Below are 144,179 nucleotides of genomic sequence, written 5' to 3' on the forward strand. Positions count from 1 at the left end.
AAGCGATTCTCAACCTGTGGGTCCCAGATGATGTTGGACTACAACTCCCATCATCCCTCAGCTCTGGCCTTGCTAGCTAGGGGTGATGGGAGTTGTAGTTCAACAACATCAGAAAGGCTGCAGGGCATAACGAAAATAAAGTGGGCGGGGAGAGCGACGGCCTCTCGCGCAGGAGGCTTGCGGTTCCATCCCGCCTCTCCCTCAGCCGGGGAGAGGGGGAGTGGGCGGCGCATGCGCTTCCCCGTGGGAGGCGTCAGGTGGGCGGGCGGAGAAGCCACGCCGGAGCCATGCGAGGCGGCGCCTGGGCCGGCCTGAGGTGGCTGCGAGCGGGGCTGACGCCCGTGGCAGGACGAGTCAGCGGCAGAAGCGAGTGCTCCGCTATGGTGAGAGGTTGGGCGGCGAAGAAGGGAAGGGGAACTCGGAGGGACTCTCCCCACCCCGGCAGCAGCGTCACTTGGGCGGCGTTGGGCTTCGTTTCTTCACCCCCTCCCCGACTTCTCGGCCTCCCCTTCCGCGCAAAGTGGGTCCCGGGGACCTTTTGGTTTATACCCGCCCGTCCATTCATTCATAGTGGGATTCCTCCGTCAAGCATCGAGAGTGATTCCTTGGGCTTTCCCGCGCCCCACTTTCCGACCCAGCGAGGGAGGCTTGCACCAACTTTTGCTCTTTTTACGTTTGGGATTCGGAAAGCACGAGCCTTCCTTTGGAGAGAAAGTGCATTCAAATAGGTCTCCTGTGTTTGGTAACGTTTCCTACCAGATGAGCACTGAGGTGCCAAACCCAGTGCCTGGATTGTGCCATTTAAGATTTGGGAGGGGGATTCACGCGAAGGAATGCGCCCCTGTTTTCGGGGGATGGCGAGGCATTTCTGTGCACCGCAAGCTAGCAGGTCAGGGAGAACAGCAGGCTTAGAAGTCTTGACACACTGACCTTTCCTTTTCTGTGTTCCAAGTCCTGTGAGTTCAAGTCCACCTCCTGCCTGAATTCGTGCAGCTCAGACACAGGTTTACCATAACCACCTTAATGACAACTGGGCTGCATCGCATGGGGCACTTCCAGACTGTCATTTTTGGGAAGGATACAGTCACATACTGTATCTGTAAATTCATGTTGCACAGTTAACATTGATCTTGTGCAACGAACCTGCTCAACATCCTCCCCCCATAATTTTACACTGGAAAAATATAGAATAACAGTTGCTCGATTCAACTTCATATCATCTCTCTTGAAACAAATCAGAATAAATGCAGGTGCTTAGAAAATAGCCAATATAACCGAAAATATTTTTTTTTTTGTAACGGGTTTTTTCCACACATTAGTGTGAACACCAGATACTAAATGTAGTAAGCAGTGAATATCATGTATCAGTCAGCCCTGCAGTCACCCCTTCTGTAGGAAGAAGCAGGGAATTTTCACCAATGCAACATATTAGTGGCCTGGTGCATGTTTGTTTACTCAGAGGTAAAACTCACAGCCTTGAATTCAGAGGTACAAATGTCAAACTTATTTAAATTGGCAGGGAGCCTGTATGTTAGTTGCAGGCTCATCAGTACTGAATAATATTAAGGGATAAAGATAAGGCACATTTTGAACAATGCAGAGATATAGTATAATGAAATAAGAAACACTAGGAACCTATTGCTATTACACAGTGCATGGTAGATTACGTTTAAAGGTAAGAATTCCTCAAAATTGAACTCGTTTGTATCTCACCTTTCCTCCACTGAGCTCAGAATGGAAAAAAATATTTTCCCATTTTATTATTATAGCCTTAGGTACTTAGGCCGAGTAAGTGACTGACTTAAATTCACCCAGAGCGCTTCATGGGTGAGCAGAGACACCTGTGACTGTAGAAGCTCTTTTTAACATTTATTTTGCTCTAGGGAAATGCCTGGTGCCTCAAAATACAGAGAGCTTACCATTTGCAGTAGTAATTGAAACAGAAGAATAGAATAGATGAAATCAGGCATATAATTAAGGATTTGTGTCTGAATAATATTGACTTGTACTTGCATAAGAAGCAGAAAAATCAACTGCATATTCTTTCTGCCAGTTCTCTTTGATACAAATTTCCCTCCTTGACGGAGTAATTTATGGGGATGTTAGTTCAGTACAATTATACATGGTGCAAAATTCAGCAGTTTGGAAACTTCAGCATTTGTTTAAATGGCAGTGAGGGGACACCAAATATGTTTCTGGCCATAATTTTTGGCAAGTGGGACTTGAAAATGTGGGAGCAATTGTTGGTAAACACAAATTTGTATATGGTTATTTTGCATACCATGCCTTAAATATGTACTCAGTACATAATGTAACAACTAGACAGAGAATTTTATTAGCTAATAAAAATATGTAGTTCAGGATATATGTAGCCTACAAATAGGACCTGAGAGATGTGGGTTTGGGATCAGCCTCTCCAGTTTCAGCTGATTTTTGTCTCCCACAGTCTTGAAAGCGTCATTTGAGAATGAAAATTCATAATGAGTAAATCCACTACAATTAAATATTGCCAGTTTGGGGGGTAGGCAATGAACCTCTGGGTTTATATGAGGGAGTCATGCAGCCCTAAGAAGCCTGAGCTTTCCAGTGGTTTTAATCCCTCCTCAGCTTTCTTTATGATCAAAGTAGATTTCTATTATCAAGTACTTGTGATCATCATGTATTTCTTTCCATACCACAATCCACAAAATTGTACCCAAAGTGGCTCACAACATTCCGCCCATCTGGCTGGGTTTCCCCTGCCACTTTGGGCAGCTTCAAGCACATATAAAAACATAATAAAATGTTAAAATAATAAAATAATAAAAACATAATAAAACTTCCTGATGCAGGACTGTCTTCAGATGTCTTCCAAAGGTTGTATAGTTCTTTATCTCCTTGAGATCTGATGGGAAGGAGTTCCACAGGAAGGGCGCCACTGCCACAAATAACAACCACTTTTAATTTTCTTTAAAAATCATTTTATTGTAGGAGTCATTTGAATGTTTTAATTAGTAAACTTGGATTTGGAATTGGTTAGAAGAAAGTTGGGTCTAAGTAAAAATTGCAATAGGCTGTATCCTTGTGGTCTTTTTCAACTTTACAATGTTAGTCCTACTTAGATTCAACCCCTTGAAAATAATGAGCATGAAAAGGTTAGGTTCATTAATTTCATTGGGTCTCCTCTGAGTAGAACGTATTCAGCTACTACCCAGTGTTGGTTTGGGTTACACTTTGTAGTAAAATATTCATAGGTGTACAAATTGAAGACCTGGGATTTAGCCTTGACTGCCAGTGTGCCCTGTGTGCTTAAGTGAGTCATGTGACAGACTGGAACCTCAGATTCCTTCTTTGTACAAAGAAAAAAAAATACTGCCTTCCTATGCCACAGACGAGTTAGAGATCTAAATTAACTGCTGGCTTCCACAAATACATAGGAGAAACTTTCAAATAGACTAGTGTGACAAACTACCCAGACATGATTTTCCTGTGCAAAACTACTGAAAAAGGACATGGAATTTTGTAACATCAAAAGCAAACAGTATGTGGACATTGAATTGTCAATATTGGACAAGCAACTGAAACAGCCATACTTGACCCCGTGATCTTGTCATTGCATCCTACCTCATAACCGCTTTAAAGATGGTCAGCAAATAAAAGTGATCGATTATAAATAATCTGGGAAAGCTAATGACATCCACCGGACCTCCTATATCAGTAATTCAGGTATCAGAGTGATGTCAGAAAAGAATGGAAGGCTGACCAGTTATTTGATAACAGTGCCCTTTGGTTCAGACTCCATGAAAGCATTTGAAACCTAAGGCTTAAAATCATGATCCCCTTGCCCTGTTTATCCTCATATTCTTCACATTTGCTTATTATATTAAAGTATTGTTCAGGGTTTTTTTTAAAAAACACACACCCCTATGTAATTGGAAGTGAGAATCTTTTATTATTTTTATACAAAAAATATACACACAGAGACAAAACATAAGCTTGAAAAATATACTGCAATCTTATGCATGTCTACATAGATGTAAGCCTCATTAAGTTAAATGGGGCTTACTTTCATGTAAGTGGATTGTAGCCTAACTATATTAAATATCAATTAAGATTCCAAAATAAAAAAGAAGCATTCTTCTCTCTAAAGATAATTTATATTTTGAGAATAACTATCTCATCAACAAATCCTTTCACATTAAATTTGAATAGTAATTATTAACAGGCTAGATATAAAATTTGTCACCGGTCATTAGGCTTCCAAAATTTGTAATTACTACCAACCATTTAATATGCAGTTTATTTGATTAAAATATGTAGTTAATTTGATTAAAATATGCAGTTAATTTGATTAATTGTTAAAGGTTTAGTAAGAGATTTCTAAAACTTCAAAAGTAATCCTTACTGCAATAAATAAACAAACACATTCATACATATTGGACTCTGAATATTTTAAGGACATGAGAAATACAATACTATCATCTTGATAATGTAATGGCCATTCCATAATCACTTTCACTTGTTTCATCTTGTGCGCATGAGCAGTGCTGGAAAGATAATTGAAAGTATAATTGTGGAATATCTATAATTCTTTTTATAGAACCAGTGAAAGCATATTCCATTGCTAATAAGAAATCATTTAATCATGCTAAAGGGAGGGGTTATTTTTTGCTGCACAATTATGTTAACTACGGTAGGTTATTTGTTTTGTGAGGTATTTTTTTTTTTTGCTCTTTCATGTTAAGTAATGTCTTGATAAGTTTTGTACTTATTTGTTTATGTTTATTTTGGTGTCTACAAAATGTTTTGTAATAAAGGAAAATTTTAACAGCCTGTTTTGCTTTATATTATCATGAATCACTATTGAGACTTGAAATACAGTGCCATCTAGTGGGTAAGCTTAAATTTTCATGCAGCAAATGTAGCTGCTCAGATATAGGATTAATTTTTTAAAATTGTCCATGGCTGAAATATATATGAGTATGAGGTTGAATTTTGAGGTTTACAGTGTGATCTTATACATGTCTTCTCAGAAGTAAGTCTCGTTTACTTCATCGGGACTTACAGGTACATGGGTATAAAACTGGAGGCTTACAGTGCAACCCCACCCCATTACTCATAAGTAATGCATATTCTGAGAAAAATTCTGAATTTGGATATCAGAACATTTTTCAGCCCCAGTTTAACAGTGTGGGGTGCTTCTGTTCAAGATCTTCACTGTTCCATTCCATTTCCTCTCAGTTTTCCATTCACTCAGCATTCTGTGGGCACAGAACATGCTCATTGGGTGGTTTTGATGTTTGTGTGGAGTGAACACACCAATGCCCAGCACCAGATATATTAAAATCTAGCATATATCTATTCAGTTCTATGGGCAGCTGTCACTTGCATCTCTCGGAACATTTAAAAATAGCTCATTGGTTTGTATTCAGTGTTGGTCATTCTCAGAATACACCCACTGACTTGAATGGGTATGACTAAAATGTATTAATTTCAGTGGGTGTACCCTGAGCAGAATTTAGTTGACTATAAGTCAGGCATAGGCAAACTCGGCCCTCCAGATGTTTTGGGACTACAACTCCCATCATCCCTGACCACTGGTCCTGTTAGCTAGGGATGATGGGAGTTGTAGTCCCAAAAACGTCTGGAGGGCCGAGTTTGCCTGTGCCTGCTATAAGTCAATATGTGTAACCATCTTTGCCATATGTCATTGAAGTACATGGTTACTAACTTTTCAAAGATGGCTATTTCAGAATGAGCGAAAATAGTTGAACTCACAGGATTCTTTGGTTACTTCAGGACTTTTGATGTTGGATAGTTTGCAGATCACTCAGAGACAATTATAATAATACTGTAAGACAAAAGCACTTTTGACTACATACTTAATTCGGTATAATTTAAAACACCTCTGTTGAGTTGTATTGCTTTTAGAGTGAGAGAGATAAGCATATGCTTATATATTCCATTCAAACAAGTGGGATTTAAAAAGTGTTTAACTTTGGCAGGATCATGCACACAGCTTCTCATAATGTCAGCTTTAGAACACTAATAGCATATGTACATGTTTATTTGGAAGCAAATATCACTATATTCAATGGCACTTACTCCCTAGTTGAGAGTGTTAAGGATTCCACCTAAGATACATGTTAATTTAAAAGCAACACATGGGCAGACAAAGGAGCTGCCATAGTCCAACATCCCGTTCTTACAGTGGCCAACTAGGTGCTCATGGGAAACCTGTTAGCAGGACATGAGTGCAAGAGCACTTTCCTCACTTGTTCCCCAACAGCTGGTAGTCATACTGCGTCCAAACTTGGCGGTAGCACAGAGCAATTGTGGCCTTGGCCTAGGTCAGTGATGGGATGGCCAAACTTGGCCCTCAAGCTGTTTTGGGACTACAACTCCCACCATCTCTGACCACTGGTCCCGTTAGCTAGGGATGATGGGAGTTGTAGTCCCAAAACAGCTGGAGGGCCAAGTTTGGCCATCACTGACCTAGGTGCTGTATGTAAGTGGATGGAAATGGTTTGCCTGATACAAACATAATGACCTCATATAATACATTTTCTGTTAATGTCCTGCAGTATTTTCACTGTGACTACGCAAACCAGTATGGCAAAAAACACATTACAGCTTTTGAAAAGGAGCAGAACTTGGAAACCATGGTTTTGAAATCCATCCCCCCCCCCTTTGTCTACCTTGATAGTCTTCACAGCTTCACTGGTTGACTACGGAAGAAAGGAACCAAGTTTTACACGAGCTCAAAGCTTCAGGATGGTCCGAGCTGACTGAAAGGGATGCCATATACAAAGAATTCATTTTCAAAACTTTCAACCAGGTAAATACTTCATTATTGCTATTTTAAGGAAATGCATCTAGCTTATATTTTTACTTCTTAGCTACCGGAACCTGTTCTTCAAAGGCCAATCTATTATCACTTTAAAAGTATTGGCAAAATCCTGATCTGGGTTCCATAGATATCATTTCAGTTCTTAAGTGTTAAATCCCTGTTACAATGAATGAGCCAGTCTATACTTGAATGACTGGGGCAAGCCATTTTTAGCTCTGGATATTTATTGATGCCATACCTGATTTGAAGCTAATTAAACTTAGCTTGACTTCAGTTCATGTTGTCTGATTTTCAGAAAGAATTTGCATACTTCCTGCTGCTTTTTTCCTGTTCTAGCGGGATTCTGGAAAATAAGCTTCACCAGCAGAAAAGCATGCTTGGTTTCAGAAGGATTAGTTTGAACAAGGGAAGATTAAGTAACCCCATTGTGCCCACCAATTCTCCGATTTAAATTACTCTCACTGCTGTGTACCCATTTAGTATGACCCATATTCTAGCACACAAGTAGTCCGACCATCATGTTTAGTTAGGCACTGAAATGGTACTAGGAAGCAACTTGTGACATATAATTCTTTTGACTTAAATGTGGGTTAAAATGATCATTTTTTTTTTTTTTGCTTTTGGAGATAGATATAAATCTTTACAATTTCAGTTCCATGCTGTTGATAATATTTACTAGTACCCCAATGCTTTTAATTTATAGAAACTTCCCAAAGCTTGGGTTTGTCCACACACACAGAGAGAAAGCAGATCTAATAGATCTAACACAACCTATGCCTAAAACTCAGCTATGTATCAGTCGGTATAGTTTAAGGTCAGGATGTAAACGACCATATTCTTCCTCAAGTCAGTAAATCTTCAGTTTACAGAACATAATACAACTATTTAACAAAAGTCAGACAGCCAAGAAGTATAATTTCCTCAGTGAGCTTCACTTTGCCCTTTGCAGATGGCATAAAATCAGGTGTGTAAAAAGCTGACAAGTTGAAATGACATAAAAGGCATTTCAGATTTATTTGTTGCACATGATATTGAGTTGATTGATCTGTTCATTGAATTTTTATTGCTTTCACAGATAACACAAATGACATATGATGCTTAGAAAACTCTTTATTCATTCCAGGTTTTGAAGACTGTATATCAACAGATGTTAACATACCTTATTGCCAAAGTTTTGTAAGCCCATAGGAATATCTATTATTTTGTGTATTACATCCAGCAGAGGAAGAATGGACAGATTCTTTGCAAATCAGGGTAAATATGGGTCAGAGGTAGTTTACTTGGTAAAAGTTTTCACTGACAAGCTGTCAAGTTATGGATTTACGGAATTGTTCTAAAATACCATGCTTTAGAATTCTGACAATCTCTATATCTTCTACCAAGTTGTAAATATGGTACAACATCTTCCCTCCCCCTCCTTTTTTCCTTTGTGTCACGTCTTTTAGAAAATCAGCCTATAGGCAGGGACTATCTGGTTTTTCTTTATCTTACAAAAGCTACTCAGGGAGTCTTTTGGGCTGAAGGAAGAAGACATAAAAATGCTTTTAAATACGTAAGACCTATTGGCTTATGCTCGGACCATAGGTGAAGAATAAAAAGGTGGAATAGGAACTCATTTTCCCCCTTTTCTTTCATTGCTTTTAGATTATACTTACCATTATATTGCCTTTGATGTTGTGTCTGAACAATGCAGACATAGTCTTTTATCTTAAACTTGCTCATGTGACCATATCCTTTTCATCTGTGGGGAGAGGAATGATCAATGTGAATAGGATTCTTGCAGGTACATATAAATCTGATAGTAAAATCTTACCATAATAATATATGTTACTTAATATTTATATAGCACTCTTAGTTGTCCATTTTTAATCCATACAACCCAGGACTGAGGCTGTGAGAGAGTAGCTTGCTTAAGTTCATGGGTGACATAAGATTCAAACCAGGAAGTTCTTGATTCATAACTTGGTCTCCAACTACTACCCAAAAGAGTTCTGTATTTATGCACAGCCCACAGTGAAAAACCAGTCTCTAGAGCCGTGGTTCCCAATGTGGGGCACCTCCCCACACAGGGGGGCAATTTGATTTTTAAAGGGGGCAATTCGAGAATGAGTTATTAACAGTTAATGGCCTTTTAGGCTTCTTCCATGTGAATAGGAGTTCACTTTTTGAATAATAAGGGGGTGGCATCAGGATTTTAGAGATGCTTAGGTGGGGATGGCAAAAAAAAAAAAAAAGGTTGGGAACCACAGCTCTAGAGGAAAGCTAGCTCTTCATTTGAGCCAGGAAATATGGCTGTTGAAGAGCTGATTATATACATCCAAACAGAAAGAAGCTCTTTACACTTCCTTTTTTTGTCTATATTTTTTCTTTTTTAAAAAGGAACAGAAAAATTGGGAGAAACGACTATCTGTTACTTTCCTGTTTCATATGTAGGCAGTTCAGTAAGCTTCGCTGAAAATTACAGCTATAACTTGAATTTGTCGTCTCTTGTGGATTTTTTAAAAAGTACAAAACCCACATGCAGTTATCAATTAAAACCTAATTCATTATGTATCAGAATTCTGCAGTGCAGCATTCATTAACCCTATTTCCTCTCAGCGTGCATAACAAAAGTCTTGCAAACATCTAGACCAGAGAAGGTCAGTTTACCAGATGTTTGGAGATGAGACATCTCTGCTTTGCATCACCTCTTGTTTGTTTCTGATTGCATCCCAGTCTGTCTCTTGAAAAGGGCCATCATCACAAGGCTGGATTTCATCACAAAAGGAATACCCTTCAAAATCATGTGTTTGACTGGAAAGATTCTTCTCTGGGTTGTGTGTGTGTGTGTGTGTGTGTGTGTTTTGTAGGTAGCATAGAATATGATTACAGTTGAAAGGGTAGAGGAAACGGCGTTCCTTGAGTTTGGAAGTAGTTACGGAGTTTCTTCCTTTCTCCCATATTGTCAGCCAAGTTTCCTGTTTATTTTGGCCAAACGGCAGTAGAAGAGAGAAGGATATTTAGAAAAAGGGGCACATGTTGAAGATACACAGGACTGGCTGGGATACTTGAAGGCAGTTTACAAAAAACTACTATGTTTATTAAATAAAGGCTTCAAGTTAAAGACTTCATTTAGCTTTTGGTACCACTTTTTTGCGTCTTACAACTGATGTGAGAAAGTAAACCCTGTGAGTGTCAGGACTGTAGTTAATATGTTTTAACAGGGTGGTATTCCTGTTTGAAGACTCCTAGTCTGATTTTTAAGATGCATGACTAGGTTCTATTTCAGTCTTGTTAGATACATGAATAATCTAATGGAAGTAGGCTGCAGGCAGGTCGCCAATTCAGTTGTACAAAGAAATATGTTTCAGGAATCCCGCTGAGCTGAATTGAGTTTCCTGGAGAAGATTTTTCAGGATTCTTGACTTCATCTGCAGTGACTGTATTTCACAATCCTGAACCATAAGAATCATAGCGGATATCCCTTTATAACATTTCTTGTCATATATTTGTATAAAGGCTTGCACAGTATGCAGAGCAAACTAAATAGTAGTTTTGGTACTGAAGTTTTATTAACTGTCAATTCCTTAACTCCAGCAAGTTTGGTAACTTCTGAAAGCATACAGGTTTCTCTCAGTTGCCTGTATCCTATTAGGGTATTTTTTTGCACATTTGTAGGTGTCCTTGGGCCCATTAAATGATACTCTTCTCTAACTGAGATTTATAATTAATATTTTCTTATTTAGCATGGATTGATAGTATCTAATTCTCATAGTTTTGGAGAAATGTTTGAGATAATGCTGGTGAATGTTTCAGTCCAGCAACAGCAATCTGCACATAGAAATAGGTTTCCACGCATGGATTTGCTGTAGAGACACATCACACATGGGGTGCGGGGAAGAGTCCTGCTATTTGTGTGCAGTGCAGCAATTGAAGGAGAGGGAATTGTCTCCAAATCCTCTCAATAACGTGTCACTGAAAAACTTCACCCCACACAGTAGCTTCCATTAGCTGTTGAGTGGGTGGAGTAAGGAAAAAGGAAAGCATGAGGACCCTTTCCAGGCTAACGACTGAATGTTGTTAGGAGAGATTCCACACACAAGGCAGTTGCCTTGGGACACAGCAGCAGATTGCCTTGTGAACACAGCAGCAGATTGTATAGACACTTGTTGTGGTTGTCAAGCTCCTAGCATGTCTCTCAGTTTGGGACTTGAAGAATGTTGGATAGGGATTTATCTTGGTTTGCGCCACTGAACCAAATAATGCAAAGGGGAAAGCCACAGTCTGACACTCAAAAAGTAGAATTTAATAATCTGTATAAGATGACTGATATGTGTTGATTTGTTTGTTAATTGACGTTAAGGTAGAATTCCTGGTTTGGATCTTTTTCTACCCGTCCCCATCCCATCTAGCAGTATTTGCAAGAGTTGAGTCCTGATAGTAGCTCTGTGTTTTGGGGGTACTTATGCTGGTGGTGGCTCAAAAACCCAACAAGGCTTTCGGCTGAGTTTTTTGGGGGGGAAAGATTCAGGGCCATAGCTGTCAACATTTTCTTTTTTTAAAGGGAAATTCCCTTATTCCGAATAGGATTCCCCGCAAGAAAAGGGAAAAGTTGACAGCTATGTTCAGGGCTCTAGATTAGTTGTCTCCAATCTGTTCAGACCTGGGGCTCGCGTTTAACTCCAACATGCACTTGGGGGCCTATTTCTGAAATTTTCTTTAAATAGTTGTATGGTGGTAGTGCTGCTGTTGCAGACCCCTCTTGGATCATACCACAACCCAATAATGGGTCCCTCCAAGCCCACTAATTGAAAACCAGTCAGTGGTCAGGTGGCTGAGATGCTAGACAGGTATTTGGAGACAGTAATGGGCTTGATATGGGCCAATAAATTGAATCTGAACCCTGAAAAGACACAGGTATTGTGTGTTCCAAGTTCTCAAGGAAGTGGGTAGACTGCTTGTTTCAGGCAGAGTTGCATTCTCCTGGAAGGATCAGGTCCATACTCCTGGATCCCATATTGTCACTTGAGATCCACGTGGCCTTGGTAGCTAGGAGTACCTATTTGCAGCAACGGTTAGTTCACCAGACCTGGCTCCTTTTGGATAGAGATGACTTGGCCACATTGCCCCATGCTCTGGCAACTTCTGAACTGGATTATTGCAATGTGCTCCACATTAGGCTGCCCTTGAAGACAACTCAGAAACTTCAGCTCTTTTGAAATGCCATAGCCAGATTATTGGCAGGGGTTGCCTTTAGAACCCATGAAACCCTTGTTCTACAGTGGCTGCCAGTTCATTTCTGGTTCCAATTTAAGGTGCTCACACTAGTGTTTAAAGCTCTAAATTACTTAGGGCCCAAATGTTAGAGACCATCTCCTGTCCTACAGACCCTCTTGGGTGTTAGGATCAGCAGAGGGTACCCTCTTAATAGTTCCACCATGCTTTTAAGTTTTGAGTGGTGTTGACTCAGGGGAAGGCATTCTTTGTGGCAGCCTGTGAGTTGTGCAATTCCCTCCCCACAGATGTGGGTCTGGTGTCTTCATTGTACAGCTTTCAGTGAATGCTGAACATGCACCTCTTTATGCTGGCCTTTACCATCTGAGACGTGTTTTCAGCACCCACCTTATGTCTGCAATTTGTTTTAGCTGTTTTTAATACTGATTTGTAATTTGTTGTCACCTGCCCTGGGGACCCGCTGGTGAAGGGTAGGTCATTACATATTAGTAATAATAGATAGCCTCATTGCTACACATAGTCTACAATGCCATTTGTACTTAGCTGGAAATAAGCTCCATTGAACACAGTGGGACTTACTTCTTTGTAAGATTGCCTTGTTAATAGCTGCTAGCACCTGTTCCCTTGCTAACTACCACCAAAATAGAATTGCTTTGGCAGACTGCGCATGGCATTCTGTGTGTGCACTAGGGCTTTTTAGGCCCCCCCTTGGAATCTCTCTTGCCAAAGCTGCTTCTGAAAGTCAGGAGACGGCTCCCCCCCATGACGACATTCAGTGTCAACACAACCACAAGTTGGCAACCCCTCTTTATGTTCTTGGGGCTCTTTTGATCTTGGCCTTTGAATTCTGCAAAAGCACAGCTATTGCAGTTATACACGCTTTATAAAATGTGAATACTTCGGAGCACAGAGCGCAAGTTGAAGAATTTAATTCTCCCCACGTGGAACTTAGAACTTTTCGGCTGAGGGACAACCAGCTCTGCTTATAAGCGGAGCATTAGGGGTGACCTAGATGGACTGGTAGTATTCTTCATGTGTGGTGATGGCTTCTTGGCATAAGGTGCTGGGTTTTATTTATTTATTTTTATCTCTACTTAATTAAGTACCATGAAGGGAATACTTCTCTTAGTTTGTGGTACTAGAATTCTTTGGCATAGGTTTTTAATTAATTGGCAGCTTCCTGGAGTCAGCTATTCCTTAAATGTAGGTCAGCTTGCTGTTTAAAACAATTAAGTCCTTGGGAACTTACTTGATTTTGGATACATTCTTCCCTTACCCCGCCACTCTGTAACTTTCTCATCACATCCCTTTGTCTTCTCTGTTGATCAAAGTCGAGTCAAGTTGTTTTTATGGGCATAGTCCGAATATTTCATAGCTGTCTTGCAATACTTAATCCTTTGGCTCTTTGACTGAAAAATGTCTACGCCTTTTTATGTACTGAAAACATAATATCTTTTAGCCTACAACCTGCAAACTTAAAATGAATTTTATGTCAAATATTCATTTGTGGGCCACATCTCTTGCTTTTTATATGCCACAGTGGCCTTGTGTTTCCCTCCCCTCCATTGTCTGATAGTGAGGTCATTTCTAGTCCTCTGAGAAACTTTATTCCCAGCCAGATGCGGCCCATATATTAAAAGTAGCACCTGTGGCTAATATCACAGCAGCTTACCATAAATTTACATGGTAACCAGGATTATATCTGTCAAGACTGTTAGAAATGTCTAGATTTAATTTGATTTCCAGTATTGAAGGGGTTCTCCTAACATTTTGCTTCATAACTATATTTTTTAAAGTTTTAAAAATCACTCCACTGTTAAGGTTTTTACGGCACTCCCAGCACCCATTAAGTTGATTTGTTAAATGGAGGTCAGAGTAATGCAACTTGGCTGTATTAGGATCGGAAACAAAAGCATTTGTGACAAATTTAGCCCTTTTGCGTGAATCTTCTTGGAGTCACACCAGTGATTGCTTTTGGGTGTACCTTGTGTCGGATGTGCTTCTTTTCTAAAGAAGAGCACTGAAGATCTGATAGGTTGACCATTCAAAAGCCAAGTTCATTTTCATGGCTTTCAGTAGATTCATTGTCTTAGTTGCTCCCATTTTATACTGTTGCACTTGATTACCTTTTGAATGAGTTTTATATCCACCTACGTTGGGCCTGTGTTTTTCATATGTTTTTTCCTGAGCCGCCTCATTTCCCATTATCCTGAGTCCTCTGCCATATGCTGTGATTTGCGCACCTGCAAAGTTTATAACAGTAATTCTTTGGGTAGTTAGGTTGATGGGTAGCCTCCCTGTATACAGGGATAAAGTAGCCGATTTGCTATAAATCAAGGTTATTTACGAGCAGTGTTTGAAAGTGGAGAAAAACCTCTGTATTTGAAAATGGTGGTTGAATATTGAACTTCTGGTTTCTGTACCTGTTTGAGGTTATTTCTTTTATGAAAAGCTGGTGGTAAAATTTCCAGGACTCAAAGATATCAATTCACAGGTGCAAAAGTATCAAAACCTTAGTGCAAGAGTAGACTGGTAATACAATTCTAAGCATATATATATATATATATATATATATATATATATATATATGTGTGTGTGTGTGTGTGTGTGTGTGTGTGTGTATATATGTATATATATATATGAAAAACAAGTAGTTCTGACGTGACCAGATTCTCTTTTGGTTTATAACTTCTCATTGGGTGAGTAAATAACAATCTTGTATCAGACTCAAAAGATTGCAGGGCAAAGGTTTAGCTGTGAGACCTGGAAGCTTTCCATCCATTTGTAATTTTAACATGCTGCTAGTGCCAAAAGCTAATTTTCTGGGTGATGATTAAGTGAACTTTAAAATTAACCATTTATCATTTCTTCTGTCTTGAGAGAAAGACTAGGAAACTGGTAAACCTGATCAACATGGTTGTTTTTTTTTAAAAAATAATAATTTTATTATGAAATTTGACATTGTTTTTCCTTGTAATAGGAGAATTTATGAAGTTCCACAGGTTGTTGCAGTTGTCTGCATTCAAATGCTTAACTTCACAGCATTCAGAGTGTCAATGGTAGTCAAAAGCATCTCTAAAAATGCTTGAGTCTGTTAAAAGACCTAAGGTCAAGGCAACATTCATCCCTATGTGCAGTTAGTTTAAAAACAATATCAGCTCCCCCCCCATTTAAACAATAGAACTTTCACGCTACATTGGTAGCTCTATTTTCATAAGGGTGTACTTGCACCAGCAGAAACCTGCTTCATCTCAGTTGGTCTGAATGCAATGTAATGAACAGAGTAGTACAGAAGAGCAGAGCTTTAGCGCTAATGCAGCTATTGCAGAAAACCACTTCTGAGTGAGAGGGCAGGTGTGAAACTACCCCATGTGAGTCCCATTCTTTCTGTCTGTAGTTGTTCCACCAGTGACAGATTCCAAAGTTGCATACTTTCTCAAGATTTCATTTCAAAATACAGTGCCATTGTAAACGGCAACATGCTTATGGAAGAGAAATTAGCACTGTTGCCATATCTTATTTTCCACCACATTTATCATTATTTAGGAAGTTGGGCTCTCTTAACTCTCTTCATTCATTCTGCCTTTTTACTATGGGGTTGGTAAACCAATTTTTTGGGGTACAATTTGTCAGAAGACATCCAATTAGGTTGTTGCCTTTGTATTCCATTGTGTCATAAAGGCAGTGATGGCTCACACAGGAATCAGAGCTCACCTCTGTTTTGGTAGGGAGCAGTTGTTAGTCCTGTGAGTGCTTGGTTGGGGGGGCGGAATTCTGCCCAAATGCCAAGTATTATTTTGTTCATGTTTAGCTACTGCAAGCTTTAATGCCCAAATAATAAATTGTCAGTATCAGGAGGCACAGCTATTGCTAATAATTAAACCATTGCAGATGTGTTTGGGGACCATTTGACTGTGTTTTTAGAATGAGAATGGCAATTTGATTGGGCACAGAAAATGCCATGTTGAACTATGAAGGATAGAAATTGAGAAACGGTGGCTGGGGCTATTATAGTCTGTCTTCTATGAACTGCCCAAAAGAGCTAGTGTGCTGTGCTGATAAAAATGGGATTCTAGCTGCACATAGGAATATAGGAAGCTGCCTTATACTAAGTCAGACCACTGGCCAATCTAGTTCAGTGTTGCCTACACTGTCTGGCAGTGACTTTCCCAGAACTTCAGGTAGGAGGTATTCCCAGCCCTACCTGGAGATGTCAGGAACTGAACCTGGAAAACTTTCTGCCACTAAGGTAGATGCGGTTGCCCTTCCCCACATTTCTGGCGTGGTGCATATTATTATCGGTAAGATTTAGCTGTGGCTTTTCTTTAAGTGGTGTTGTGAGGTTATTTAACTTGTTACAAGTGAATAATCAACACTATGATTCTGTTATTCTTCTGTGAAATAATATACCCATCACTTCCTCCAAGAACCTCAGAGTGATGCTTGCACTCATAAAAGACCTGTATGTTAGGTTACGTTGAGAGATAGTGACTTGCCCCAAAGCTTCAAGCCTGCGTAGGGATTTGAACCTGTGGTTTTCATGTCCAAGCCCAACAGTCTGCACCACGTGTGTGTGTGTGTGTGTGTGTGTGTGTGTGTGTGTGTTCTCTCTCTTTCTCTTGAATGGAGATGCTCTTCTAGAATTTACTGTGATTATTGCAATACAGGTTTAGGTATGTTAATCCTGGCCTATCCAAAATAAATAGAGCCAGGAAGTTCCATACAGTTTGGCTCTTATGAAAACAAATCTTTTGAAAGTAGTATAGATTTATTAACTATTATATGCTATAATAATTATTCTACAGTGAATCTTAAGTATGTGTGAAAACACTGGCCGTAATCCAAACAACTGTGTGACTGTCTTAGCTTCTCAGAGAGACTTTACACTTTTTAAAACTTTTTTTTAAAAAATCCTGGCGCTTTTAAGAAGCAGTGTAGTTTAGTTGGAGTGTTGCACTAGGACTGGGGAGTCCCAGTTTTAAATCCTGACTCTACCATGAAGCTTATTGGGTTAATTTGTGCCGGTAATTCTCTCATACGCTGATAGGTTTGGTGTGAGGATAAAATCGAGAGGACAACTATATATATATTGCATTTACCTTCTTGGATAAAAGATGTGTTGTAAATGTAAGAAACAAAAATTAATTGAATGGCAGCCCTCACCTCGTGTCTCCTGCTGATTTTGAAACTTTATGGTTGTTTGAAGGAAAGAGGATAAAAACACCACTAGATATCTCAAGGCATAGTGGCAATTGTCTTTGTCAGCTAATTTGAAAGGATGAAAAGAGATGTATTTATAGATAATGAATTAAATGTTCTGGTTTTAACATAGACATTTATTTTATAGCCCATCTTTCAGTGTATAACAGGGCCACAAGATTAGCTGTACCGAATCCAGAAGTTTCACATAGTTACTAGCTTTGTGAATTCATGATTCCTCATTACGTTCAAAAGGAGAGGAACATATGGTTGGGTCAACTGCAGAAGGAAGGCAGCTATTTATTCTTAATTTGAGCTGCCGAATACTTGTAAGATGACTTGATTAACTAAAATTTGGAGTTCTGCCATGTCTGAAAAACCCATCACTATTCATTCAATCTGTACCATGTATTGTTTTCAGCTGCAAGTTTTCAGTTGTGCAAGTCTTTAGCTTTGCATCGCCTCCGTCTTCCAACAAGATCTCAGCTGGACATTCATTTTTAAAATGTTAATAAACATTTTGTCTTGTAGATTTCATGAACACTTTTGGATAAATATTTGGTGTCTTGGATGTAATATTTAGTGCAGAGGTTACATCTATCCAAATCTCTTTAACAGCCTTCACCTACTTTGAAATTGCGGCCGTGAACAAGTTCATAAAAATTGTGTGTTCTTTTCGTTCTTTCTAAAAGCATTAAAAAAAATTATACTCTATAATTAAAATCGACTCTGGCTGGTAAAAAGGTATAAAGGGGGTGGGAGAGAAAAACTACAATTATACCTATTTTAAAAATTAACCATTACTTGCCAAAAGAACATCAAACCCACTTAGCGGACATCCGTTAATCCAGTGGTTAGCTGTTTCAGGCTTTAATGCACACTGTTTTACACGTTAACGGTTTTGAAGTTCCAGGCCAAGGCTGACCTTTCACATCTGCTCCTTTCACAGTAGGAATCTCCACTTACTGCTTCCTGTCAGAGTGGATTACAATGACAAAGTGCAGAGCTTGTGCTGGCTGCAATTTCGTTTTTGATCAGAATTATTTCTTTCACAAACAATCACATTTGCTAAAATGTTACATCTGCTCTGAAAAACCACTGGCAGCTCCACAGTTTATCAGTTGGGATCAAGTACAGTTTTTCATTTTTGTCTTTTCATAAAGCTGTAAATCAGCCTTACTTGCTGGGCCTCTATTTTTAGTTTTTTCCTCTGCTCTCGCTGTTTTGGAATTTTTGTTCTGGCTGGGCCAAGAAAGTTAACTGGTCAGTGCATTAAAGTAGCATGAATGTGTCTAAAATTCTAGATGTACAGGTGATTCCCCCCCCCCCCTTTAGAAACTGAGAATTTCAATTCAGAGTTTCATTGTTGAATCTAGATCTTACAAGGTGTTGGTGAACCTACATTAACTTGATTTTTGTGTTTAGCAAACTCTGACATTGTTTGATTGACGAAAGTTTCTTGTAATACAGTATTTTGAATGGTAAAAGGCAAGGTAGGGGTTATTTTCTTGTGATTTGGTTTTATTTTCTTGATGAAGATGGCAGTAGAAGAAGTGAATTAGAGTAGATTCTTCATGCAAAGGACCATCTTCTGGATTTATATTACACATACCATTTTGTGTGTGTGTATAAAGGATTTATCTATCAATTTATTGCATTTCAGTAAGCATGTATGTTGCAGAATCTCAATGAAGATGTCTTTTTGAGATTCCTAAAAAGAAAAGAAAAAAGCAGTTTCTCTTAAGTGTGTACAAGCAAGTTCAAACTAACTGCTGGCTTAGATAGAGACTGTCATCTTTATTTTCCTCTTCATCAGAAAGGACAAAAGAAGAAATGCTGCAACATGGTGGAATACATGGTACTTTTTAAGGGTCACAATTCAGGGGCAGTGAACTTGATTAGCAGTGCAATTCTAGTCATGTCTACACAGAAGTAAGTCCCATTGAACTTACTTCAAGATAAGTGAGTATAGGATTATAGTCTAATGATTTAGTTGACTAATCAAACCCGTTGAAATTTGCAACCATAATAAAATCAAAGCAGGCTTCTTCATTGCCATTCTTCCGGTATAATTCAGACATTTTACCTAACCCTTAATAACAGTTTTATAATCCGGCACGCCTTTTCTTACGCACACGCATAACACATTGTTTTAAGTGCTAAAAGCAGAAGATAGGCCTTGGTATATGTTCAGTGTATAAAAAATTTCCATTAAACAATTTAAACCTCTCTCTCGTAAAAAGGAAACTGCATAATGAAAGCTGGCTAGGTATAATTTTCACGTTTCCTTCTTCCTTATTTTAGCTTGGATCCAAAGTCTCCTTTATATTAAGACATAAAATATGGAAAATTGTCATTTGTGCACAGACATTAAAAACATTGTTCACAAACCAGTCTCTGGGATTTTCATTTGGCACAGGGAGTCTGGAGGATTCTACACTCTCAAATGAATCGAGTGCTAATTGCCATGAACACTTACATGCAGCTCCCAAGGGCCAGTGTGCCAGATTTATGCTATCTCTGGTACAGGAGTGACACACCTCCATACTTCTCAGCAGGGGATGCTGCCATCTAGGCTGGTTCTTCTATGTAATTCTGAATGGATTGTCTGGAGGATCTAGGCCAGAGTGGGCTTGTGTATGAGGGGGGTCCATACCGGCAGGTGTCCTACAGTTCTCCCTTGTAGTCTTGTACTCCTCAGGCTGCCTCTGAACCAGATCGAAAGTTGAGGTAGGCTTCAAGTCTGACACTAACTGTTGCTTTATATAATATTACTGTCAATTTCAAATTAGTTTTAAAGTATAAATGATAATGCTGTTTCATTGACGTTGATTTATGTTGGAAAGCAGATGAATAAATTGGTCGGATAATGGTCATTTATTTATTCGTGTTTAGAGTAATGATTTCCAAGGCAATCTTTAGCCATGCGTATTCTTTTCTTTTTTTTTAGTCCTTGATTTTAAGTAAAAAGAAAATATTACTTTGCGATATTTGTGAGCTGTAAACCAGTAGGAGACCAGCCACTGGGCTCTTACCTTCAAGAAGGCATGTTTTGCATATGCTGTCAGTGCTACTAATTTTTCAAAAAACCATTTATTTAGTAATGGGAGAACTCCTTTCGATTTGAAATTGGCCTTGCTTTGTTTCTTTCAGAGACCCAGAATTGCCATTAGGAGCTCAGTGAGGCCACCTGCGAGCTGCTTGGAACCTTCCACTGTGGGCTCCAGAGCCCTGCCCTAACACTCCCTTCTACTCTCCCAAAATTGTCTGGCGGCAGTGGCAGCAGACAGGAGGCTTCTATGTAAGGAAATACGTTTAACCTCGGAGGGTGTTCCAGGGGGCGTAGGGTTTTTTGGATCTCCCTTCTCCAAGGGCAGGGACAGAGGCCTTGGAGAGGAGGATCTGACTCCCTGTGCCTGCTCTGTGAGGATGGAGGAAGTTCTGCAGTTGGTGCTCCTCCATCAGTGTGGGCCAAAAGGAGGCCTGCCAGTGTGTTGGTTGACCTCTGAATAGAGTAGGAGCTGCGCCAGCCCTCACTTTACAATAGAGGATAGGAAAATACCCCTCCCCTTTTTCTTTTAAGCTTGAACAGGACAAAAAAGAAAGAGGAGAATTGTACCCTACACATCTCCCACTCTTCTGGGGAAGGGCCGTAACTCAGAGGCAAATGGAGAAAGTCTCCAGGTAGGACTGTGAATGTCCCCTGTTTGAAACCCTGCAGCCCCTGCCAGTCTCTGTAGACAATACTGAGCTAGATGGACCAATTGGTTGGCTTGGTGAAAGGTTCCTGTGTTACTGTCCTAATTCTGGCAGAGCATAGGAAAAGGGGAACATACACGTCCTGTTCTTCTCCCACCCTCTTTGGATTTCTTTGCTCATAAATGCATGAATTTCTGTGTGGATACTTCTTTCTTGTTTTAGGATCTTTGTTGCCATACACCATTGTGCTTTCATGCCCTCCTTTGTGGGGAAGGGGCATTTCTGTGAGCAAGATGCTTGGCTTTATAATCTTACTGCACTTTTCCTTCAGTTTACAATCTCAGACATGCTCTGCTTGACACAGGTGTGAAGTTTGCTGTGTAATATTCAGAAATTGCAGGTGAATAGAAATTATGTGAGCTAACAGTTTAAAAGTACATATTCTAATCAGAACGACTTTAAGAAGGGCCCGAAATGTCTAGTTTTCTTTGAGAGGTGCAATAAGGTAGTACTTTGAGTGTGTTTGAGCAAATGAACCTTCTGTCCTTTTGAATTGTACACAGAGACTTTATTATTTAAAGCCAATGATTGCTTTAGCAGGTGTTTTGCTGCTAGAGCTTATAGAATAACAGAATATTTTGGCTGAGTGCTGGAAGTCCATTTACTTAAAACAAAGAACAAAACACTCCATGACCACACAGGCATATTTCCTAATACAAGTGACATCTTTTCTCCCACCCCGCTGCTTGTTGAGCACAAAGCATGATAACTAACCAGGGGAAAGAAGATGGTAGTGGGATGTCAGCTGGTAAGTGATATTTACCCTGTGGTAACACATGGAACATCTTACATCCTTTCTTCTTTGCTGTTTCCTCCGACACACTTTTTTTTTTTTTTGACAATACTACAAATAAAAAGCAATAAAAAGAAAAACATCACTTTCAAACCTTTTTGTGAAGCTGGAGAATGCTGTAAAAACTTGTGTTATGTTATGAAGAAATATAACTCTCCCCCCCCCCCCAGTATGGCTTTATAAAGCAGCATCTGTGCAAGTATGTTTAACGATCAAGGCTCCTACCTGTTTAGCATGATTTCTGAGTCTCTTTGCCAGAAATGTGGGCGAGGGTCCAAATAGCTACTTTCTGCTCACTTAAAAGCTTGTGCGTGGAACTTTCAATCCCACCCTCCCAAACAGCTGACCTTCATGCTATATCAAAATGGTTTTTTAGAAATTCCCTTCAGATCAAAGGCAGTTTGTCATTTGGCATTGGACAGGGTGTGGGGAAGGAATGTTGTTTGAGAGAAACAAATTTGAGACCCTCTGGGCTCTGTTGCATGGTTCATTGGATCTTGGCTATAGAATCCAAGTTTGCCTCTTAGCTGAATTTTGTTCATGCTTTATAATTGCAAGTTGCTTTTGAATGTACATTTATTGTTACTTATTTTATTTATTGTTACTTTATTCATTTATTTCACAGAATTTAATACACCACTTGATTGTGTAAAAGACCTCAAAGCTGGGCATTTGCATAGTTATGTAAGAAGTGAATGCATATTGAGTCAGTGGAAATCAGGGTTCACTTGTGGAATTTGACCATGCAAAAATAGGTCACACTAAAGGAGAGTGTGGGCTTAATTGTTGCTAGTTATTTCTTTATCAATAAGAGAATCGAAAACCTCCCTTTTGACCTGAAAAAACCTCCAAGATAGGACACAGTAATAAAAAACATAATGGTAAAATATTCTTAAACTCTTAGTTCCTCACTACTGTAACGTAGTATAAGGGCCGCTCATTTGCATACCTACTTAATATCAGTGGTGTGTAAATCATACATTTCCACCTGTTTTCCGACCAGTTTCTCCCACTCCTTTGCTCGCTGCTGGACCTAGTCTTTACCTCTATTTATTTGGGAAATACATAGCTTCTAAAACTACTTAAGAATTAAAGTGTACTGATTTAAACTAATCTTTTCTCTATATATCTCCTACCCACTCTTGCAGCTCTTGACGTTGTGCTAATACCTGCATGTGAAAATACTGTGTAACTGGCCATTACTTTTACCCACAGTTCGATTTGGCTGCATTTATTCTTCATGTCCTGAAAATTAGCAAATCATATGACAATAAACAGAAATGCCCTCAGTGAAGAGAGAGGGGGAAGCTGTTGTTTATCTGGTCAGGTGGTTTAGATTAGCAGTGGTGCTGGTCTGTATTATGTTACTTTAAATCATGGTGTCCCAACAGGACATAAATTATGAAGATTGTTACAGTATGTTTCATCCAATGTAAGATCAACAAATAGGAATAATTTTATAGGAAAATCACAGCATTTTGGCAGGACAGTTGTTAAAGAATTTGCTATAACGTGAAGTTTTGTTCACATTATTTGTTAATATGTAAAACATTGTTTGAATAACATACTTAGTGTAAACAGTCTAAATATCAAAGGCAAGAATGGCTTTTACAAGATTACACAGAGTGGCAAACTACTTAAAATAGATCAGTGTTTGTGCTTTTGCTGTCAAAATGTTTGATATAGAGCTGGCTAGCTAGTTTCTTCACCAGCATAATTGTAAACAAGTGTGGAAGCTATGGAGTAGTCTACAATTCTAGTAAAAAGGGCAAAGCCCCATATATTTTCTTTAAAGTTCTTCTAATTTTCTTAGAAAAATACAGAGTTGAGGTGTAGAGCTCAGTATCTGAACACTGGTCTCTAACCTGCCCTTGAGCATAAAAAGAACAAAGCCTCTGTTTCATATGAATAAGTTGTGATGAGGGAGATACCAGAAGTTATGTAGGTTCCAATGTGGCATGCCTTGTTTTTTGCCCTACTGGAAGAATCTAAATTTGGAGCCCAACATGAATTAGTTTGCAAATGAAGTGAAAGTTGCATGTTGATGCCATACAGCTATAACTGTACTTTTGTATTTTTCAGAAGTGCAAACATTCTGATTTTTATTTTCATGAATGCCCTGACACCCCCCCACCCCCTCCTAGGATGTGGGAGGCTCCTAGAGGAGGCTGGTTATCCAGACTCTTGCAGTTTCCCTCTTTCTTCAGTGTTGCTAGGGCAAGCAGGCAGCATGTCTCTCCAAATATGATGTTATATATAGAATCAACTCTGTGTATATAAATGTAAACCAAGGTAACCCAGTAGGAGTCATTTGCAGAGAAAAGAGGAATCAATCATAACTGAGTGTAATTTTTAGGAAGTGTCAATATATCACAGTTCGTTTAAACAAATTTCGGATTCATCTTCATTGTGATGAAACTTTCTTGGTATGATGGATCTGATATCAGAAAAAGGAAACCCAAGGATTAAACAGTGTATGAAATCCTCTCACATCCTCTGTTTGTGGATAGACAACTCTAGGGATGCTTGTTGCCTTCATGCCCTGATTGTGATAAATATTTGGTTGGCCACTGTTCAGAACAAAATGCTGGTTTAGCTGGTCATTTGTTCTGATCCAGCAAGGAGTTCCTATATGTGGGAAGTGGCGTGCAATGTTGATGAGTGGCATTGAAGCACGTAACTTGGATTTGCTGATAAATTATTTGTAGAAAGTAGAATGGAGACCTATATAACACATCTATTCCCGATCCATTTTATACTCAGTTACTTAGAAAACTGTCGTATTGATTTTGGCTGTGTGTGTTGGACATAGTAATTGTCATTGGCACAAGAAGAGAATATTATGAAGCTAGTCAAAGCTAAGTAAAAGATAATTAGGAAGTGTATAGCTTTCTAAACATAGCATGGCCTTCAGTAATTTTGTTCCATTTCCCAAAGAAATTGTATGAATCCTTAGAAGTGAATAGTATGCATATGTGTTGCAAAATGGGACCAGAATAATGGTTTGCTGCAGTAATGTTATAGGATGTGTACTGCAGAAATCGTTTTACGACATAAAAACAAACATAGAACCATAGAGTTGTAGAGTTGTAAGGGTAATCTACCTACATGTCAAGAAATGCTTATCAAGCTTGGTAATGTATCCGAGCAATACGAAAGGCTGTGGTGGACTTATGTGTCAATATTGCCCTTGCTTGCACCCAAACTAGGGCTAAAGATGAATGAGGAAGTGTGCTGGTGCATAGATAGAAAATCACATCCACTTCATTTCTCTTACCTGGAGCAAAGTAATGGTAATTCAGGGCTCATAATTTGCCTTGTCCAAATAAACCATGAGTGTTAAGCCAATAACAAACCTTGGCTTTATATCATTGTTTGGAGTGAAACAAACTGAGTTTGCATGTAAAACTAATCCAAACAACCCATAGCACTTTACATTGCTTGGATAAATTGCTTAATAAGTTTTATAAACATCTTTCCAAAATCATTGGCTTGGATCCCAAGAACCAGGTGGATGGAGAAAATGCATAAGAGTTGTTCTGCAAGCTAGAGGAGTAGAGGAGTATGACTTGTAGTATACTACCACAATGTCCTGGGAATTGCTTTACAGTATGAGAAAAATGGTGAATAGAGGAGGTGTAGGCTGTAGTATATAAAATATAGTGAGCTATAGAAGGCCTTGAGAAAAACCTTGTGGCAATTTTGTGCAGAATGACTTGTCTTCTGTTAGGTTGGAAGAGGTTTTTCTGCTAGCATCTTTGGAGCCATTGAGTTTTTAAAAGTATTGAAATGGTTTTATTTCCTGATCTAAGAGTGAGTAATAACAAATTACCCCAGACACAGTGTCCACAATGATGTCATCAAATGCAGACTGCATAAAAACATTGCCACAGCATATGGATGTTGTATGCTTCATATATCTGGCCCATATAAAAACAGTTTTCTGGCATCCCCCGATTGCTTTTCTTAGAGTATGTTCTTTATGAGAAAGCAAGTCCTGTTGAGTTCAACACAACATATTTAGGATCCCACATTTATGGAACTACCTGTATTTCCCATAACAAAGGAATTTGCTGTCATTTCAGAGAAGTTTCAGCTCAGTTTTATTGGGAATACTAGATTATCAAGGCCATCTTTTTGTAAATGCAGATTATTGCTTATTGTTTTTAAGGATTCATTTCTAGCTGCTTACTTAATTTTTTTTTCTTCTTAAAGATGTGATAGAACATTTTAATGCCTGTATTTTTGTGCTTGTGTTTTAAAAACAAAACACTTTAGAATAATTCTAGCCAAATCACTGTCGTTATCATGACCAGAAGTATGATGTTGGAGTGTGATGGAACTGGCTATTTATTTATCTGACTTTTCAAGGCACAAAGCCTTCTCAAAGCTGCTTTCTGATAAACAAGTATCTAACCCTCTTCCAGAATCAAGAAGTGGCACCCAATTGTGATATGGGAAGGAGGGGGGAATTGTAATGTAGGCTGCAATGTTTGTTACACCACTTAATTACAGTAGTAAGCAGTGCACACCTATTTCCTAAATATAAATGAATGAATATGCTAACCCCATTCAGGTATCAGGTCTACTGATGTTTAGGGCTTGTGCACTGCATATGCTATATAAAAAAATTCGGTTTTGTGTAATGTGTCATAGTTTCCTGGAGTTGTAACTAAAAAAACCTAGTTGGAGCATGTTGAGGATGATGAGAAATTCTCTGTGAAAAATCTGACATATCAGACATTTGTATCTGAACATACCTCATATTGGCTTCCTTAGAAAGGCATGGAGTGCATTTACTGAGAGAGACAAGAACTTTTCTCCCTGTCCTCTTTATCCTTTGGGCCAGTTCTGTTGATAAGGTGTGGAGTTGAAATCCTGGACTATTGTATATTGCTTTGGGAAACAAATAATAAATTAAACACACACACACACACACACACACACACACACACACACACCCTCTTCTTCATCCTAGCAAGTGCCAGATCACAGTAGAAGCCAATGACCTTTCATGGCTTTTCCACTTACCTCATGGATGACATGAGTCTGCATGATTCTGCACACTTCTAGTCTTCCTGGCCCAAGGTTTGGGATGTGTATGAGTAGTTTGCTCAAACGTTTCTACCTTGGCTTCATTTTACCTATTTTTTAGGAAGTTTTAGCTTGGTTCCTTCCTTCCTTCCTTCCTTCCTTATTTATTTTTTAAACTATTTTTATATTGCCTTTCATCCCTAACAAACCTTTTCAGGGTTTATTTTTCACTTTCAATAAGTGGGATAAGGAGACACCTTGGCCTTAAAAGGGCTCTCACTATTAAAAGAATCACAGTGCTAATTTTTGTTTTCCACTGAGTTGCTTTTTAAAACTGATGAATGATTTAAAAATCTGGATATGAAAATACTCCCATTGTGGTAAACTAGAATACTTATGGTGCTGAAATGAAGGTCAAGGCCATGGTGGTATTTTTCTGAAAAAACAAAACACTTTCCAACATGAAGCGGCTTGCTGGCAAACAAAACTCACCAAAACGAATCTGAGACTACTGCCATATCACGTATGCTTGACCATGATCTTGGCTCGCAGACTGCTTAATAATATTCATTCTTTTAAATTAAAGTTGAAGAAGTGCAGACTCCAGCTCAAATTAAGATTGGCCGTGATGCCGGAATCTGGTAATTACTTTAATTGATCACCAGATAGTTTCCTTGATCACCAATTACACCCAATTACTGATTATGTTTCAAGACGTGAAGAAATGTCCAAACTGATTATGTAATAATGTTTTCATATATAATCAATCCTAAATAGCTTCTCCCTCCACTGCCAATTGTATTTTATAAAAGGAAGGTTACAGGCCTACAGATACAAAAGGTGATCCATAAACAATAAAGTTCTAATTTCATTTAATTAGCAAGGGAAGTATTTAGGGGGCTTAATGGAGATTGCTCTGCTGAAATTACTTCAACAGACCTGCTTCTCATTTTCATGGTACAAAATGTATGCAATAGGGGGATGGCTGTACGTGTTTAAAATGGACTGTAACCAAGATTTGTGCCTCTTGCACGTCCATGTAAACCTGATCAGAAGACTTCAATACTCCATGCTACATATGTGCAAATCAACAGTCCTTACAAGAGGGACAAATCATTTACTTAAAATGTGCCATGTAACCTTTGAAGCCCAAGAGGTCTTACAAATGCACTTCAAGTTGATTAATATTACTTTTTTTATTTGAATGAGACTTGCCTGTGCTTAACATTCCCTAGATTATGTCCGGTAAAGTTTAGCCTACATTCTAATGGCTGAATTATTCCCTATGGGATGGCTGCCAACTAACATTTACCCTCTGATTTGCTTGCCCTGGCCTGCTTATAAAAACATAGGAAGTTGACCATATACAACAGCCAGCCATATGTTGAAGAAAGCAAATATTAAATTGTACAATTGGTATTTAAACATAGTTATGGAAGCCTTTTGCATAAATTACTGCTGAGCGCTTACATTATTCACAAAGGTTTCAAAACTGCTTTTTACAAAGTTTTGAAAACATTACCATTTAGTGCAAGTGAAATAAAGGCTGCACTTCTGTTCACGTTTACTGGAAAACACGTCCTGTAGAACTGAGTGGCGCTTAAATTCGGGTAAACATGGATAGGTTGAGGCTGCGACGAAACAAGACTGTCAAGGAAACCCGTATTGGAACGCTCCTGACCGTTTCAATTGCTGACAGTTTGGTGATTTGTAAATGAAAAACTTCATTGGAATAATTTGCCCTGATTGTAATGACTGCATTCATCTTGCTGACAAAATGGTTTGCAAAGCCATACTTCATTCAGTCACCAGTGGCGGAGGGGGAAAAAAATACTGGAACTATTACCGACCATTATGCTGTTTCTTGATTATATGTGTGTTCAAAATTGCTGCTGTAGGATTTGACATATTTCTATGCAGGCCCTTTTGTAATGAGATTTCAGTTAGATTTATGGTTAGATAGTAAATTTATAAAGATATATTTTTAAAGAACCTATTTAATACATCATAGATAAATTTCTTTTAAAATAATCTTTACACTAGGTTATTAGTAGTACTTTTGACTTCAGTATTGGAAGTCAAGTTTTACAGAGTTAGATTCACACAAAGCCAAACTGGTGTAGCCTAGCAGATAAGAGTTTGTGTACGGAAGCATCTGACTCAAATCTCACAACAGCCACAAACTCACTAGGTGGTCAATAAGCCAAATAATATTGTCTTTGTTTCCCTGCTACCAGCAACAGCAGCAGCAGTACTAGTAGTAGTAGTAGTAGTAGTAGTAGTAATGCTCTACTTTTATAGAGCTTTTGTAAGAATCGCTGAGGTAATGTATCAAACCAAATCATTGCACACATAAAATGAAATTTTCCCTCCCTCCCCCTGCATGCTCCCCTCCAACCGTTCTCAGATATTCTCCAGAGGGTTGGGCGGATCCCCCAGAGCAGATTGTTCCAGGCGAAGTTCCATTGCTCTTGCAGAACTTGTTCTGTGTGCAAAAGAATTTCATTATCTACAACACAATCCATTTGAAGCACTTTGAATGCAACCCCTAAAGTATATTTCCTATGTTCAGTGTTAGTCATACTCAGTGTAAACTCATTGAAATTAATGGTCTTAAGCTAATCATGTCCATTAGTTTCAATGGGTTTACTCTAAGTATAACTAATGTTGGATGCAACTTGAGAATTTTTTTATTATTATATGGATGGGCTTGATATGTTTTTCCACCTCACCGTCAAATATTGTATGGCCATTGAGAATTAATTATCAGCCAACACTTCTATTCCGCAAGTGAAGTTATGCTGGGTTTTGTTTGCATTGGAACCATTGCAGGCCTTTTTTCAGCATCTTTCTTGTTTTGTAGTTGCCCTTCCTTTCTACTATTCTTGCACAAGTTAAAAGTGGCCAATGTATGAAAACAAAAAAAGCAGACATGATAGGAGTGTATAAAATTATGCATGGCATGGGGGAAAGTGGATTGTGAAAATATTTTCTCCCTCTCTTGTAAGACTAGAACTTGTGGAGATCCAGTGAAGATTCAGGACAGGTAAAAGAAAAGATTTCTTCATTCAGTGCACAGTTAATCTATGCAGGCCCATTGCCGCAGGAGACAGTGATGGTCACCAACTTAGATGGCTTGAAAAGATTAGACACACTTATAAGGCTATCCATGCCTATCATCCACAGTGGCTACACTGTGCCTCCACAGTTGGAGGCAGTATGCTGAAAGCCTCAGGACAGAAGAATGTTGTTGCAGTCAGGTCATAACTTTGGGCTTCCCACTGGCATCTGGTTGGCCACTGTGAGAACAGGATCCTGGACAAGATGGACCACTGGCCTGATCCAGCAAGGCTATTTTTACAACTGTTTTTTTAATGCAGGGTTGTTGTTTTTTTAAAGTTTTCCCACAAGGAGGGAAACATCAACAAAGCATATAATACCTTTAAATATTTTTCTTCTTCTTAACACAGGCTTTTGGCTTTATGACTCGTGTTGCTCTTCAGGCCGAGAAGATGAATCACCACCCTGAGTGGTTTAATGTATACAATAAGGTAATGAACTGCAGCATAATATACTTGTTTTCATTGGCTGGTCATCCTTGAAAAACAGCCTGGAAATGTGAGTAGAGAATCTTGGCCTTATTTGTTGTTTCTGCTATCCTACACTTGCTCTCACCTTCCTGAAAGGTGCTTCCTCCATTCACAACAGAGTATTTCAGAGTCTTGCATGCTTCTGTTAACCTCCCAGCAGCGAGACTATATTTCACTGATTTTAAGGTGTCAGTACTTCTAGGGCTGCTTGAGAGATATTAACTCCATGTTTATAAAAATCATGTATGGCACACTGAGGAAGACATTTGTGTAAATGTATTAAGTATCTAATGCTGGAAACAGATGGTGGCTTTAAGAGCTGGATGTTTGAGACCTTTCCCACCCATAACATACATCAGGAGTGAGGAGCCTGTGAGTTTCCTGATGTTGGATGGTGCTTCCCATTGTCCCTGACCATTGGCTGTGTTGCTGGGGCTGCTAAGAATTGAAGACCAACCACATCAGGAGTGCCATAGATACCTCACTCAAGTTGTACAGACCTATTTCCTTGGTCTCACTGTTACTTTGGGTCAGACAGGTTGTGCAGCTTTTTTAAAAAACTGAAGAAAGCAACTCAATACCTGTTTTGCCATACATGAGTTTAGGATGACCCTACAACACACCATGAGCTGCAATCCATCTTCCAAAGTAGATCTCTAAATTGGTCTCTCTTTAAACCTCTTAAAAATAAAAGAAAATTAAGACCTCTTTACTTTTAAATTTTCCAAATCTAATGACAAATTAAGAAATCAGAAATTCAGACTCTTAGGATATTAGAATCACAATTAGTATCTTTATTAAATTTGCCCAGGGCAACCCAAAGCAACTTACAACCAAAACATGCCTCTTAGCTCTGAAGTGTGGGATAGGAAACTTGTGAAGGGGGCAGGAATCTGTGAGAAAGCAACTTGAAATGAAAGTCTCCGAGAAGGATCTTAAACTTACGTGCTTATGATTTGGGCATTATAAATGCTGTTTGCTAAGTGTTCACATTGCACTGTGAGAAAGGTTTGCTTGCAGATAAACATAACCCATTTAAAACCAAATCTAAGGGTGACTTGTATGAGTGCAATATGCACAGCATCATTTCTGATAATAACAGACTCCTATATTTGTATTGAAAATTGATAATCAGTAGTACTGGAAAGCAAGAAGTCTGAGTTAAACATGTTTCCAGCACAGTTTTCATATCTGAGAGTTAGACAAAAATCGTATAGACTTAAGAGGCTCTATCACTTACCTCCCTCCACTTTTTTTTTTGGCTAACAGAAATTTAGCAAAGTAGCATGTAGCATTCCATTCTGGAGGTGTCAATAATTCCTTGCAGGCAGCTGTATTTTACCATTAAAGAACCAATCTTGTTTGTTTTCCCTTTCAGGGCTGATCTGCAAAGTATTGCCAGCACTTCACCGTTAGGATTCTGGTTTGAGTCGCACAACTTAGCATTTGCAGTTGAGTCAATGACTTGATTTCCTTCTGAAATCAATCTGTGCAACTCTCCCCCCCCCCCAAACTGAGTAACTTAATTGGACACCTCTTTCTGGAAGAAGCCCAAGAATCCTAACCCTAAAGTGTTCTCTGTGCTCTGCGCTGGAGCTCTCTTTGGTTAGTCTCCAAGTTCTCTCAAGGCTGCTCACCTGACAGCTGTGTTATGTGATGCCTTTTTATTTGAAAAAGCCGTGCCATTCCAATTTACAATCAGACAGGTCTTTTTTTATTTATTTAAACCAACTGTTTGTAAATATACAAATCAAGATGTGTGTAAAAGAGTTTCAGGCTGAATCCGGATCTGGTCAGTCTGCATTAGACCACATGGGCTGGCGAATTATATATATTTTCTTCTTCTCTTGTTAAAACAGGTCCAGATAACTCTCATTTCCCATGACTGCGGTGGACTGACGAAGCGAGATGTCAAGCTGGCTCAGTTTATTGACAAAGCTGCTGCATCTGTCTAACAAATGAATGCCGAAATCATCACAAAATAGCATTTCCTTCAAAATATTTTTCTTTGCATTGTTATGAGACGCTTGTTCAGTTCTCTCTCTCTCTCTCTCTCTCTCTCTCTCTCTCTCTCTTTCTCTCTCTCTTTCTTTCTTTTTGAAAATTGATTTCAAATTTCTCCATTGCTTCCGGGGCTGAAGAGTAAGGAAAGAGAGATTCCTTAGGCATATCCTCATATCCTGTAATGGAGAAGACACAGATCAACCTGAGAATTGCAGCCCAAAGTTCTGATACTGCATTGAATGGTGATAAGCATTATTTGTAACCACAGCTTTTGCTTGATAACTGACCTGTAGTAACTTGCGCATCAAGGGCTGAGAGATTAAAAGGCCCTTTGCAATTTCTATGGAAATCCTGATGCTTTTCAGGCTCACCCATTTCACACTGTAGCTCCTCATGACACCTCCCTCACCCCACCAAAAGGAAGACTCACCATCCTCATGCATGGGACTGTTGGATACCAGCAATTACACATGACCTAATTCTGTGCTCAAAGGTCACGTTGCATTCTCGAAAATCATAATGGTTTATGGACTAAAAGAATTGTCGCCACAATCCAGTTAGGGTTAAGTTCCTTTAAGTCACATTGATTGCATCTTTTTGCCCAATGTGGGACTTGAACCCACCACCCTGAGATTAAGAGTCTCATGCTATGCTGGCAGAGTTTGGAAGTGTGTCCCACCTTGTTCATTGGGGCTTACTCCCTGGATGGGACTGCAGTCTGAGATGACTTTCTTAAAAGACCTGTTAGGTATTTAAGGCATTTGTGTGGTTTTTAAGCAGGGCATTGTAGTAAAATATTTTTCAGTGAGGGGAAAAACAACAGAAAAAAAACTTGTGTTATGAGAGGCAAAAATCATGTGAACATTTGGAATGAGTAAATGGAGTTCTTCTGTAATTTGTTTCTGTGTAATTTTTATTCTGTATCATTGTGATAGTAACAAAGTGCTTTAGCATAAACCGTATATTCTTATTGGAAATTCTTGGATTTATAATGTTCATCTTTATATATGTCCGCCTAAAACAAATTCCTATGGTATTGTTGCCAGATGTCCCATATTTTACAGCCTTGGGGCTATTTGCTTTTAGCATGAGACTGTTTTATGTTTCATCCAGTGAGAAATAAGCAGCAATAACTACATAGATAATATGGCTTAATATATAATAGACGGATATTTGGGGAGTACAAAGTGAATATGCACATTCAGGATTGCCACTCCTTAGTTTTTGAAGATATAGGAAGACAAACTAGATTGTCCAGAAAGAATACATAACTGAGATGTTATTGCCTCCCATGATAAAATAAGCCATTTACTTACTATGAAAACTAATAGGAGATGAAAGTATGCAAACACCTAATGCTTCTGAATTAAGGCTTTGTCTCTGATCTTCAAAACGATTAAGTCACTGTGGAAGCCCAGTTGTGCTCAGTGGGTATCATCATCATCATCAACATTTCAGATGTTTACCTGCCCCTTCACAATAAAATACAATATTAAAATCAGTTTAGAACCAATTACAAACCACACTGGTGTTCAGTAGAAGGTGAGAGATTGGGAAGAAAAGCAAATGTTGGCCCTTTTTCACGATAAGTTCCTTCTCTGTAGGGAGGAAGGGGGTCCTGTGTGAATTGTCACTGCCTACCTCTCCCCTGGCAGGGAGTCAAACTTTCAAGAGGGTACACCTGGTGAGCAGGGCAACCCTCTTGCCAGTCTCTGTTGCCCCCTGAGTACATTATTAGGGCACTCCACTACCTTAAATGATCTAATGTGACACTATGCTCCTATGTATTTCAGTAAATATGCCAATTTCTGGTGCAGTTCAGCTAGGTGGACAACATCCTGTTCTCTAGCAGAATAGAGCCAGGCTCTCAGTAGGAAACAGTTCTAGTACATTTGAGCTAAATTTCCTCCAATCATTCCCTGAATGCGGGGAAGTATTTGCCCTGACTCTGAGCAAGCTGGGACTTGTAGGTAACAGTGCTTAGGATTTCTGAATTGTTTGGATCCAAAATGTTTTGATTCATCTTATTGTTCCTCACCTCTTTCAAGTGGTAGTTTTCTCCTAGTTCATAAATTTGTTCCCTACGTCTGTTTCAAATGGGACCGCATATTCCAGATCTTGCACATGCCATTCTAGAACTGTATACTGTATGTGATCTCATAAAGGGAGTGAGTCCACATAGAACATTTCATTCTTTTTCCACTAGACTTTCTTGTTCAAATCTCCAGTGCTCCTTAAGGGGCAGGGGGATTAACAGCACCTACAAAGATGGCTGAAAAGATTGCTGTAGAGTTGCCTGAAGAACATCAGCTTATTGACCAGCTATCTTACGAGTATTTTAAGTCCAAATCTGATGTTGATGTGAAACACTATGTGTGGGGATTCAGGTAAGATTTCAGTTGGTTCCTTTTAGCTGTACAGTGGTACCTCGGGTTAAGTACTTAATTCGTTCCGGAGGTCCGTTCTTAACATGAAACTGTTCTTAACCCAAAGCACCACTTTAGCTAATGGGGCCTCCTGCTGCTGCTGCACCGCTGCTGCACTATTTCTGTTCTCATCCTGAAGCAAAGTTCTTAACCCGAGGTACTATTTCTCGGTAACCTGAAGCGTCAGTAACCCAAGGTTCACATGCGCTTTTTCTTCAGAAGCGGTTCCACAAATGTTGAAGCATGTAATCTGGCCAAATACTGCCTCCTCTGGCTGGCAGTGGCTTTCCAGAGTCTTGGGCACCATCTCTTACTTACGGGATCCTTTGAAGTGGAGATGGCAGGGATTGAACTTGGAGGCATGTTCTCAACCACTGAGCTGCGTGGCTTCTCCCCCAAGCACAGCAGGACAGCTCTTCTGGGGCCAGGTTGTTCTGTTGTACTTGCAATTGGGAACATTGAATGACCCAAGCGCACCCAGTAGAAAGAGACATTGAATCACATGCCTTGAAGAAGACTTACTGAAAGGAGACAAGGCCAGAACAGTAAATCATACTGGGGCACAAAAGGCAGCCTCTTCTGTGTGGGGGTACTTTGGGCTCGCAGGAGGCTTTAATTCAAGGGTGAAGAAACCTGTGGTGGAATACAGTTCCCACCAGCCGCTGTCAGCCAGGCCAGTGTTAATGGATGAACACTGGAGGTGTAAGCTGTGTTGAGAGGTTAAGGCCAGTGATGGGGGGTGGGGGTCTGTTGCCAAGTGTGGGTGGGGCTGCTGCGAGGAAACATGCATTTTATCTGCATGAGCTCTTAAAGGTGAAATTACTTGTTAAATGTATGCAGCGATCACCCCCCTTTTTAGAGAGAAAAAAGGGTGGAGAAGTGTATGGGGGGTGCTTAACACCCCTTCTATGTTACATGGGATTCAAATCACCTTTGCCACTTCTGAGTTCTCTCCGGAAGTGGCTTTACTTTGGAAAGAAGGGACAGAGATGATTTATAAAACTATTGTTACAGATGCTCATCTGAGCAATGCAAACATGAAATACTATTTCCAAACTTGTTGGGTCAACCCAATGAAACAACAATCCAACAAATCTTGCCCTGCTCAGGGCATAGCTTTCCTTTGATATCTCTCCCTATCCAATGACCAAACCCCTGTTTAATGGTTCCAGAAATCCTGTCTAAATCCAACGGATTTCTCATAGGTACTACTGGGGCATGGTATGAACAACTGGTTTAGATATTGCTTGTTGAAATGAGCAAGTAGTTTTGACATCTCTTGGACTGCTCACACCTTGGAGTCATAGCAGATGGCTCGATGAAGATGTCAACCTAGTCTTCCGGGTTAGCGCCATCGGCAATGGCGGAGTTCCTCTGACCGGGAGGAACCCGCTCCGTGAAAATCGGGTCTTGTCGCCACGGCGAAGGCGGAGACCCTTTAAAAATCCCAGGCGGAGGAAGCCTGGGAACGTGGGATTCGGCTGACACCAGGAGCGCCTCCCCTACTCGCAGGGAAACCCTTTCTCGGGGATCCGAAGCGACGTGGGGTGAGCAGCGTGGTGTTTTGAATCGACCGCTACTTTTACGGAGTGAAGCCGCACAGCCGTTGCCGGAGAGCGCTGACTTTTTCCTGTGGACAATTGGACTCTAAAACAAGTACCTGTGGGTAGAAACGGAAAATTGGATTAAAGAAACATTTTAATTTGGCACCGAAGCGGGAAGGCTCAAAACAGGAAGTCCGCCTTCCACTTTTGTAAATAGACTGACATAAAGAGGACATAGCCCAGGTAAAACCAGGGATGTTCCTAGGGGACCAGATTTATCGGACCATACCAGCCCCCTACCTTGCAGAAATCCACTATGTGGAATACCGCAGACTTCTTACAGCGGCTAGATTAAATGTCCTTGACTCTGCGATATTGTGGGGAAGGTACAGGGGAGTACCATACGCCCAGAGAACCTGTCATTGTGCCATGGGTGTGGTTGAGTCCACCAAACACATTCTCTTGACTTGCCCTTCTTATGCAGAGCTTAGACAAAATTTTATAGACCCACTCCTATGTCAATTTAGCTTCCTACCCGGAGAAAACCAGGTTTTACACTTGCTGAATAATGTCACTAGAGCTATACCTTCCTTGGTGGCCAAATTTCTTTTTTTAGCTTTTAAGCGTCACAAGACTAAAATTGACTGTATTGATATGGGGCTATTTGTTTAGCCCATTTTAGTGTTGGCTAAGTTCTAAAATCTTCCTGGATGTTTTAACTGTGTATTGACAAATGTACTTTTTTCTGACTGACGGTCGAATAAAAGGTTGATGATGATGATGACTGAAGCAAAAACCTTGCAAGCTAAAGTCTGGAAAGTCGTATATAAAGGTCTAAATTTCCTTCATTTATAACTACCAAAACCCCCCTTGGAAGCAGGAGAAAAGGGGGGGGGGAACTTTGACTGTTCAAGCCTGCAGGAGAGAGAGTAAAGAAAGATAAATTTCCACCGTCTCAAACCTGGGAATGGGGTGCCAGAGACAGGAATTTTCGGGGAAGTTCATTGACTGTGAATGGAACGTCTTTGACAGATAGCTAAAAAAGAGAAACAAATTGATTCTAAAGTTGCCTTTTGCATTCAAAAGAAACAAAATATTTGAAAAATGAAAGTAAATTTCTTTTGTTGGACCTGCTCTTAAAAGATGGATACAAATAGAAATTGTCTCCTCTAGAGGGAGCTTGTTAAATTGTTACTGGAGTCGATCTGGGGATTTCACAGCTGGGAGATTAGGATCGTGGGACCAGACTCTGTCCTTGAGTAAAAAAATGTGTCTAGAAGAAGTTTTGGTGCTTGCTCTTTGCAAGACAAGCGCTTTGTTGGAGCAGATGCATGAGAAGATGGATTTGATGACTGTTGCAGTTAAAAACTTTGGACAAGCGGTGAATACCCATATAGAAACCATTCAGGAACCAACTCAGGAACCTGTTTTGACAGGGCAAGTGCAAGTGCAAAAGATAATGGAGGAGGTTGCTGTTGAACCTCAAGTAACACAAATTGAGAGACCCGAGGCTCTGCAGGAGCATAAGCCGCTGTTCTTGAAGAGTGAATTTGGAGTGAGCCAGGGGGGGTCTGGAGTTGTGGGGGCTCTCAATTTCGGAGGGACTTTGAAATATGCTTTTAAATATTTTTTGGACTGCACTGCTGACTGTGGGGAGTGGGACTGTGGGGAATGGGCTGATCTGCTGAGGGGAGAGGGAGATAATTTTGGGCTGGAGTCTCCCCAAGGCCTACTCCTCAATGAGAAAGGAAAGAAATTAAGAAAGAGATCAACAAAAGACAAGGAAAAGTGCAGGTATAAACAAGAAGAAGATCTGCAGAAGGGACATGGAAAAGACTTAAGAGCCTCGGACATAAGACTACCAGGTTAATGGACAAGATGGAATGGACACTAAGGACTGACACAACCCGAGACCAGGAAAAAGAGACGTTGGATGAAAATTGGAAGAAAGTTTTTTAAAAAAAATTATTTTGGGAATTAGTGCAAAATTAACAAATATTAGGGGAAATGTTGGAATGAAACTATTTGGCTTTAGTAGAAATGATATAAGGAGTTATGTATAAATAAGTATTAAGTTTTAAGCTTTAAGGTATTTTATGGTAAGGTAAGGTTAAAATAAATCAAGGCAAATTGAATGACAGAATATAGTGAAAGATAGAAAGGACTTGCTGAGTTAATTAATAGGTTAGATTGTTAAGATAAATTACCCAACAAAAATTGAGATAGATGGAAAGAATTTGCTGAAACAATTAATTAAACTAGAACACAAAAAGGGAGGAGGTCGATGAAACAAGCAAATGAAAGATAAAGATATGGAATATTGGATGTGTGTTTTTTTTCTTTCTTTTTTTTTTGCTGTATTGTTGTATTGGTTTTTATGTACTTTCCCCCCTTCTTTTATGTATTGTAATGTATGTTTTGTTAAATTTTCTTGCTGTTTTCTTCTTTTTTCTTTTTTTCCTGTAATCTCTAAACTTTTAATAAATATCATTTTTTTTAAAAAGATATTGCTTGTTGAAATGAGCAAGTGCTTTTGACATCTCTTGGACTGCTCACACCTTGGGGTCATAGCAGATGGCTCGATGAAGATGTCAACCTAGTGTGCAGCTGTAAAAAGAAAAGGCAAATTCCATGCTATTTGGGAATGAATAGAAAATCAAAACTCTTGATGTCATAATGCTGTTACGCTAATCAATGGTGCAACTGCATTTGGGATACTGTGTGCAGTTCTGGTCACCTCCCCTCAAAAAGGATATTGAAGAGTTGGGAAAGGATTGGAAAAGGACAACCAAAATGATCATGGGGCTAGAGTAGCGTAGCGTTTGGGACTTTTCAGTTTAAAGAAAAAGTGAATAAGAGGCGACATGATAAAAGCTTATAAAATTATGCATGGCATGGAGAAAGCAGATCGAGAAAAGTTTTTCTCCCTCATAACACCAGAACTTGTAGGTATCTAATGAAGCTGAATGTAGGAAGATTCAGGACAGATGAAAGTATTTATTCATTTAGTGCCTAGTTAAACTAAGGGACTCCTCTCAGGAGGCAAGGATGGCCATCAACATGGATGGCTTTGAAAGACAAATAGAAAAAGTTATGGAGGATAAAGCTGTCAGTGGCTACTAGCTATGGTTGCTATGCTGTGACAGCCAGTAATGCTTCTGAATACCAATTGCTGGAAAACCGCAGGAGGGGAGAGTGCTCTTGTATTTGGGTCCTGCTTGAGATTTTATCAGAAGCGTCTGGGGGACCATTGTGAGAACATGATGCTGGAGTAGATGGGCCACTGGCCTGATCCAGCAGGCTCGTCTTAAGTTTGGATAACTGAGAATGTTCTGTTTTACAAATTTGTCATTCTCTTTCTCTTTCCAGGAGAAAAGACACTGAGCTATACGAGTTCGTTGAAACATTATTCTACCATCCTCTGTTCAAATCAGTTATGATCAGCACCATCACAATCAATGCAATATTTTTGGCCATAGAAACAGATTACAAAGTTCGCTATGAGTCACATTTTTTCCTGGAGGTAACAAGACTCTTGATTGCCTGAACTTTTCATTTTTCTCTATTGTTCTAAAGCCACTTTCTCTCTTCCAGAAGCAGAAGGGAATAAACTGGGGCGGGGGCAGGGGGAGAGTCAAGTACAGAGTTTACCTGGCTCTTTCATTCCTTTCTCCTTTTCTTCTTGACTTCTAGTCAAGATATGAGTAATGCCTTATATTATACTCTTGTCAAGCAAAAGCATTAAATGGATGGAATACCTTATTCACTATACCTGACACCAGCTTGAATTTAGGAATAGGTCGACTATTAATATTGCTCCAAAGTATGAATTGGAGAAAGTGTAGTGTAAATAAATAGTATAAATGCTAAGGCCAAAATTTAGCTTGTGTTTGTTGTGTTAGAGTTCAAATGAAAGCCTCACGTGAACTGTGACTAACAGTTTCAAATGTTGAAACAACTCTATACCTATGAGTATGTCCCACTGAACCCTACAGAATTTCACTGTTAGTCATGACTAGCTGAATCAGGGTCTCAGTACTCAAATCATTTCACATATGTAATCTCAACAATATTTACAATACCCTATATGGTAGGCCAATATTATTATCCCTAAACACTGCTTCTGATGGTTGTCAGATAATAGTTTCTCTAATGCTTCTCAGATCGATCTGAGCCATAGATTTTCCATTCATGCACTTAACCACTACATTATGTCAGCTTTTTTACTCTCATTACCACCACCGCTGCTGCAACTATTTGACCCTAGTATTGAACACAGAAGTGACACATTCACTGCTCAGAGAGCTTACTGGTAAGTCGAGAAGAGGTTGAAGGGAGAGGACAAAACAGAGAGTAAGGAATAACAAATGATTAGCAAAAGAGTGCAAGAGTCGAAAATATTAAAAAATAACAATGAGCTTATTACACCATAATATTTCCAGTCTGGCCTTTCACCCTGCAGAGGGCCTTCTTGGTAGTGGCACCCGACCTGTGGAACACCCTCCCATCAGATGTCAAGGAAATAAACATCTATCCAACCTTTAGAAGATGTCTGAAGGCAGCCCTGTTTAGGGAAGTTTGTAATGTTTGAAGTTTTATTCTGTTTTTAATGTTCTGTTGAAAGCCACCCAGAGTGGCTGGGGCAACCCAGCCAGATAGGTGGGGTAGAAATAATAAATTATTATTATTATTATTATTATTATTATTATTATTATTATTATTAATGTCCTTGTTTGTGAATTCCAATATTTTACATTACTGAAAAATCTTGTTTACGTTGGGAGAAGAATCTGGCTTAGAATAGTTACAAATGCCCTATCAACATGGTTTCAAAATTAATGGTGATGTAATGGAGCAAGTCTGAGCCTATACTATAAATATTGATAAAACTATCCTGCACCCATTCTATTACATTGAAAGTTTAAACATTTTGCACATGTGGTTCAAGCTATCTCCTGTCTGTAAAATAGCTAGGGACATTTGTCAGAAGGTTTATATGATCTTATGAAATGCATCTGATTGCCAAATTTATGTGTAACTTATTGTCTTTACCAAATATTTGAATTTACTATCAGCACTGACAGAGGAAATCTACGAGTAGCTATAAATCAACCATGCACATGCAGTATGTTTACCTTTGCAAGACCTGGGATTTCTAGATAGACCATCAAAGGGCATCATAGTTCAACGACAGGACTGGGTGTACAATTGGAATAGCTGGGTTCTTGCCAATGCTACTGTCTTGCCAAGTCACCTGATACTATCCAATCCTGACATGTTCATTGTGTCATAAGAACATCTGGATCAAAACAAAGACCTATCTAGTCCACCATTCTGTTCTCACAGTGGCCAACCAGGTGACTATGGGAAACCCACAAACAGGACATAACCACACTAACACTCATGATCCCACCAACTGGTAATCAGAGCCATACTGCATCTAGCTAACACTGGAAGCTACACCCACACCCACACACACCCACACCCACACACCCACACACCCACACACACCATGACTAGTACCATTGATAGCCTTATCCTCCATTAATCTCTCTAATCCCCTTTAAAGCTGTCCATGTTGGTAGTTATCACTATATATTCTGGTGGAAAATTCCATAACTTAACCATGTGCTGCATGGCTCTCTGTCATACTCTCTTTCCTCTTCATTGATATCACAAATCTCAAATAGCCCTAAACCTGCTGGTAGAATATACTGCACGTTTAGTATGATGGAAACACCTTTTATCTGACAGCTATTTTTGCCCACACTGGTATTTAGTATTGTTAGTGATCTGCCCACCTGCTGATGTTTTGATTGCATTTGTAGGACCCTTCTTTTACAATGGAGCCTGAATAACATTTTGATCTTGAAGTGAGTGCACGGTTAATAATTGCTCTCTCATGATTTAGATGTCCTCTTTAGAAACACTTATCTTTCACACACCTTGGATGTCTTAACTTACATGAAGTCAAGTCAGCTACTGTACACAAACTCTTTAATTATATATCCCTGTGACGTGGTAGCAGAAAGAGAAGTCTGGCTACTGTCAAGAAGTCCATTCAGCACTTGAAAACATTTTTTCCCCTTCTAATGTCAAGGTTTTGAGAATGGAAGTCAACAAGTTTGCATGCCCTACCTGCACCTTGGGCATTGTGGGAGATGGGCATGCATTTTGCACTTTAATTATCCTACTTGTGCTACATTCCCAAAAGAAAGACATTGTTTACGCCATATATGAAACAGCAGCCTTAAAACCAATGTTAATGTGTCTTTGCTATTATGTTCCCTCTTTCGGCTGATCCTTTTGCCTGTTGGCTGGGGAAACCCAGCTAGATGGGTGGAGTATAAATAAATTATTATTACTGTTATTACTATTATTATTATTACTACTTATGCATCATCCCAAAATAAATTTCAAACATGTACTTTTCCCATGCAGGAAATAGACCACACCCCACGGGATTTCCCCGTCCCTTATCTTTCTGACATCCTAGGCCTCTGTACTGTGCCTTTGGGGGAGAGGCAGCAATTCATTTCCCCTCAAAATAATATTTCATACTGAAAATGCTTGTTGGGAAATATTCAGCATAGCCCTACATAAGATTAAGCCTGATGTTGGCCATGTATCTGAAGTTCTTTATTTCTGAGAATGAGTCTGTGGTCTACCTAGCAAAAGCCATTTCAGCAGTAACTTCCCTTGTGGTTCAATCACCAACATAACTCCTCCTAACAATGCACCTTTGTTCCCTTTTCAGGTAGCAGATCTGATTATTGTGGCCATGTATACAGCAGAGTTTCTGATGAACCTTTACCTGGATCCCATTAATTACTGGAAGGATGGTTATAAGCGATTTGATGCGACTGTCCTTTTCATTGCTTACCTCCCATACACCATTAATAGAAGCAACCCGCAAATGCACCATACTGCAATGATGCTCAAAGGATTCCAGTCACTCCGGGTTCTCAAACTCCTCTTCTACAGCCCAGGGATGATGGTAAATGGATGTGGTTTCATGAGCGGTGAAAAAGATGTCAGCTGTAAATACAGCTAGACTTTTCCTCTTCCAAACTGCCATCTCCTTCCCCCTGCTGAGGATTAATTCCATTCTCTTTTGCTCAGAGGGTGATTCAGATGTGTGAAAAGCACACAGGAAGGAGTTCTTCCTGAATTGGACCATCTCAGGCTGCATTTTTGAATGCTGTCCAGTGTTTTTGCTTTTGAACACCTCCCCACACACAGAGAATATTACCATGAATTTTATTTTATTTGCCCTATTAAATGCCAGTTTTCCATTGCAGGGATTTATTCACTTATTTTAAATGTGGGGAAGCTTATGTTAATTCCCATACATTTAAACTGGCCCCAAGTTTCATCAGCAGGGAAGGAAACAAATAGTCTCTGTTTCAGAGTAACAGCACAGTCCTATACATCTCTACTTAGAAGTAAGCCCCATGGAGCTCAAATTGTTCTGGACTGTGTGCTGTACTCACTGCTGACATCTGTTGTCAGGATCAGGCAATATTCCTAGCTATTAACATGGTTAAGCTATGCACGTAAATTCAATGCCCTTTTTACAGCTGAAACTCTAAAAATATGCAAAGAAGATTTGGAAAAGGAATTAAATCATGAAGTGTTGCATTCTTTTGGTTTCATTATTTTCGCAAAGGTAATGCAAATTTTCAATAATAGCATAACATTTATCTGTAGTTTAATGATGTCAAGACACAGAACCTGTAATGGCTGTTATTAATAGCACATGACCAGCTTTCATTTTACAAAAGATGTTAAAATCCATTGGCGAAGGATTCTAGGAGATGGTATGAACTGTGTGTTCCCTTCTCCTGCCTGAATTGTGTTTGCCATGTAGAGGGAGCCTGTTTTGTGGATTCTGCTTGTCTGGCCTTGTGTTTTTAGCATTTAAAATGCTACTGAGATGTTACTTGGCAGAACCCGCCCTTGATTAGCTCTTGAACAAAATGAAATGCCTTGAGGTTGCAAACACTTAAGTGAAAGCAGACCTGTCAACCTCAGCCTGAGCTCTGATTGGCTCTTCGCAAGCATGTCCTCTTGCCCTTATGTACAACGTTGATTGGTCCATGTCACCAGGGGGTGGCTTGTTGCCATCCTTTCTATCCCGACAGCATGAGAACTTTTACTCTTGCAAGATTGAATGTACTGCCCTTGGCTGTACTTGAGGGGCGATTCCAACAGTTTCCACACGAAAAACGCTTATGCCCCTGTGGAGATGGCAGTACCGAATTGGTGGCGCATCGCCTTCTGGCTTGCCCTCTTTATAAAGACTTGAGGAATGAGATTATCACCCTCTTTTATTGTCCATTCTGGGTTGCCCAACCACTGCCACAGTGCCCTTTCTCTTGGCTGATCAAGATGAGCAGGTGACAGCAAAGGTTGCAAGGTTTTTAGCTGGGGCAATCAGAATAAGATCCACTACAGCCATACCTCGGGTTGAAGTTGCTTCAGGTTGAGCGTTTTCGGGTTGCGCTCTGGGGCGACCCAGAAGTAACAGAATGTGTTACTTCTGGGTTTTGCCGCTTGTGCATGCGCAGACACTCAAAATGACGTCACGCGCATGCGCAGAAGCGGCGAATTGCGACTCGCAGACATGGGTTGCGTTCGCTTCAGGATGCGAACGGGGCTCCGGAACAGATCCCGTTCACATCCAGACGTACCACTGTATTTGACTACTGATTCAAAACCCTAAAATGTATTTTATATAATTGACTTTTTATTTCTTTTCTTTGTATATCGTATTGTTGTTTTATTGCTATGGCTGATGCAAATAAAGATTCATTCATTCGTTCCTGACAGCATGAGAACCTCTGGGGATGCAGATCAATCAGCATTGTTCACAAGCCTTGCCTCCTACCCTCCTGAACAACCTTGATGGCTTTTCATCACCAGTGGGTTCTCATGCTGTCAGGGAAGAGAGAAAGGATGACAGCAACTCACCCTCTCTTGACACGGATCAATCAACATTGTACAGAAGGACGGGAAGCAAAGCTAGTGAAAGGCAGTCAGGACTCAGATTAAGCTTGGCAGATAAATTTTCAATTAGAGTTTGCAACTAGGGGCAACTTCCTTCTGTTTGTTGATTTCTTCTGATTAACACGCTGAGGTCTTATGAGGTCACTTACCTCCAAGGTCTTAAAAATGTGAAATAGGCTTTAACTTCCCAAGACCTGCAATTCTGTGTGTGTGCATAGTTTCTTTTAATAAATGAGGTCTGGGGTTTTAAAGTCAGATTTCAAAACTTCTCCTTTTATGTTTACAAGCTAAGTGAGTCATACGTCTTTTGTGAGCCCTATTTTTTCTGCCGCACTGTTGCGCCTGTGGATTTAAACCCTCTGATCATGCAGTTTTCTACACAACTACCGTATTTACTCGAGTCTAATGTGCTGTTGAATCTAATGTGCACCTCATTTTTCAGAACCTTGAAACCAAAAAAAGTATTTGTTGGCGAATGTAAATGTGCTATCGAATCTAATGTGCACTTTAATTTTTGCAACGTAATTTGGCCAAAAAAGGTGACCATTAGATTCGTGTAAATACAGTAATTAGCAGACATTTGGGGAGGGGCTCTCTAGAAAAGTTGGGTGTTCACAATAGCTACCAATTTAGGGAGATACTTGATTTTTAAAAAAACTGGGAACCATCTGAGTTTAGTTGAATAGCCAACTGAATTAATTGATAAATGATCTGTTAATCAGTTACAACTAGGGTTGTATGAATCTACGAAGGTCCCATGATCTGCACTATATATTTAAAGTGATATCACACCACTTTAATCAGTCATGGTTTACACCAAAGAATCAGCAAATCTAGTTTGTTAATGGTGTTGAGAGTTGTTAGGAGGCCTCTATGTTCTTCACAGAGCTACACTTCCAGAATGAAAACAAAAAAAATTCCTTCCAGTAGCACCTTAAAGACCAACTAAGTTAGTTCTTGGTATGAGCTTTCGTGTGCATGCACACTTCTTCAGATACAGAAAACTTCCAGAATGGTTTAACAATCAGCTCCCCTTCCCAGGGAATTCTGAGCTCTATGAGGGAAGAGGGGTATTCTAACAATTCTCATTACCCTTAACAAATTACAGCTCCCAGGATTATTTTGGGGAAGCAATGACGGTTTAAAGAAGTATGATACAGTGGTACCTCAGGTTACATACGCTTCAGGTTACAGACACTTCTGGTTACAGACTCCGCTAACCCAGAAATATTACCTCGGGTTAAGAACTTTGCTTCAGGATGAGAACAGAAATTGTGCTCCAGCGGTGCGGTGGCAGCGGGAGGCCCCATTAGCTAAAGTGGTGCTTCAGGTTAAGAACAGTTTCAGGTTAAGAATGGACCTCCAGAACGAATTAAGTTCTTAACCTGAGGTACCACTGTACTTTTAAAAATGTGTAGTGAAGATTGCCCCAAATTTGGTTTCTCTTCTTGTTTCGTCTTTTCCAACATTAGGTTTGGCTCACCACGTTTCTGCATCATGAAAATTTGTTGGGAGTTTTAGTGTGCATTTTCCTAATACATACATTTTTATGCAATTTAGCCTAAGGTACACATTTCCCCAAGCAATTATTGTAAGTTATTTTCACTGAAATATTTGCATGTTTATTTCCCCCCAATATATGCATTTATGTGCCCATTTTTTGGTTAGATAACTGGATCACAAAATTCAGAGAAGTGGTGAACTGAAGGATTTTGGTTTGCGTATAGTTTTGGGGGGAGCAAATTAGGTCAGAATAAAAAACCGAATCAAATTTGCCTGTCCCTTTTTGTGTATTGATATAAATAAATAATCCATAAATTTGTTTACTTATAAATCTGCAAGATTTAGCCATTATAAATGTATGCAGGAGTGCACATATATAGGCACATAAATTCTAACACACTGTGTGCCTAAATACTGTTGACTCGTGATTTTCTCTGGCAACCTTGGAGGTTTAGTTTTCAGTGGGGAGCTAATGTGTGTAGTGGCTGCTCAGCCGCCAGTTTCTGCTTGCCATTAATTGGCTGGGGAAGTTCACCAGAAGTGGGACATTTATAGGCACAAAGCTCTTATAATGATCACTTTTGAGCCTTTATCCCGCTACTTTTGATCTTGGACTTCAGTTATCACCAGGTTTTTATATGCTAATTATCCAGTGTTTCTGGGGGACAAGGTTGGGATGGGGGTATATAAAACTACCAGCAATTTATAGAAGGTAAATCAGGCATTTCCATTTATCTTTGCTAATAATACTAGAAGAAAGGGATACCCCATATAAAATTGGGAAGAGAGAAAACTGATTTAATGCAGTGTATAATTAACTGGTGGAAGCCTCTTTTTTCAATGTTGAATTGACACTGTACATTTGTATATATTGTATACCAACTCAATATTTAACATGAGGTGGCACAATATAAATACTTTTATAAAGAAGTAAATAGCCACTTCATTGATGCATATCTGAGCACACAGAAGTGTATAACCTTGAAGTCAAGTTAGTATTTGGGGGGAACAGACACATTTAAGGCTACAATTCTGTGTACACTTACCTTGATGTAAGCCCCATTGAAGTCAATAGGATTTACTTCTCTGAGTAGACATGTAACCTGTGACTCTATAAATGCAACAGCAGACCACTCATACCTTAGGCCCAGGCAACCCCCCAGGTGCTTAAAGATTTCTCTTTTGAGGAATTGTTTGAGGTTCTTTGTAAGGTTCTCTGCATCCTTTTCCTTTAACCACAACACAGGTAAAATATTAGACTTGGGATTTTGGCCCAAAGTAGTGTGACAATTCCCTGTGTTGCTAAGGAAAGCAGTCACCCCCCCCAATATATTTGTGTTTTACTGATAACTGTCCCTGCCCCGAAAGATGTAGGAGGTTGCATTATAGTTTATTAACTGCTGCGTAAATTACTTCTTAACGGGGACGCGGGTGGCGCTGTGGGTAAAACCTCAGCGCCTAGGACTTGCTGATTGCATGGTTGGCGGTTCGAATCCCCGCGGCGGGGTGCGCTCCCGTCGTTCGGTCCCAGCGCCTGCCAACCTAGCAGTTTGAAAGCACCCCCGGGTGCAAGTAGATAAATAGGGACCGCTTACCAGCGGGAAGGTAAACGGCGTTCCGTGTGCTGCGCTGGCTCGCCAGATGCAGCTTGTCACGCTGGCCACGTGACCCGGAAGTGTCTGCAGACAGCGCTGGCTCCCGGCCTATAGAGTGAGATGGGCGCACAAACCTAGAGTCTGGCAAGACTGGCCCGTACGGGCAGGGGTACCTTTACCTTTACTAAATTACTTCTGAGCAAAGAAATGGAATTTAAGGCATGAAAAGCACGCAACACCTTCTTAGTATGGTTCCCTTTTATTAATTAAAAAAACAACAACCACCAAACTCATTACAATTTTCTGCCTCCCACCTTGGTGCAATAAATTTCCACCTTGAGGATATAATTTCCTCATTGGTATTCCACACAGAGAAGTTATGTTAAGAAACAATCCTGATGAGGATGCATGCTCCGTTTATCTGCCTTTTGGTTTGAAATTAAACGTTTAGAATGCCCAGTTCTGAAAACGACCTTTTAGGACGATGTACTGAGGATTAATCTCCATGCAGTTTACAAGATGGAGAGGCACAAAGCCTCTTCTTAACGACAGGAACCGCTGTGAATTTTTGAAGGCGTAGATGAGGAATGTAAAGATGGATGTGAGGGTAGCAAAGTTATTGGATGCCGGTATTCAAGGGGTGCTTGCTGGCCTGTTGCTACCACCGGCATTTTACAGCTCTCCTTAAGGGAGGCTGACTTTTTAAAGATTGTATCCAAATCCCTGATTGACTGGAGCACCATTACATCGCTTTATAAAAACGCCCCATGCTGTGGAGTGTAAATGGGTTTGTTCCTTCTCATTTTGAGGGCCAGTTCTATTGCCATGATTAAGAGCCCGATCGTGCAAGGTGCTAAGCGCCCCCTTCTTTTTGTGGGGGCATTTATTTATTTGCATATCACTTTTAAAGGCATCATCCTTCCCTGCGTTGATCCTGTGTCCAGGCAGGGAGACCTTTCTCCTGCGCCCCTACCCTTGGTCACTACACCAGTCCAGCATTATGGATTCTTTTGGACTACAGTTCTCATCACCCCTGACCACTGGTCTTGCTAGCTAGGGATGATGGGAGTTGTAGTCCAAAAAAACAACAACAGCTGGCCACCCAAGTTTGGGAAACACTGATCTAGAGTAATAAATGGCTAGACCAACAACAGCTTGAAAGTGGGAGACATTAGCTCCCTTCACCTTTGCCATCAGTTACCAGGAGTGTGAATAGAGTCGAAATAATCCATTGTGTGGAGGTAGCCAATATTTTAAAAGACACACTGGCATGAGTGGAAGACACTTCTGTTTGTGCAATTTCTGATAGCCCCCCCCCCTCACTACACCACTTCATGAACTGTTCCTGAAAGTCACCTAACCCTCAAAAGTAGATTTCAGCACAATCAACACAATGGAGGTGTGAAAGGAAAGGCCCATTATGCAAGCAGAAATCTGCTTGCGGTTCTCTGAAAGAAAGATGTAATGCTTAGCACCAGCAGTATAGCTGGAGTAACTGATGCTTCCCTAACCTGAATTACTAACCCCGTGTAGACTTGTCACAGTAAGAAGGGAAGTAATAACTTCTCAATCCCACATAGAGTTGTCACAATCAAAAGGGAAGTAGTTACTTCTCAAGGAACCTTCCTTCCATAACAAAGCCACTACAGTACTGTTGACTGCATGCATCAGTAATGTTTATTATGAAGCAGATGTGGGTCTTGTTGGTCTTTTGCACTACGAGAACTCCTGTTTAATATGCCCCTAGAGGAAGCAGCAAAAAGCACAGGGTCACTGGGTAAGAACTCTAAACAGAATGAACTCATATAAAGTGCTACAAATTACATCAGAATGTACACTAGACTCTCTGAGGAACGGATGGGAATACTGACTTGGGAATACCGCTTGAGTCAGACTGTTGGTCATGGATCTTGGCCAAGATCACAAACATTTCTATTAACTCAAAACTACAGAAGACTCCGCACTGCTTGAGTATTATATTACTCCAGAGACTGACTAAAGAATGGGCTGGCTGCCTTCCTTTCACTACAGAAAGCATACCGATGCCAAATACAAATGCCAAAGGGGTTCTTATATAATCTGCTGGTCCTTTTAAGACAAACATCTGTGACTGCCAACACTGTCTCATACTTCAGATCCCAAATCCATTCTGTTCAGGTGTCAGTTCCTGGTTAGCGGGTTTGTGCAAAGCCAGGATAAGATGCTCATCTGCCTCCCCTGCGTGGCAAAGGAATTTGCTTTGTGCCGTTAGATCAAGGCTATAGTCAGTTCGGCAGTTCCCATGCCTAGTAGAAGGACTTGTAACTGGTGTCAGTAACTCCAGATGCAGCCATGTCTCAGACTCAGAACGCTGTACCTGGGAACCCATTCTTCAGTACAAAACGCAGGTACATGGCGTCATTTATGAATGATCCCCATGGATGCATTTTGTCACTTTTGCTTAGCACATAAAGAAAGGCTGGGCTCTTCTCTCGTTCCCCTGCAGCCCTTGTGGCCCCAAAGCTCTGTTCAGGGGGACTGGGAGACACCTCCAGAGCAGCAGGAGAAACAGCACAGAGGGTTGCAGGGGAAGGGCAATGCTGGTGAGACTTTGGATCTTCCCATTGGTGAGATCCTTTGCTGGATCTTGGTCCCATCCATGAGCTCTTCCGTTGAAAGGAGCTCTTCTGTTGCAGAAGCCTAGTTAGGATCCAAGTCATGATCAATATCTGGAAATGGGTCAAGTGAAAGCTACCCCATTAGATGAGTGGAAGTCATTCACAAATGATGCTATGTGTGCTGCTATTTTGTTCCTCTGGAATCAGTTATCAAATGCAAAAGGGGACGAAAGGCCTGTAATAAATTTTAGGACTGCTGGTTCTTTTTGAGTGTATCCACCCATGCCCTGCCACTGATGACTTCACTCCATGAAACAGAAGCTCTGATTGAAATGGAAAGGAAGATCCCCAACCCTACTTCCTACCTGATTTTTTTTTAATAAACTTTTTTCTTCACATAATGTAAATTTGGATTCACTTGCTTTTCTTTTCTCTCTCTTCCCACTCTCCCCAGGTCCTGGTGGCAGCCCTGGTCGAAACTGCCAAAAATGTGATCTACGTTCTCGTGCTGTTGTTCCTGCTCATGTTTATCTTTGCAATTCTGGGTCAAGGCTTGTATGGAGACCCCGACCACGGAGACACACGCAACTGGGGCACCCTAGCAGCTGCCTTTTTCACTCTTTTCAGTTTAGTGACGGTAATTATCCATTCTCAGCTCTGTCCCACATTGCTTTTATATAATGGCAAAATCAATTTGAATAGATACTATTTCAGGCTGTAACTAGGTCTAGATCTGTTATGTTTCAAGGTTTTTTCTTATTTTAAGGACAAAGGTAGTTTCTGGGAGTGGTCTACTTAAGATGAGGAACATGGTTCTGGGGATGGTTGTTTAAGTTTCCCCTTGCCATTGTTTCACTCATTCAAAAATCCTCCCTAGAGATGCTGTTTGTCCCATAAAGCAAAACATGCTGGTATCACACTGTGCTATTGAACACTTGAGTGTGTCTTCAATCCAGCTATTTTTCAGAAGACTGTAGAGTGGGTGCAGTTTGCATCTCATCCCCATCGTTATCCCTGATAAGTATTTTGCCAATGAACCTAATTTTCCTTCAATGTTCCCCACAATATCTGGACAAACATTGAGAACAGTTTTGTGGCTTCCCTCCCCCCATAATCAGTTGTCTCCCCCCCCCCAATGTTTATCTTTGTGCACATATAGTGCAAACACACCAAGATGGGCCCCAGAACAAAGAGGGGTAATAATGTGAAATGGGACAAGGACAACAGCATGATCAAGATCTCAGAGACAATAATGATTGCCTCAAACAATTCCTGCATGAAGCATTGGGTTGGGCTGATTACCGCCAAAGGATCTTCTGATTCTATCAAATTACTATTAATTAGTAAGAGCAGTTGATTTAAATCTGAAAGTATAGGCATGGGTCTGTGTGTGTGTGTGTGTGTGTGTGTGTGTGTGTGTGTTGGAAAGAATGTATCGCATTGAGGAAGGCAGAAAGGCAAAAAAACCAACCAAACCAAGCCTTCAGTCTTGTTAATTTCATTGCTGCCACCAGGTCAATATCTTACTACCACCACGGGCCCTCAGCCGCCTGCACTAAACAGCCTTCTAAGCTTTCCCCTTACCATAGAGTGGCTTGGCACTTAGCCTGGGGTGAATAACAAGCTCACGGAGCCCCCCCCCCAAAAAACCCCCCCCAACCTTTAATTAAGGTTTTAGTAAAGCAACATTAAACAGCTTGTGAGGAAATAATTTTAGATTTTTAAAATATATATATAGAGAGAGATAAATGCATCTGAGATAAATGTACCTGTTCTAGACTGTTTCCAAGCCAATGCTTATGAATCTGTAACCCCCTGCTTATATAGGTTCCTCTGTGCCCATATGCTGACTCATTTTGTTGTAGTGCCCCTTTGAGCTGCCAAACATTTTCTAGTGTTCCAGCACTGTTAGTGTTTCAACCGTTTTGCTCTCTTGCAGCTTTTCAACTGCTCAAATCTCCATCTCTTCTCATCTTTCCATCTCTTCAGTTAACTACGCTATTTTCCAACTCAACTTATGCACAATATTTTCACTCCTCTTCCCAATCTTTTAGCCAATTGGAAGGAGAGAAGATTCCTGGTTAAGTTTCTATCTCCCATAATTGCCAGGTTCCTCTGTACAGAGCTTCCCCGCGTACATTTAACGTTCTTCAGAACTTTTACCCCTCTTGTCCAGAAAAAGCCTCCAACTTAGCTAAGCAACTGCTTTACAATCGGAGTCTTACAACCCCAAATTAAATCACTATGATTTATATGAAACTTGGTTGATTCTTCTTTAGAGTTTAATCACTGATCTGATGACCTTTCAGGTTGATGGCTGGACAGACTTGCAGGATGAACTGGATGCCAAAAAATTTGTTTCAAGCCGGACATTCACAATAGTGTTCATTCTCCTGGGATTTTTTGTGTTTTTCAATATGTTTATTGCAGTTGTTATCATGGATATTCAGGTAACTTGCCTTTGTGTGGCAGAGATATCAATTTTATCTCTGTATAAATTCATTTGTTTGATAACCAGCACTTACAGAGTTCCCACAAAACTGCTGTACATGTGAACTATTTGTGACTGAAAGTCTGCTCTGATTAGTGAATTTTAGTCTAAATCCTATGTCTAATTTTCATCCAATTTAGGCATATCTTTTATCTATATACTGCAAAATGGGTATAGTGACACACGTGATTTAGATCTGTCATAGTCCTACTGCAAGCTGAAAATTCTTGTGGGACGAACATTAACACCCAAAGTGTATACAGTCACACCTTGGAAGTTGAATGGAATACATTCTGGAAGTCTGTTCGATTTCCAAAACATTCAGAAACCAAAGCATGGCTTTTGATTGGCTGCAGGAAGCTCCTGTAGCCAATTGGAAGCCACAGAAGCCCCGCTGGATGTTCGGCTTCCAGAGAACGTTTGCAAACCAGAACACTCACTTCCAGGTTTCCAGCGTTCGGGAGCCAAAACGTCTGAGTACAAAGGCATTCGGGATCCAAGGTACGACTGTATAAACAATTACTTCAAATATATTGATGCTGTTACTTCTGCAGAATGATATATCACTACTTTGGCATGAAGTACAAGGGATATGGTTATGAACTGGGCTGCTCTACTATACAAAGTATCTAGAACAGTTTGTCTACCAGTAATAAATGCTGATTAATGGGATATCCAAGGCAGAGGATCACCTTGGCTCTGTACTTAAGGAGGCAGGGAAGGGTGTAAGGAGAGGGATTACACATATCTTATTATTTTACTGGTTGAGAAAATAAAATTTCCTGATGATGTAGTAAATGAACAGGAGCTTTGTCTCAAGATATTCTATCACCCTTTGTTTCGATACAACCAGGGGACAACTGATGAATATGAGCAAAAGCTTAAAGCAGAAAGGCATGCTGCTCTGATGGCAAAAAAGCAGTCCATTCTGAAAAGACAACAGGATGAAATAAAGGCATTACTGAATCAGCAGGTTAGCACATAATAATGTTACGTTGCATTAAGGGCATACTTTTTAGTAGATGATTCCCATTCAGTTAGGTAAAGGTAAAGGGACCCCTGACCATTAGGTCCAGTCGTGGCCGACTCTGGGGTTGCGGCGCTCATCTCGCTTTACTGGCCGAGGGAGACGGCGTACAGTTTCCAGGTCATGTGGCCAGCATGACTAAGCTGCTTCTGGCGAACCAGAGCAGTGCACGGAAATGCCGTTTACCTTCCCGCTGGAGCGGTACCTATTTATCTACTTGCACTTTGACGTACTTTCGAACTGCTAGGTTGGCAGGAGCAAGGACCGAGCAACGGGAGCTCACCCCATTGTGGGGATTTGAACCGCCAACCTTCTGATTGGCAAGCCCAAGAGGCTCAGTGGTTTAACCCACAGCACCATTCAGTTAGTCTCCATTAATTCACAAAGAATGAATAACCGACCAAGAAAATAACCCACCTGTGGAGAATTTTAAAAGTAAACCAAGTTGTAGATTTTCATGTCATTTAATGCTCAGACTGAAGTTGTTCATTTAGCTTATAAAGTGGGAAAGCCACAGCTGTGCTCCACTCTGTGGGCCACAGAGCCCAACGCTGTACAGAATATTGGGTCCAGAGAGAACATTATACCTACCTTTCAAGCTATAAAATCTAAATAGACTATTGAAATTGTCCGAGCATATTCAAGTGTTAGTCTTGTAGCTGGTTAGGGCTGGGATTGTTACATCTCCTGAATGAACTAGCTGTGGCTTATTAATTTTAGTTAATAGGCTTTTTGACTGCTTTTAAGGCAATATTTCATCCCAAAGCAGATATACAACTACATATCCATAAAACCCAAGAACAAAACTATTTAAAACAATGCAGATATCCAGTTCTATTCCCAAAATATACTAGTTTGCATACCAGAAAAGAAGTGGCTTACCTAACTCTGAAGAACAGCATTCATTATCCTAGATTGAAAAATGGTTATTAAGGCCTGTTTAAAATTAATGAGGGATGGAGCCTTGGGCATCTGTGGCAGAGAGCAAGGAAGGCAAGTCCCCTCTGCCGCTGGATGAACTGTTCCAATTCCCAGCTTTTATTTTTATTTTTTCTTGTTTCAGGCATCTGTAAAACCCGAGATGTGATGCAACATGTGTTTTCCTTTGTTTTGTGAGAAACTAACCTGCTCCCACCTCTAGGGGTTTTTGGCCAATGAATGAAGTCATAGCAGTGACTGACATTTAAGAAACCAGATCTAGACAATTAGACAAAGAGAAGGCTAGCTACCACCATTAAGTCTCCAGAACTACCAGAAATGGTAGACCTGTTATCTCATGCTAATTATGTATGTTTATTTATCCCCTGCCCCGCACATGAAACATTCCTGCAGATGCCCATGGATAGAACTTGCCTCACTTGGAATCAAGTTCCATTAACTGGGAAGTGTATTTCTTAAGCTTTCTTATAATTTATACATACACATCCCTTACTCACACATTCACTCATATCTTCATATGCAACGGAGTTCCGTTGACCCTTTTTGAAATCTGAAGGATCCTACACAGGGCTTTTTTCCCCAACCGGAACTCAGTTCTGGCACCGCTCAGGTGGGCACCAATGCTGTTAATAAGAGAACAACGGAGGCATGCATGGTGAGATCCAGGCACCTCTTTTTCTAGAAAAAAAGCACAGATCCTACAGATTTTGGAAGGCATGCAGAAAGGGGGCCATGCAGGGATGCGAGGAGCTCATTGGGAAACATGGTGCTCAGCAACTTCCTAGATGTCTATGACTCCTCCCTGACAAAACCCAAACAGTCTCAGTAATGGAATATGGACAAACTTTGTAAAGTTTCTAAAGGGCTACCCATATGGTGCCCTTTTTAAATCCCACAAAACTTCTCCCAGAAATTCAAGGGTAAGATGGACCAGTCCTGATCTGGATGTGACTTCTGTTACTTTAAAACATAGGTGGGGCACCTCATAGATGGGGATTATTTCCATATGTGGGGGACCTGTGATAAGGTTAAACAAAATTGGGAATCAATCTATAATGAACTCAAAAAAATATTTAGGTATACCTTCCCCAAAAGACCGGAAGAGTGTCTATTAGGTTTAATAGGAGCAGAAATTAAAATGCGAGGCCAAAATCTATTTATGTATGCTACGGCTGCTGCAAGAACCCTCCTGGCCCAAAGATGGAAAACACAAGACATACCAACCATCCAGGAGTGGCAGGTGAAGTTGACAGAATATGCAGAACTTGCCAAATTGTCAGGGGGGATCCGGGACCAGGAAGATCAAAGATACCAAAATAATAGGAGTAAATTTATTGAATACTTAAAGAATTGCAAAGAGGTTAAGACACTAGCAGGATTGACATAATACCTCCAATGTACTATAGTATTATTGTGAGAATGATGTGTGCGATAGAAAGGGGTCAAATATACCAATTGTTGGGAGGGAGTGAAGTCGCGACTCGGCAGAGTCAAAGGGAATGTATGGTATTATTATGGTTTGTTGGAAAAGATTATGTAAGGAAAACAATAAAAAATTACTTTAAAAAACAACAACATAGGTGGGGCACCTCAAGCCTGAGGGCCACATACAGCCCTCAAGTTATCACTGTCTGGCCCGCAGAACATTCTCCAGGCCACACTCCTCCCAGGCCACCTTTTGTACCCTGAATGCTTGTGCCTGACTAGAATGTGCTCTTGAACTTGATAATGCCTCGTGCTTGTCTCTATGGAGGACATATAGGGGATATGTTTGTGTGTGTAGAAACTCGCTTCCCATTCAAAGGTAAGCATTCACATTTGCTGCTCTGCCTCCTTTCCCCTCTGTCCTGGCCATCACTGCCACATGGGTACCAGAAGGTTGTCCCCTGGGCTGAAAAATGTCCCACCCCTACACCTCTACCTGCTTTAAAACATCAAAAAACTAACCCCCTTTCCAATGTTGCTTTTTTGACTATTGTGGAAGTTGTTGGGAGTATAACCAGCTCTGTGAAGCCACTGGCATTAAACCGGTTGCGCTGGCATTAAACCGGTTGCCTGTCTTTTCACACCAGAAATCAACAGAATATCGAACCTTTGATGAAATGGTGGAAAGCTTCAAGAAAACCCTGTTTCACACAGATCCCATGATCTTAGAAGATTTTTGTTGCAGCCTGCCGTTCATCGATCTATATTTGTCATCTTTGGATCGTCAGGACGCCACAATTTATAAGTATGCAACACTTCCTAAGTCAACCATTATAAGAGTTTGATCACGTTCATATTAATAGTTATTTCACTGCAGCCAATGCTAATTATTTTAAATCCGTAACACTCCTTAACTCCTGTAATGTTTGTACTGAGATCTAACAGAAAGGGTCTTTTAAAGTGTGTGGCATTGTTTCTAAATACTGTGAAGTTAATGAATTCTAAATGTTGGTGGGAAATGGTATGACTGAATGCTTCCAAGGGGGCAAATGCATTCCTTGCATGTAGAAAGCTAGAACTTCAAGAAGATGGGTTCTGGGATAATCTTCCCAATATTTCCAAATGCAAGGAATTTTTGAAATGGAAGGCAGTCTAGTGTTTGAAATGGTCTTGCCATAGGAGAGGTGTAAAACATGGTTTTTTGTGTGTTTGAATCATGTTTAACAGCTTTCTGATTATTTCAAACATGTAAAAATTGCAAGAACAGAAGCTTCCCAGTCAGGGTATTTCTGTTCAAAACAAGGAATGAATGAAAAAGTGCATTGTAGACTCTTGTTCCTAGCAAGTGCATGAACAATATAGAAGGCACAGCTTTCTGAATAAGCCCTACAAATACCTTAATGCTAGCCATTTAGAATTAGAAGAATGAAGCTTTGGAAATGATTAAAGATTACACTTGAATATTTAGTCACATTTTGAACTCTGTTTTGCCAACTGATGCATATGGATCTTGTGATAATTTGTTTCTACTGATGAAAATGTGGCAGGCCTTTGGAGGAGACTTAAGAGGCTGAATGTAAGAAGCCACTGGGGCTGTTTCTTGCACCTTGGAAACATTGCTTCCAGGATCCAAAAATCTGTGATCGTGTAAATCTGTGTGTGATGAATGTTATATTGTTCTTTATTTTAAAATAATTCTAAGCTGCTTTTATATTTAAGAAAATGCATCAACTGACTTGCTAAAAACAACAATACTATAACTCAAAGCAGCAGAAAGGAGCAATAAATAAAATTTTAGACTGAGGGGATCAATATATAAACTCACACCGTCCATACAATACATCTGCTTTGTATGCAGAAGGTCTAAGGTTCCATCCCTGGCATCTCTAGGTAGGACCGGGAAACATTCCTGTCTGAAACCCCGAAAAGCCGTTGCCAGTCAATGTAGACAATACCAAAAAACATGGACCAATGTGAAGAGGTCCCAAATGCCCTCTCCAAATTGAGTACAGTGGTACCTTGGGTTACATATGCTTCAGGTTACATATGCTTCAGGTTGCAGACTCCGCTAACCCAGAAATACTACCTCGGGTTAAGAACTTTGCTTCAGGATGAGAACAGAAATCATGCTCTGGCGGCACGGCGGCAGCGGGAGGCCCCATTAGCTAAAGTGGTGCTTCAGGTTAAGAACAGTTTCAGGTTAAGAATGGACCTCCGGAATGAATTAAGTACTTAACCCGAGGTACCACTGTAAATGGACAATAAAAAGGGAAAGGCAGTTCAATGTAAGCAAGTGTAAATTGAAGCATGTTGGGGAGGAGGAATCCCAATGAGGTCTGAACTGATGGTGACTGACTAGGAACAAGGCTTGGGGTTGTAGCTCAATGAAGATGTTGACCAAGTGTATGGCGGCAGCAGTGAAAAAAGCAAATTCCGTGTTAGGGATCGTTTAAGGGATTGAAAAGAAAACTTCTATGATCGTAATTCTGTTATACAAATCTAATGCACAACAGCACTTGGAATATTGTGCTCCCTTCTGGTTGCCTCACCTAAAAAATAAAAATACCGTGGAGATGGAAGTCCAGAAAAGGACAACCCAAATGATTGAGGGAATGGAGAAACTTCCCTATGAGGAAAGGTTACTGCATTTGGGTCTTTTGGACTTAGAGAAAAGGAGAGTGAAGGGTGACCTGATAAAAGTTTATTAAAAATGGCTAGAGGAACTTTTTCTCCCTCTCTCCTAACATGATAACTCCTGGACATCCAGTGAGGCTGAATGCTGGAAGATTCATGACAGATAAACGAAAACACTTCTTCCCACAGTTAAACTATGGAACTTGCACCTGCAGGAGGCAGTCATAGCTACTAACTTGGATGGCCTTAGAAGAGGATTAGATAAATTCATGGGGCATCAAGACTGTCAACAGCTACTAGCCATGATGGCTATGCTCCACCTCTGTTGTCCGAGGCAGTGTGCTTCTGAAGTGGTTGCTGGGAATCAAAGGGAGGAGAGAGGGCTCTTGTGCTCGGGTCCTGCTTGCGGGTTTCACCACAGGCACCTGGTTGGCCACTGTGAGAACAGAATGCTGGACTAGGTGGGCCACGGGTCCACTGACCCAGCAGGGTGTTCTTATGTTCTCGAGACCTGTTGTAGCATCATGAAATGATCATTGCATGTCTTTTGCTTGTTTTCTCATTCCAGGCTGCAAAAATTATATTATGAAATCGTTGCTGTTTTGACTAATATGCTGCAAGAATCAGACGAAAAGCCTTTGCAGAGTCTGCAGACTCGTAGGTGAAGACCTGAGTTTCCTGCTACCTAACGAAAAAGTGTTTTTTTTCTCATTTGAAAAATCTCGTGCATGTTCCTTAGCAATTGGCAAAATGAATGGAAGAACTTCCATGAACTTCCAGCAGAGCTAGAGTTTTACTTTGTTTGTATTCACATCTTAGGAAATATAAACGTAATTTGGCTGCTTTGCTAATGCATCCTTGTGTTCGCGGCTGTATCTCTTTCCATCTTTATAGGCTTAGGTCAAACTGTTAGATCATATCGTGTGATTTTTCCTGAGGCCATGTGGAAGCTTTTAACTGGTAAACCCAGATGGGTTGCAAACTAATGGAGTCATTCTGTGTGTGTAGGAGAGTTTTTTGGTTGCTGTGGGGAAGGGGAAGGGGAAGGATCCCATGATTGTGTGCAATTTTGTTTCTCACAGCACAGAGCTCAAACAAGGGCCTGGGCCATGACCACCACCTATAGCAGCCTTCTCCAACATCTACTGCCTTCCAGATGTTTTGGACTACAAGTCCCATCAGCTCCAGTCAGCATGGGCCACAGTCAGGGATGGTGGGACTTCTACCCCAAAACAACTGGAAGGCACCAGGTTGGGGAAGACTTGCTCAACTCAAAGGGCACATATGAACAATTGGAGTGCATGGTAGAATTTGGGTTCCTGAATGCATGTTGTCTCTTGAAACTTCACTTAAGCTGGTGCGCATTTGATTTACTATTTGCCCAGTTGACATGGGTTGGGCACTGATGTGAATGGTTACATTCTGGATTCATGGTGCCACAATGGAGATGATGATGTCAACACAGTTGGAGCCATGAATTGCCCTCAAGGTGAGATGCTTCATTTCTGTGACTTCCTCAACATACATGTATCTTTTCTGGAACTTTCTAGGTAAATACCGGTAATTCTGTTGATATATTCACATTCATTTAAAGGGAAAACATGCACACACACATATACATCCAACTTTATCAGGTTATTTCTCAAATAACAGCCAGTCTTGGGTTTCCAGTATCTCAAATCTCCATACTTTGCATCTGATTACTAATGAAGATTTCATGCTTCAGAAACAACAGCTTATGTTGTAAGATTCTGTAAAGGCTGGGATCCTTTGTGTTTGTTTATACAAGAGAATTCTGTTTCCTTGGAGGCTGGTGGAAGCAACTCAGTCTTAATGTAGTGTATACGCAGGGGCCTATACCATATCTATTCCAAACGTATCCTTTATCCCACAAGGAAAATGTGCACAGCATATTTAGAGCGGGGATGGTCAACGTGATACTTTGCAGATGCTGTTGAACTCCCAACTCTCATCAGCTCCAGCCAGCATGGTCTATAGTCAGAAATTATGGGAGTTGTCATCCATAATATCTGGAGGGCACCAAGTTGGGCTACCCCTGGGTTACAGCAAGCGCTACTGCAGAGTAAGAGTCTAGCTGATATACTGTGACTTCCAAGCTATCTTGAGAGGCAATGCTATACATGGAAGGGAATCCGTTGAAACACATGCTTGGGATTATACACTTAGCCATTTTGGACAAGATGGAAAAGATTCTCTTTAGTGATTAAGTCCATTATTTTGGAGCCATGGGACACAAAGCCCATTCTCACAAAGGATGTATCAGATGGTGAGCATATGCCCTTCTTGAATTAACCCCAAACTATGAGAAACAGCCTAGAGACACTGTTGGATGGAGAACTGTTCCGTTCTTGAAGTATTTTGAGAATTTCATGGATGGAATTTCCCTCCCAAGGGGGGAAAAGGTGATAATATTTGGTGCTGAGTTTTCTGACTCGCGTATCATTTTTATTTTACAGCTGCGAAGCACTTTATGATTATATGTAGTGGATTGGTGTATAATATTACAAAAAGAACCACTTGAAAAATGTCCTTTATAATAGTAAGTGGTTAGACTGGGTCACCCTATGCCTTTTTAGTAGTAAAATAAATTAGAAACAGACGTGTACAGTATCTAATTCTAGGCTCAAAAATGTTTGAAAAATGATGCTCATAAAGAAAAACTATTGACACTTTCTGAGAGAGATATGGGCTGACTTTAAATATATATAACAGAGCAAGTTGAGTTATCCTTCTGCAATTATTTTTCTGAGTACAACTCACTCCACCAGACTGGGTATTGGTTTGCACACACAGCTAAATTGTTTCAGGGCTAGTTCTTCCATTGTCCAACAACAAATTCCTCTCCATGGACCATTAGTTTTGAGAGGCTATTTCATATATCAGTATCACACAGTGAACATATTTTGTGTTATGTATTAGCTACACACACACAGTTTGCATTGGCGAGTAGGTATTCAAGTGTCTAAATTCCACTGGAGAATGTAGCCTAATCACTCAGTACAATTATTTGCATTGCTTTTGATCACAGCCCCTAAGTAAGATATAGAAACAACCCAAACCTTGCACACCACCCTTGAGAATTTCAGCAACATTTTTCCTCGTCGTTGATAATTTTTAATGGAATTTTTTATTCTCATTGGTGATGGACACTTTATCTCTCTCGCTCTCTCTCTCCACACACACACACACACACACACACACACACGTCCCAATCCTGATGCACAGAGCAGGCTATTTTTGAAATATTTATATCCTGTCTGTCAACTTTACTTTTCGAAGTGACATGCCCTTAGAATCTAAACAATCATAAAACTAAACACAAAAAGACAATAATAAAAAATGAACACCATAAAAATTATAAACACAGAGCAGCAGCATGCATCAACATCCAATGAGAGCTTGAAGTGTGTTGAAAGCCAATATGCATACACTTAAAAGGTCCTAAACAACAACAAAACCCTGCGCAAGTAGTAGCTTCTGGTATTTGAGAATCTTTCTGCTGAAAAGATGGTTGGCAATGCCAGCACTGATAGAGCTCTCTCATTTGTGTGTACAGAAATGAGGTGACTGGAATCAGTTTCCTTACCTCAGGAGAGGTGAACAGAACTGTCCTTAACAGCACTGTGCACAGGTATTTAGTGGGTACCTGTCGTTTACCCCTTGCAGCATCTCTTTATATGCAAGTGGCCCGATAAATGGGAGCCTGTTCTCCAACACACAGATCTCCCTTGCTGGGTCAGACCTACAGTGCCATTCTGTAGAACTTTTCAACTTCAAAGCTTTTAAGGACAAACCCATCTGCATGTGCCCATTCCCTACCATTTACTTTCAGATAGACGTTTCCAACTGCAAACAGAAGCTCCTCATAAAAGCCCTAGAGCGGAACCAACCATACAAGTTCCTACTAAATTTGGTTTTCATGTTGTCATTTGTAGCAATGTAATGTTTTATGAAGAACACTTCCTCAAACTTCCGCAGCATAATGAAAACATATGTGGATCTAGAAGACAATATGTGACCGCTTTCATGGAGAGATTATATCGAAACCTCATTTTCCCCCCGTTGACAGTTATATGGGCCACATTTCAGTGAGACTTAACAAATGGGGAAGAATACTATTAAGCATAGAACTTCTCACTTTTACTGTGGCCATGTACGTGCTAGATGGGATAATTTATGATTTAATATTTTTAATTATCTGAAATAATAAGAAATATGCAACAAATGAGATACACTGTATAATTAAATGATAAATTATGATTTATTTGGACTGTTGCTTTTAGTCGTTTAGTCGTGTCCAACTCTTCGTGACCCCATGGACCAGAGCAACAGCTTGGTCAAACTCATGTTCGTAGCTTCATTTTGTCCTCTGTCGTCCTCTTCTCCTAGTGCCCTCAATCTTTCCCAACATCAGGGTCTTTTCCAGGGAGTCTTCTCTTCTCATGAGGTGGCCCAAGTATTGGAGCCTCAGCTTCAGGATCTGTCCTTCCAGTGAGCACTCAGGGCTGATTTCCTTAAGAATGGATAGGTTTGATCTTCTGGCAGTCCGTGGGACTCTCAAGAGTCTCCTCCAGCACCATAATTCAAAAGCATCAATTATTCGGTGATCAGCCTTCTTTATGGTCCAGCTCTCACTTCCATACATCACTACTGGGAAAACCATAGCTTTTACTATATGGACCTTTGTCGCAAGGTGATGTCTCTGCTTTTTAAGATGCTGTCTAGGTTTGTCATTGCTTTTCTCCCAAGAAGCAGGCGTCTTTTAATTTCGTGACTGCTGTCACCATCTGCAGTGGTCTTATTTGGACTGGTGTTAAATACTATATTGCCTAGTTTGTGTTGATTGTTGACTACTTTGGAATTTGCCAGAGCATGGATAACTAAACATCTGAGGGCGGCGGAACTATCAAGGGGGGTCCCTTCTGCTGATTTTACCAACCAAGAGAATCTGTAGGGAAAGAGGTGGTTTCTCAGATAGTCTGAGCACCTTAAATTAGGCCCAGAATGAAGTGGCAAACAATGCAGTTCTTTTAGAACAGATTTGCCTAACCTCTGTTATATGAGTTTGACATGGAACCCTAGTTGGGTCCAATTTAAGTATGCCTGGAAAAAAGACCCGGTGGACTCAGTGGAACTTACTTCTGAGTAGGATTGTGTTGTACAGGGCTGAACAGAAATGTACTCCCAAAATTGGGAGGTAAAATGGGATGTGTGTGATTAGATGGCAATAGGTGAAATTCTACAACAGTTCTTCTTAGAAAATTCTCCACAAATGCTCCTCTGCAGAGGAAAATGTTATACCTGGAATTAAATATTCATCACTTATGTAGTGTCAGAGAAAAATTAGAAGATGCCTATCAAATTCTGGGAGATAAAAGACTTGGAGTAAGCATGCCCTCCAGCTAATATGTTCCTGTGAGATAAAAAGGCAAACTACAAAAAATATGTGTCTGATGTCTGAGATCTGGTCTAGACATTACTTTCACAATAGCCCTGTGTTGTATTTCCATTAGGGGACTGGATCATGGTGGGGAGAGGGGGAGGGGGAATGAGAACAAGTGCAGGGTACTAAAAAGTGGAGGGAGCCTCCATGGAAACAAAAGGCTTCCTGTTTCAGACAGGGTAGATCAAAAATAGTTTGAAACTAGGAGATAGGAAAGGGGAACCAGAACCCAGATCTTTTCAACTGGATGAATATTAACTCCCTGCCCGCCCCAGCTTGTATGGCCATCTGTTACAAGCATTTGTGCACACCTTGATCAGAAGACTCAAAACCAGTTTTACTACTCTGTTGCACAGCAGGTTCTTGTACTTATAAAGCAGCTCTTAATTACTTCCAAAGTTACTTAGCAAGGTAATGTTGGTTTTGTCAGTCTACTTTCCATACCTTTTGGGGTGGAGGTGGGATGCCTTTAGATGTTATATATGCAAGCCCTTTTTATCCAGGCAAGCAGCCTGAGACTGTGACTGATTGGGGGACTTTCTTAGCAGAAGTGTTAATATTTTGAAGTATGCTCTTATACCCTTGAATCCTGAACCTCCAGATATAAAAAATATAAATGAATATGCTGAAAAGCAGAAAGGTTAAAGGACATATAAGACCGGGGGGGTGGGGGGTGACCAGCTTTTAAGTGTGCTTAATAACTTTCCTGGAGAACAGATGTTCTCAGCATCTCCAGTCCTTGCAAGAATAAGGCTAGTTATTCACCCATCTGTATGGAAGGAAGGGCCATGGCTTCAACATAGGAAGCTGCCTTATACTAAGTGACACTAAACTTCCATGCACTACCTTGAGTTAATTAAACTGTGCATTCAAGTAAGGGTTTTGAATAGCCAGAGGTTGGTGAGCTTGCTTTAGTCCAGAGGCAGGGAGCCTGTGGCCCTCCAGATGTTTGATTCCTACTCCCATCAGCCCCAGCCAGCATGACCAATGGGAAGTCTAACAATATCTGGAGGCTGTAGGTCTGTTGTACATAATAGCAGTTTCCTTGCCCATGACACTTGTCTATTAAGATAGACCGGTGTGAGAAATCCATAATGATGTAAATTGTGTGTGTGTGCAGAACTTCAAATGCTGAAAATATTCATATTTGAGGCACGAGATGCAGTGTGATAAAACACACGTACATTTACGACATTGTAATGTCAAAATGCATGCAGAGAACTGTAGAGAGATGTTCGGTTGTCATGTACAAACTTTTATCTAGTCTAATGGCTGAGGTTTCCTTAAAAGGCATTAATGGACAGCAGATGTTCTTCAATGACTTTTGATTTCGGGTGGCTGCTGGGTTTGATGCACCAGACCAGCTTTGCAGGGTCCTTGAGGAAAATAGGCAACACCTTCAAGGCTATGCTGTTTGCTACTGGGACTTGCGTCTAATTGGGCAGTGACTGTGTAATTGCAAATAAAGTGTCGTTACAGATACACCAATACACCAATACTTTCCTTCAAAAGGAAGCTGCCCCTGTAAAAGGCTGCAACCTTTAAACTTTCTACTGTAGGGGCTCCCAAAGTCCTCTACAGTGGTGCCCCGCAAGACGAATGCCTTGCAAGATGGAAAACCCGCTAGACGAAAGGGTTTTCCGTTTTTGAGTTGCTTTGCAAGACGATTTTCCCTATGGGCTTGCTTTGCAAAACGAAAACGTCTTGCAAGTCTTGCGATTTTTTCCCCGCTCCCCCCCCTTTTTCTAAGCCGCTAAACCGCTAATAGCCTTTTAGCAGCTAAGCCGCTAAGCCTTTAATAGCTGCTAAGCCGCTAAACCGCTAATAGCGCTAAGCCGCTAAGCCACTAATAGGGTTGCTTCGCTAGACGAAGAGACTCGCAGAACGGATTCTTTTCGTCTTGCGAGGCACCACTGTACCTCCCCACCCCCCATCAGACCATATGAAAATGGCTGAATGTCTTGGCAGACCACTTCATGGTTTCTCTGCCTAGTGTTCAGCAATTGTAATGTGCTGTATTAGGTTATATATGGATGAATTCTAATTTTAATGCAGTATAATTCATTAAGAAACAAAGCATGCAATAAAAATATAATTAAAAATAAATATGAATATTTTTCGATGTGGACTACTATCCTTTTTTGTAAACTGACAACAACTCCCACCCTGAGTCACTCTTTCGCATGCTCTGTCTCTTAGCTTCTTCCTCCTTTTCTCGCTGCTTCCTTTATTCCCATGCATTGATTCTCCACTCCACTGAACTACCTTTTCAGCCTCTTTTCCCCACTCAAGACCTTCTCCCATCTTACTGCTGCTTATTCCTCTAAACAAGGCAGAGTCTCATCCTCCACCAACACTTTTGGTCGGTCCTGTTCACCTTTTGGGCAGACCCCTGAGTCCTAAGAATGATGGAGCAGTTGCTGTGAACACTGTTCTTCAAACGCACATAACCTCTCTGTACCCGCCACTCCAGAGTCATGGACCACCTGAAAAAAGCTCATGGACCACTTATGGTCCATAGACCACACTTTGGGAACCCCTGTGTGGATCGTGAAAGAATATATTCTGAAATGACTATTTTTTTAAAAATTATTTGGCAGAGTCCGCCATCCGTTTCCCATAGGAAGTGGTATCACTTGTTAATGTGAAACAAATGTCTTCCCCCTCCTCCTGTGTCACATACTGCCTCTCTCTGCAACTCTTGAGAATAAAAAAAAAGTTCCCACAAATTCTCAGTACCAAGTAATTTTCCATTCCTCACAGTTGAGACGTTTCTAATTCCATTTGCTTATGCTCTACGGAAGCTTCTCACAGTGGTTTCAGGTGTCTGTTCAAATCTGCCACCTGGTTTCATTAATGGTGCTGTGTGCTAACAGAGTGACAGGTGTTACCTGCTTAAGCACTGACTTCAGTTCCTAGGGCATCCTGAGTTTTCCTTGGAGGCCTTCCTTCAAAAATATTATTCTACTTAGTGTCAAAGATCTATTGATATCCCAGTCAAAAGGAATATGAAAAATAAATCAGAACACTGATATTCCTTGAGACATGTCCATTCAGTGCAACAGTTAGTGTTACTATGTCAGATTTACACAGCAGATTATGTAGATGATTGAAGGCATTCTGGCATTACTGGATGGTAAGCATTATTGTGGGTTACTGTTAAATTTGATCCAACTGAAATAAGTTTGTTGTTACTCTGTGTTTACAAAGTGAATGCAAAATGACAAAGGTTTTGGGTTTGTTTAAGCCAAAATGTGAGGTGAGGGAGAAAGCAATTTAAGGGAAAATATTCACTTGGGATATGAAATACATCAGTCTTCACAAATGGGCAAATATTTATTTGATGTCTAATAGTTATAGGCTGTAGCTCATCCCTGGCTATTCAACATGTAGAAAGAAAAGAAAAGAAAAGAACTCAGAACTAATAAGAAACACTACAAACCCATATAAAGCACTTTATCTCAAACACCAAAAAACAGAGTATATTTTTATGAGTTACAAATAGATCCAATGATAAGTGATACAGAAAGGAATTTTAGTAGAGGCTTTATAAGGCTAAAATGTCCTGCTGGAAGAGGAATATGATATCTGCCATTAGAATAGAAATGTGTGTGGGAAAAGTTGTTGGCATAATCAGTGCAGGATGGAAAATAGCCCCAAATATTCTAAGAAGTGTCACAAATGAATTATGCTTCCTGTTTTTGTGAGAGTACTATTGAACTTCTTTCATGCTTACAGGCTCCCATAGGCATCAGTTTGGTCACAGTGAGAACAGAATGATGGAGCACATGGGCAACAACAGTCTTCTCTGTCAATAGCTTGGGTTCATCTGTTATCTTCTCTAGATTAAACCTCATGTTTTATTTCCATCATTATATTCATGCTATCATCAGTCCTAGAGCTAATTGGCTTGATAACAAATCTGTGTAACGAATGTGGGCTCAAGGTAGCCTTAATGTGAGCATTGTTGTTTGCTGCTTTGAACAAACCAAACAGCCCTGGGTACTCCCACATTCAGAGAGGGTGGGAGTGTACAATATCCAAAGAACTAAATAAAGCAGAAATAAATGTATAAAGTGAGATGCTGTTGAAACAGAAGGACATTGACATGGAAGAAGATGAAGGCTCAGCCACTAGTAAATCAAGCTTTGAAACGACATCAAAAATCTGGAAAACCTGTTTATCAGAGTCAAAAGTGGGATGGCCACACACACCTTGAACAGTGGCCTTGCTTTCATTTTGCTTTCAGCTGTGTCTCAAAAAACAGCGACTCCAAAACAGACGATGCTCTGCATCCAGCCTCAGTCTGAATGGAACCTGCGGAGCAAGTAACTTGTGCATGATTAATTCTGGATTCCATACCTCTTGGATCCAGGCCATTACACCTGTGAAATCATGACTTTCCATATTTCCTCAGCTGGAAGAGATAATTAACATAAGAGACTACAAAACATTTCACTGCAGTGTAATTATGTGCCATTTAATGTAATTAAATGCTTATGCGGAGAAACCCAGCCTTCTAGTTTTAAACCCTCTTTCAGACTTCAGCCAGACGAAATGGAGATTATGTTGGGATGGCATGAGGACAGTCTGGGAATAGGTATTCAGCCAGTTTAGGGTAGGTTTTCACTCCCCTTTAAGGATCAATCCATAATTTGGTAGTGCTGCTTGGTCATGTTTGCTCCTCAATAAAAGGGGGTCACCGTATCCAGGAATGCTGTTGTTATTGTTGCTGTTGTCAGCTATGGCTAGCGCACCAACAGCATCCTTTCCTGGCACAGGCAGATCTGACCACAGTTATGTGTGTCTTAACTACTTACAGGTTATATTAATGAAAGTTATTCTTTGTGGAGCTATCTTTGAAAAGCCTCCAGAAACTTTCCTTGACAGAAATCATAGTTGCTAGACTGCTGATAGGAGTTCATGTTCATGTAACACGTTGCATCAACTTCCAATTGGCTTCCAATTGGCTTCTGGGCCTCATTCTAAGTGCTTGTCTTAGCCTTTACAAGCAGAAGTGGGGAGGCTGTGGTCCTCCTGTTCAACACAGACAATGGTCATGGGTGTTGATGTTTGAAGCCTAGCAACATCGGGGGGGGGGGGGGACAGCTTCCCCACCCCTGCTTTAAAGCCATAAATGGTTTGGGACCTAGATATCTGAGTGACTGCCTCAGCTGTCATGTTTTTTGCTCTTCAGAGGAAGTTTGGCCCCTGCCCCCTGTTACATATCCCATCTCCATCTAAGCTGCAGTTGGTGAGCAACAAGGGTTACGGTTTTCTCAGTCATGGTGCCCACAAGTTCTGGAGCATCTTGCCTCAAGAAATTGGGGCAGCCCCTTCCTCCTGCTTTTAGCCCCCAATTAAAAGCATTCTTATTTAGGTACACCTTCCAATGACTTGTTTTATTAGGGGTCATAATGGTTGTTTTCTGTTTTCAATGGTGTTATTGCCACTATGCACTGCCTGTGCTTTTTAGGTGAGTTTCAGCTTTGGGTGGATTGTTATTTTAAAGAGCTTTTGTTACTGTTGTTAGTGGTCTTAGAGGCTCCACTAAGGATCTGAAAAGTGAGGCATAAATAGATAAAATAGAGCATACGAACCAATACCTTGCATACAGAGAAAGCTATTTTAGCTACAGGTGCCTGCACAATGCTACCCATAATTATATAAAATTGCCAGAAACCACCCCCTGCATTTCTAAGCATCGTATTACTTATATAGCCTGTCCACAGTTATCCTTGCTCTGGTAACATCCCATTTGGATTACTATAATGTGTTGCATATGGGGCTGCCTTTGAAACCTGCTCAGAAGCTTCAGTTGGTGCAAAAAATAAATACTGTTCCTCAATTGCTGGCTGGGATTGGGCAGGTTCAGACTGGGGTCTTGCCAGTTCTGAAGGAGTTGCACTAGTTCCCGGTCCACTTCCAGACACATATGTTGTATATTTATGCATTTTTAAAATATTTTGTCCTTTGATATATTTTATTGTATTGTGATTTAAAACTGTTGAAAGCCCCCCTAAGTGGAGTGGGTAGACATTTTAAATACTGTATTTTTTGCTCTATAGGACGCACCGGCTCATAGGATGCACCGGACCATAGGAGGGGGAGAACCGCTGCAGAGGCTTTTCGCGTAGCCATCCCCAAGCTAGAACAGCGAGACGGAGCGCTCCGCAGCGCTTCGTCTCCCTGTTCTGGCTTTGGGCTTAGCCGCGCAGCCTGCATTCGCCCTATAGGACGCACACACATTTCCCCTTAATTTTTGGAAGGGAAAAAGTGTGTCCTATAGAGCGAAAAATACGGTAAATAAAACTCACAGTGCTGGTACTGACCACTTGAAGCCCTTTGTGGCTTAGGACTAGTGTTGCTGAAGGACACCTCTTCCCATATGAACCTACCAAGGTGCAGAGATCTGCCTCAGAAGCCCTTCTTTAGGTCCCCTTGTTTGGGAGGTGAGATGGATGGTGACCTCCAGACGGGGTTTTTTTTGGTAGTGATGGCATCAGTTGCCCAATCTTTAGAATGCCTTTCCTGGGGAGAATGATCTGGCACTAGTTTAATAGTCTTTTCAGTGCTGGATGAATAATTTTTTTTGTTTTCCAAAGCTGATAACATGCCATTTTAATGGAGTGTATATCTTTCTGGTTCTGTATTTATTTGGCATTTGGCATTAATAGATCAGGTTACATAGCGAAGCATAGATCCGGTTACAAATAAGTAAATAAGGAAGTTGTATATTTATTTATTTATGCCATGAGCATAAATAGAAGCTTAGGTTTTTTTAATACACACACACACACACACACACACACACACACACACACACGTAAATAGTTTAATAAGCCAATGAACAATCTTAATCCATACAAGTATATAACAGAACATTGAACAACAGCTTCAAAACACACATTACATAAACTCAGCTAAGATTAAATAGATTTCATTCATAATAGCATAGTGATTTTTTAAAAAAAATTATATTGGTTTTAGAAGAATAATACAACAAACATGGGGTTGCTGTATTTTGAAGAGCAAAAAAGAGGATACATTTGCCAACTTCTACTTTTAACTATGGAGCGCTATGAGGACTCTACCCATGAAAAAGAGGACGTTCCCTGGAAAAAGAGGAAAGATATTACAAACATTGACATGATTTGAGTCCCCCCTTTCCCCTTCTCCCCTTGCAAAACTCAAACTTAGCCCATTGATACAAATGCATACAAAAGAAGAAGAAAAAAGGTGACTTTTAAGTTATATGAAAACATCAGTGCATAGATTCCTATGGGTTTTTGACAGCCTGTAACCATGTTCTGGGTGGTAACATATGAAATAAAATTAAACCAGGTGTTGTGAAATTTCATAAATAGTGTTATATACCAGTGGCACAACAAATGCAATCTTATTCCCAACCAGGCATTCAGTTGTGGATTTAGTTTTATAGAGGGCAGCATCGATCACTGGTGTATACTATGCACAGCTTCATTTCTTGCCCCCATGCAAAATCAAATCCTCATATGTCTTAAACTAATGGAGCGACCACTATTCATGTATAGGCACAGTAGAATACACATCACCTTCTGCTGCTCCTGGGGTTACAGACATTTTGTATCTTTGCTACATTCCATGTTGGTCAGGGCTGGTCCATGGATACTGGTCTGTCATGAATCAGCAAGGCTCAGCTGTAGTGGGAAACCTTTCGGGGTGCCATCTCGCCCTCAGGATTGTGGATGCCCACTGCTACAATGGGGCTTATTCCCAGGTAAATTGGTATAGGATTGTAGTCTTAGTTTGCTAAATATACATTAGGCTTTCAAGATAAAAAACAACACTTTAAATTGTGTTCAGAAACAGACCACCTGCGCCCTACACTGCAATAGCACCATCTGGATGGTATAGTATGGATCATCCTCCATCAGAATGGCCAAGACTATTTCAGGAACAGAAGTGTGCCAGGTTGAGATGGATCCCAATAATCAATGTCTTCTAAAAGTGCCTAGAGTTGCCTGGTAACAGTGTGAGAGGTGTGTCTGCTTTCAGGTCATGTTTTGAATAGAAAAACTTTTTAAATTAGTGTTGAGATCAGTCCGACTAATAATTTTGGATCCTGAAGCACCTCATGGGTAGCAAAGTCAGGTCAAGGCTTTAATCCAGAGATGGGGAACCTGTGGCTCTCACAGATGTTCTTCGACTACAATTCCAATAATCCCTGATCACTGGATGGGTTGATGGGAGATGGATTCTAACAGCACCTGAAGGGCCAAAGGTTCCCCACCCCTGTTATAAACAATGATCATTGTCTTCATTCGAGGTGTTGACATTGTTCCATCAATCAGTGTAAGAAAAACAGATGTTGCGTTGCTGTTGCCTTCAGTGAGATTCTGAGAATTGCTTAAGGGGTTTTACATACTCAACAGCAAGAAGAGAAGGACCCTTCCAGGCTCTCTCCACCACAGGAACCCTTCAAAACCCACAACAATCTCACTCTGCCAGAGCCAGTTGAGGATGTTCTATCACATCCCTGATATTTAGGGGTGGTGTGTGTTCCTGTGGCTTTGAAGCATGGGACCTGTGTGAAGTGTGATGGGGAAATAAGGGAGAGGTGGCAGAAATTTTACAAGCCACATGCTGGATGAAAACCAGAGGCTTAGCAGAGAGGAAGGAGTCCTTGCAAAGTGATGAATAGTTAATACATTTTTAACGCTGATGAGCTACAGGCAGGAACTGCAACTGTGTGGTTAATGGGCAACAGCAGGTGGAACAGGTGAATCCCAGGCCAGTGTACCATGTCCAATGAGCCATGAAAGGCACCTGGACGATATTGTTCTAGAGTCAGAGAGCTGCCCCTTGCTACGAAGGTGTTTGTCGGACTGGTCATTATCCAAAATCACTTCCAAAAGAAGGCAGACAGCTTCTGACAAGCAGGCTGAGGCAGAATAAGCGAAGAGAGCACGGGGGCATTGTGTGGAATGCTACAGAACAAGCGCTGATCTGGGAATGCTCATGTGTAATTTAGCTGTTTAAAGGTTAAACATTCTTTAATGGCCCTTGACCTGCTGTCAGTCATCTCAAGTTAGTTGCGGCTGAACTAAATTGCAACAACCTTATCGGGAGGGACTCCGTGTCCCACTAACAATTATGGGAAAGAAACCCACATCATTTGGCTGTTTTGAGTGGTCATTCCTATTACTATACTAGTTGTAAACTTTGAGGCAAGATTTCTGTTTTGTGTACTTGGCTTTTGCCAGATAGCAGAGTTCCAAAACTCACAATATGTGAACATTTGCCTGATTCTCAACTGGCGTCCTGGTGAAGTGGATATACTTGTGATTGCATAGGTGCAAAATTGCATACTCTTGACAGGTTAGTGTGCCTCATGTAGCAGACATCTCATGATGATAGCAGGTCTAGCCCACAGGGACAATAGGGAGAGTGGGGCGAAGCTATGGGTCAGAAATGACTTAACCATGACAGAGATTGCTTTGCATTGGTCTATCATGGGTTGGTGGAGGGTCCACATTTGTGTGACTTGAGCCTGAGGGAGGTCCTCATCAAATTCAAAGTGCTTCAACCTCTCGGCTCATAGTCATTTCTTGTTTTTGTCCCAGTGAATTACAACACTCCAGGAAGCCTCTCTCGTTTAGCTGTTCACAGGGCGCAGACTGAGCAGGGGCCTGAGGAAACTGTTTCCCTTGTTAAAATAAAGGCATTAGTTTAATATGTACCAGGAGAGGATAGGGAGTTCTCTTGTTAAATGTTTACCAATCAAATCCTGATGAGGACTTGCTTAGAGTAATTCGGCTTTAAGCTGTGGCCTGTCATTCTTGGCAAGCATTCTCACAGGGCCATGCAGACCAATTATCAAGCTTGGAGGCAAGCACAGCATTAATACTTAGACTGTAGTATCTTTGCTTAGTAGCAAATACCACTTTAAAATGGGTGAACCATGATAAATACAGATATTTCACTCTATCTAAAGAATATCTGTAGCTCTTCACTTTTGAAGACTAAGCCACATCTACCTTCAAGAGATTAAATTAAACAGAGAAATGCATTGTCTGCTGAATGATAAGAGTTTGTGTCAATGACACATGACAGAATGTATTATCCTAATTCCTATACAGTGGTACCTCAGGTTATAGACTCTTCAGGTTACATTCGCTTCAGGTTACAGACTCCGCTAACCCAGAAATAGTACCTCGGGTTAAGAACTTTGCTTCAGGATGAGAACAGAAATTAACCTGAGGCCCCATTAGCTAAAGGAGTACCTCAGGCTAAGAACAGTTTCAGGTTAATAACAGACCTCCAGAACAAATTAAGTTCTTAACCCGAGGTACCACTGTAGTGCATAATGTGCTTGAAGGGAACCACAGGTAGCTATGGGGAGAATGGCTTTATATAATACTGTTTCTTAGATGGAAGATGTCCTAGGTGGCTAGTAGAACACACAAACACACACACACACACACACACACACACACACACACACACGATATAGATATAGCAGGTTAGACAGGAATTTATCTTGTGTGGCAATGACAAACCAAAGCATGCAAAGGACTGATACTCCAAAAGTTGAAATTTAGTATGATCTCCTAGGTTGGAGTATCAAAAAAGTAGGACACCTATCTGGATCAAAGTCCCAATGCCTTTCAATGCAGGCTTTTAAAATTCTAACTGAAAGAACCACAGACTTCCCCAAGCTGAAGTGTTCTTCCATCCAGGACCTTGAACCTCCATTTTCTTCTCCAACCCTTCTAACCCAAAAGGTAGGATTACTAGGAAAGTCCTCACAAGGCAGCCTGATGGGAAATGGCATTCCTGACTCACAACCCTATTAAATTCTATAAACAACAGTAAAATTAAAGACACACAAATTAATGTTAAGGATGCCGTTCCCTCCTTGTGGATTTGAGAGACCCCCAAGATAATAACTAAGTAAGTAGGGCTAACCCTTTAAAATAAACAGGCAGCCTGGGCCTTGCCTGATGTCTACTCCTGCAGCCTAGCCAAAATGCTCTCCAAAGCCCATGAAGCCTTCTTTCCTTCTTTTCTGCATTTCCTGCCCCTACCCTAAGCCAGCACACAATAACTTGAAGAGGGCACTGAGCTGGACCCCAGATTATGGCTGCCCATTGGCACCTGGGAGCCCCAGAAGCCACATCCGAGGCTACCTCCGAGGCCCTGTGAGGCCTCAGACACGACTTCCTGTGCTGTGCAAGGACCTGGAAGTCACGTCCGAGGCCCCGTGGTGCGAGTGCCAAGCACCCACAACAAAAATTTTGTGAGTGCCTGAGCACCTAGAGCTCCTTATAGTTGGCGCCAGTGAACTTGAAATTCTGGAATATCCTTAAGCAACAGGTCTAACATACTTTTCAAGTGTCCCTATTTTCCTGGGTCTGTCCTAGATATACAGATTTGTTCCCGGAATGTCCCACTTTTCCCTAGGACGTCCCTTTTTTCATCGCAGAAGTGTTGGAGGGTATGGAGTTATACAACACCCCAAGTCAAGGAGATGAGTAACTATACAACCTTTGGAAGACATGTGAAGGCAGCCTTCATCAGAGAAATGTTGGGGGGTCTGAGTATAATAAAGCCATATGGGTTGTGTAGGCATAGATTCTCCTTAAAAGAAATCCTAATCACACATTCTAGAGAAGAACATGAAAAGCATATAAACTGGGCTCAAGCAGAATTAAAAGCTTACTTGGGGGAGGTGGAGAAATTTCCTCACATTTTATCTGTTTAACACATGCCCTATATTCCTCAATCCGTGTTTGTTGTTCACTTTTGTGGGAACAAATACACATTTTCTCCAGATCTAAGCATCTGAAAATGGTGAGTCTATTGCTTGCAGTACTTATTAAAGCCACTTGTTTTTGTCAAAACAAACCAGTTTGGAGAGAGTTTGGTAGCCTAGCTGGCAGTTCATCATGGCTTCTTGCACTTTCTTAGGTATGAGGGTTTACAGTTATATAAAACTTAATGAATCAGTATACTTTAGATTTCCTTCCTCATACATATGGGTTCAATTAACGTCCCTGTTTGCTTATTTAAGTGTTTTCATTAAATTGCTTTACTGTATTTTCCCCTGCAACTGAAAGGGAACATGGCGGAGCTTATGCCTTCTGTCATCATCTTTTTAAGCTGAGCTTGTCCTTTGTTCCAGTGCTTTTCCATATAAAAGCGCCTGCCCTTTATTAGGAGGCTGCAGTGTGTGCCTTGCATGCTCAGATCTGCACTGCAGATGCATAGATAAAAGCTCTGTGCATGGGTGCTCAGGGGTGCTCATAGTTTGCACGTAAGCATTACCTAGTAATTTATAAACCTTTTACAAGAACAAGTTTTGCTTCCCTTCCCTTCCCTCCCACAGCTCTGCCCCCAGCCTCACAACTGCTCCTGATGTGCCAAGCTCTCCCTTACTATGTCTTGTTTAAGTGACATTCAAGGGTAGAGTTGTAGCTTAGTAGTAAACCATCTCCCACATATGCAGAAGGCACTTGGTACCCCACTTACCAGGGATTAATCCCCAGTGCTTCTGAACTGACTTCCAAATAGGCATGGTTAGGCTTATACTGTTAATTAACTTTACCAAACCCCACACCCTTTAGATCTAGTCCCCTAATGTAAGGGTGTGTGTTTCTCCCTAGCTGTTGATAGATTTGGGACAGGGAATCTGAGGTTCAGTAGTTGTGTCTTCTTCCATCAATCTGGTCCTTTGGAATCTTGTGGCTGCCATGGATGAAGAAGGAGGCAGAGGAGGAGGAGGAGGAGAAGTTGGGGCTGGGCTTAGCAACTCTCTTTAGAATCCCATCAGCCTATGTAGAGAGGACTTGAAATTTTCTTCCAAATGCTCATTTAACCACCATATTTTCCGAGAAAAGCTTACAAATGTGGCTTCAGGGTCCTCTAAATGTTGTTAAAAATCATAAGGTAAATTTGAAGGGAGGGAATGAGTTTATTAGTTTTGAAAACTCTGAGTACTGCTGTAACTACTCTCATGATATTTGAAAGCCTGAGTTATGATGTTTAAACATGTGGTGTTAACAATACCGTTTACCTCCCTGCCACAGCAGCACCTATTTATCTATTTGCACTGGTGTGCTTTTGAACTGCTAGGTTGGCAGGAGCTGGGACTGAGCAACAGGAGCTCACCCTGTCATGCAGATTCGAACCACCGACCTTCCAATCGGCAAGCCTAAGAGGCTCAGTGGTTCCATCCAGGAGTCATTCACCTTTTACCTTAACCTTAACAATACCCCTGGGCTCACAGAACCTGCTCCAATACCCTCTCTCATTTTGGATACAAGGTTTTATTTTATGCTGTTGTTTGTGATGAATAGCGGGTGGTGCTGTGGGTTAAACCACAGAGCCTAGGACTTGCCGATCAGAAGGTTGGCGGTTCGAATCCCCGTGACGGGGTGAGCTCCCATTGCTCAGTCCCTGCTCCTGCCAACCTAGCAGATCGAAAGCATGGCAAAGTGCAAGTAGATAAATAGGTACCGCTCTGGCAGGAAGGTAAACGGCGTTTCCGTTCGCTGCTCTGGTTTTCCAGAAGCGGCTTAGTCATGCTGGCCACATGACCCGGAAGCTGTACGCCGGCTCCCTCGGCCAATAAAGTGAGATGAGCACCGCAACCCCAGAGTCGGCCACGACTGGACCTAATGGTCAGGGGTCCCTTTACCTTTAACTAACCATTTCTATTCAGAAGCAAGACCTATTGAATTAAATAGGGATATAATTGCAGCCTGAATTGAGTGGGCAGGAGAAGCATCCCTGCTAACAGGATCAGGTTGGTGGTAGACAAGCAGGTAGTGGTTCCAGTTCTTAGCAATACTTTTCCTAGATTCAGCATGTCTGTTTAGATTTCTTTGTAGACTGTGCTCTTAGGCCCAAGGAGTAGTGCTGCAAACAGCAGACACTGGAAATACATTTAAAATGTAGTAGTGAATGATTTCAAGTAAGCAAATACTCTGGTTCTTTAATGTCTCCCAGGTATGATAGCTCAGATGTGCATGTGGAGCTCCTTTGACCTGATGAACAAATCACCTATTACCATCAGGTAAATCAAATACTGCATGGGGATCCAATTCGCCATTGCTTTTGATGCACAAATTATCGCTGTCCCTTGAAATGGCTGGGGATCTATGTGCAACTCTGCAACTATCTCCATTATCCAAATACTTACTGCTTTTTAATCTTCCTCTGTAAAACTAAATTATGTTAATTTAGGAAGAACTACTGTAGCTGTTTTGGCAGTTGCTAAAAATGTGTGCCGTGAATTGGGAACTCTGAGGTCAAACTATCCCAGTCCTTGGAGCAGCCACAGCAGTCACACCAGCTGAAGGCCTAAGTATCCTAGAATCATAGAGTTGGAAGGGACCCTGAGGGTCATCTAGTCCAACCTCCTGCAATGCAGGAATATGCAGCTGTCCCTTATGGGAATCGAACCTGCAACCCTGGTGTTATCAGTACCACACTCCAACCAACTGGGATGCTCTTTGAACACCTTCAGAAAGTGCTAGAAACATACCAAGTATTAGTAATAACTTGTATCTAAATTACAAAACCTTTAAACAAGCCTTAAATGCCTTATCTGCTATCTCTTTATGAAGTCTCTACCCTTGATTCTTTGTCTCAGCTGTTACAGCAACACAATGCTTGTCAAATAAGCGGCCCAGCCATCTACAATTCAAAAAACATGCTTGTAAGGACTAAGTTCATCGCCCTTTCCATAATCAAGGGATATTCTTTTTCTTATCTTACCTGTCCTTCAGATAAAGGCCAGTTATCCCATCCTTACTTTCATCTAACAGCACTGGTCTTTGTTCATAGATAGATCTTAATGATTTGTTTGAGACAATGGCCATGCTTAGCATAATAAAATTGTCCCCTTGAACCCTGGGCTGATAGAGGTAAGCACATGTCTTCTCTGTAGCTATTCTTCCAGTTCTGTGATTCTATTACTCTGTTGCTATTTCAGTATAATGGCAATCATACGTTACTTGTAGTGCTATTCTAGAAAAAGAGGTGCTGGAACTCACCATGAACTCCTTCCTCGTTCTCTTAGAATGGCAATGGCACCCATCTGAGAGGTGCCAGAACTGAGTTCCTGTGAGTTCCAGATGAAGAAAAGCCCTGGTTACATCTAACATTTTCCCTTGGTGAGATTTGATCTGGTGGTAGCGTCTTCCCTGTTGGGGTGGAGGACCGATGACTGTGGTCAGCCCCTAGAAATTAATGGGATCACAAGGATTCCTAAGTGCTCTGGGGATTTTCTGGTTGCATGTCTGATGCTCCCATCAAGGCTCTGACCTCACTATGGAATGAAGAGATGGAAAACACCGTTGATAGGATGGCCCCTAAGTAGGGAACAAAGAATCTGTTAATTTCAGTTCTGTCAGTTTCTAATTTTCCAATCTTAAATTGAGTTCTCTGGTTTTCTGCAGCAGTTTGGCTATTCCAGGAATTAGAAAAGTCTTGGTATACAACCTACTCCCCCCCCCCCCCCGCAACTCATAACACTACAAAACCCAAGAATTCTAGTTCCAGAGTGAGCAATGGTATGTTAGATAGCAAATATTGGTCATGGGGAAAATCTATTGAGGGTTTTTTGGGTTTTTTAATCGCAAGTGAATACGGTTCCAAATTTCACTCCAAACACCCAACATTTTCTCCTCCAAATTGATAGAAATATATATTTTTAAACCCCAGACTTTCCCATCTAAGGTGGGGAGCAAGATTACCAGAATCTTTGAGCTTGTCTGAAGTGATATGATAGAGTAAACATGTATTCATTCACCAGTGATGCACACTGAACTAGTAAAATGCATGCACAGCTGATGGGTCTATGTGCCTGTTTCTAGTCAAATAATTGGCAAGAGCCCTGATCAGCTGTTCTGGGGTGGGGGGACTAAATCCAGCCTTCTGTTTCCCACTCCCTAACAGCTGATCAACAGTGTCACTTATTTTATGGCCAAGGCTGTGTCCTGGCAGCTGAATCAGGGCAGGGACTATACACACAGCACCCCTTTGTGCACATAGTTTTTCATCCAGCGACAGGTATTTGCATGGAAGTCCCCTAGCTGGGATGTATGAGAGTGATGTAGGCTTATCCTATGTAAGAAGTATGGTCAAAGTAAACTAATTCATGTTTAAATATGTGTTAACTCCTGTCTACCTAAGAGTGTTATTTGACATGTTTAAAATGTATAGTTAAACCACATTAATTCCTTATGGAGCCATTCAGCAGTCAAATCTACTATCATGCTGTTATTAAACAAACAAAATGTCTCACACAAAATGTCTAGGAAGACTTGAAAACAAGCAGTTAGAGGGAGACCCCTCCCTATTAAATCAGATATGAGTTTAACCTTAACAGGAGTTTTAGTTATTTGCCTAAATTTAAATTGGGGTTTACATCAGACCCAGAAAAAGACGTCCGCTGAACTTGATCAAAACCATTATACAAACTTCTTTTTTAAAAAAACTCTAACAAGGAAAACTATTGACGAGACTGCATTATCCGATTAACCATCCGTTTGAATTTGATGGTATTCGTAAGACTTACAAAAAAAATGTTCTTCATAACTTTGTTCACTTTCAGCAGTGAGAACTTCTCCACGGTAATGATTGTAAAGTAAAATAAAGGTTGAGACTGCCACCTTCTGCCTCATCAAAGCCTGATTCACACAGTTGAAATTCAGCAATGCTGTTATGTCTTCATGTGCTCCATACTAGACACACGGTGCACTGTGGGATACAGTTCTTCCCTCTCAAAGGGGTAGAAGGGTTGTGGATGTTGTGGGGAGAGGAGCTTGCTGGCTTATAATGTTTATAAAGCTCCCAAATTTCAAACATGTGAGCAACTTCAGTCTGCCACAGAGTGTGTCCACACATGCAGGCAGCCTCTCTCTTATCTTCAGAGGCAGTGCTTCATTTGAGGGAAACCTGAATAAAGTAAACAAATGAGAACAGGATTGATTCTTCTGCCCTTAACCTAAAATGGCCAGTTGGTACACTCTAGCAGTTCTTTAGTACTCTAAGCTCAGCCACAGAAATATGAGCGATGGTCACAGTGAATCTCTGGCACTGTTCACAACTCTGAACTTTTTCCCCAAATGCGGCCATCCTGCCTAGCTACACAGGTCTCTTTTTAGGAGCACAGGAAACTGCTTTATATCAAGTCGTATTGTTGATTTATCTAGCTCAGTGTTGTCTACACTGACTGGCAGTAACCTGCCTTTCCCATCTCTTATCTGGAAATACCAGGGATTGAATGAACCTTGTACCTCTTGAATGCAACACATGTCCTCTATCAATGACTTACTGTCCTTCTCCCTTCCTAGGGCTCAGCTCATGAATTACCTGACTGACTAGCTTAAAAACATTATTTGATCTCTCTTCACTCACTTTCGCTCTTCTTCAGACAGAGAGCGCTTGTTTCCTTCACTTTGCCCTGTTAGCAGCCAGCTGTCGGTGTTAAATGTCAGGCCTGACTCATATACGGCTCTGTTCAGGTTGATGCTCAAGCCATGGCATTTTGTAACAAGCAGATTGTTGAATATGGAGGTGATAAAGCAAGTGTATTATTTCTGAGGCTAAAGTAGAATCGGTGGGCACCGCTTGCTCCATTCATTGCCTTTACATTCAATTCATACTGGCTTATTTTTATTTTTAAGTCACCACATAATGCCTCTGTGTTCAGATGATGTTTGAGGTGAGATTGCAGGTCAGACATTCTGCTGCTGAGGTAAACCATGGGTGTCAAACAGCTCTTTAGATCTCACTGCAATCCCTTATTAATGAAGTATTGAGTGAGGGAACACATTTGATTAACTTTCCCTTTTCCTAGAGTCTATACCAAATATGAGGACACGGTGGTTAATATAGCTAATGCAGCATACAGTGGTACCTCAGGTTACATACGCTTCAGGTTACATACGCTTCAGGTTACATACGCTTCAGGTTACACACTCCGCTAACCCAGAAATAGTGCTTCAGATTAAGAACTTTGCTTCAGGATAAGAACAGAAATCGGGTTCTGGTGGCGCGACGGCAGCAGGAGGCCACATTAGCTAAAGTGGTGCTTCAGGTTAAGAACAGTTTCAGGTTAAGAACAGACCTCCAGAACGAATTAAGTACTTAACCCGAGGTACCACTGTAGTGGCTAAAAGCCTGAACTATGGACCTGGAAGTCCCCACCAGAGCTGCAGATTGTAAGCAGTGAAAGCTTTTGGGGTGAAAAGGTTTTGGGGGGATGTTGCAAAATGCAATATGCCTTTGGGGTTTTTTTTCCGTGTGGCTCACTGCTGCCTCCATGTTTCCACCTTTAAAATAGGACCAACCTTTAACTCGAATCCAAAGGGAGGAAATTTCCTCTGAGCTAACAGAGCTGTGCTCAGCCAGCCTAAGAGTGTGAATGTCACTTAATTTTTTTCCATCTTGAAACAAGGCATGCATTTTAAAAATTAAGCCTACTATACAATGAAACACATACCTCTTTGAAAAGTGTCTGTTCCTGATGCCTCCAATTGTAAAATCCAAGCTTTTTCGGGGTGGGGTGGGGTGTCAGAATACACATTTTTAGTTTTTCAGAAATGATCTCTCAAACACACTATAAATAGACCTTGAACACTTGTCTCATTGCAAAATGAAAATCGTTTGCTTTGAATAGGTTTCAGAATGGCTCAGATACAATATCTTGTGGAGCAAAGATGTGGATCAGTTTGGAAATGTAGACACCAGCCTGGCCTAATCCCTCCCAGCTGCTTTGCTTTGTTTTTGCCCCCAGAAAGAGCCCCTAAAAGTCTTCTCTGTAATCCTGCAAGCTGAAATTCAATCTACACACACACACACACACACACACACACACACACACACACAGCTTTGAGCCTCAGGCTTTGGATGTGGGGAACAGGGAAGGAAGAGGTTCACCTCTCCACCGCTCCCAAGGTGGTAAAACTCCTTTCAATTTACGGGGAGAGCCCCCAGAATCCAATTCACATAAGTGCACTAAGAGCAGAGCTTTCAAAGTCCACTAATCTAAACAGACAATCGATAGCTTTGAGATTTTTCACTAAGTAGTCATCTTTCTGTTGCTGTTGACAACAAGGACCTTGTTTCTGGTTTCTGTTTCAGCTTATAGCAGTGAAGTTTAGCTCGGGCATCAACCTGACTGGCAAGCCAAGTTTCACACACGGTTCTGATTGTGAACCCTAAACAGCCATGTATGTCGTAGGCTCTGCTACCTTTAGATGTATCCCAAGAAGAATTTATGATCCTTTCCTAAGTGTTTCCCATAGGATTTCTCTCCAGCTCCATCCTTCCCAAACACGGGTAAGCGAGAGGAATTCTACAGGCTGTTCTTTGCCCTTTTACTTTTGGTGTTATAGCAACTGAATCAGCAGCTATTCATTGTGTGATGAATTACCTGAGCTGCTTGGCCTCTTGATACTTCATTGGTCCAAAAGCTTTTAGGGTTTATTTTCAGTTTTATGACACTTTTCAAATGCAGGAGTTTGGTGTTTTTTTCTAATCCCCTCACCCCTGCATATGTAGGCAAAATTTTTTTTAAAAAATTTAGCAAACAGAATTCTTTGGCCTGGAAAAGGGGAAAAACTAAAAACTGAAAAACAGAAGCAGGAAATGGAAGGTCATAGCTCATGCGCACGTCTCATTTATACTGAGCAAGAATGGTTCTATGATGTTTACATGAGCTTAGTGGATGCTAGATAATCAAAAAGGTGGGGTATTATTTTTCTGCTCTTGTAGCAAGGGATGGGAGGGGGAATTTGATTCAGTTCAGATTTAAAGGGAAGCTTCATAATTTGCATTTTCCAAAACAACGTGAGGACAGAAACACAACCTGCCATGGACTGGCTGGATGAAGGGGGGTGGTAGGCACCGGCCAGGGAATCACTTAGGGAACTCCCAGTGGGAGGAGGCTCAGAGCCAGGAGACTGGTGGTGGGATGATGATGATGCGTGGTCAGAGGGAGAAGAAGGAGCAGATTGGGAGGAGGAAGTATCAGAAGCTGAAGAGGTAACAGGGTTTAGTGAGGACAGTGGCGTAGCATGGGTTGTCAGCACCCGGGGCAAGGCAAGTAATTTGCGCCCCCTAACCCGTGGATTTTAGCACTCGAGTCTCTTCCACTAGATTAGTGGCGCCCCCCGATGTTGCGCCCGGTGCGGCTGGCCCCCCCTGCACCCCCCACGCTACGCCACTGAGTGAGGAGGAAGAGGCTGGGGCAGAGGGCAGTCCGAGGCAGAAGCAGGGCTGGGGAGGAGTGGGACCAGGAGGCAGAGAGGCTGGCTGTGGAAGAAGCCAAGGAGTCTCCCCCTCCAGTTGTAACCAGCTCCCTTCTTCCCTGCTCTCCTAGAACATGTAGAGAAATGAAACGGGCAGAGAAGAACGGAGTTGTGCGCAGACGCTTTGTTCTGAGGGCACCATCATATGAGCGAAACTCTGCTCATGGAACTTGGCTCCAGCCCACTGACTTAGAAAGAGTTTGAGCCGTAATCGTTTTTTAATACGCTAATACTAATGGCAAAAACGAAGCTCTCTGCGCAGAGCGAAGGTCAAGTTCTGCGTGAAGAATGTTGGTTACGGCACCACCTGAAATGCCAAACTGTGAGTAATGAGGGTAATTGATGGGTGCAGTGTTCTCACAACAGGCAGACTCTGGAAAACTGGAGGGCTTTCCTTGTTGTTACAATAACATCACCAATAAAGAGCCAGGGTTTTGCACACACTGTACTTGCAAGTGACGGGAAGCACTAAGGCACCGGCTCCGTTCCAAGACAACATGTGTGATATCTGTTTGGCAAGTGCTACAACATGTGTTCTCTCTTCTGTTTGACTTTTCAAAGCACTAATGGCCTTAAGAGTCAGAGGCCTGCCATTGATTTAAATGGATTCTGGACCAATGCCATAAATTCGTGACTCAGCATAGACATTTGCACCTCAGACCCTGCCGTGGTCCTTTGCAATGACAGTTATTGATGCACAAGGTTAGGGCTATTCATGCAATAACAAATATCTCTTTGGTAAGTTCCAACAACACTATCTCTGTTTAACATTGAAATAGTGTTGAATGGCTGCATGTTATCAGTAAAAATAAAGGGATTTTTTTCTATTCTTAAGCCTTCTGTAGTACTATATCCCAGTGCTTCTTTTCTTGCTGCTGGTTGGAGGAGAGACGAAGGGCTGGAATTAATATTGCAATTAACCATTATGCAGAAAGGACATATTAAGAGTTCACCCATTGGGAACTTGGTGATGGATTAATCCCACAGACGGATCTTGAGACCAGTCTTATGACAGACAAATGAAAGACAAGATAAGGACCAACTGGCTGGAGGATGCGGCCCCATGGCCAGTGCTGAATATTCTGTACAGAAGAGGCACCAACTTGCAAGGGCGAAGGGAGGGGCAATGTCGCGTGTGTGAGGTCCCGACATCCCGCACAGGACATCAGGACGTTGGGAGGAGCTGGGGGCAGAGCTGAACATGCTGCCTGTATGGCTCAGTGGTCAGTGGCTTCTCCTCCTCTTGGCGCTGCCACTGGCGGAAGGCTGTTTCGGAAAAGAACAACAACAATAAAAAATGTTTCAAAATCAATAGTTAAAATCAGTGCAGTTTTGAAAGGCTCGGCCCACCATCTTGATTCCAAATGATGTCCAATTGTATCCAAACAAAGATGGAAATCTGCTCCTTGGTCTCATGAATCAAAATTTGGTTACAATATTTTAGGAGGTGTCCAAATGCAATGCAGACAAGCAGCTTTCCAAAATACATAGTAGATCCTACTCTATCTCGATAAACAGTATTATTTAAAATATACTTTCACTCCAGCTTATTTCTCTGATCAGCATCTGCAAGCTTTAATGCTTCCATTTCCAAACTTTCACTTTGAACATTACATAATTCAGAAAATGGAGATTTTGCATAAACTGAAAGAAACTGTTCGATTCAGGGCTAGTCCAGCCATTAAATAGAGTGGCGTTGTCTTTGGCAACTGTTTTGGGGTGTCATGAAAGGGCAGCAAATACTTGTTTCATTTAATATTGTTGTGTTTTTACTCTCAGGAAGAAATGCTTGTTCTATTTTCTACATCAGGTACCAAAACTATTGATTGGCACAATGCATGGTGACAGCTGAGGGTGCAGGAGGGTGGGGTGCATTTGCTTTTTGTCACAGCTCTTTGGGTATTTTCAAACTTCCCTGTTTCTTTCACTTGATGCAGAACATGAAGGAATCTGAGAAGAACGACACTGAACAGGTATAAAGTGAGAAGGGGACCTAAAGCGGGAAAGCAATGAATGTTCTTGATTCTTTCCCTCCTTGTTTTTCTCTTTGAAACTGCCTATCCCAGCTGCTGGCTTCTGATCAAAGATAGTTGCTAATGGTAAACAACTGTAGTCAAGGATCTATGGTAATGCACTGCAAATCACCAAGAGATCTTCCGGTTGACCTCAATATACCTTCTGCCCACGCTTGATGTAGAAGGCATATCAATTGAAAGAGGTACTGCTTAGCTCTCTGCTTTCCACTGTCTCTATGCAACACATTTAAACCTTGCAGCATGTTCAAAACATCTTAATTGACCTTCTCAAGGTTATACTCTTTGTAGTCAATTAACATTTGCAGAAAGATTCATTGTGGGATTTCTCCTAAGAGATTTCTAGCAAGCATCTATATTATTCAGCAACTGGATTTATGTAGGATATGTTACACTACCATGTAACGGGAATGCAGAATAAAATTATATAGTTTTATAGGGCTGAATTTCATGTCTCAGGAGTCTTCCTACAAGGGGCCTTCATCAATTTGGAAATTTGACAGAATGCAATAAAAGATCAAGAACGGTATGGAAGACATGAATTAGGAACTCTTATTTTTCCTTTCTTGTAAAGCAAGAACTAGAGAGGGCAGGATGACATTAATATGTATTGGGTTTAATATAATTAGGTACCTTTCCGTGCTGTGAACACTTCGGGAACCCACTGTCAAAAGATGTTGTCAAGGCTGTATCGTTCAATTCAACACAGATTTAAACAAATTCTTCGTGATTAAATCCTTCATTGGCAGAGAGCCAAGATGACTGGGGGATGCAATTTCATAGTCAAGTATTTGGAAATGTCTGCTTTGTAAAAGAGATGAATAAATGTAAAGGGATGGATTATTCCATCATTGGACTGAACTATCAGGCACTGACGGTTGCCATAGATAGGATATTGAGCTAGATGACCCAGATGTACGTAATTTCTTAGGAGCAGTGCTTTTTTTCTGGGGGAACGCAGGGGTACACATGCCCCTAAACGTTTTGTGGATCTATGTACTCTTGTCCATTTACTGTATTTATTTCCCCCGATTTGAACTAGAAAATGGTGGTTTTCTTGAGTCAAAATAGGGAGAAGTGCCATCTTGTTCTTGCCTCAGGGAGCAAAAGGTCTTAGGTTGGCCTTGTGTCCTTCCTAGAACCCAGAGACATCTGGAGGGCTACAAGTTCTCCACTCGTGCTTTAAAGTGTCATCCTCTGTCTCTTTTTCGAATCCGTAAAATGCTGCTGGTGGTTATCCTAAAATATAAAAAGTGGCAGTTGCTCCCCTGCTTTTTAAAAATTATTGTTGGTTTTCAGAATCGAAAAAAGCAACCGCTTCGTGTAGCTGCATTAGAGTGACTCTGTTCCAGTTCCACATACTCCTAAGCAGTTCCTCTTTTTCTAAATAAACTGTTTAGAGGTACTCTCATTCCGTGTACAGAAGCCAACTGGCCCTGCAATGGAGTCTTGCTTCAACAATTGGGACAAGAGAGCATCCTCCACAGCACCTGAGGCAGCTGGCTACTTTGTGGGGATGACAGCAGACTGCAGCATCCAGAAAAGGAGAGTGGAACTGTGGAGGGAGACCAGGCTCATACCAGCATCCCTGCCCTTGAGCTGTGCTGAGTATGGACAGAGCTGCTGAATGTATGTAAGCTCTCTGCACACAGAATAGGTTAATTCCTGGAATCTGGGACAGGAGCAGCAAGGCATCCTGCTCCATCTCTACACATTCTTTATATACAGTTTCTGACCATGTGGAAAGAACTCTGTGTAACCCCCCTTTAGCCATTTTTGCAAGACTGGAAAGCAAAGAGAGGTATGCAGCTAAAGCTGTTTTATTTTACAGCTGTCTTAACTGATGTTTTTATGTAGTTTTATGTAGTTTTTCAATTTCATTGTCCTGCATGGGACAATGACAATAAACATATCATATATCGTATATTGTATATCGAAAGTAGTTTTCAAATCTCTATATCTATCTATATCTATCTATCTATCTATCTATCTATCTATCTATCTATCTATCATCTATCTAATCTATCTATCTATCATTTATCTATCTATATCATCTATCTATATCTATCTATCATCTATCTATCATCTATCTATCTATCTATCTATCTATCTATCTATCTATCTATCTATCTATCTATCATCATCTCTATCTATCTATCTATCTATCTATCATCTATCTATCTATCTATCTATCTATCTATCTATCTCTATCATCTATCATCATCTATCTATCTATCATCTATCTATCTATCATCTATCTATCTATCTATCTATCTATCTATCATCTATCTATCTATCTATCTATCATCTATCATCATCTATCTATCATCTATCTATCTATCTATCTATCTATCTATCTATCTATCTATCTATCTATCTATCTATATCTATCTATCTATCATCTATCTATCATCATCTATCTATCATCTATCTATCTATCTATCTATCTATCTATCTATCTATCTATCTATCATCATCTATCATCTTTCTATCATCTATCTATCATCTATCTATCTATCATCTCAAGGCTGTTTTCAATGCCTTCTCAGGGTGTGAAAAGAGAAATGTTTGGGAACAGCCCAAGATCAAGATGCTTCCGTTAATGCACTGATATATGAAGCATGTGTAGGAAGTGCTGGTCCTAATGTTGTTTGCTAAACACCATTTTTGTTTGCAAGATCACCATGTAATTTAATTTTCAAAAACTACATGAGTAAACCTTGATTTAGGAGTCAGGACCTCGAGTTGTTTTGAAGGTATCAAACTCAAGTTTCACATGCAGTTTCCCAATCTGGAGAGAAAATCTTGATTTAATCAGTAAAGCCATTTTGACATATATAATTTGAAAATAGAACTGATGCCATTGCAGTCAGCAGTGAAAGCCTAATTCGCCAGCCTAATCTTTTCCAACTTGCAGCAGCTTTCGGAGCAAGATGTTATTACTGCTTTAAAAGAACTGGATCTGGAAGTGCCCTCGTGTGCAAGGTGTCTTCCACTCACAGTAGGCAGGCATCGGGAGTTGTGTTGACATTCTCTCTTTTTTATTATTATAATTTTTATTAGATTTCTGTTTTACATTTTAGAATATTCACTTAAACAACCTTAAAATATCAATGGCTTCCCTTCCTCTCTTTCTATTGTTCATTTTGCACAACATAAATCCCTGCATATTTTATATAAATTAAACAATTCAGCATTCCATTATAACATCCATCAAAACTTATTTACACTGTTGAATTTATCTTAATGCTCCCAACGTTTTCAGTTATACACAATTTTCCTCTATATATTCAATAAAAAATTTCCAGTCTTCCTTAAACGTATGTTCTTCTTGTTCTCTTATTCTATATGTTAGGTCCACAAGCTGCGCATATTCCATCAGTTTAGGTTGCCATTCTTCTTTACTTGGGACTTTGCTCGTTTTCCATTTGGGGGCTAACCAAACACAAGCCGCAGCAGTGGCAGACATAAATAGCCTTTTTTGACACCTGGGAATTTCTGTCTATGTTATCCCCAACTTTCTCAGCTTACGCAAAACAGGAAGCCCCACCAAAGTCAGATTAGGGCCCCTTTGAACAAACAGTTGAAGGTGCTGAACCATTTGTGTTCAGAGCCGTAGCTAGGTGATCTTGCGCCCCTGGCAGAACCGTCCAGATTGCGCCCCCCAGCCATGGACAAATTAGCTCTTCTTTCTGTCTCTTCTCCAACCCTCCCCCCCCTTCCACTCATTCAATTCACCCTCTATTTAAAACCATTTCTTATGAGGCAATAATCAATATTTATATTTATGGACATATTTTTAGCCAACTTTGCGCCCCTCCATTGCCTGCGCCCCTGGCGGGGGCCCACCTCACCCCCCTAGCTACGGCCCTGTTTATGTCTGCCATCGAACCCCTGTGAACTACTGCACTGAGGATCCTCAGCACACAAGTCAGTGCCAACAAGGTTTTCTGGAAGTAGAATGTATTAAGCCAGGGATGCTGAAACGGTGCCTGTACTTGGTGCCAGTAAGTTCAAAAGACTTTTATGTCATTGTTCAATGGCAGAGCACATGCTGTGCCTGCAGAAGATCCTCAAAGCATGTGCAGAGTTCCTTTTCCTCAGAACTATCCTCACCACCAAGCAGCTAGGATTAGAGGGCAGTGCTTTCAATTTGGCCATCTCCTTTGTCGGGAATTAACCACTGAGTCAAAGATTCTACATCTCCACATTAATATCATCAATAAAAGAACTTGGAAGGTTTGATCTCTCTTTTGTGGTGGAAAAAGAGAGGATTAGACAGCGTTTATCCATGAAGATAATATTATTATTATTTTCATTTCTATCAGTTTTGCCTGCCACAGAATTCATGTTTACTTTCTTCTAGGATGTGAATTGTGTTTTGTTTTGTTTAAATTGCTGCTACATTTGCTACTTCTTATGTAACATCAGAGTCAATTTTTGGCAAAAGCCAACTTGCATAGCTTAATCTACCAATGCGCTCTAAACTGAAATCCATTTTATGGGCAATTCAAACCCATTTTATGGGCAATTTGTGGCAATTATTTGGGTCTACCAACCGAAAATAATGGCTTAGACAACACAAGCATCTCCCCAACAGCCTCTTTTGTGAAGACGGAAGCAAAGAATTCACTTAAGGAATACTCAGAGAGAGTATAGTTAAGTACTTCTCTCTCACCTGGGTGGTCTATAGTGATTCTTTGGCAGACTTCCTTGTTGTGATTTATTTTGACCAGAGAGAGAGAGAGAGAGAGAGAGAGAGAGAGAGAGAGAGAGAGAGGAAGAAACTTTATTGTTGCTGTTTGTGTTGCTGTCTTTAATTTAGTAGTTCCTCAAATTCCTTCTTGGCGTGTTATTTTACTTTTATGTTTAACTTGCCAAATTGTATACTTTCTTTTATTTTTGCTCATTTTTATTCCCAGGCACTTTTTTAAAGGAGACTCTCTTGCCTTCCTCAGCCTGGCCTAATGCTTTTTTCATAGCTCTTTTTGTTCTGAGGTGACTCACAAAACCCCAAGAACCCAAAAGTTATCAAAAACACCTCCCTAAAACAGAAGTCTTCACATATTGCCTCCTTCAAATAAATTTTCACAGTCCAGAATGTGGCCTTGCTCGAGCAGGAATCAGGAATGGAGAATGCCAAAAGATGCCTGCAGATATAGCCAGCCATATCCCAAGAGTTTCTAGAAAACTCTAGGGACACAATCTGCCCCCGGGGTGCATGTGAGGAAATGGTAAGCATTGAAAGAGGTTCTCCTCCACTTTCTCCAGTCCCAATCTAGAAATGGCTTTTAACCACTCTCAACTCCAACCTGATAATTCCCACCTGCCCAGATTTTAACTTATTTTAAGATTTTTTTAAATTATTTGATGTCTGTTTTTATGCATAGTGTGTTGTTTTTATGACGTTATCCGCTCTGAGCCTGGCCTTGGCCGGGGAGGGCAGGATACAAATAAACAACAACAACAACAACAACCAAACCATAATGCACTCCACCGAAGAGCCCTTAGAAACTGGTGATAGCAAAGGACAGGACCTTGTAGACCTGTTGCTAGTTAGAACAGGGGCTTGACTGAGGGTGGAGGAACAAATGTTAACTTTACCTTTTTACAGTCAGCCAGTTTCTATACATACTTGCACACTCCTCTGTATCTTCTATCCAGGCAAGCAAACCCTCCAAGTGTCCCTATTTTGCAGGGACGTCCCTGATTTAGAGAAGCTGCCCCGGTTTCTGATTTGATTCCAGAATGTACCACTTTTCCTTAGGATGTCCCTATTTTCACTGGAGAAACGTTGGAGGGTATGGCATTATCTGACCCCCGAGCCATCTGAAGGCAATCCTGTATAAGGAAGTTTTCTTAATGTTTAATGTTCTATTATGTTTTCAAATGTGTTGGAAGCTGCCCAGAGTGGCTGGGGCAACCCAGTAAAATGTGTGGGTTATAAATAGTAAAATTATCATGATCGAATGGGACGTCCCTATTTTCATCGGAGAAATGTTGGAGGGGATGGGCAAGCAAGAGGCATTATTGGACATTGTGAATACATTCCAGCCAAGCAAAAACACTCAAGGAAAGTGTGAAGTGTGGCTGAGGAGGAAGTGTCATCTGAGGAGAGTCCTGAGGGCTGGATTGAGGGACCTGAGGTTCCCAACCCTTGGGATAGATGGACAAATAGCCTGACCAGGTATAATACAGATTATTGTGTTCCCAAATTGCAGCTAGTCCAGAATGAAGCCTCCAGTGTGTTATCTGGGGCAGGCCAGAGGGAACATATGATGCTGATTTTAAGACAACTTTGTGGCTCCCTGTTGGTTTCTAGGCCCAATTCCAATTTCTGGTTTTCTTTAAAGCCCTAAATGGTTCCAGGCTAGGATACCTCAAGGCCTGCCTTCTCACATATAAGCCTATTCACCAATTAAAATCTTCTCCAGATGGTCTGCTCTGGGCTTCCTCACTACCTTGAGATTACAGAGAGTGGTTATCTAGGAGCGGGCTTCAAAAATGGTCCCAAGTTTATTTAATTAATTACTTTAACTTGCTAAATTACGACAATTTCTGAATTGATTGATAGTCAATCCTTCTTTGAGACCCTCTCTGCTGAGCATTCTTCCTTATTTGTTTGTGGGAGGTTATACAACAATGACACGCATCCTGGTGTTCTTATGTGGAATTTATACATCTTCCCATCAATCATTTATCCCACACTTTTAAGTGCATTGCCATGTAACTTTCCTGACGACAAAAGTCTTCTTCTTTTTTTTTAATGCGGATTTATTATGCCAGAGCACTTTAATCCACTTTAATTTCGCACACCTCAATTTCCAGTATGCAGCTGAACTGCTCCCACAGAATACTGATAGCTAGAAGGTGACATTGGAACTCTTTGATTATTTTAAATGTTTGAGTGGAACTTTAAATGTTGTCTATACTGATTCTGCCTCCCCACTGCTCAGATTAGCTATGATGTTTCTTTTGCTAGATTAGTCTGTCTTTGGTTATGTTTTAAAAGCTGCTCTATGGTTTTTACACATGTAGCTAGCCACTTCACAGATCTTTCCAGTCAAAATTGGGTTTAACAGATAAACCAGTAACTTAAAGGGGATTGGGTGTATGTGATGCTACATGCATCTCCCTGCAATTTCAGATTTACAGTGCCATCCTAAACATGTCTATTCAGAATTCAATGGAGCTCTCCCTTGTGAGTGGGGTTAGGATTGCAGTCTAAGGCACAGGAGTCTGTGTAAATGCAGAATGTAGCATTAAGTGGAGACTTCAAAACTGTTTGACACATTATACCTCAACAAACCTCAGTTTGCCACCAAGTGTCCATTCAGTTGGGAATTCCTGGTAATTAAGGCTCCCCAATGAGTGTTGCTGTTGGATAGACAAGTTTCCAAATACCAAATGCCTCAATGACTTTGGCCGTACATGCTTGAATGAGTCATCTCCCTGTATAAACCAGCCTGGGTGTAAGGATGGGAAAATTTTGATTTATCTTAGTGCCTCATTTTACAGTTCAGTTCTCCAGTTTGTGATACTCACATGAAAATAAATACATTTTTTGCAAAGTAATTTGCCGAATAGAATGCATATTTTAATGTTATTTTAACAAAGATGCATTTTCATGCACACTTTACCCTAGTATGCACATTTTTGTACACATTATTTGGCTGGAGCGCTACATTGCAAAATCGCATGAATTTTGTGTGATGGCCAAGTTTCAGTTCGTGTGCACAAATGAGGCATGTTTACCTTTCAGTGTGAACCAAGTTGAATTCTCCCCTATCCCTACATGTGTGTTAAGATCTGCCAGGGAGACTCTCTTTAATGTTTGTCAATCAGGAATAGGGCTGGGCGATGTTGGGTTTTCCTACCCACACTCCCTGAAAGCAGCAGTAGCCAAGAGCACGGAACCTGTCAGTGTGGTTGACTGCCTTTGCCTCCTCCATGTTCAGGTGTGCTGTCTCTTTCCTCTGGGGGGGGGGTCCTTCACCCCAGGAGAAATGATGCAGCCCACCCTCCTGGGCGAAGTCCACAAGACACAGGGTGCAAAACCACCCTATCTGTGCCTTGCAGAGAGGGGCTGCTGGAGGCTGCTAGCAAGCGTTGGGGCTGCCAGCATCAAAGAGCCCCTACACTGCCTGGCTGCCTGCCACTGGAGGGAGGGCTCGGTAGCAGGAGAAGGCAGCCAGGTGAGGTCAGGGAACTCTCAGCTGGGAAGCAGAGGCTTCCCAGTATATCGCTGGTGAAACCGCCGCCACTTGAGTCCCTCTGCCTTCAGCGCCCAGCTAGTTTGTTTCTCCCTCAGCACGCTGGGCGCTGGAGGCAGAGGGACTCAAGTGTGGTGACGGTTTCACCAGCAATATACCACTGAGGGAAGCTGTCATGGCGGTCTGTGCCCACATACACAGATATAGCTATATGCCACCCAGGCCTAATCAGGAGCTATATACTATGCAAGACTCAGCCTCCATAGCGGCACATTGATTTGGTAATTCTCTTCCCCTCTGAAATTTGGCTGGCACCTTACTCTCTTTTCATTCAGATGCTAGCCAAAACCCTGGTTAAACTTGGCTCAGAGTCTTAGAAGCTATTAATATTAAGCTGGTGTGTTTTTAAATGTTTTTTCTCTCTTTTTAGGGTAATTGTTTTTTGTTCTGCTCTTACATTGCTATGGGTTTATATTTTTAAGGTTGTGTTTGCTGTTACTGACCCTGAGATCTTTGCCTATAGCGAAGTCGATAAATCCTATGGAGAGGTCTATAAATGTTTACATAAATAAATAATAAATATCACATCCATCACACTCACACTTTACATATTTGGGTGTAGCCTTGGAAAACGTTAGAAGTGCACCTAAAAACTGTACTATGTGGCCTTTGTGCTTTGAGGATATAATCATTTAAAAAAGCAAATTAATGTAAAGATGAAACTTGGAAGGTATATGAACAGAGACATCTCAGTCCTGAGGAAGACTCAGCAGACTTTTAATTAGTTAGGCAGTTGTGCCCACATGTAGCAGCAGCAAGGTAAATTATGCAAAATAATGAAAAAAATTCAAAATGTACTAAATTTGCATAATGTCAGGTCCTGCCTGGTTTGGGGCTTCCCATATGCATCAAAATACACACAGTCGTACACCGAGCTCCAGATGATTTAGGCTGCAACCCTGAGAGTAAAATCCTCTGATTTCAATGGGACTTACTTTTGAGTAGGCATAAGAATGTTATGATACAGGGACAATAAAGAGGAAGACTAAATCCTAGACTCACTCAATGGCCAGTCTAGTGTAAGAGGAAAATAAATGGGCCAATAATAAAATAAGAATGCACATTAATAGTACATGACTTTTCCCCAAAGAATTATGGGAACCATAGTTCCCCACAGAGCTACAGTTCCTAGCACCATTAACAAACTACACTTCCCAGGATTCCTTGAGAGAAGTCATGGGCTTTAAATGTCCACTCAATGTCCTTTTAATGTGTAGTATGGATCTGCCTGACATCCCATCGAGTTCTATGGGTGTACTCTCACATAAATGGCTATAGGGCTGCATCTAAATTTATTGGCTTCAAGGCGGAAGTGGACAAATGTATTAATATCTTGGTTCATGCGAGCATTTATTCAAAAGTAAGTCCCTGTTGACAGGGCTGACTTCCTAATCTGATGCCTTGCTAGTATCCTATTGGAGTCAGGAAGCTTTTCCTCTCCTCCTTCTCAGGCTGCCTTTCTTTGACTTCACCATAACAACACTGCCAGATAAACGGAGCGAAAAGAGCTCTTGGAGAGATGTTTTGCAGCGATCATTTGAGCATCTTCGCACAGAAATAGTACATTGAGGCCACTTTCCTGGCTGTGGATCTGTCAACATGGCTGAAGTCTTAGGATATTGGACACAGATTTATGCAGAAAATATGGCAGTTCTCCACATATCACTTCCCATGTGATTTCTCTCTCCCTCCCCACCCCTTAACCAGCAATCAAGTTCAAAATATGAGACTGAAAATAGTTCCAATGGCTACCGCAAATGACGTAGTCACCAAAATAGCCAATCTTTTCATACAGTTGTTGCAGTGAACTAGGTGGGTTTTTTTTAAGAATGCAAAAAACACAGCGCGTGGGAAAAGCTAGTTTTACCGTAAGATAGTATGTCGTGAAACAAACACACCAGGCTTACGTATGTATAATTAAATAAACCCCCTTTGTTCCAGAAAGGGGGTTTCCTGATGCTCATGTTTACCTAACCTCACAGTTACTGTATAGTCGCAAATTTGGCCTTCTTTGACAATTTGATTCTCCTCTATTTTTCAATTCACAATCCAACACATTTACTAGGAAAGCCTAATTGTTTTCAAAAGGGCTTCAAATTATTCTGAGACTTGGGAGGTTAGTGGCTTTAAGTAACCACTTTCCTAGCAATGCCCTCAGCAACAGTCTCAGTAGTGTTACCCTTCTCTGCATGGCTTTGATATGTAAAAATAAATGAAGCTATAGAGATATATTGGGAGCACTTCAAACCCTATTGAAGAAATCAGAATTATCATTACTGTTCCTGTGAATGTGTCACTTTACTCCAATCTTGGATAGATTTGGGATCTGTGCAGGAAAGCCAAAGACCTACAGCCACCTTTGCATTTCATGGCTATTTGCCCCCCCCCATCCCTCCTCCTGGGATGCAGGTGGCGCTGTGGGTTAAACCACAGAGCCTAGGACTTGTCGATCAGAAGGTTGGTGGTTCGAATCCCCGCCATGGGGTGAGCTCCCGTTGCTGGTCCCTGCTGCTGTCAACCTAGCAGTTTGAAAGCACATCAAAGTGCAAGTAGATAAACAGGTACTGCTCCGGCGGGAAGGTAAACAGCGTTTCCGTGGGCTGCTCTGGTTCACCAGAAGCGGATTAGTCATGCTGGCCACATGACCTGGAAGCTGTATGCCGGCTCCATCGGCCAATAAAATGAGATGAGCGCCGCAACCCCAGAGTCGGCCACAACTGGACCTAATGGTCAGGGGCCCCCTTACCTTTACCTTATCCCTCCTCCAGTCCCATCACCCCTCTTTGAATTCATGCTGTGTACATCTCAAGCAACTGAAACTAACACTTAAAAGGGGATTCTAGACCATAAAAGGTTCTCTCTGTCAGGAAAGTGTGTTTAGGATTGCAGCCTAAGAGCAAGCCCCATTGAGCTCAAGTTCTACTCAGAACTTATTTCTGACAAGATTCTTTTGTAATTGTGGCTAAATATTTGCCTGAGTATTGCAAGTTTGCTTTCAGCTGTTTATATTGGGGGTGTCAGAGACTCCAGTTCTGTTCTTGGCCTAAAGTGGAGTATTAAAAACCTACTGTTGTACCGTGCTTTTTCTCCAGTATCCATTTTTTCCATCAAGCTGTTGAAAGTATATGGGGTATATACCAGGAGTACTGTTAGTTAGGTTGGAAAGGGGTGTGTATCCTCTACCTGTCCCCCACAGAAAAGGTTCAAGAGAGGGATGGCTGCTGGTCCACAATCTTCTCACTTTTTTCTGGAAAACTGGCCTCGGATTGTTTCAAATATTTATTTGGCCAGAAAGGTTGACACAAAAAAATGGGATGACTTTATCAAAACTATATTCAGCTCTTAATTAACCTGCTGACTGTCTCTACCCAAAACTGCAGGCTCCAGCCAGGAGCTCTGATGCTGGAAACATCTCTTTGGAACCTGTAGAGCTTACTTTCTATTAACAAGGGAGTGTAAAAAAAAACAACCCCAACCCTTTCCATTTTCCAGAAATGGAGGAGCAAAAAGCCCTTCTGTTCCTTTTCTTTCTCTTTCTACTTTCTCCCATGTACTTTCTCTGTACATGGGAAAGACCCTGGTTTTAAGGGCAAGCCCCATCACTTCAACCAGGAAATCTCTTATTGATTTCATTGTAGTTCACTTCAAAGTTAAGTGCACTGTATTTAATATTGTAGCACTGAGATCACAATCTTGGAAACAATATCACTGGAATCTATGCACTAAATATAGGGGACTAATTCAATGACTTTGAGGCAAATCCCACAGTAAAGTCCACGGGACTCAATTGCAATATTCAGTGTCAAAGTTATAGTGATACTTGATCAATTTATGCACAGGCCACTCTTTCACTTGGTCTCATAGCATGTTTACATTTTGGGGCTCATTATATAAGAAGACAAAGAAGGAAAAGCCCACCACTACCAGACTGCAGTATTAAATGTAATATTCAAAATATCCTCTGGGATATTTTCTTTAGATTAGTGGATCTAGACATTAATATAGCTAGAAAGGAAGACCGAAAGCATTTGAAGAGGTTTTTTTATTATTATTATTCCCATGCTCTTAATTTTGAAAAAAAAATCACAAAAACATAACTTATAAAACAATATATATACTGCATCCTCCACAACAGCATTATTGAAACATCCAGCGTAACGGTTACCACAGGTGGGAATACACTGGGAAAGAAGTACCTTGTGCATTTTATATTACGTTTCTTTGTCATCTACAGGTAATAAGTATTGACAGAAAGAAGCAACAAATATGTCTGCAGGAAAACTTCATATGCGTTTTTAATGCGTATTAATAGTTAAAGATCATATTTATCATTTTCATAGTCATTTTAAGTATTATCTACATTTACATCATAACACCTTTTTAAGATTTCTTGTTTGGGCTCCTTGCTTTTTGTTCAGAGCTGGAAAAGCAAAGTCACTTTTTTCAAACATTTCCCCCAACCTCGAGATTACTATACTCCTTTCCTTTTAAGATGCAGTATCGACGTTTCAGGATAGTCCTTTTCCGTATTTTAAACATTTCTGTCCCTAGATTCTCTAGGAGAATTCTTTCTTAATTAAAAAAAAAAGAGCCATTTAAATAAGGATGAACGATAATTTGATTATCAGGGGTAAGACTTTGCAAAGGGGAAGGGCTGGGGGGGGGGCGTTCTGCAAAGTTCCTTTTTAAAGGGAGGCGATTTAAAGAGGGATGTTGGGGGGGGGGGGAGATACTGCCGTCTTGGGAGGGAATAAACGAGAGAGAGGTAGGAACCTTTTCCAGCCGCTTAGTGCTCGGCATGGCCGGCTCTCCACCGCTTTCAGCTAAAGAAACAAATCCCCATCGAGAGTCACTCATGCACGTGGAAAGCAACGCCGCCCACCCGACGGCCAAGCGCAGGGAAAGGCGAAAAGATAAACAGCACCTCCCTGAAGTGGTTGACCCTTGTCAGGATGACATTTGCTCCGCTTGAGAGTTCCCATCTTGCCATTGACCCGAAGCCCCGCCCCCTCTCGCCAGAGTCCCCGCCCCTTCTCCTGAAGCGGCCGGAAAAGCAAGCAAAACCCCGCCCCGGAAACCGCGCCTCTTCCCCCTCCCACCCTCTACCACAAAAAGCCCCGCCCACGAGCCGCGCATTTCTTCGCTGGCGCGGTTTCTCCCCCCGCCCCGCCCCCTCTCCTCCCCGCCGTATGTCCTCGAATAAAGTGGACGCTTAGAAGAGGAAGTCCTGTGCAAGTTCAAGTAAACACGCATACAAAACCCGCATCATCCAGAGGAGAACGAAATACATTGCAACTCATCCCCGTGTTTCAGGGCCGGGCTGGGGCGTCGTCTGAACCCCCGCCTCTCTCTCCTTCTCTCTCGCCTTTCCCGTCGTCGTCGCCGCCGCCGCCCCGCCGCGCCCTTCCTCCGCGGGGCTCCCCGGGGCCCCTTGGCGCAGCCGCCGCGGTCCCTGTCCGGAGGCACCGGCCCGTCAGCTGTTGTACTGGCAGGCGTTGAGGGTGGAGCCGGGGCTCTGCAGGCCGCTGTAGCCGAAGTTCGAGTGCTGCTTGGACTTGAGCCTCAGGCTGGCCAAGCTGGAGTTGCAAGTGTCCCGGTAGACGCTGTAGGGCGAGCCCGGCGGGCCGTAGGGGCAGGTGGGCGACGACATGGCCGTGTTGAGCGACGAGCCGCTCAGGTTGTTGAGGCCGGCGTTGGGCACGCCCGGCACGGCCGAGTGGCCCATGGAGGACGGCATGCTCATGGAGGGCAGCGTGCTGGGCGCCGAGAACATGGACTGGGCCGACGAGAGCGGGCTCATGGAGTTGAAGAAGGTGAAGCTCTTGGAGGAGAGCGGCGCCGGCGCCAGGCTCTTGGCGTGCCAGTAGTTGGACGGGTAGCCCGCGTACACCTCCTCGTAGGGCTGCATCAGGCCGCTGAACTGCGGCACGTAGCCGCTCTTGCACAGGTCCATCTGCTGGTTGCGCTCCCGCTTCCGCCACTTGGCGCGACGGTTCTTGAACCACACCTGCAAGGGGCGGACAAAGCAGGGCTTAGCAGGGGGCGGCCGGGCTCCGCCGACGGCCAAAGCCAGGCACGCCTTTCCCCCACTCACCCACCCCCCACCCTCGCGAGGGCAGGAGAAGCGTCATCTCAGGGTCGTGGGGTTGGGCAAAATATTCCAGCGGGCCAGGAGTTGGACTCAGGGATGCCAACTTGAATAAAATATTGGGGGGGGGGGGGAGGAAGGCAAGTCACACCCCGCATAACTGATAATTGAGCCTGGATAACTCAGCTGGTCAGAGCGTGGGGCTGATAATGCCAAGGTTGCAACAGTTGCATAGTCCTGCAGTGGTCCCTGAGTTTACTATCTGCAAACGGGCGTTTAATGCTCACAACCGGTTCTATGATCACATGAAGTGGCGCGCACACGCCATTTGAATTGCAATACCCATCAACAGGGGGGCTTCCTCAAATATTTTAGGGGGGGGCAAAGGACCCCTAGAAGTTGGCTCCTATGGTTGGACTAGATGACACTGGGACATAGCTGTCAACGTTTCCCTTTTTAAAAGGGAAATTCCCTTATTCCAAATAGGATTCCTCGCAAGAAAAGGGAAAAGTTGACAGCTATGCCCTGGGATCCCTTCCAGCTCTTACGATTCTGATTTCAATGGCCTTATTTCCCCTGCGCCCCCCCCCTTTATTACATGTCACATTAAGCGGTACAGAAAATAATTAATAATAAGAATAATAATAGAGGGCTTCAAAGTTGGCTGCCAGCCCTGCTGCCCTAAAGTACGTCTCCCTGTGGCACCCACCGCTACGCGGTCGGAGCCTTTTTAATGGGAAGCGCTCAGCAGATGAAACTGAAGGACCCAAGAAGGGTAGCATCAGATTCAAAGTCCGGCTATTCCAGGGATGGCCAGCTGATGGGTGCGCTTCAAGATGCCGTTGGCGTCCACTTCCCATCATCCCTGGCCTTTGCTGATGCTGGCTGGGGCTGACCGGGGGTAGACAATATCTGGAGGATACGACCTTGGCAACGCTGGAGCTAGTTGCGTACTGGCCAGCCCGATGCTTCCGGAAAGCGTCTCCGCTCAGCTGAAGCTCGATTAAGATGCTGTTTAGTTAACAGCTAATATACTGTCTCTCCGTTGTGGCATCTTCATGCCAGATTATGGAATCACTTGGTGGAATTTCTGGAGGCCTTGCTAAAATGTAGCAGAAAACTACCGTAGAAGTATTCTGCCAAATGCTTTGCAAGGGTGCAACATGGTTAAAAGTCATAGTTGCTTCTGAGCCATTTAGAAAGGAAAAAAGGGACAACCAAAGTAAAGGGAGAAACACTTCGAGCATGTTCAGAATAGCTTTTCTTTCTCTAAAAGAAGAGCTGTCATGTTCAATAGATTTCTGCTATTTCTTTCTCCTTTAATCCCCCAAATATGAAAGAAATCTATGAGTTAATCTACTAGCTTATTGCACGCAAATGCATTGCTCACCTGATCTAGCAATATAACCCTGGCACTAAAAATAGATTTGGGGCCACCTTGTAAGGACAGCCTATATTAATTCTTAAGTTTATTGAAGTGGATATGGAAGCATGAAGTTTATTTATTTTTAATGGTCTTTCATGTTTTAACTTTGTACGTTGCCTTGATGTTTTATGCTACGATAGTGTCGAAACACTGTTTAGAAATTTTAAAAAAGGATGGCAGAGGGTGACTGGAATGTTAAAAACATGCAGGATCAGCACATTAAACTGTTGTTTGTTTTTTAAAATTCTCCACTGTATATAGACACCTATGGGCACTGTATATAGACACCTCCATTTTATGTAGACACCTACCACTCGCTCAGCCCAACTTATGCATTTGATAAAATTAAGCTATTGCCTTTAAAATATTGCACAACAATGTCAGCCTTTAAAACAGGTGTGGGGACCTGTGGCCCTCCAGATATTACAGCTCCCATCATCCCTGACCATTGGCTATGCTGGCTGGGGCTGGTGGCATCCAGCAACATCTGGAGGGCCTTAGGAGTTCCCTGTCCTGGCTTTAAAAGGTGCCATGGTACTTTTGACCGTCTTTTTGCTGCAAGCTAGCATGATTGCTGGTCTGGATTTTTTTAAAAGCTGAACTGTCACTTGCAATATTTCTCATATTCATGCTGCTCCACTCCACTGGGAAAGCTGTTTGTGGATAATCTATTATGCCAGAGAGGCCATTCAGCCTCCCTCCGCCTCCACCTCCACCCCCCAGCCCTCCCAAAGGAACAGCTGGAGCTGAAGTCAATTGAGTAGAACCAAGAAGCCAGTGGAGTACAATTTGTTTCTGGGTCTCAGCTAGGGTCCAGTTCCTGTCTCTGGGGAGCAATTATCCTTAAAACTATGGCTGCGAGCCAGTTAAAGAACATTGGCTTTAAGAGGGCTTTTAATTGATTAATCAGCAAATGAATTAAATATAAATAAATATGCCAATTTCCGAAACCTCCGTCTAGGTGCCTTTCTGAGGATACTGAAGAAAATACATTGTCCATCTATTTGTGCCCAGTCTGAACTCATGTCAGATTCTAGATTTCCCTTATCAAGTTTTCCTGCTCTCTTTTAAAAAGCCCTGGAGAAAGTTGTCCTAGGAAGAACACACTGAATTCCGTATCTGCCACCCCTCTCCCAAGCATGATGTCTTTGAGGTTCCATGCAATAAGACATGTAAGCTGTTTTTGTCCTTGCATAAATCCCTTCCTGCAGACTGCTGCTTTGGGCGGGCATCCGATCTCTCTCCTCTTGATGATCTCCAAAATTTCAAACCCTCACTTCCTTTCTCTGCAGAGAATTACCTACCCTTGACCATACTCTTGTTGTGATCAAGCCCTGGCTATGGCGGCTGGTCTGCTTTGTCCAATGCTAACGCTTTTAACAAAAAACACACCAAAAACACCCTCCTTACAGATCATAAAAAGTGGGACTGGGCAAGTAGGTTTAAGGTAAACACAGAGCCAACCACCCCCTACATCCTTCGCCTTTCAATGGATGCAGCATCTGCCTTTGCGTTTAATATTCAGAATTTACAGCTTTGCTGCTGGAGAGCAAAAGGAGGCTGGTTGCTCCTGGGGTTTGATGTAAAAAACGGCGAAAGAGGAGGGGGGAGGGACCTGATGCAGATTTGTGGAAAGTGCATCTTTGGGAAATGCTTTGAGTTCCCTTTCATAAAAATCCAGGGCTCAGAGAACAGGAAAAGACACCCAACTCATAACCTGAAGCAGGACACAGCCGGATCTGGTTTAGCGTCCTGTTAAGAGACGGCAGATCTAATGGGGAGGTATGTCTTCCACGTGGTTTCTGCTACAGGTTAAAATATCTTCCCCTCCCTTGGTGGAAAATATCGGCCTCCGGAACTGCCTGTGTTACTGGTGGGTTGTGTGGTCTTTGTACAGGTCCTGGCTAAGGAGAGTCAGGGAAAGAAGCAGATGTGAGACGACATCACGTCCACCTGGCCTCTTAGAAAGTGAGCTCTTCCTTCTAACAGAAACCAGTTTTCCTTAAGTAAGGTCCTCCCAAAAAGTGGAATGGTTGGTGTGTCATTCAAGGGGGCCTTTCAGACTCAGGCACCTACTTCAAAATTATGCATGTAGCTGATGCTCATCAGTGTCTGAGTTTAGGGGCAACAAACTCGAATGCTACATTGAGAACAGGAAGGCAAATTGTGAGGGGAAAAGGACCAGGGAGGAGGAAGGATCCGGTGTAAATATAAAAGAGGAAACGAAGAAAGGCGACACACTCAAAACCTGTAATTCATTTTTCAGAAGGTGCTTCCAGACAGGAATTTCCTGAAAATGAGGCTAATAGTTTTAATGATGGCTTCTAGACGTTTGCAAATTAAGGGTGGATTGGCAAAACTGAGTTTTAAGGCTGCTTCTAAATATATGTGTGTTATCTACAGAAGGCTGAAGGAGAAGAATTGCAATGAATGGGAATGAATTCCCCGAAATTTTTCCACACCAAATGTTCAGCTTGCCCACACGTCTATTTATTGATTTATCTACCTCTTACTTGCCAAAGTGGCTTCTAAGCTGTTTACAAGTATAAGCGCAATCACAAAATTTACTTGGGAGGAAACCTGATTTTTCTGGCTGCCCCTGAAAGGTTAAAAGCGGCATCTGCAAGCGACGTTTTTATTGGTTTGTTTTGTCCAGGTCTCAGTGATTTACGAAGGCCAAAGTGGGATTTCCGAAAACGGCCTTTCTTTTAGATTTGGACAGAAGTAAGGACCGGGCGATTCCAGCCGAATGAAGTCCTAAAAACGGGGCTAGTTCCTAGCGTTTGAGGCTGCAGTCTTACATCTCGCTTAGGGGGAAATTGAACCCGTGGGGAGGGACACCCCTTGGCAAGAATATAGGAAGGTGTCCCTTGCCTTCCAGTGATCCTCAGGTGATCCACTTCGGTGGATCGCGCCAAAACTAGACTAAACGCATCCCTGGAAAAATGCAGCATATTCCCCGTTCTTGCTCATGCTTTGTTTCAGACACATTGACCTCAGGGATACTTCCTCTCGAGTCACTGAGCCTCGGGGTTGCTGCTTAAATTTCCTACACTGCAAAAACGACCCATAGCCCCCCCCCCTTTTTTTTTGCTTGTCACAAGAAGGGCTGCCATTTCGTGCGCAGTTCCCGGGGATTAAGCCGGGATTCACTTTTGAGGAGACAGAGCTTGCCTAATTGCATTTTCTGAAATAAATATCAAACCTCTGCGGATTTCCCCGTTCTAATAGCCCGATCCCTAAGCCGGTTAAGTGCCCGTTTATTTATTTATTTGAAAATAAATTAGCGGGGCTTCCTTTGCAAGTGCCACTTGGGGACAGACTATCAGCCTAACAGGGCGATTTAAGCAGCCTGAGGAGGAGGTGGCTGAGATCCCATGCAGGCGTGACTTGAGAGTCACACTGGACTTGGTGTGATTTACCCCCGAGTAAAAGTGCATCGGATCCGGCTTCACCGCGGTTTCAAAAACCCCAATACTCCAAGCTGACCTCCAGCGAAGAAAGCCGTTCCCTTAACGTTTTCCCGAGCTGAGTTTACGCATATACTCCCCGATCGCGTCTCCTGCCCCACTGCGGTATACAAGCCCCTTTGGGGTGGTCGCCAGCTGGAGCCCATGATGACGCGGTTTTAAGAGGATGCAACGCATAACCATTGAACTGAATGGGCGTCTTGACATTCGCTTCCGCCCACTGTAGCTATGTCGCAAACTATCCTCAGCGCGGATTAAACGCACCCGCAGCTCTGGCGCTAGAAGGATTCATTCTCCCCACAGTGTAAGGAAGTATCCTGGGCTCATAAATGGGAGGTGGGGGTGGAAGAGGAGAAACAGAGAAAGAAAAGAGGACGGAGAGAGAACCTCCAAAAAAGTCCAATAAACTAAAAATCCAAAGTTAAAAACAAGCAAAGAGAAAGTCTAATAAAATACTAATCCTCTCCCTACGGCAAGATATTTTTTCCTACCAGTTGGGGCAGGAAAAACTTTTAAAACAAACAAACAAACAAACAAACAAACAAACAAACAAACAAACAGAAACAGCCTCTTCAGTTGTAGGCAAGAGAGGCGTAAGAGAACATCTCTGTACTGATTTAGGACCATAATGATTTGTTGACTTGGGAGCCCAATGCAACGGGCCCTGGTAGCCGAGTTTACTCGGCGGATCCTGTCCGTGCTGCGCTAGCGATTCCGACCTACGCACAGACTTGGAAGTCGCGGATCCTTTGATTTCAACGAAATCTCTTGAAGCGAAAGTCTGCTTTGGGGTGTGTTAGAGCTACAAGTTAGGAAAGATATTAATAATCAATATATCCTCTCCTGCCACCCTCAACATCCCCACACCCACAAGGCCCAGTCCATATAAAGCCAACACCAATGGGATTGTTACTCCGATCCCGAACACTGAATTCGTAGTTTCTTTAACTCCAGGGGAACTTAGCGTTTTAGGGCCACGCGCTTGAAATGAACTCTCACCGAAAGCGGGTTGGGCACCGTCAGGGAGACGGAGCCATCCGCTTAAAAAAACCAGTTTTGTGAATCAGGCTGTTGGCGTTCAAACAATATGTACACGAATATAAGGAAGGGGTGGCCAAAACAAAGCGAAACAAAACAAACCGCACAGGAAATGGGGCCTTTTATATATGGTTCCCTGCTGGTTTTAGGGATTTTGCACAGCTCTCTCTAACACACAGAGAGCACCCTCAGCGCAACATATCAAATGGCATTTCATTTCGCCGGGATTTACTTTCACGCAGTGGGCACGATCCAGCAACAAACCCTAACTATGTTTAACTGAGAAGTCCGACTGAGCGCTATGTAATTCACCCTTGCGGATTATGTTTCCTGGGGAGAGTTAAGCAGGTACTTGGCTAGGCCGCTGAATTCAATGTGACCTTCCAGGCCAAAGCAGTGCATTGTTGCTTGGAATTAAGTCTCAGTGAGCTCTGGTGAACCTGAACCCACAGCAATGCACCTTTCTGAAGTGCTTATTTTGGGCTGGATCCTGTCCAGGGCACTCCAGGACAAGCCTCTTAATTTATTTTAAATCTCCGCTTTCTGCAATAATTGAAGTACAGCGCGCAAATGCCACGTTCTGTCCAGCCAGCGCCATTCACAATGCCCAGCACGTGCAAACGAGCGCGGCCCTTGCCTTCTCCTACATTAGCTAAAGGCGCGGTGTGAGACGCCAGAATGTGGGCCGGCGCTCTACAGAGGGCTAAAGAAACGAGGCATTTCAGAGGGTGTCTCCTATTCTTTCCCGCCTCTGGTTTGTTTAAATATGCTTAAACTTAGAGCTGAAGTGCAGGGCTCTGTCCTGGACGTGTCTCCCGGTCTCACTGACCAAGTTAGCTGCAGTCTACCATCTAAGGAAATGCGCCAAGGAAACGCCGCGCAAGCGAAGCACCACCCAATGAAAGCGGCCGGGGCCAAGACTGGGGAAAAAAAGAAACCCACAAGTTGCTCACTTCTAGATCAGACGGCACAATTGTTTTTGTTTTGTTTTGAAAGATCCCTTCATGGCCCCACGAAAAAGAGCGCATTCATAAAGGCTTTCTACCCGGATGCCTGGGCTCCCTCTCTCTCTCCCCCAGCAATCGCCCGAAGAGAAAATAGATTTCCTGCTTGGTATTAAATGGCTGCATTTAATTAATGCAGGAGAGAACAGTAAATTCTGAAAGATGGCTCCCTGGCCAAGACCCGCTTTTCCCATGCTACGGAAAAGGACAATGATCTGGGGCGGTCTCAATGATCTCAAGCTTATTATTTGTTTACGGCCCAATCCTGGTCATGTTTACTCGGTTGAGCTTGCTCCTTACCGATCGTAGGATTGCGCCTTCAGCAGTGCAATGGAGCAGTGATTTTGTTTTAAATAAAGCCCGCGTTTCTGGAGGCCTGTCTCTCTAGCGGCTTTAAAGGGCCAAGGACGCGCCAGGAAGGGCGCCTTTCCACTGCCGCCTTCTCTACCCCAGACGCCTCGGAAGGGCTCGGGGCTGCTTGGATCCTGCACTCTGCGGATCCTGTGGGAAATCACCTCTGATGCTCCTCCGGGGAACTGGCTCCAGCCCTGGGGTCGCGGCCTGAACTCGCCCCGGGATTTCCCCTCCGCCGGGAGCCCGACGCGCAAAGTTTGTTGCGCGTGGATTCTTTGGTCCTCAGGCGCCCAAGTGAGGCCCGATCCCTCACCTCGTTTACTGTGCGCCATGCACGTTTTCACTGGGTTTTGCTCCCCAAATGGCAGTCTCCTCGACCCCCACAACCCTTGGCGTGTAGGGTGCTTCCTCGGATTTCCTAAAGCAGGCTTGGAGCTGGAGCTTAGCCGAGTCCACTCAGAAGTAAATCCCGTCTGGTTTCTTACTCCCGAGTAAAGCTGAGGCCGCTTGCGTGCGAGCCCGTTGCTTGGGAGTAAGCAGCGAGGCGCGCGTCTAAGGAGTGAGTTGCGCGGCTCCTACACAACATTCGACGGGGACTTTCTCCTCCATGCTACCCAACTCTGTGCACGTTTATTCTGAAGCAAGTCTCGCTGTCCTCGGTGGGACTTCCTTCCGAGCAAGTGGGAATATAGGGCTGCAAAAATTACCTTGGTTAAGGAGATGGCAAGCACAGAGCAGGTCAGGCCCAGCTCAGCCTTGTTTTCCTGCATGGAATTATGCATTTTGCTGCCTTCAGTACTGTAAAGCAGATTCCCCCATTCCTGAAATACTGCCTCTTTTTTCACTACGAAGGAGCTAATTCTAATTACAAGCGATAGAACTTCCCTTCTCTTTCTGTAGATCTTTCTAGCATAAGGTGATATCGACCAGAGACGGCTTAGGATCTGTAAAAACAAAGCACCCTTGGACAGTCCCACCAGCGCCAGATCCCCCGGATCTCTTCCTCATCTTCCAACAACGGGCGCTTCCTCTTAAGCGCCTCCTGCCCCAGTGGCTCCCTCTCCTCGGATTTCACCTGGGGCTCCTCTATTTGGTAGACCGGTGTCTAAATAAGGCTCGAGGCTGCGCTCCTCTCGGCACAGGCGCACCTACCCGGGAGGAGAAGGCCGCGCTACCTCTGGAACAAACTTATTTGGATGTCCGTCCCCTGGGACGCGCACATGGGGGGGGGGCTCTTTCTCGACCTGGGCTCCATCCGCGCCCGGCCAAGAGGGAGTTGGCGATGGGCTCTTACGGGCTGCCTCGGAGTTGTCTTCAGGCAGGCCTGGGAAGTGGCTGGGAGGCGGGCGCCCGAGGAGAGAGCGGAGCGTGGCTCACCCTGACTCGGGGCTCCGTGAGGTTGGTCCACACCGCGATCTCCTCCCTCATGCTCATGTCCGGGTATCGGTTCCTCTGGAAAGTGGCCTCCAGCTCCTGCAGCTGCTGGCTGGTGAAGTGCGTCCTTTGCCGCCTCTGCTTCTTCTTCTTCGCCGGGTCATCCACGTTCCCGTCGTCGCTTTTCTGCACGCCGCTTCGCTCCTTTTCTGCAAAGGCAAAGGGCCGGGCATAAGGAGGCGAAAGAAAGAATTACAATTGGAAAGGGCGGGGGGGGGGGAATAAAAATGTCCAAACTGCTTCTCCTAACTCCCCAGCCCAAGTCAGCGCCACCCAACTCTCCTTCGGAAAGGAATCTGAATGAGGTCTGGATTTGTAGCCCAAATCTTCCTCCAATGCATCTTTGCACAGCAGCGAGAGCTCCTGGACTGGAACCATCGCGTCTGTTTTAGAAAGCCTCATCAAACACAACCCAGAACCAAGGATTTTCCATTACAAAAGCAAAGGCCAATCCAGCCCCGATCCTGACCTACAGTCTTCCTTTTACGCAAATGACAACAGATATTTTGTTTTGGTTTTGTTTTCATAATGTACTTTAAGAGATTCAAGGTGGGGAAAACATTTCTTTAAAAGGCGTGGGAAACCTTTACAAGTCATTTCTTTAGGCACTTTTAAAAAGTCTCTAAAAACAATGAAGAATTCACATCGATTTTGTTGTTGTTGTTTTTGGATATTTTCCTAGCAGGCACCAGGACACAAAATATACTCCCCACAAGGGGAAAGTTTGAATTTACTTAACCCGAAAACGAAGCCTTTCACACAACTGGATTAAATTTCTACTTTGGGCATTTGGATTTTGACAGTCAAATGATTTTTCAGTTAGGTAAAATTGAGAACCTCATTTTTCTATGGTTCCTTAAATAAAGTAAAACAACAGCAGCAAAAACAAACTACATTTGATCCCACCTACACGTTTCAAAAATGGAAATTATATGATTTTTTTCCAGTTTCAAAGTGCAAGATGTGTGCACGTGCACACACAATTTAAGGCAAAACATAATATCTGCTAGTTAGTTACAGTACAGCATGTACAACTGGTACAAGCTTCTATTGGCACATTACATCAAGACCGGGGCTTCACTCTACGACCCTCTGAAGTCAATGAAGGAAGACTTCGAGGGCAAGAGCTCCATTGACTTCAACGGGCAAAATTTAATCATATTCTGAACTCTGCCTGACATCCATAGGACTTTCAAGATGTCATAGGTATGCGCCCTGGAGTGCAAGTATCCTCGCCTTCAATTGACTCGCTTCCGAATAAATACGCACAGGATCGTGCTGCCTGGGCAGTGGTTAAATATATTGCCTTTTGCTGGTTCGATGTCTCCATATTTTTTCCCCTGCTTAATAATATTAGTATATTTACTTAAATTATACAACGTTCATTTTATAGCAATGCATTCTACAATGGGGCGAGGGGCGGCGACGGCGGGGAAATCTATGGCTTCTTACTTCTTTAAAAGCAATATAAGAGGAAATACCTAGAGAGGTCAATTTGATTTCAGTGAATTTCGTGGTTCACCGGAACTACGGTGCTAACATATTAATGTAGAAGAAACATATTTCAGACCGGCGACCTTTTTCTATCATGCAGCACGATCCTCTACTTGTTTACTCAAGAGAAAATCCCAGAGTCCAATTGGGACTTGCTCCCAAGGGGTTGACTCCTAAGGTGATGCTTTGAGAGCACTAATCATTTCGTCTTAACTGAAGCTATTCAGCTTGCAATCCCTGGCAACAAATATTAACCACTGAACCCAGCGGCACTTTCTTCCGAGTAGAAACGTTTAGGGTTGGGTCACCAGTGGTCTGTTTTTCTGCATCGATATATTCGTTCATTATTGCAGAGCCACTCCAATTTTACGGGCTTGCAAACCGGTTTTTAAACTCATATTTTACGAAGTATTTTATCAATAGCAATAGACACGTGTGTTAACCGATGATGATGCGTTGCGCGTGTCAATCGTAGTATGCAAACAGGAGTCCATATGCAAATCTTTTCAGGTGGGATTATGTGTACTCCACACATAATCGACTATGCAAACGAAGCAAATATTATGAAAACCACCCATTTTACTCGACAACGCTTTAAAAAAAAGTAACATCCTCAAAATAATTGCAGTAAGTTTTAAAACAAAGGGACTATGGACCTCAGCCATAGGCTGTTGTGTGTGTGTGTAGAATGAGAGCGATTTTGTTCTCACGTACATAAAACTTTTTTTTTAACAGGCTGATGTATAACAACATTATTTGAAGTCCCAGTGCTATGGCATTGACTTAGGATCGTCACCTTCTAATTTCTCTATGTATTGAAACGCACAAATTGTAATTGAATCCGTGCGTAAATATATGTACAACACATCCGTGTTTATGTAATTAACAAACCAAACCAAACCATAGCACAGGATCCATCAAACAGCAAGCTCTTTCCTCCCATTGATTTCAAAGGTGAGATTAAAGCATACACTTTAATCAGTGGGATGTGGGGGGCATCAGAATCTCCCCCCCACACACACTTTGTTTGGATCGGGAACTATGTGCCATTCTATAGAGCGAGAAGAATTCCGTGTGCTCCTATCAGTGTGTGTAAGGCACGCACAGCACACATACAAACACGCGCACGCATACACCTCAAGGACTCACGCGAACAAGAGTGAATGCGCTTTAATTCGCATCTGGAATGTTTATCCTAAATCCAAGGCTTAGTACTGAATTAATTTCCTTGAAATGTATTTCCTTGAAACGTCGCTTTATGTATCGGGCAGTGAGGATCTGAAAATCCTAAATAAACGAGCTCTCTACTCCTGCAAAAAACCCTCATTTCCCTTTAAGTCACCGATTAATGCCTATCCCCCGCTCTGGCTGTGCTTAAACTGACTCCTGCGTCCATCTGGGAGCTCTGAAAGCAAAGAGGCGAGTTCAAACGGTTACACGGTTCAAACCCCAAAGTGGTAAATGACCTTATTGCAGCCTGTGATAGCCCTCTTTCCAGTAAGCGGTTTGCAAAGCAAACAAGGCCTGGAACGCGCTCGCCTCGTTAAAAGTTTCCTTGGTGGTGTCCAAGCCAGAAACCCATCGCTACCCAGATCCCACCCACTCCAGCCCCGGCTGGGCTCCTCCACCTCGCCATCCCTGGAAAGAGGGTCCGGCTGGCTAGCAGCACAGGGAGAAGATTTCACTTTGGGGCGCCTCCTCGAATTGGTAGAGGGAAGGAGAGCTGCCTCTGAGACACACACTCACTCACACACACACACACACACACACACACGCACGCACATTTTACACACACACACACACACACACACACACACACACACACACACACACACATATAAATTATATACATATAAATCTTTGGAAGCGCCATCCATCAAGGCGATTGAGATCTTGGCCTTTGATTTATCCCTCTTGCCCGTTTCATTACAGGGGAAAAAAGGGGGGGTCTGCCTTCTCCAACGGGCCTCTGATACAGTTTCAAATCATAACACACATTAGGCTTAATTGGTCTTAGCACATTTTTCCACTTAGAAGAAGTGAGAGGTACTTTGTGTCTTGGCGTGGACTAGCGCGGGCCCTGCTCGCTGAACCGCTTTGGGATTTATGAGCCACAGTTTAGGGGGACAACGACCACTGGGAAAGGTCCCCCCCTCCTCTTTCCCACAGCTCCCTCTCCCCGCATCAAGACACACCGGCCTTTCAGCCTAGGCCCGGCCGCTTTCAAACTGCCTTTGGAAAAGAAAAAGGGGAAAGGAGGTTTCTTTCTTTATTCCGTGACTTGGATTTAAGGCGCCTCCTTTGCGCTGGAGCTGCTAAAACCGAAGCTCCTTATGATTTCAAGACCTCGTCAGAGCGCCCAGAATCATCGATTTCCGTGGGGAAATCTAGAGGCAATAATGACCATTCCCAGCCCTGTTTTTTTTTTTTTTTACTGCTTTTGTTACACAAATTAGGTTTGTTTTAAGTTTTCCTGCTACTCTTGATCCATTTTCCTTTGTCTACGGAGCTTATGCAGTGTATATGCGTTCTCGGTATATCTATATTGTGTAGATGGCTGCGCGTGTGTCTTACAGATCCGTATGTCGAAAGTTACAACTGTCTATGCAAAGGAAAACGCACGGGGGTGGGGCAGGTTGTTCGAGAGTTATAAAAAGATACTTAAATTTAAATGAAGCCAATATATGTTTTGCCCTGGAAAACGAGGCTGCGATCCTGTGCACGCAGAAAGAAGTGTGGCACAATGAGACTTGATCGCAAGTAGATATGTATGAAATTGGGCTGCAGGTCCCAAAGGTTTCCGTAGATCTCCCTTCCAAGGGTGCACGCAGTATCCCGGCCATAACCTCTTCCTGTGCTCTTTTAAGCTTCCAACCCTCCCCATTCACTTCCAGGTTACAATCTGTCATCGAGGCCTCTAATCGTGGTTTAAGTTTCACGGCATCTTAACCACAGAGCTCTGGAAATTAAATGGCAAGGCAAGGAATAGGGCCGTATGTACCGACTTGAGGGACACGGCCTGGGTTTCTATGACTCTGTTTTGTGTTGAAATAAAAGATAACCTTTTCAGCGGAGGGGCCTTATTATATGCGGGACATCCGCCAAAATTGAAACAGGCAGACAGTTTGGAGGGGGAAGAAGAAGAAACCCGAAAGTCTCCTTAAAATAACTTTAAGCATTAACTTTAAGGCTGCGATTATACTACGCACGTTTACCTGCGAGTATAATCAGTATAAGCATCTACACACACACACACACACACAGAGAGAGAGAGAGAGAGAGAGAGAGAGAGAGAGAGAGAGAGAACCACACACCCGTCCCCTTATTTTGGCATCTTCTAAAAATGATTTTCCCCTTTACGAATATATATTGTAACATAATCCAAGTTTTACGTGGTGGGCAGCCTATGGAACAATATAGATTCTGAATGTCTGGATTTCTCAGTCTTTCTCTCGTGTACTCCCACCCTTCACCCCCTCCTGATTTTTGATGGGCGCTCCCCCATTTTGACAGAGAGAGATATTTTTACATGTTGTTCGGTTTCCAGGATGGAAAAGAAACCCATCAGAGCTGACATGCTTTCAGAAACATTCTACAAAAACCGCAATCGGAATGGCAGCTCTCAAATAAATTTATAGCGCATAAATTTATGTGCGTGTGCAACGCCAATATTTCGCTTGGATGTGGAGAGCAATATACGACTATATGTTAGAAAGTTTTAATCCCTCCGCGCCTCTTTCCCTCTCGGTGATTAACATAGTTCTGCATTCACCTATTTGGTTAAAAGACAAAAGTCCTCCGGTGTATCTTCCCTTGGTAAGGAAAGCAGGCATTTGCCCTCTTTTCTTACGTGACGCAAACAACCCCAAGAGGGACGCCACTCGCAGGACGTCAGCCCTTACCTGGGACTTCGGTGTCGGACGATTCGCTGGCGGAATTCTCGATCGCTTCCCTGGCCTCGGACGATCTCTGCAAATGGAAGCTGGAAGCCATGTCGTGGGGCGCCTGGGGAGCTCTCAAGCCGTCGGGAACCCTTTCCATATTCATCCCACCTTTAAAGGAATCCATAGCAAGAAGAAGACTCAGTTGTGCCCGCCTGTGCCTTCGGGGAGACGCGCGCGCTGCTTCCCCAAGACAGGGCGAGGGTTATTCCACAGCGGTTGCAAAAGGAGAAGTCTGCTTTGGGGTTTTGCTCTGATTTGGACGAGTTAAATCCACTCGGCTCCGGGCTGGGCTTGGCTCGCTGCGGGACAGGCGGCGCCAAGCCTCGACGGGCTCTGGCTGCATATGCGGGGCAGTGGCAGCAGCCCCCCGCGCCAGCCAGCCCCTTCGAAGGAGAGCAGGGGGGCCGAGCGCAGCAGCAGCAGCAGCAGCAGCAGCAGCAGCAGAGCGCAGTGGCGCGAGGTGGCCGCTGGCTAGCGAGGGAGCTCCGAGTGCGGTGCCCGCGCCCGTAGGTCTGTAAGCTGTCTCGTAGCTCCTCCCTCGCCGAGGTTCGAGACCTCCCCGTCCCTCCTCGCGCTGAGATGCCTTCCCTTCCACGCTGGGCCGGCCTCAAGGGAGCTGCCTGCGAGCCGGCGGCCCAGGCGAGCGCTCTCGGGGGCTGGCGGCGGGGCGCATTTCTTAAAGAGACCGCGCCGGGGAAGGAGCGCTCTCGCCTCTCTCCCGGGTGGCTTGGCGCTGCTCTCGCTCTCTTGCCTCGCCTCCCCTCGCTTGGCTTTAAAAGAACCGAGGCCCCGGAGCAGCCTGGAGCCAATCAGGTGGCTCCTCTTGCCTCTCCATCAGCGCCTGCCTCCTGCCAGGATTTATGGCGCAAGCCAAGGTCCCATTCCAGCCAAAGGGGACCTTCTGGCATTGACATCACCGGAGAGGGGGGGGAGGAGGAGGAGGAGAGGGGCTGGGAAAAGGTAGATCGCCCCCACCCCACCCCCGCCAGTCTCAAGGAGGTTTTCCTCTAGGGAACGGCCATAGCTTTTAACCACATCCTATTGGAATCCACGAAGCCTCCCACGCCACTTCAGTGGCATCATACGGCGCCCACTCTTTGGTTGCCAGTGCGCATGCTCCACTTCAAAGTGGATTAGTTCCTTCCTAAGAACTCCTGTCCCAATTTACCTGTAAACGAGGCTGGTTGGAGACCGAGAGGCTGAGCCGCCAGTAAACCGGCCATAGGATCGGCTTGTGCGGCTTTTGGGGGGGGGGGGCGGCGGCGGGGGTGGGATAGTCCAAATTGATCCTTAAGGCTTCCTTCCCCAAACTTGGGAGTGAGCCCCACTGAAGACAAAAGGGTTTACTGCTGAGCAAACCGGCACAGGATTGCTGATAAAAAAGTGGGGGCATGGGATGAGCTCCCAACACCATTTCGATGCTCACGTGTGGATTTGCTCGGGATTATCATGTCTCACCTTCTCAATAGAACTTTCTGTGCCGATAGGATTGCTCAAGACTAAACGACTTTTAGGCACAGGACATAAGCCGCAAAAACCAGCCGGGGGTGTGTAGTTCTTTCGGATTAAATCGCGTTGTGCAAAACGGGCGTGCTATTGCTTAGGGCTCGTGTAAGAAGAGCACGAGAACGAATTCAGCCGAGTTGCTCTGGTTTCGGATAGGGTGGTGGCACGATGTTCTAACTTCTTCTAGGGGTTCGGAGGTCCCTCCGCGCCCATCCATAAATTTAAGAGCGACAGAGAACATATTTCACCCCTGGATATAAATCCCCATCTAAAAAGTACAGTGATACTCACCAGATTTTAAAGAAAAAGCAAATTAAAGTATTCATTAGGACCCCCACCCATTTTGCAGGATAAAGCACCCCAGCCAAACACTCTCTCTGGGACTGCTATACAGTGGTACCTCTGGTTACGTACTTAATTCGTTCCGGAGGTCCGTTCTTAACCTGAAACTGTTCTTAACATGAAGCACCACCGCTAATGGGGTCTCCCGCTGCCATCGCGCTGCCGCTGCACGATTTCTGCTCTCACCCTGAAGCAAAGTTCTTAACCCGAGGTACTATTTCTGGGTTAGCGGAGTCTGTAACCTGAAGCGTGTGTAACCCGAGGTACCACTGTAATGATGGCGTGGAAAGGTTGAACATAGGAAAGTTCGTTACATATTATCCTTAAATATATCTGTGAAAGAACTTGCCTAGCTGCCTGTAAACTGGCGACCGGGGAGCGGAGTCGGGAAATAATTTGTTTTCATGGGGCAAGAAAGGCAACGCCTTTCCCCCCTGGCCATTTTTGGAGCCTTTGGGCTGAAGGTGTAAGAATCCATGCCCCAGCCCCCCCCCTCCCAGCCCGCATTGCCGTGAGGCTGAATAAGAATATGCCCAATTGTTATCCTTGAAGGCCAGCCGGAGATTTCCTTAATGTGGGAAGTGGATTTATTTGGTTTAAAAGAAAGGCTTTTCTGGCGTGATCCTACCACCACCTGCCTGGGTAAGTTGCGGTGCCCCAGTGTTGCTGAACTGAGCGATGGACTCATTTCTGAGACCCTTTGATCTCTTTAAAAAGTAGAGCCTTTGGGGAGTTTTCCCTCGCGAGGCGAAAACAGTACCGCTTGAGGATGTAGCCTTTGCATTCCGTGGGAATGTCTCCCGACCTTCCCGTGGCATTTGGATCGCAGCCCACGTGAAGTGAAATTCTCGTTCTTCAAGTCAGCCCATTAGGGATTGCCGCAACGTGCGAGGCTCTCATTCCATGCAACTTCGGGAAGACTACTTGGGAAACTGGTTGTGGATTACAGTTTGGAATAATAATCCCTTTTGCTCCTGTGGTTTAAAACTCGCCTCTCGGTTGTCTTAAAACTGGCCTCCTAATTTCGCCCCATTTTGCAGCCCAGTGCCACTTTTGGGGCAGGTTGGATGATGAAGGGAAGGTCGTAGCTGCCACGTGCGCGCGCGCGCGCGTATACATTTTGGTGACTCCCTAATGAGTTGTTTACAGATCTGTCGACCACCCTGAATTCACACACACATCTCAGCCCGAGAGGCCAACTTCTGAATCCGACTGCAAGCCCACCGAATATTTCAAATGGGGGAAGAGGCTCTTCCTATTCCTACTCCTTGAAATCTCTTCTCCAAACTGGGCTCAAGGGCAGAATATAAAGCCTGGCTCTCCCTTCTCCCACTCAATACTAAAAAAGAGACAACGCCACTTTCAGATCCTCTGGCAACCAATGTTGAAATGTTTCTCTCCAGGAGGCCGGCTCGGTAGATCGGTTGTGGTTTGATGTCTACTAGGTATAATATCATTCGCACATGCACCATTACTAAAGGTATCAGCGGATAGCAATAAACCAGTCGATAACTCTCATAGAATCTACCTTACATTTATAAGTCCTTTAGTTGGCTATATACAGTGGTACCTCGGGTTAAGAACTTAATTCGTTCCGGAGGTCCGTTCTTAACCTAAACTATTCTTAACCTGAAGTACCACTTTAGCTAATGGGGCCTAATGCTGCCGTTGCGCTGCTGCACGATTTTTGTTCTCATCCTGAAGCAAAGTTCTTAACCCGAGGTACTATTTCTGGGTTAGCGAAGTCTGTAACCTGAAGCGTCTGTAACCCGAGGTACCACTATATATAACTCTTAGTGTTGGTACATATTAAATTCCACCTTCACCTAGGAAGGGCTCTTGCACAAACCTGGGATTGAGGCATGTGGGCCTGGGGATAGATTCGGCGTCTACACACTGGAGAGGGCTCAGGATCAGAATTTCCCCCCATCCCCTATCACTCTGTCTTGTCTTTCACCCATGCTAAACAATAAATGCAGGCTGTAATGTTATTGAGCATTCTTCTTCTTTACAACTTGTCTGTTGCGGACAGAATATGCATTTATTTTGGATAGGAATGCCGAGTGTGGATGTTAAAGAAAGAAATCGCGTCGCAAAGAGATCAGCTCAGAAGCTGGACCTTTCCCTGTGTCCTGTTTAAGGAAGCCTCCTGCCCGCCCCCATTGTGGAGCATCCCAAATCCCTCCTGTAACCCCGGAAAAAGGAACACCGGGAGTGCTTCAGTGATGCCAACTTCACCATTTGCAAGCCTAAGCGCAATTCCTTGGAAACTCTTCTACTTGAAAGCAATCAGGAGGCCTTGTTCCAAATAGAGGTGGTTTGGGTCGAGAAGGCCACTCCTTGCAAGATCTTCTTGCTTGGCAGGGCTGATGAAACTGTGGTCCTCCAGATGCTGCTTGACTTACAATTCCCATCATGCCTGACCATTGGCTGCCTGGGATGCTGAGTTTCGCAACATCTGAAGGGTCGCAGGTTCCCTTCATCCCTGGTCTAAGCCGAGTGCCTATGCTGAAAGGATGGTCTCCCCAACAGACTGAAATCAGAGACAAACCTCTGTGTGTGTGTATGTGTGTGTTTTAAAGGTCTGTGTGGGTTACATAGAATCATGGACAAGATCTAAAGCAGGAGTGGCAACAGCACCCCATCACCCCATGCCATTGTCATGCCGGCTAGGGTTGTTGGGAACTATAGTTCAACAATACCCGAAGGTTCCCGGGTTCCCTTCCCCCTTGAGCTAAAGGGTGTCTTCGTTTCCCACCTCCCAGGTTCAAAACAGGTTCGATTCGGCCCAAAATACTTTCAGAGAGAAGAAGAAATCTGTGGTTAACCATCATGCTCCATATTCCGGGGGAAATGTCACTGGAGGGCGTTTTCCAAAAAGGGAATTCCTGTACTGGACTCTCTTCTTCTTTAATCGCACCCTCCCCAACTAATGTGCGAAAGGAAGACTGGAGAACTGTCTTGAACAGACTTTTCCCAGACAATCCCAGAGCACACAGCTCTAACGCTGACTCAGGGCCGCCGAACCACTCCCCGGTTAAAATGGCCCTTCAGCGTTTCACTCTCACTTCTCTTGAAACCACCGACCCACCCACTTGCTCTGAAAGCGCCGGTTTCCTTAGAAGCTACTTGTAAGTAAGTGCGCCTAGGATTCCAGCCTTAATCCAACATCCCTGCGTTTTTCAGCTGCTTTAGGCTCGGATCCTAAACCCAAAGCTTAGAAATGCGCTTCAAATCACAGGGGCAAAAAACTTCCAGGGTGGCCGGGACAACGTTGCGTCGATCGCCCAGGGAAACTCCTGCGCTCTACAAATCCCCCAGAACAAACTCTGTGGCCTACACCAGGATCACTCCGGAATCAGGTGCCAAAGGCGGTTCGAGTGTCAAGCAGAGACTTGCCCGGGGGTTGTGTCACCAGAGGCTGCTGGCAAGCCGGATCCACCAAGCTGAAGTAGCGGGTGGGGATAAATCATCCATAGAAGCATAGAATTGTAGAGTTGGAAGGAACCCTGAGGATCATCAAGTCCAGCCCCCTGCAATGCAGGAATATGCAGCTGTCCCATATGGGGATCGAACTCGCAACCTTGGCGTTATCAGCACCATGCTGTAAGAACCTGACATCCGTTCCTGAGGCCAACAGGACCCAGCCGTTTAACTCCAGCTGCATCATGGGCTGTGAAGGAACTCAAAATTTGAGACAAAAAAAAAATTCCTTCCAGTAGCACCTTAAACACCAACTAAGTTAGTTCTTGGTATGAGCTTTCGTGCATGCACACTTCTTCAGATACCCTTCCATAGTTCCAGTTACAGATAGGTAGCCGTGTTGGTCTGCCATAGTCAAAACAAGAACTAACTTAGTTGGTCTTTAAGGTGCTACTGGAAGGAATTTTTTTGTTTTGTTTTGACTATGGCAGACCAACACGGCTACCTATCTGTAACTCAAAATTTGAGCTCTCCCATGGCTCCGCTTGGAAACTATTTTTCATGAACATAGGATGCTGCCGTTTACTGAGTCAGACCATGAGTCCAGCAGCATCTCGAGGGTTTCAGGGACAGGACATTTCCAGCCCCACCTGGGATTGAACCCGGGACCTGTTGCAATGCGAAGCAGATGCTCTGCCCCTGAGCCGCGGCCCTTCCCTAAGTGGTGCAATGGTGCGGGTGATCTGTTAAACAAACGCACCGCCAGTGACCCGCATTCTCTGCCATCGTTATGACGGTTTCTGTTGACAAAGCGCCACGGAGCTCTGGGATGGAGCTCTCAGAAACACCCCACTGGGGTATTTATTCTTTTATTATCTGCGTCTCTTCCTCCCCCCGGGGTCCAGTCCCAAAACTACGACCTCTGGACTGTGTTTTAAAGAGACAAAATATTTGCCTGTGCTGATTTCAGACACAAGGAGCCCAGTTTGTTTTGTGGGGGTGTGTGTGTGTGGATTGGGAGTGGAGTTTTCCAAAAGAAAATAAAAGACAAGCGCTCCAGAAGTCAGTTTGCTTAACCGAAACTCCCAAAGTCCACGGCAATTTCGTCTCCTTGAGTTAATCCCCTCTTATCGCCCCTCCAGCAGCAACGCATGGGCGAGAAAGGTGTGAAACCAAGCCTGGAGATTTAGGCTACACAAATGCAACCTGCCCTTTCTTTCACGAAATCCAATTTTCCTCAGAAAGGATGCGCCCTAAATCAAGAACATCGATTTCCCCAAACAAACTAGGGCTCGAAACCTGCTTCCTCTCCCGATTCACGTCGGAAGCTAATAGAAAACACAGCTGGGTTTCTCCCATATGAGGCTTATCAATCGGCAGCAGCTAACAGACCAAGAGTGCTGTGGCACCTGGAAAACGAACTCGTTTCTTTGAGGGCATGCATTGAATTCGGCACACAATCCTGTGTCATAATTAGCGCGCTGTCTTGTCTCCTGTGTGAAGCCACAACGAGGTCCCTAACCACGTTCGGTGCGTTTTTGGATTCGCATGCATCCCCCCTACAAGTTAAAGGTCAACAGATGTATCCTCCAAGGCAGGCTCATTTCGTTTCGGAAATGAAACCCAGCATAAAAAAAGAACAATACGTTCTAATCCCCCCAGCCCTCATTTATTCCCTTTTTAATTTAAGTTTTATATTAGTTTTACAAAGGGATGATCGAGGCACTGCTTGGTTCCAAAGGATGCGGATCCCCTCGCTTTCTGATCTTCCATGGTTATGGCAAAGTGCCATTGAGACAACCACCCATGAGCTGGTTGGACCAGCAGGGAGACGGAAGTTACAGAAACACAGGAAGCTGCCGTCACACCACTGGTCTGCCTAAATCAGTATTGCCTGCACTGGACGGCTGCAGCTCTCCTGGATTTCAGGCTCTACATTGGGTTTCCGGTGGGAGTTTTACTTACTTCTTTAATATCCCGCCTTTCCTCCAAGGAACTCAATATGGCATACATAAAGGTAAAGGGACTCCTGACCATTAGGTCCAGTCGTGACTGACTCTGGGGTTGCGGTGCTCATCTTCCTTTATTGGCTGAGGGAGCCGGCCTACAGCTTCCGGGTCATGTGGCTAGCATGACTAAGCAGCTTCTGGCGAACCAGAGCAGCGCACGGAAACATTGTTTACCTTCCCACCGGAGTGGTACCTATTTATCTACTTGCACTTTGACGTGCTTTCGACCTGCTAAGTTGGCAGGAGCAGGGACCGAACAACAGGAGCTCACCCCATCGTGGGGATTCGAATCACCAATCTTCTGATCAGAAAGTCCTAGGCTCTGTGGTTGAACCCACAGCACCACCCAAGTCCCATACTTCTCCCCATTTTGTCCTCACAACGACCCTGTGAGGTAGCTTAGGCTGAAAGCGAGTGACTGGCCCAAGGTCATCCAGCAAGCTTCATGGCTGAGCGGGGATTTGAACCCTGGTCTCCCAGGTCCTAGTCCAGCACTCCAACTGCTACACTACACTGGCTCTTTTCTCTGTCGTACCTGGAGATGCCAGGGACTGAAGCTGGGACCTCTTGCCTGCAAGGCAGATTCTTGACGCCTCAGCCACAGTCTGTCCCCTGGTATTGGCAATCAAATTGTAAAGAGCATTCACCTGAAATCTAAGGGGATAATTTTCCAGTGTCTGTGTTTATCACTGCACAATGCATCAATCAGTTAAAATCCATGTTTTCTCTTAATTTACTTGCCGGTAGAAATATGATTGAATCAATCACCCCCCCCTTTTTTCTTTTTTAGAAAAATGGCATGTTGTGGTGGGGAAATGACAAGTCTCCAATCGAAATCAGAGGGTCACAACTCATTTGCTGCAAAATCAACATCGACAGACTTCACCGAAAATGCTCCAGGGAAAGCAACCTGAGACTTCGAAGTTTATTTTCTTGAGGAACGCCCTCTGCATTGTTTCACTGAAAGTTAACACAAAGGGACTGAATTGCCCTTATCTCTTCTTCAATGATCAGCTGAGTGGACTGGGAGGGAGGGAGGCTGCAGTCTGTGTTAGAAAGCCTGATATGGGAAGCTGCTGTGGCAAAGGGAGACAGGGCCTGTGACAGTCACAGAAGATGGCATTTGGGCAGGTGCAAAGGACAAGGAAGCTTTATCTCTCTCTCTTTTTTTTTTTTTTGCAAAAAGTAACTGTGATTCCTATGTTACCTTTCAACCATGTCACCAGAAAGCAATGAGAAAGATTTTGAGTTCAGTATAACTCTTATTTGGGCTGGAAGTTAAGCAAAAAAGGATAAATGAAACCGAGGAAAAGAGAAAATAAGTTGCAGGGTATTTTGCAAAAGGCCCAGTTCATAAATTGTGTTTTAAACACACAACTTGGGGCTCTCTAACCATGCTATGTTCCTCAACCCCCCTTTTTTGCTTGACATACAGCCTTACAAAGAGTTCTGTTGAATTTGAAAGTTTGTGACCTTTTAGGGTTAGGAGATCCAAATATAGGCACTGTGGAGGGGTCAGTGGTAGAGCACATATCCCTAGGTTTAGTTGCCAGCATTTCCAACCCAAGTACAGTGGTATCTCTGGTTACATACTTAATTTGTTCCGGAGGTCCGTTCTTAACCTGAAACTGTTCTTGACCTCCCGCTGCCACCACTGCACGATTTCTGTTCTCATCCTGAAGCAAAGTTCTTAACCCGAGGTACTATTTCTGGGTTAGCGGAGTCTGTAATCTGAAGCGTCTGTAACCCGAGGTACCACTGTATCTGGATGAAACAAGTCTGTGGCATACTGTTTTTGAAGCCATGTGGATCTGTTAGGGGACAGAGCAGGTAAGACGTGGAGAACCAGTGGCCCTCTGGATGTTGGTCTCCAGTTCCCATAAGCCCCAGCCAGCATGACCAATGGTTAAATATGATAGAAGTTGCAGTCCAACAACTTTGGGAGGGCACCAGGTTCCACACTCCCAAGGACTCAATGAAAGACAACTTCAGCTATGGGGTGGGGAGCCATGCCAGTGGAATAGATTTCCTGGCATAGAGAGATAACAGAATCAAGATAACATAGAGAAAAATGTAAATCTCTAGGGCATTTTAAATCTTCACAGGAAAGAACTGAGGACTTTGAAATTACAATATGCCACAACATGTGCAGCAGCATAGTGCAGTGGTTAGAGTGCCAGACTCTGGGGTTCAAATCCCCACTTGGCCACGAAGCTCACCGGTTGACCTAGGGCCAGTTACTGTACTGTACCTCGCAGGGTTGTTGTGGGGATTAAATGAAGAGGGGGCTCCAACATACACCACATTGAGCTCTTTAGAGGAAAGGTGGAATATAAATGCAATGAATAAATAAATAATGAAATAAATAAACAGTGGAAGAGGCAAGTCTTCCTAGGAACATAGGAAGTCGCCTTTCATCAAGTCAGTCCATTGGTCCATCTAGCTTAGCACTGTCTATGCTGACGGGAGGTGCTCTCCAGGGTTTCAGATGGGATTCTTTTCTCAGCCATACCTGGAGATGCTGGGGACTGAAGTTCTGCATGCAAAGCACCTGCTCTGCTGCTGAGCTCCATCCCTTCCCCTTCCTGTAAGCTTCCTACAATTATTTCACCATCATCATTTTATTATTTATACCCCGCCCATCTTCCTGGGTTTCCCCAGCCACTCTGGGTGGCTTACTGAAAGGCTGACAGTCCTCATGGAATCAGAACTTTTGTCTGCCTAAGGTCACTTCTTTTTACCATATCTGTTAATAGGACTGATATGCCGTCCCTTATCACATGGGAACCTCAGGGCAGGTCACAACATTTTTAAATACAACAGCCTGTGTCAGAGAGAAAATAAAATACAATTAAAATCAGAATCGCCAGTCCCTGTATTAAGTATTACAATCAGTAGTTACAGGGACCGAGTGGACGCCTTGATTTAATAGGGCCTAGTCAGTAGCCAAAGCAGCCACCAAAGAGGAACTTTCAGAAGCTAAGAGAGAATTCTTTGAAACCACGACCTCCTGTGCCAAAGATGCAACAGCTCAGGGTCTTCTGGCATAATTGCCTTTAAGTGTTGACACTCCTGCAGCCAATCTAAAACCAGCTTCAAAATCATAGCCTGTCCCAAGAGGCCTGGAGAATTGCAGTCTTGTAAAGTGGCTGGTCCCACCAGAACAAGTACAGCCCCCAAAGTCCACTGCAGGGCCATCTCTTTGAATGCAAAGTTCTGCAGGATGTTTGAAGGCCAAGAGGAAGATCCATAGACTTCTAACTATCTTGTTCTCTTCCTCCCTGACCCATTTTGCAGCCTGACCCTTTGATACGAAACTCTTTGCTCCTTTCGAAATAGCATCTGCTTAACACCTCAGCCCTCCTTGGGGGGGGGAGGGAGACATTTATTTGGAACACTACTGATTCTATGCAACGTTGCTTACTCTCAAGGAGCGATGCTCACGATCGAGTGTGGCTGCCTGATTTTCCTGGCCAGGAAAACGTTCTCATGGACTAAGGGGGTTTGTTTCCAAAAGAAGCAACCCCTCATCCCCAATTATCAGTTTCTTTTCACTGAAGGGAATTGGATGCGTGAGCTACAAGGCCTGGTGGTGTCTGAAAACCCCCAACTGCAAGCAAATGATGGGTGCAGATGCATATTTGGGGACGTGGGAAGAGGGCTGCCTTGATGTGGGCCCGCCCCACACAGACGACCATAGGCACAGATCAGCTGTAACGGGGGCAATGGGATTGAATCTCCGAGTGCGTAAAAGTGATATTTTTAATTGGGGCGTTTAGTCGTCCCCCCGTCTGCTCTTTTAGAGGGGTCCAGGGCTCTGAATGAACCCTTCGACCCCTTAAAAGAGTGGCACCCAGCGCTGGGCTCTGCCAAGTGGCTGGTGCGACTCTGCAACCCAAAGGGTCCCCGGCCGGTGCTCGGCGCTCGCTCTCCCCTCCTGGCGCCTTTCAAATAGATCCGTGTCGGCCTGTCATCTTTTCCGAGAGCGGAGGGGCATCCGGAGGCGCCGGTTGGTGCCAGCGGAGCTCCTGCTTCCCTCCTCTTTGAGCTGTCAAAACTTACACCCGCCTTTTCCATTGCAGAGAGAGAGAGGAGAGAGAGACCCACCCGTGGCTTTCAACGAAATCTCCCAGCGGAGCCTCCGGGGTTTGTGGCTTGGAGAGATCTTCCAAGCCAAACAACCAAACAACCGCCGTCGGTTGGTTAGCAGCCTTAGCCGAGTGGAAAAACTACCGAGGCAGCCTGCGATTGTCACCGCGGTCGATCTCAACCCGTCTCGCCTCTCTCGCCAGCCAAGAGCAGTTTGGTGCGGCGGAGCTGGGAACCAGGAGGTGGCGGGTTCGAATCTCACCAAGCGACTCTTGTTATCTCTAGCCAATAGGGAAAATGGAGATATTGGCCCACCTTACAGGGTTGTTGTCGTAAAAGGCGGCGCACGTTATTAAAAACATGACCGCCGATCCCAAATGTGTCTGCCTTGCTTTGGAGGCCGCCCGTAGCTTTCGATGGGGCTTGCGAGGAAGCGCGCTTAAACGTCCTGCCTTTGTTTCACACGCATTCCTAAGCATATTTGGGAAGAAATTCCCATTGGTTTCCTCGGGATTTCTCTTCCAGGTCAGCATGAATAGGATTACAGGATTTCCTCAAGTGACAGTCTCTTTTACGAATTTGTAAACCCACTAGAAGGAAATTTGTTGCAGCCAACCAGTGCTAGTCCTGCTAGACTATGGATGAGCACCACTAATTTGCCTCCATTGACTTTAATGTCTCTACTCTTGGTTGGATACAGCCCATAACCTGTATTCTCCCATGCCATTTCATCTGTATAAAGTAAGGGGGTCCAATGAAGTAGTGGGCCTTATCTCTTGTAATATGTTTTCCCACTCATACTAGTCGGTATGACGGAAGAGCGCCGGTTCAAATGGAGGAATGGACGGAGAGGATGGCAGATGAGCAAGATTTCATTAGTTAAAGGGTTCTGATAGCTTTGTCTTTTTCCCCTTTTAAAGCAGACGCATCAAAGGACGCCCACCCACGTTTCAATCTGGAGTTGCGACTATATAACGTGTGTGGACGTAGGATCTCAGAAATAAAGGCCTTACAGAGACCTGTCTGGTTGTTAGCGCTCTTATTTGAGTCCACAAGAAACATCTAACCCACTCTTCCAAATATTTCGCCAGTAAAATATAGGGATTGCACGTTTGTGCTAAATTTATTTTGCCGCGCAATTCATGGTAAACTTATGTTCAAAGTGGGTTTTCTTCTTTAATCCTAGTAGGTTATTTTTTAATTCTTATTTAATTAGACGCTCTTTCTGCCCCACGTGTCTATCATTTGGAAGCTGCAGCTGAAGGGTGATGTCACCAGGCTCCTTTAATGCATGCGCATGACGTCACAGGCTGGAACTAATCCCGGTCCAGAGGGCTCTCAACTTTGGCGCCCTCGATAGCGTCCACTGATCGTCCTATGTCAGGACATCTTGAGGGGGCTGGCTCTATTTTCCGCGGGGAAATTCTCCTATGAATGCGTTGGACGCCTTATGGAAAAGAGTGCTAAACCGGAGTTTTTTTCTTACGTTATTATAGATTTATTTATTAAATTTATATTCCGCCCTCCCTCCTAAAGGTGCTCAGGGCGGCAAAGACAGAAACCATAAAACAATCAAAACACCCGAAAACATTTTTTTTTAAAAAAAAATAAACTAAGAGCCATTCCAATGCACATATTTTGGAGAGCAACAAAGAGGACGCATTTGCCGACTTCTACTCTTAACTATGGATCGCAATGACGACTCTCATTTTACATACCCATGAAAAACAGGACATGTCCTGGCGACAGAGGACATATGGCAACCCTTGAAAGCTTCGTTGGAAGCCTTTTTGTTGTCGTTGGCTTGTTCGGGAACAACTACAGAACAGAGAGTCCATTTTAGGAGGATCTGGTGGGGCGAGGGATGCAGGGCCTGTATCCAGCGTAAGGGGTCGAAGAGGCTTGGGAAGGCCGAACACAGGAGACAAGACGTTGGGAGTGAGCCAGCAGGAGAAAGGAGGGAGATGGGCACAGATGGGAAGGCAGGTGTCGGAGATGCGAGCCTGCACACCATTGAGGGTGTACTATGGAGGGTGAATGAAGACGGCAGGAGGGGGCCTTGGAGCAAAGCAACCTGGCGGGCGGAGAGAGGCTGGGGGTAGAAGGTCCACCTGCTTGTATTTCAGTTCAAGACTAACAAGAACACAGGAAACGGTCCTATCTGGTTCAGTCTTATCTACACCAGTTGGCAGCTGCTCTCCAGGATGTCAGACGGGGGTTTCCCGCAGCCCTACCTGGAGATATGGAGAATTGAACCTGGGATCTTCTGCGCGCAAAGCAGACGCCCTGCCATTCCCCACATTAATCCTATGCCCACTCAGTGGATTTAGGATCGCGCTGAAAGACATGGGACGCAATCCTAAATCACTTGCGTGGGCTATCTAGATAGAGCAGTCAAGTCCAACATGAAGTCGTTGTCATTGAACACGTGGATCTTTCTCGCATTGGCTCAGCGAGGTAATTTCAGGCTCTGGATTGACAATGAAACTCCATACATGACTTTTCAGAAGTCAACTCCACCGAACTCAATGGGAAGTGTACAGGATTGCAGCTTAAACGGCTTTGGGGTTCCTGTTTTTTTCCCCAGATGGCAGAGTGCTTTACTTCCCTGACTTGATAGGCCAGGCAGGCTGCATTTGAGGGCCCTGCTACTGATTCCGCCGAGTGGGATCCTAGAGCTCTAGAGCCCCGAGACCTCTGCCCTGACGGCAACACGGGTTCCTTGCTCTGATCGGGCGGAAGCAGATTCTGTTGGAATCGGCGCGGGTCTTCCTCCCAGAGGCAAATGGGATTTGAGTCAGGGATGCAAGCAGGGTTGTGCGTTAACAGCAGCAGTGCAGTTCTCACTTATCTCTCTCGTGATTATTAAATCCAGATTTGGGGACGAGGGGAAACAGCAGCAAGGGCGGCCTGCACAGGGGAGCCGACCAGCCAAACCGTTAAGCCGGAGTACTCGGCTTGTGCAGTTCCAGCCAAGGCGACATACACCGAACAAACCAGTCCGAATTGAACCAGATTGTGGGCCAGAGCCGCGCTTTAAAAGGTCAGTGCAGCCCAGCTCTCGCTTTCCTGAAAGGTCTGAGGTTTGTTTGCGTTCAAGGAATTCCAGCAACCTTCCTACTGAAGACCGAAATTACCCTGAACCGATTAACCCTTTGCTTTCCACGGCGACCACACATCTGAAGGCCTTTTCTCCGGCAGGTAACTTTCCTTTCACGAAAAGTGTCAAGGCACTTAAGTGGAAGTAAGTAAATCCACAACGACAAACCTGTTTTCTTTTAATGTGTTGAGGGTCCCGGTGTCAGAATGGTTGCAAAGGCCCATCTGCAACAATGCTATCCAGAGCCAGGATCCCGAGCCTGACATCTTATACACGCCTCCTCAGAAGTGTCCCATTGAGCACGGTAAGCGACTCACTCCCAGGAAAAGGTGTATAGGGATTGCGGCCCAAATCTGCGGCCTTAAACGCATTTATTAGGGAGCAAGTCCCTCTGAACACAAAGGGACTTGTTTTATCAGTGAAATGTAGAAGGTTGCGCAGTAAACTTCTACACGACTTGTTTTCTTTCCCGAGTCTGGGATCAGGCTAGAAGGAGTTCCTCCAATTAAAACCTGGCTATAAACCCGGATCTGAGCCTAAATTTCGAAGCTGCAAGCATGTTTGCTTTGGCTGAAAATGCAAGTGAATGTGTGGTTGGGACGCAGTCTGTTGGTCTTGCGACAACGGGACTGCACCGTTATTTACTACATACAAGCCTCGTTCCTACAAGGCGGTTTAATCGTCGCAAGAAGCTATTCCCAAATGCCTGCATTCCCCTGGGAACAAAAATGTGCTGCGGACATAAAGTTCATCACAACACACTCACGAGAAGGCTGAAATGCGATTGTAAATCAAGCTTCCTACCTGGCCATCAATCAATTAAAAAACACGGTGCAAAGGTATTTGTATAGTTCAAATGCCAATGGTGGGACGCGGTGGCTTAAAAGTGGTACGTGTGAAAACGCGGTTTGGGGTTTCCGGATGGCGCTGCTTGGAGCTGTTCTGAGCCAGAATTGTGGAAGGTTGCAAATAGGCTTCCCCGCCTGACCCCCGCCCCCTATCTGTGTACAAGAAAAATACCTAGAGTTGTTGAGCTGGATCTGTACGTCCAGGAGCTCCTATGCGCTCTGGATCCGTATGCCTATGTATTTGTGGGTTTTTACAATAAAGTCTAACTCGATCCCATGAATGTTCAGACTGGGCGATTTCCTTCCACCGCTTGGTCGTTTTGCGACGGCTAATTTCTTAGTTGTTTTCTAATGTTCAAACTAGCAGCCCACGATGTGTGTGTGTTTTTAAACTTGATGATTCCTTTTAAAAGAAAGTCTCCCCGCCCATCTTGTACAGCCCGATCCATAAACCAGTTAAGTTATAATATAGAGCTGATTACTAAACAGGGTATTATGCACAGGACAGTAACCCTTAAATCTCACTTAAAAGCCACCTGGCAGCAAAATGTGGAATTCCGCCTCCCCCACCCCTCCTCGATTTTCTGCAGGATTATTAGCGCTAAACAGACTCATGTTTCGCCGATAAATTATTGAAAATCGTTAAAGAGTAAGTGACACCGTTTCCTCTCAAATTCCAAGGAGAAGCCTATTATAATGAACTTCTAGTTTATATATTAGGCAGTCTTCTGACGCACAAGCTCCACAAACGCTCCTAGGACGACATGGATATTATTTTGTGTTTTTTAAAACAATAAAAACTCCTTATTTCCTCAGACATTTAGCAAGCAATATTTTAACTGACTGATATTCCCAGTCAGTCCATCGTGCTTTCAGTAGGGCAAAGCGTTGGATGGCTGCATGAAGCTCAAGGGTGAGATTTTGGTCTGGCTACAATCTAAGCGCCCGGAACAGGGCTGAGAGCAATCGCTGGCTGATACAATCGATTGACCAATTCACACGTGCAAGTTAATCAGGTGGCTTTAAATGGGACTTGAACTGGTCCTTGAGCCGGTTCACTCCGGCAAGCAATCCTGTGCCCTGGCCGGGCGTTTCCCTTCCCGGCAGGAGTATTGCGTTGCGTTGGGTTGCCCAAGACATTGCCAAGACCAACTGGGTTCCGTAAGAAACGCTTCCAGCCAAGAAAGGAGAAAGGGGGGGCGGGGCGGGCGGGATGCGTAACTCTCGACAGAACTTGTCCAAATTGTTATGCTTTATGGACAGTTACTGGGGAGTAAATTTCATTGGGTTCAGTGCGACCTAACATCCGCGCATTTTTTTTAAAAATGCACAGGCTCTGGTTGCATATGTCTCCAAATGAGGGCAGTTGGTTAATGGATAACAAGGTAAGCCTATGTATGTCTACTCAGAGGTAAGTCCCCCTGAGTTTAATGGGACTTTCTCCCAGCGGGATTGCATCCTTAATACGGTATAATTCATTGCACACAAACACGTACGCGTGGATGGCAAGTTCTGACAAAAAAACTCGTAGGAAGACTTTTGGACGTTGGTTGACTTGGGACTGTGCTCTCTCCCGTGGAGGAAGCAGAGAGTTAGGAAATTAGGGAGAAACATTATTCTTATTATTATTTAGGCAATTTGAGCCCCTTCATTTCAGACTCACCAGCTGTATGTGCGCTGCTTGCCAAAGCAAAATATGCCCCAAGATTTCTAAGGAAAATATGTAACTGTTTTATCAAGAAGACAATGAGACTGTGGGTGGCGTTGAATGATGTGCCCATTCTCCTCTTCCAGACAACAAACAAGAACAATAGCCATTTCTATCTCGTCAGGAGAGATAAGTTCTATCTGCACAAGAAGGTGCAGCTCGGAAAATGGCTGGAAGGAGCAGGAGGAGGGAGATACTAAAAAATTGAAAGGCAGAATACAGCTTCAAGCTGCTCTTGAGTTGGCCTACATCATTCTGTTCACTATTACGGCACGCCTTTTACTTTTAAACTAAGGCTTGCTTGGTTGTTATTTTTAATGATTTTACAGAGCGACAAACAAAATAAATACCTAAATAAAGGGTTCCTGCCCCAAGGATCTTACAATCTTCATTTTGCCAGCAGGAAGACAACTGCGCAAAAGGAAGAGAAGCTTTCTAAAATTATGGATATTTGCATAGGAGTAAGCCTTCCTAAATGTATTGAGCTACTCCTTAAGGACAGCAGTCTTTATTTTACCTGTGCGTTTACATGGGTGCAGCCAAGGGTGGGGCAGGCGGGCAATTGCCCCCTAGATCAAGTAAAACAATAGAAATACTTAACCAACTGACCAATCACGTCGGTTCTGCCCCCTAACGAAAGTCCTGCCCCCCATACCAAGTCCCGCCCCTCCAACAAAAATCCTGGCTACGCCCATGACCTAATCTGAAAAAACCTCTTTTAAATTATTCTCCTATTGCACTCATAATCTTAAAATATGGGACACGACTCGCTTGTGAGTCCTTTCCCCCCCCCCAAGAGAGTATTAGACAGGCCCCTAACAGACCACTCTTGTGCATGTTGACTTCGAAGTAAGCCCATTTTCTTAGGACTTCACTGTGCGTCTATCCTGATCTCAGGGTCAAAGAACCGTAGAGTTGGAAGGAACCCAAGTGTCATCTAGTCCAACCCCCTCCAATGCAGGAAGGATATACCTTGTAAGAAAGGAATCGACGTAGCTGTGTCCCTTTCTTGGTCTTCCTCATTTTTTGTCCATTTACATATAACCGCTCTCTCATCTATAACTGGGGGGGGGGGGGGCTATTCTAAGCTCCGCATCAGTAGTACTGTATTCTGTTTTGGGGGGAATACTTTCTGCTTCTGCATTATTATTTTTAATTTGAGAGTTACATAAATTAGTATAAAACAGCACACTGCTGGCTTGAGGTTAAATGGTTGTACCCTCCTCGACTTTGAAACCTATCAATAGCGCAATCCTAGGTCTGTTTATGGAGAAGTAAGTCTCACCCAATTCAACGGCGCTCACTCCGAGGTAAATGTGCATGGGATCAATTCACTTTGTACACAAGGAATTCGGATTAACTGGTTTGTCAGCTCAGAGCACTGGAACCCAAATAATGAAACCAGGAGGGAGGTGGAAAACATTCAATGGTGTGCACACTAACGGCGTGGGATGGGACGCGACTGGTACGTGTTGAACTCACAAAAAGCAGACAAAAGCTAATATCAGTCAATTATTAAAGCCTTAAATCGCCAACGAAGACCTCCGCGTGGTTTAAATGCAGTTCCTCGCTCAAATGCAAAGCACACAGTCCCAGGGGAGGGTGAGCGCCAGCCACGTCTCACCGAAGCCCGAAAGGCAGGAAACTAACCGCACGGATTGCCACGAGAATCTCCATTGCGCGCACTGAAACTTAATCTGTCCCGCGTGTGGGGGGGGAGAAGTTCGCATCCCGCGCCACCAAACCCAGGAGACAAAGACACTTATGCGAGCACCGCGACAGCTCCAGACGCCCATTATCTGCGGATCATTATTTGCCTGCATTTCCCGGCCAAGGAGCGCTCCATAAGGAGATCAGCGAAGTCGGTCCAAATCTTGCGCCCTTTTAAATCTGGAAGTCCGTCCCCGTGGGAGGGTGAAGCGGGACTTCATTCCCAGCTAGCTTTGGAGAGGACTGCAGAGCCACGCCAACCAAGGGGCAGCTCTCCGATCCCCGACCTCATACGTGCTGCGAGGTATAACTGATCCTCGAAAACCAGTTCCACGGGGACTTACTGTATTTCCAAACCATTTGTTTAGGTCGCTTCAGGGCGCGAGTCCCACGAAAGCCAACTGAACCAATGCCCAACGCCTTTATTGGGGGAAATAAATGCATTTAATGATGGGGACGTAGATATAGGCTGAAATCGAAGCTTAGGGAAGGGGGACCCTTGCGGCGGAGCGGCGGCTCTTAGGATTTGCAAGCAGCCTGCTTCTTCTTAAAGCCGCGAGTCCCTGCGCGCCTCCCCGAGGCTAACGGAGTCCCAGGGGCGCGGCTCCTCCAGGCCTCTTTCTCCCACTTGCCCAAAGCGTTATAGAAGCGTGATGGCGCCGCGTTGCCGTCGGATCTGCCCGCTCAGCTGCCTCTGCCCTCCACCAACAGCCCTGGGCCTGCAGCCCCGCCACTCCGTCTCTGCGGTGGTGGTGTGCTTGTGGTGACCGGGAGGATGCCACGGGGCGGGAATCACACCGGCCCCGTCCTTGGAAGCGGACCCGTGGCCTTTGGGCCCCGCAGGCGGATCCTTCGCCGGCTGGTCTGTCCTAGCCAGGGCGGAGAAGGAGCAGAAGGCGCCTGCCCCGCTCCAGGTGCCCCTAGCGTCCACCACCGTGGCAGCCATCCAGAGCGAGGCTGGTTTTATAGAGCCTTTTATTTTACACGGGACAATAAAACAGCTCCCTGAGCCGTTTGCCAACATAAAAACACCCCCGACGACGGAGGTGCCAATGCAAAGCGGAGGGCAACGCGCTTTGGGCTTGGGAAGCGATCGCAGCAAGAAGGGAAAGGGGGAGCATTCAAGAAGAAGGAGGCACTTTTTTTGGGGGGGGTTCAGGACCCCAGAAACAGTCTCTCCCTCTCTCCGTGGGCACTTGACATGGCTAGACGACGTTTACGCACTTAAGCGCGAGGCTGCTTTTTATTAAGGGTGTGTTGGGAGAACAAGCAGGCTGGTAGGTTTTCCTCGCGCATGGCGGCCCTCAGGACTGGAGGTCAACTTCTGGCCCTTTACACAAACCACTGCCAGGTCAGCACCGGCGCCCAAGCAGCGTCAGCGCTTGGAGAGGCGTCCCAGAGGTCCGAGGACCAACCCAGGCATGCGGGGGTCGCCCAGGAGGAGGAAATGGAAAGTTACAGGGGCTACAACAATAAGCCACAGGCCCTCCTCCCTCCAAGCACTGGGGGACTTCCCCCTCTCTTGGGGGTGCACAAGAAGAGAAAAACGAATCTCCTCGCTGATCAAAGCGTATCCTGACACGTACAGCCCAACAAGCAACATCCCCTCCGCTGTGTGGAGTTCAGCAACTCCCTCACAACTACCACCACTGCGTTATTGCAATCCATGAAAGGTGGGGGGCTGTGCATGACCCCCCACCTTCTGGCTTTGCCTTGCTATTTGATTCGCAGTCATCCTTGTCTTCGGGCAAAATCCCTCCTTTAGCCCCATGACGGGATCCCACTCCCCTCCTTTAAAAAAAAAATATGCAAGGGGGACATACAACCACACAAAAGAATTTGCTCGGGAGCTTGGTCTGCAAAACTTGCCTCTGGGCGATCTATTTATTCAAGTGACATTCCATCTTTAAGCTTCAGAAGTGGATAAATTCAAGCTAGAAAACCCAGATTAGTTAAATAAATGGGCGAGGACCACCTACTTTCTCTGTCTCACCCCCCACCCTCTCTCTTCAGACGTGGCAAATGCACTCTTTCGCCAGCACTGGGACCTAGTGTGGGAGCACCATATCAGCGATCTAGCTGCACGGATTTGAGAGAGAGTGTGCGTGTGTGTGGACTCGTGTGGAGCTCTGACTGTAATAGGATGAGGCATCGCGCGCTGCGCAGATGCAACGTCTTTAATATATTACTGTCCAAACAGATGATGGGACTTTAATAATAAGGCAGCGGCCCTGAACTAAACGTTGGGAGAGCTGACAAAAACGCGGGCTAAAAAACAGAAAGCTTAATTTTCCCTGACAGATACAAATGACACCCCAAGGCTTTTTCGAAGAGCAGCAACTGGCTGCCGGAACCGCCGCTGATCTCTCCCGCTCCCCTCCACCCGCCGCTTGAGCATGCTTCCCAAAGCTGGGAAGATAGAAAAGCCCTTCCCTCCCCCTCTCCCCTCCCTCTACAGCAAAGCGAGCTGGGTTTCCGCTTGGCACCGGGACAGCCGGCCTGCTTGCCTGCCTAAGGCGCGCCCGGGTGACTGCAGGGCCCCCAGGCCGCCAGAGCGCAATGGCTGAGCCTCTCTCGGGGGGCCTCCGCCTCTTGTTAGGATGCTGAGGCTCTCTTGCGTCCTGATCCTGGACGTTTCCAGGAGGAAGAGAAAAGGAGATGTTTGCAAAGCGCGTGAGGGAAGAGGTATCAGATAATAAGAGCGGGCAGAGCATCTGCTTTGCATGCAGTCCCGGGTTCAAGTCCCGCCATCGCCAGGCAAGGGCTGCGAAAGGCCCCTGTCTGAGCCGCTGCCGGGCCAGCCACGGGGAACCTCTGGCCCTCCAGATGTTGATGGGTCCAGACAGCCAGGGGGAGGGTGACAGCTGTACTCCTGCGACATCTGGAGGTTCCACCGGTTTCCTCATCCTTGGTGTAGACAATAGTGGTCTGTCTTGCTATTCGTTTAAAAGGAAAGAGGTCCCACAGTTCCAGTTTCTCCTAAAAGAAGCAGCCCTTGGGGCTGAAATACACGAGTGACAGCCTGGCACTTCAGTTTCGGGACAATTACATTGAATCCCATTTTGGACACCGTGAGGCTGAAGGCACGTAGCAGGGACCCCGCCCGACTCAGTGGCTTCTGAGTCGACGCGCTCCGAATCCCGGCTCTAGGTCGCACTTCGAGGCGACCACTCACTCCTTGGCTGGCCTGGGACTTTATTGCTGCAAAATCGAGATGTTGCGTTGCAGTAGAACGCGCTGCATTCCGACTTCGGCTGCAGCCCGGTCCTGTGCATGTTGAAGACACGGAATAGGATTCGCTTTCCAGGGGGAAAGAAAACGCCTGTTAGGCTGCGCTGGGCACTTACACCAGAGCAGATCTATTGATCTTAGGCGGGCCCCGGAGTCCACGAGCTGCGGGTTGCTGTCTTCTTTAATAGCTCTGACTATCTTCGGAGCAGGAGAGAAGGGGAGTTTCGGAAGCGTCCGGAGGGGCAGGATAAGGAACTATAATATCGTTCCTTAGCTCGCCCCCTCTGGGAACATGCTTTTCAGATTAATTGATGGAGGAAAAGGGCAGGGGAGTTTGTTAACCAGGCTGCTCATATTACTCAGGGCATCTCTTCATCTGAACTTGGTGCGCTTTTTTCCTTCTTCTTCTTCTTCTTTAGGGGGGAATTAAAAAATATGCCTCTGATCCAGTGTAATCAAAAGCGCAGGAACCACTAGCCTCTCTCATTCGTTAGGGAGCCTTCCCAAGCTGAAAAGAAGCTGCAATCGGAGCCACTCGGGATTGTGTTTCCAACATGTATTTCCACCCCCCCTCCTTGTCCTTGTTTCATTCAAGCAAGCCTCTTAATTGCTGGCAGTATTTTGCTTGGTGAGGGAGGGAGGGAGAGAGAGAGAGAGAGAGAGAGAGAGAGAGAGAGAAAGAAACACTCCCCCCCCCAAACGGGACATTTCCTGAAAGGCTGAAGTATTCTAATAACGCACGGGGCTTTTTAATGTGCTCAGAGCAAACCCAGCCAGGAATGTTTCCTGTTTCAAACGACAAAAAAATCAGACAAATAATTACCCTTTGTGGAGAACCAACAAACCCAAGATGTCTTTAAACACAGCTAAATTGACAACCCGGTGACTCTGCTGAGGAGAACGGTCAACGACCAATATTTAATAATGGTAATTATAAACGTTTCAAGAACTTCGTCCGCGCCCGATAAAACCCCCATTAAGAAAAACGGAACCCAGGCAAGTGCAATCCACAAGTCAGCTAAGCGGAGCTAACCACGACATCGGCTAAAATCCTTTCTGCTTCTGAGTTTAGCTGCGGATCCGTATGTATATTCACTCTAGAAAGTTTTATAGGAGGTTTTTTTTTTTTAAAAAAAATCTAATCATCATTATAAAACAGTTTTCACTGACTCCCCCCGAGTCGACACTCTATGGAAAGTGAGCCTCGTAGAAGGCGATCCTGCACCCATTGGCCCTGATGAAAACCCCGCTGGATTCCCCCTCCCCCTTGAGATCAAGTACTTGCAGGATCGCAGCACCCAAACAACATCCCCACCTTGAACATGTTTCTCTGGAAGTCAGAAAGCCACGGGACTTTATACTTCCAAGTTCTTATCAGCGTGTGCCAGCTCCATCCATTATCTTCCCTGCAGTCATGGGGTCCAGAGAGCAAACAACGTCGCAGAGAAATAGCTCAGATAGGGCTGGTGATGCCTTTGCAGTTGTATTTGGGGGGAAAAACATCCCGCTTTATCTTAACACTAGTAGCAACTTGATAGGGGGGTGAGAGTCAAATATTCCCTTAAAGTCTTTTTTTTTGGGGGGGGGGGGAGAGAGAGCCGAGTTAATCAGCAGCACACGCAGAGTTCGAGATAGCGAGGCAAGAGTAAATAAAAGAAACGCGCCTCAATTAGTGCCTATAGAAATCCGCCCAACTAAAAAAGGGCTCAATGGACTTTACTAGAGTATTAAAAGCGACGCGGAGCCTAATGCCCAGGAAGACACCCCCCTCTCCCCTCCCCCGCTTCCCTGCTATTCCGAATTTCTCTAGCGAATAGACACTGTCTTACCTAAATCCACATAGGGAGGGATACTCTTGGGCAGACCCAGTTCCATAATACAATCTGTGTAGACAACAAAACACACCGTAAATGAATCGCATGGGGATGCTCGTATGTGTGTGTATCTATGCATGCATGTTGGAAGGGTGAAACAGATAGATTTATACCAAAACCACGATTGTTATTTTTTAATGGAAAAATCCACATCCAATATTTCAGCTGAATGCCTTTTCTTAAGGGCCTATACCCAAGCCACCTCTTGCAAATAGGGGACACTTAGGTCCCGCTGATTTCACTGTTTAGGCACGTGCTTAGCTCACTTTAATGGAAATCAATGGAGGAATTAGGTTTGGCGGATCACGCCTGGGATTTATTGGGAAGTCGGCTCTACTGTCCCAAGGTATGTTAAGATAGCTCCCCTCCAAACAGAAAATCAAATGGCAGCGGCAAGTGTTTGACAGTCACTCTTGGAAAGCTGTATTTTAGCAAAAAGCTGCTTTCCCGCACACTGGATAGGGAGATTTTATAAAGCGAGCGGCTGCAGTCCTATTCCCCACTTATTCTGTGTTCCTCTGAGCACGGTGCGATTTACTTCCGAGTAAACATACAGAGTCGGGTTGCATTGGCGCAATCTAGAGCCAAGAGTGGATTTCCTACTAACTTGGACAGGATGCCAACCCCACATTCAAAACTACAGAAGCTGAATATCCCGTTTTTCCTTTTCTCCCCAGGGCTCCTCGTACCTGATCGAGGTTTTCCGAATGGGGCGGGGTGTTGGGGGCAACGGGAGTACGAAAACACAAGATTAGGAAACTATGGGAATTTGCAGCTGGGCGCTTTCTTATCTTAGCAAGCAGTTAAATTTTTAAAAAGCCAAATAAAAGAACATTTCACCCGTCCACATAGTACTGTATTATCCAGACTGGAACTATTAAACAGAAGTAGTTTGCCACTCAATCTTAATATGTTTACTCATAAGTAAGTTCCATGGGATATATCTCCCAGGGTATGTTTAGGACTATATCTCAGGAGAGAGAGAGAGTGTGTGTGTAATTAAAATGAAAACCACACAACCAACACCTATCTATTCCCGGCTCCCCTCACTGTAATAGTAACAAGAATTTCCAGGGTGGATAACATGCAAAGAAACTAAAGATATTAGTCTAACCTCAAATTAGACAGGAACAGATTTAGAACCTTGACACAGATGTGTGTACACACATATACAGAAGTGTACACCAGGTAGCTTCTCTCTCTCTTATGGTGCTACTGCCTTATTCACAACAAAGGCAACAACTGTTGACAAATGCTTGGCTGATTGTTTTATTTATTTTTATTTTACTCTACAATCCATTTTAAACCCCAGTGTTGTTTGGATTTAAAATGATTATGGGACTGGCACCCAGATTTTGATTTATTTTTTAAAAAAGTAATCAGCCTTGATAGAAATAGAACTTACTTCCAAGTAAAACTTAAGTCCTGAACAAACATACTTAGATGTCAGTTCTGTTTAAATAATGTAGCCTCTTCTATGTTTTAATACCAGGGTTTACTACGGAAACTTACATAAACTCAAGTAGTCTGCCTTAAGCTGTGCAAGGAGTGCAAAGAAAGCCAAGGAACTAATTTCTAGTAAGAGGAACTAAGGATTATATTCAGCGTTTAACTAGGGCAGCAATTACTGTACATGGACGGGAAATGAACGTACATGCTTCATTATCAATAACACAAATCTCATTTAGGATTTAAGTCAGGACAGTTTTGATCGTGTATATATTTTTATTTAAATGGATATTTCCAGTTTAATAAAATAGCTTCCATTTAGGTTTTGAATGTGGAGAGTTTGATTTCCTATTTATTTTATTAAACCGTTTGTTTGCAGTTTAATAACTAGAACCAACAGTTATTTCGGTTTATGTAAAAAAAAAAAAAAGACATCGTCTTTGTAAGGCATCGGGTTTCCTACTTGATTTCTCTTTGGAGTAATGCATTCTTAGTTTTATTTGTTCTTCCTAAAGTCCTCCTAGACTTTTGGCAAATTATTCGAGTTCTGGCGGATAAATCAGCGCTCTGAAAAAATCATTTGGACCTTAAGCTCTTGTCACATGACCTCTAGAAAAATACACCTGTGAAATATTAGGTTAGCCTTTTCAACTGCATATATATATTATAATAATACTTCAGGATCAAGTAGCTGCAGCTATAAAAAGAAAATCGAATTCCATAAAAATATAACATTTATTAGCGACGTTCCGACGTGTTTCTTGTCATGCTGATCCACAACGCGCAGGAGACGAAATTGTCCCCTGCAGCCTTGACACTAGACAGCCCCGAGAACTGTCTCCCCTTGGCAAGAAGTTCTGGTTTGATTTCCATCTTTGCAGTATGCAAAATGAGGTAACCCCCTTGGAATTATTTTTTCGGGTATATTTGTCAGATTTGACGAAGCGCAGGAGCCCTCGAGAATTTATACAAGGTATAAAGAAGTCAAGGACTTGCAACTTCAAGGCTAAGCCCAGGCTGCAATTAGGAAAGCCGCGGGGACGGCGGCGACTTCGACGGGGAAAAAGGCCGAGGCAGCCAAGGAGAGAGAGGGCGGGGCCTGGCCGGGGTTGCCCGGCGAGCGACAGGATCCCTCCAGGCTGACAAAACCCGACGGGCGATCGGTCAAGGCGACTCCGCCGGACGGATCGTTCTGCGGGCCAGCTGATAACCTCGCTTTTTCATTCGCAAGAGAAATCCCCTTGGATGTGGGGTTAGGAACTCCAGATTCCGCCCCCCGCCCCCTTTCCAGATTTAAGCACTGCCCTCTAGAGTGGTGGTGGAGGAGAACCAAGGGGGTATATAAACAACGTGGGGTTTGGGGCGGGGGCAAAGGGGAAGCCTTCCCCGAGTCTCCCAAAACGATTGAGAGAAGGCTTCGAGCTCCCCTTGGACTACAACAGACTCCGAGACCAGGAGCTCTGTGGAATCCGCAAACCGGCGACACCGGCCCGCCCCCGCGACCCGAGTAGCGAGGCGCTTACCCTTGCTGGCGCCCCGGTCTTCTGGAGCGCCTCGTATGTTATCCCAGCAGAGAACGGGCTGCTAAAATTAGGATAGCAGCGGCGGGGGCGGCGGCCTCCTCCTCCTCCTCCTCAGCGCGCTCTAAGCGTCCTGCCAGGGTCCATGTCGACTCCGCTCTCCAAGCCTTTCGTGGGAAGCCGTCGGAGGGAGGCCCTTCCTTCCTTCCCTTCAGGGCGCTCCGGCCCAGCAGCAGCAGCCCTCCGCCTCCCGCCCCTCGCCTGCTCTGGTCCCCGGGCCCAGCAGGGAGCTGTGAGCAGCCGGCGCCGGGGGGTTGGCAGGTTTTCTCCCGGCGATCCCGCCGGCTCCTTCTGACGTCAGTCACCCAGGGTCCCACCACCAGCACACACGGTCGAGGAGTGGGGGAGGGGGGGAGAGAGAGACCCCTCCAGCCGAGAGCTGAGCCTTCCGCCGTGTATGCGTACCTTGCCCCGCGCCCTCGGTTTCTCTCTCGGACCCCGGCTCCCGCTTCCTGCAGTGCCGGCGGCCTCGAAGAACGTGATCCTTCCAATCCACCCCCCTCTTCCCGAAGGGGATCACCCTTTCCGGTGCGTGTCTGCCCTAGCAGAGGGCTGGTGCCAGTTGCCGAGGAGGCAGGAGGCGGCAACGGAGAAAATTCCCCCTGCCTTTATATATATACATATATATATATGGAGAGAGCGAAAGCTAGGAGATCCTGGAAAGAGGAGGGTAGGTTTGTTGGCCCACCTTTGGTTGGGGACCCTGCCTCGCCACGCTTTGGCAGAGAAGACATTCTTCTTGCAAAGGCGACCTCCTTTATCGCTTGTTATTCGGCCCCCCTCCTCCAGCAAGTCTCCTTGATCCCCCCTCGCCTATTCCCCTTTCCCCAATCAGGAGCAAAACGCGGAGGCCCCGAGCGGCCCTGATGAGGCACAGGGCCTACAAATTGGCTGCCTTCGTTTCCTTCTCTCAAATTGCCCCCTTCCACCCCTTGCAGCCCCCACCCCCAGCCGCCTGCTCGTTCCTTGCTCGCCACTGCCAGCGACAGACAACATTAACATTTCCTTTTTCCTTTTTCTTTCCTTGCCTTCTAGGGGATGATTATTATGGAGACCCTCACCCTGGCAGTGGATAACAAGGTCTTTGCCTGGGGATTTACAGGAGCAGGACTCCCTTCTCTTGCTAGGCCTAATCCTCCAGTTTCTCAAGTTAGCAAGGCCTTTTATTAAATCGCTGAATAACAGGATACAGCAACACACAGCCGAAGAAAGGACTAATAGGCCGGCGGGGGTCGGCGTGGTGGATTGGTGGGGGTTCGTAATAAGTGTTGCTAGCTTGCTGTTTCCTTATTGAAGCAAGAGCGAGCAAGCTCTCGATCATCCCATTGTGGCCAAGGCAGCAATCCTAAACTCTTTGCTAGGGAGGATGA

General features: G+C 43.3%; 3 protein-coding genes across 6 annotated transcripts; 2 read left to right on the forward strand and 1 right to left on the reverse strand.

Annotated features, from left to right (window-relative positions):
• The first annotated feature begins 224 nt into the window (after window positions 1-224).
• On the forward strand, window positions 225-33,317 carry PCBD2 (pterin-4 alpha-carbinolamine dehydratase 2). 3 transcript variants are annotated; one of them, XM_028718077.2, is made up of 4 exons: window positions 225-383; window positions 6,686-6,817; window positions 30,299-30,379; window positions 32,278-33,317. In XM_028718077.2, exons 1-4 carry the CDS (start codon window positions 288-290, stop codon window positions 32,371-32,373), a joined length of 405 nt encoding a protein of 134 aa, XP_028573910.1. In that variant the 5' UTR covers window positions 225-287; the 3' UTR covers window positions 32,374-33,317. The 3 variants fall into 3 exon arrangements, with proteins under 3 accessions (XP_028573910.1, XP_028573913.1, XP_028573911.1); XM_028718080.2 differs by lacking the exon at window positions 225-383 and adding an exon at window positions 7,953-8,083 and having other exon boundaries at window positions 6,685-6,817; XM_028718078.2 differs by lacking the exons at window positions 225-383; window positions 6,686-6,817 and adding exons at window positions 29,091-29,151; window positions 29,842-29,874.
• A 212-nt stretch (window positions 33,318-33,529) lies between these two features.
• On the forward strand, window positions 33,530-60,410 carry CATSPER3 (cation channel sperm associated 3). The gene is made up of 8 exons (XM_028718082.2): window positions 33,530-34,809; window positions 39,762-39,915; window positions 43,150-43,389; window positions 51,551-51,733; window positions 53,406-53,546; window positions 54,441-54,560; window positions 57,626-57,783; window positions 60,181-60,410. Exons 1-8 carry the CDS (start codon window positions 34,691-34,693, stop codon window positions 60,275-60,277), a joined length of 1,212 nt encoding a protein of 403 aa, XP_028573915.1. The 5' UTR covers window positions 33,530-34,690; the 3' UTR covers window positions 60,278-60,410.
• Window positions 60,411-99,965: 39,555 nt separating this feature from the next.
• PITX1 (paired like homeodomain 1) lies at window positions 99,966-143,045 on the reverse strand. 2 transcript variants are annotated; one of them, XM_028718083.2, is made up of 5 exons: window positions 142,753-143,045; window positions 139,736-139,789; window positions 115,899-116,048; window positions 110,446-110,651; window positions 99,966-101,695 (listed from the first exon to the last, which is right to left on the reverse strand). In XM_028718083.2, exons 2-5 carry the CDS (start codon window positions 139,779-139,781, stop codon window positions 101,162-101,164), a joined length of 936 nt encoding a protein of 311 aa, XP_028573916.2. In that variant the 5' UTR covers window positions 139,782-139,789; window positions 142,753-143,045; the 3' UTR covers window positions 99,966-101,161. The 2 variants fall into 2 exon arrangements, with proteins under 2 accessions (XP_028573916.2, XP_028573917.2); XM_028718084.2 differs by lacking the exon at window positions 139,736-139,789 and having other exon boundaries at window positions 142,753-143,031.
• Between the last annotated feature and the right edge of the window lie 1,134 nt (window positions 143,046-144,179).

This window comes from Podarcis muralis, chromosome 2 (genome assembly GCF_964188315.1).
Source record: "Podarcis muralis chromosome 2, rPodMur119.hap1.1, whole genome shotgun sequence".
Classification (NCBI taxonomy): domain Eukaryota; kingdom Metazoa; phylum Chordata; class Lepidosauria; order Squamata; family Lacertidae; genus Podarcis; species Podarcis muralis.

Excerpts from the sequence above, each read along its gene's own strand:
- PCBD2 (XM_028718077.2), top strand. The coding sequence starts at position 288 with ATGCGAGGCGGCGCCTGGGCCGGCCTGAGGTGGCTGCGAGCGGGGCTG. Across the intron at positions 384-6,685 it reads GAAGCGAGTGCTCCGCTATG|TCTTCACAGCTTCACTGGTT; the intron begins GTGAGAGGTTGG and ends CTACCTTGATAG. Across the intron at positions 30,380-32,277 it reads GGTTTAATGTATACAATAAG|GTCCAGATAACTCTCATTTC; the intron begins GTAATGAACTGC and ends TTGTTAAAACAG.
- CATSPER3 (XM_028718082.2), top strand. The coding sequence starts at position 34,691 with ATGGCTGAAAAGATTGCTGTAGAGTTGCCTGAAGAACATCAGCTTATT. Across the intron at positions 43,390-51,550 it reads TCTACAGCCCAGGGATGATG|GTCCTGGTGGCAGCCCTGGT; the intron begins GTAAATGGATGT and ends CACTCTCCCCAG. Across the intron at positions 53,547-54,440 it reads TTGTTATCATGGATATTCAG|GGGACAACTGATGAATATGA; the intron begins GTAACTTGCCTT and ends CGATACAACCAG.
- PITX1 (XM_028718083.2), bottom strand. The coding sequence starts at position 139,781 with ATGGAACTGGGTCTGCCCAAGAGTATCCCTCCCTATGTGGATTTAG. Across the intron at positions 116,049-139,735 it reads CCCTCCCTATGTGGATTTAG|GTGGGATGAATATGGAAAGG; the intron begins GTAAGACAGTGT and ends ATTCCTTTAAAG. Across the intron at positions 101,696-110,445 it reads TCACGGAGCCCCGAGTCAGG|GTGTGGTTCAAGAACCGTCG; the intron begins GTGAGCCACGCT and ends CGCCCCTTGCAG.